The 144,179-nt window shown below is 46.6% G+C and overlaps 4 protein-coding genes across 10 annotated transcripts; 3 read left to right on the top strand and 1 right to left on the bottom strand.

Moving 5' to 3' along the window:
- Positions 1 to 39,966: 39,966 nt before the first annotated feature.
- On the bottom strand, positions 39,967 to 136,439 carry LOC120978287 (cysteine-rich tail protein 1-like). 5 transcript variants are annotated; one of them, XM_040406540.1, is made up of 2 exons: positions 136,416 to 136,439; positions 39,967 to 40,916 (listed from the first exon to the last, which is right to left on the bottom strand). In XM_040406540.1, the coding sequence occupies exon 2, from the start codon at positions 40,843 to 40,845 to the stop codon at positions 40,420 to 40,422; it is 426 nt and encodes a 141-aa protein (XP_040262474.1). In that variant the 5' UTR covers positions 40,846 to 40,916; positions 136,416 to 136,439; the 3' UTR covers positions 39,967 to 40,419. The 5 variants fall into 5 exon arrangements, with proteins under 5 accessions (XP_040262474.1, XP_040262473.1, XP_040262470.1 ...); XM_040406539.1 differs by lacking the exon at positions 136,416 to 136,439 and adding an exon at positions 60,266 to 60,362; XM_040406536.1 differs by lacking the exon at positions 136,416 to 136,439 and adding an exon at positions 47,310 to 47,467.
- Positions 81,587 to 91,344, top strand: RNF208 (ring finger protein 208). Of its 3 annotated transcripts, none has more exons than XM_040406533.1 (2): positions 81,587 to 81,737; positions 88,936 to 91,344. In XM_040406533.1, the coding sequence occupies exon 2, from the start codon at positions 89,630 to 89,632 to the stop codon at positions 90,425 to 90,427; it is 798 nt and encodes a 265-aa protein (XP_040262467.1). In that variant the 5' UTR covers positions 81,587 to 81,737; positions 88,936 to 89,629; the 3' UTR covers positions 90,428 to 91,344. The 3 variants fall into 3 exon arrangements, with proteins under 3 accessions (XP_040262467.1, XP_040262468.1, XP_040262469.1); XM_040406534.1 differs by lacking the exon at positions 81,587 to 81,737 and adding an exon at positions 81,971 to 82,086; XM_040406535.1 differs by lacking the exon at positions 81,587 to 81,737 and adding an exon at positions 82,018 to 82,143.
- Positions 111,087 to 113,428, top strand: LOC120978285 (P2Y purinoceptor 4-like). The gene is made up of 2 exons (XM_040406532.1): positions 111,087 to 111,204; positions 111,999 to 113,428. The coding sequence occupies exons 1-2, from the start codon at positions 111,167 to 111,169 to the stop codon at positions 112,999 to 113,001; spliced, it is 1,041 nt and encodes a 346-aa protein (XP_040262466.1). The 5' UTR covers positions 111,087 to 111,166; the 3' UTR covers positions 113,002 to 113,428.
- On the top strand, positions 124,711 to 128,262 carry LOC120978284 (lysophosphatidic acid receptor 6-like). The gene is made up of 2 exons (XM_040406531.1): positions 124,711 to 124,839; positions 126,780 to 128,262. The coding sequence occupies exon 2, from the start codon at positions 126,798 to 126,800 to the stop codon at positions 127,860 to 127,862; it is 1,065 nt and encodes a 354-aa protein (XP_040262465.1). The 5' UTR covers positions 124,711 to 124,839; positions 126,780 to 126,797; the 3' UTR covers positions 127,863 to 128,262.
- Positions 136,440 to 144,179: the final 7,740 nt, after the last annotated feature.

Genomic DNA, 144,179 nt, shown 5'->3' with positions numbered 1-144,179 from the left:
GGCATGGCGAGTTCATAGAATTTTTTTTTTTTTGGCACAAGTTAGCGGAAATTGATTTTATTTATTTTTTTCTCACAAAGTCTCCCTTTCCGCTAACTTGGGACAAACATTTCAATCTTTCATGGACTCAATATGCCCCTCACGGAATACCTGGGGGTGTCTTCTTTCCGAAATGGGGTCACATGTGGGGTATTTATACTGCCCTGGCATTCTAGGGGCCCTAAAGCGTGAGAAGAAGTCTGGAATATAAATGTCTAAAAAAATTTACGCATTTGGATTCCGTGAGGGGTATGGTGAGTTCATGTGAGATTTAATTTTTTGACACAAGTTAGTGGAATATGAGACTTTGTAAGAAAAAAAAAAAAATTTCCGCTAACTAAAATGTCTGAATGGAGCCTTACAGAGGGGTGATCAATGACAGGGGGGTGATCAATGACAGGGGGTGATCAGGGAGTCTATATGGGGTGATCACCCCCCTGTCATTGATCACCCCCCTATAAGGCTCCATTCAGATGTCCGTATGTGTTTTGCGGATCCGATCCATGTATCCGTGGATCCGTAAAAATCATACGGACATCTGAATGCAGCCTGACAGGGGGGGTGATCAATGACAGGGGGGTGATCAGGGAGTCTATATGGGGTGATCACCCCCCCTGGAAGGCTCCAGGGAGACGCCTGTATGTGTTTTGCGGATCCGATCCATCTATCAGTGGATCCGTAAAAATCATGCGGACGTCTGAATGGAGCTTTACAGGGGGGTGATCAGGGAGTCTATATGGGGTGATCACCACAGTCATTGATCACGCCCCTGTAAGGCTCCATTTAGACGTCCGTATGCGTTTTGCGGATCTGATCCATCTATCAGTGGATCCGTAAAAATCATGCGGACGTCTGAATGGAGCTTTACAGGGGGGTGATCAATGACAGGGGGGTAATCAATGACAGGGGGGTGATCAGGGAGTCTATATGGGGTGATCACCACAGTCATTGATCACGCCCCTGTAAGGCTCCATTCAGACGTCCGTATGCGTTTTGCGGATCCGATCCATCTATCAGTGGATCCGTAAAAATCATGCGGACGTCTGAATGGAGCTTTACAGGGGGGTGATCAATGACAGGGGGGTAATCAATGACAGGGGGGTGATCAGGGAGTCTATATGGGGTGATCACCACAGTCATTGATCACTCCCCTGTAAGGCTCCATTCAGACGTCCGTATGCGTTTTGCGGATCTGATCCATCTATCAGTGGATCCGTAAAAATCATGCGGACGTCTGAATGGAGCTTTACAGGGGGGTGATCAATGACAGGGGGGTAATCAATGACAGGGGGGTGATCAGGGAGTCTATATGGGGTGATCACCACAGTCATTGATCACGCCCCTGTAAGGCTCCATTCAGACGTCCGTATGCGTTTTGCGGATCCGATCCATCTATCAGTGGATCCGTAAAAATCATGCGGACGTCTGAATGGAGCTTTACAGGGGGGTGATCAATGACAGGGGGGTAATCAATGACAGGGGGGTGATCAGGGAGTCTATATGGGGTGATCACCACAGTCATTGATCACTCCCCTGTAAGGCTCCATTCAGACGTCCGTATGCGTTTTGCGGATCTGATCCATCTATCAGTGGATCCGTAAAAATCATGCGGACGTCTGAATGGAGCTTTACAGGGGGGTGATCAATGACAGGGGGGTAATCAATGACAGGGGGGTGATCAGGGAGTCTATATGGGGTGATCACCACAGTCATTGATCACCCCCCTGTAAGGCTCCATTCAGATGTCCGTATGCGTTTTGCGGATCCGATTCATCTATCAGTGGATCTGTAAAAATCATGCGGACGTCTGAATGGAGCTTTACAGGGGGGTAATCAATGACAGGGGGGTGATCAGGCAGTCTATATGGGGTGATCAGGGGCTAATAAGGGGTTAATAAGTGACGGGGGGGGGGGGTGTAGTGTAGTGTAGTGGTGTTTGGTGCTACTTTACTGAGCTACCTGTGTCCTCTGGTGGTCGATCCAAACAAAGGGGACCACCAGAGGACCAGGTAGCAGGTATATTAGACGCTGTTATCAAAACAGCGTCTAATATACCTGTTAGGGGTTAAAAAAAACACATCTCCAGCCTGCCAGCGAACGATCGCCGCTGGCAGGCTGGAGATCCACTCGCTTACCTTCCGATCCTGTGAACGCGCGCGCCTGTGTGCAAATTTTTATCGTGAATTTTTCAATTGCCGATTTACGCAATCAAGAAAATAATGACTGAGATAACGAATTCTCGAATTTGCGAATATACGGCGATTGAAAAATTTGAATATTGCCCCTGCCGCTCATCACTACTGATTGGGGGTCTTGCCCTTTCCTAGCTCTAGATTTTGACTCCTGAATGATCCTGATCCTGACCTCGGCCTCCTAGATGACTCTTGCCCCGGTACAGAGTGCTCTACTCCTTCGTGGCTCCATTTCTGAGTATGCTCCATCTTGTCCTCTGGCCTGTCACATCCGGACTGCTGTCCTGAGGAGCCTTGGCTCCTTTCTTGACTATGCTACTGCTTAATCAGCGCTTCTTCCACCAATCTGTGACTAATCTTGGGTCTGTGAAACTTATATTAGGCCCTAAGGCATATACTGATTCTATGAAAACTGGCTGGTAATATCTTCATTCCATGCTGAGATATGATCAATTGAAGTTACGGGCCTGAAGCCTGAGGCTGCACTACTGAGAGAATCTGACAACATGTTTCCTTCTGATTTCTGGTGCTGCGATGTCAAGGAAACGTTATGTGGATCCAAAACATAACCTGTGTCAATGGCAGTCAGGATGTAGATATTGATACATTTAGTGATTCTGGTCTCCGTGACAACCTAATACTTAAAGTGACAGCAGCAGAATTGTTATCAGGAAATTATGTGGGCTGGAGGCTCTGCTACTAGTATCATATATATATATATATATACATACATATATATATATATATATATATCAGCCTATTATCAGATGATAATTCAGGGCATTTGATAGCCTGGCACTTGTCCAGTTCTCTTCTGGATTAAGAGATGTGCACAGAATGTAATGATGACGGTCAGCAGCGATGCAGACAGGAGAGCAGCGCAGGAAGAAGCAGAAGAGAAAACAGGTGAATATATCCATTTGCTTGTTATTTTAGGCTGTTTGCAGGGGTTGATCAGGATTGTATATAATTGAGCCTACATGTGGACCTGCAGATTCAGTAAACGATCAGCATTGGCTCAACTGAGATTTCTAGCGATTAGAACTTCCTGGAAACTCCAATCTGTAGTCAGGGGCGTGCATAGAAATCATGGGCAAAATCTGTATTGCCCCCTTCCCCCCCACACAAATATAAAGCACCATTTTTGTAACTAATACATTGTTAATATTGAAATTGAAATTCTCAATCCAAACCCTCCCCCGACCCTACTGTTAAAAAGATATTTGGATGGATGTTACATACAGTGAAACAAGGTAATACAGCCCCACATACCCTCTTACATCCAGTGACGTCTCCTCTGATGTAGATGTTCTCTTTCCTCATCTTCGCCATTTGGACCAGACCACCATGATGAACAACAGGCACCTTATCTTAGATTCATCACTTTTCTGTCATCCTTCCCTATCTTGCCCGCTACCCCAATACTGTGACTGCTGTGCTCCCCAATGCCCTCAAATACTATACTGCAAAAACAACAGTGCCATACAGATAGTACCCCTATAGTAATAATGCTCCCAGACTGCCCACAATAGTAGTGCCCTATATATTGTGCCCAATAATAATAGCCTCAAAGTGCGCCCAATATTAATAATGCCCCCTAGTAGAAATAAGGTCCCCCTATAATGCCCTTGACAGTAACAAGGCACTCTATAAGGCACCCTTTTAGAGCACCCAGTAATAATAAGGCTGATCTATAAGGCACCCCTATAGAGCCCACATTAGTTACAATGCCTCCTATAGCGGCCCCAGTATTTATAAAGCCCCACTGCAGTTGCCCCCTGTAGTGCCCATATGTATAATGTCACCTGTATTATAATGCCCCATGTATGATGCTCCACCCCTGTAGTATAATGCCCTCTCTGTGTTGATAGTATATACAGTACAGTCGTGGCCAAAAGTTTTGAGAATTACATAAATATTGGAAAAGTTGCTGCTTAAGTTTTTATAATAGCAATTTGCATATACTCCAGAATGTTATGAAGAGTGATCAGATGAATTGCATAGTCCTTCTTTGCCATGAAAATTAACTTAATCCCCAAAAAACCTTTCCACTGCATTTCATTGCTGTCATTAAAGGACCTGCTGAGATCTTTTCAGTAATCGTCTTGTTAACTCAGGTGAGAATGTTGACGAGCACAAGGCTGGAGATCATTATGTCAGGCTGATTGGGTTAAAATGGCAGACTTGACATGTTAAAAGGAGGGTGATGCTTGAAATCATTGTTCTTCCATTGTTAACCATGGTGACCTGCAAAGAAACGCGTGCAGCCATCATTGTGTTCCATAAAAATGGCTTCACAGGCAAGGATATTGTGGCTATTAAGATTGCACCTCAATCAACAATTTATAGGATCATCAAGAACTTCAAGGAAAGAGGTTCAGTTCTTGTTAAGAAGGCTTCAGGGCGTCCAAGAAAGTCCAGCAAGCGCCAGGATCGCGTCCTAAAGAGGATTCAGCTGCGGGATCGGAGTGCCACCAGTGCAGAGCTTGCTCAGGAATGGCAGCAGGCAGGTGTGAGCGCATCTGCACGCACAGTGAGGCGAAGACTTTTGGAAGATGGCCTGGTGTCAAGAAGGGCAGCAAAGAAGCCACTTCTCTCCAAAAAAACCATCAGGGACAGATTGATCTTCTGCAGAAAGTATGGTGAATGGACTGCTGAGGACTGGGGCAAAGTCATATTCTTCGATGAAGCCTCTTTCCGATTGTTTGGGGCATCTGGAAAAAGGCTTGTCCGGAGAAGAAAAGGTGAGCGCTACCATCAGTCCTGTGTCATGCCAACAGTAAAGCATCCTGAGACCATTCATGTGTGGGGTTGCTTCTCATCCAAGGGAGTGGGCTCACTCTCACAATTTTGCCCAAAAACACAGCCATGAATAAAGAATGGCACCAAAACACCCTCCAACAGCAACTTCTTCCAACAATCCAACAACAGTTTGGTGAAGAACAATGCATTTTCCAGCACGATGGAGCACCGTGCCATAAGGCAAAAGTGATAACTAAGTGGCTCGGGGACCAAAACGTTGACATTTTGGGTCCATGGCCTGGAAACTCTGAACTTGTGGTCAATCCTCAAGAGGCGGGTGGACAAACAAAAACCCACTAATTCTGACAAACTCCAAGAAGTGATTATGAAAGAATGGGTTGCTATCAGTCAGGAATTGGCCCAGAAGTTGATTGAGAGCATGCCCAGTCGGATTGCAGAGGTCCTGAAAAAGAAGGGCCAACACTGCAAATACTGACTCTTTGCATAAATGTCATGTAATAGTCGATAAAAGCCTTTGAAACGTATGAAGTGCGTGTAATTATATTTCACTACATCACAGAAACAACTGAATCAAAGATCTAAAAGCAGTTTAGCAGCAAACTTTGTGAAAACGAATATTTGTGTCATTCTCAAAACTTTTGGCCACGACTGTATATAGAATGCCTTCCGACAGTAGTATTTAGTATGTCCCCCTTTTTACTATATAGAGTGACCTTCTCTGTATATTTGCCTCCTCAGTATTATATTGAATGCCCCCCTCTGTACTACTGTATTTTTCACCCTATAAGACGCACCTGCCCATAAGACGCACCTAGGTTTTAGATAAAGAATATCAGAAAAAATATATTTTTTTAGCAGACTCAGCTCAGACCCTCATGTTAATCAGACCTCAGAACAGACCATTAGAACAAAACATTAGGGGCGAAGGCCTGCTGCTGAGCTGACCATCTAAAACATTAGTGGCGAAGGCCTGCTGCCGAGCTGACCATCGAAAAAATTATGGTTAAGGGTCTGCTGCTGATCAGACCCTCTAAAACATTAGGAGCGAGGGCAGCCTAATAAGCATGTTGATATGATGGAGGAGGAAGACGAGAAAAGGAAGATTTAACCGTATACCCTTTTTTGTGGTGGAAGGGGTACATGAATACACCATAAAAGCCACATTTAGAGTGCCTTTATGTTCGGCCGCTTTCCTCTGGTGGAGTAGAGAAGTCAGGGGCAATCCAGGCCTTGTTCATTTTGATAAGAGTCAACCTGTCAGCATGTTCAGTTGACAGGCGGATGCGCGTATCTGTTATAATGTCCCCAGCAGCAATAAATACCCGCTCAGACAAAACACTGGCGGCAGGGCAGGCCAGCACCTTCAAGGTGTAGAGCGCCAATTCATGCCACGTGTCCAGCTTGGACACCCAGTAGTTGTAAGGCACAGAGGGATCAAGGAGGACACGGTCTGCTACGTACTCCTTCACCATCTTCCAAAACTTTCCCCTCCTTGTGACACTAGGCCGTGCATCAGGGTTAGGGTGCTGGCAGGGTGTCATGAAACTGTCCTAGGCCTTGGAGAGTGTTGCCCTGCCTCTGTTGGAACTGCTTTGTGTTCCCCTCGTCTCCTCTCCTCGGTTACCCAAGGAACTACGTACTCTGCTGCCAGCATTGTTAGCTGGAAATTTTTGGAGCAATTTTTCCACAAGGACCTTCCGGTATTACACCATTTTGCTCTTCCTCTCCACCAAAGGAATGAGAGATGAGAAGTTCTCTTTGTAGCGGGGGGTGGAGAAGGGTGAACAACCAGTAATCGGTGTTGGCCAAAATGCGTATAACGCAAGGGTCATGGGAAAGGCAGCCTAACCTAAAGTCAGCCATGTGTGCCAGAGTCCCAACAGACAAGACTTCGCTGTCCTCATCAGGAGGATCACTCTCAATCTCCTCATCCTCTTCGGCCCATCCACGCTGAACGGATGGAATAAACCTGCTGTGGATAATACCCTCTGTAGCGTAGACAACTGTCTCCTGGTCCTCGTCATCATCATCATCCAATTTGCGCTGAGAAGACGGACGGAGGGTGGTCTGGCTATCACCCTGTGTACTGTCTTCCCCCATTTCCACCTCTTCCAAATGCAAAGCGTCCGCCTTCATTGTGAGCAGCGAGCGTTTGAGTAGACACAGAAGTGGGATGGTTACGCTGATAACAGCGGCATCCATGCCCACTTCTCGCCTGTGAAGAGCGGAAGCTGACTGGATAGGCGACAACCATGTTGCAGCTGGTATTCCACTACTGCCTTCTGCTGCTCACAAAGCCTGGCCAACATGTGGAGCGAGGAGTTCCAGAGCGTGCTCACGTCACACAACAGTCGGTGAGCTGGCAGTTGCAAGCACTGCTGCAGCGTTGCCAAACTGGTGGCAGCTGTAGATGACTTTCAGAAATGGGCACACACGTGGCGCACCTTCACCAGTAGCTCGGCAAATTGAGTTTGTCACTTAAGCAAATTAGTTTCAGCACGGCCTGTTGCCGCTTCCCCACTGCAGTGCTACACTGCTTCCAGCTACTGACTGGTGCTGCAAAATGAGAATTTAGATGTGGAAGTGGAGGAGGAGAAGGGGGGAGTTGCAGCCACTAATGTAGGTGGTGGCGGAAATCCTGATGGAAGTAGGGGCCTGCGGGCCTGTTTGGTGTGGCCCGCCTTCTCCCTTTTGCCACCCCACTGCCTCTTAGAGCCTGTTGCAGTGCTGCGGATCCCTCACCCTCTGTACTGCTGTCCTCGCTTCCCAGGTTGTGTCAGTGATTTTCATTGTCCACCACCTCCTCTTCCACTTCCTCACTCTGGTCATCCTCCTGACTTGTTGACCAAACAACAACCTCACTTATTGACAACTGTGTCTCATCCTCTTCCTCAACCTCTTGAGACACTAGTTGCCGATGACTTATTGGCAACTGTGTCTCATCATCCACCTCGTTAAACGCTAATTGCCATTCCCCACCGTCATCTTCTTTTGACTGTGGATGCTCAAGAGTTTGGGCATCAGTGCACACGTTCTCCTCATGTTCCTCTTCAAGCGGGCTTGGCGAGAGGCCTAAATCAAGGAATGGAGATGAAAAGAGCTCCTCGGAATATCCGAGTGTGGGATCACTTGTTTGGCAAGACTCTCCATGGTGGGAGGAAGGAGGATCAGGGTGAGGATTCTGTTGACCAGACTCTTGGCTACTGAGACTGGACTTTCTGGAAGACAGGATGGTGCTTAACCGACTGGAAGCATTATCTGCTGCAATCCAACCGACCACCTGGTCGCACTGGTCTGACTTAGAGAGTGGTGTCCTGCGCCGCCCTGCAAACTGGGACATGAAGCTAGGTATCGTGGATGAGTGTGTTTCTTGTACTCTGGCAGCAGGCACAGTTTCACCGCGCCCAGGGGCACGGCCTCTGCGTGCACCATCAGCAGCATGGCCACTTCCCCGTCCCTTACTGCTCTGCTCGCCTTCTGCATATTAAATGGTATATATGCTTGAAAGTATGTCTTACGTACAGTAGTGCAGGTTTTGTAAGTGATATTTAGGATGTGCAAACTTTATACAGGAGATATAGCGCAGGTAATGTCAGCTAACGTTATACAGGAGATGTAGCGCAGGTAATGTCGCTGCTGTAACCAGCGGCTAAGAAAAAAATACAGTCAATGTCACTGATATTTGGGATGCGGAAACGTTATACAGGAGATGTAGCGCAGGTAATGTCACTGTCCGCAGCGTCTACCGAATAAGTACACTGGATATCACAGATATTTTTAGGATGCGCAAACGTTATACAGGAGATGTAGCACAGGTAATGTCACTGTCCGCAGCGGACACCGTCTACGGAAAAAGTACACTGGATGTCACAGCTATTTTTAGTATGCGCACACGTTAAACAGGAGATGTAGCGCAAATAATGTCGCTGTCCGCAGCGTCTACGGAAAGAGTACACTGGATGTCTCAGATATTTTAAGGATGCGCAAACGTTTTACAGGAGATGTAGTGCAGGTAATGTAACTGTCCGCAGCGGACACAGTCTAAGGAAAAAGTAAACTGGATGTCACAGATATTTTTAGGCTGTGCGAACGTTACACAGGAGATGTAGCAGAGGTTGTGTCACTGTCTGCAGCGGCCAAACAATTGCAAGCTATTTAGCGCAGGTTGCACTAATAATATATATTGCTTCCAGACACAATAGTCCTTAATAACACCAACCCTGCCTAACAAAAAAATTAAATTCAATTGAATTAATTCCCTACACTATCTGTCCCTTCTACAGCACAGCTCTCCCTGACTAACACTGAGCCGAACCACGTGTCATCGGGTGCTATATAGCACCCGATGGCGCGTTTCGGCCAGCCAATCACTGTAATGCCAGTAACCAACATGGCTACGGCATTACAGTGAGTGGCAGTACTTACCTGCACGTGCAGGGAGGAGACTCGAGCATCACGCAGTATTCGGCCGAACACCGCAATGTGCCGAGCATGCTCGATCCACACTAATAATCACTAACGAGCGTTCATAGGAACACTCGTTATCAGTTATCTGGCGGTGTATGTCCGTCGGGTAATAGAATCGTTTGTGTGCACGTAAAAATTATTGTTTACTGGCAGCAGATCATGCTGTCTAATCCATGAGTCAGTATAGAGACGAGCGATGGTATTAGCGATCTCTCCTCCCCATACTGTGGAAGAGATCGCTGCACGTAAATGTGTCTCCTCCACCAGCGAGCAGCAGATTGTCAGGACCGATAATCTGCTTTGTCGTCCCATGTAAAAGGACCTATAATGGACAAAGGTGAGTGGAGTGCTGAAATGGTAGCTCCACACAATGCCAAACATCCCGCAATACACTACCATAATAATATGGTAAAATTTCATAGTATGCCATAAGCACACAGACCAGATAGGGCACGTACGTGACTTGCAAGGCGAGTATGTGATAGTTGGAGGAGTGGGTAAGGGAGGGATCGAAAAATGGCTGACTCTCTGAATACAGATTTGAGTAGATTGTTTGGGGACCATTATGGAGATAGGTCAGTGGTGCGCTTACTGTAGTCACCAGTAGAGGGCGGTATTAGCTTGGGAGCTTGGTCATGCCTACCATAGTAAAGTTCCTACTAATAGGAACACCGCAAATTAGGGGGGAGGGTAAAAATAAAGTTAACAAAAGTAAAAAAAAAATATTAAAAATCTATTTTTAAAAAATATTGAAACATAAAAAACTACTATAAATGTGGCATCTCTGTAATCGCACAATACAGGTAATGTGTCAATTTTACTGCACAGCGAACAACATAAAAAACAAACCCGTTAAACAATGGCGCCATTGCATTTTTGTTTCCAATTCCACCCGGTTAATAGTTTTATTCCATCTTCCCAACACATAGTATGGAATAGTAAATGGCGCCGTTAGAAAGTACAACTTGTTCCGCAAAAACCAAGCCCTTCTACAGCTATGTGAACGGAAATGTCAGAAAGTTATGACTCGTGTGCGGTGGCGAGGAAATAAAACGGGAGAATGGGGCTATGCTGAACAACTCCTCACCACTAGAGGGCAGCGGCATGTCATAGATTCACACTGGTGGCAGGAAGGCCTCACTGATCTCCCTTCTTATATAGAAGTCATTGGAAGCTTGATGTTTTTGGGGTTGATTTTTTTTATTTATTAGGAATAAGTATAGACAAATGATAGATATAATTTATAGATCTTTTTTCTTTTCTGAAAAGCCTGTATTAATTGGTTTAGTTACCTGTATCACTGGGCATTGGTGACAACCAGTGTCGGACTGGGGTACCTAGGGCCCACCGTACGGATACATTCAAATATAATAAATATCTAACAAGTTTTTTATATTAAAATAAGCTGGTTCAGGTGCTGTACATTGAATATATGTATGTAGTGCACTAAATCTAATGTGTTATGTGCCACTTGTGCAGGGGGTGGGAGACTAGGGGCCCACCTTGCTCAGGGGCCCACCGGGGGATTCCCCTGTACCCCTGTGGGCCAGTCCGAGCCTGGTGACAACCCTATAATGGTGGCCATGTGGAATGCCACCCAGCTGTCCCAGAAACAAATGAAAATAACTGAACTGCATATAGTTACTGCTGATACCGGAGGGGGCACACTCTGTAAAGAATATTTTACATAGGGACTAATTACTGATACATTGACTGTCGCTGTTGTGAGGACACTGACTGTCGCTGTTGTGAGGACACGGACTGTCGCTGTTGTGAGGACACTGACTGTCGCTGTTGTGAGGACACGGACTGTCGCTGTTGTGAGGACACTGACTGTCGCTGTTGTGAGGACACGGACTGTCGCTGTTGTGAGGACACGGACTGTCGCTGTTGTGAGGACACGGACTGTCGCTGTTGTGAGGACACGGACTGTCGCTGTTGTGAGGACACGGACTGTCGCTGTTGTGAGGACACTGACTGTCGCTGTTGTGAGGACACTGACTGTCGCTGTTGTGAGGACACTGGCTGTCGCTGTTGTGGGGACACGGACTGTCGCTGTTGTGGGGACACGGACTGTCGCTGTTGTGAGGACACGGACTGTCGCTGTTGTGAGGACACGGACTGTCGCTGTTGTGAGGACACGGACTGTCGCTGTTGTGAGGACACGGACTGTCGCTGTTGTGAGGACACGGACTGTCGCTGTTGTGAGGACACGGACTGTCGCTGTTGTGGGGACACGGACTGTCGCTGTTGTGAGGACACGGACTGTCGCTGTTGTGAGGACACGGACTGTCGCTGTTGTGAGGACACGGACTGTCGCTGTTGTGAGGACACGGACTGTCGCTGTTGTGAGGACACGGACTGTCGCTGTTGTGAGGACACGGACTGTCGCTGTTGTGAGGACACGGACTGTCGCTGTTGTGAGGACACGGACTGTCGCTGTTGTGAGGACACGGACTGTCGCTGTTGTGAGGACACGGACTGTCGCTGTTGTGAGGACACTGACTGTCGCTGTTGTGGGGACACTGACTGTCGCTGTTGTGAGGACACGGACTGTCGCTGTTGTGAGGACACGGACTGTCGCTGTTGTGAGGACACGGACTGTCGCTGTTGTGAGGACACGGACTGTCGCTGTTGTGAGGACACGGACTGTCGCTGTTGTGAGGACACGGACTGTCGCTGTTGTGAGGACACGGACTGTCGCTGTTGTGAGGACACGGACTGTCGCTGTTGTGAGGACACGGACTGTCGCTGTTGTGAGGACATAGGAGCAGTATTATAGTAGTTATATTCTTGTACATAGGAGGCAGTATTATAGTAGTTATATCCCTGTACATAGGAGCAGTATTATAGTAGTTATATTCTTGTACATAAGAGCAGTATTATAGTAGTTATATTCTTGTACATAGGAGCAGTATTATAGTAGTTATATTCTTGTAGATAGGAGCAGTATTATAGTAGTTATATTCTTGTACATAGGAGGCAGTATTATAGTAGTTATATTCTTGTACATAGGAGCAGTATTATAGTAGTTATATTCTTGTACATAGGAGAAGTATTATAGTAGTTATATTCTTGTACATAGGAGGCAGTATTATAGTAGTTATATTCTTGTACATAGGAGGCAGTATTATAGTAGTTATATTCTTGTACATAGGAGGCAGTATTATAGTAGTTATATTCTTGTACATAGGAGGCAGTATTATAGTAGTTATATTCTTGTATATAGGAGCAGTATTATAGTAGTTACATTCTTGTACATAGGAGCAGTATTATAGTAGTTATATTCTTGTACATAGGAGGCAATTTTTATTGTGAAAACAAACAAAAAAAAATACAATTAAAATACATTCTTACAAAAACAAAAAAATAACAGGCATTGTACACACAATGACTACTCAACTAGAATGACTATAGAATCATATTAAACTTAGAAAGTCCACATTTGCTGGGGAGGAAAAAGAAGAGAAAAAACCACACAAAATAACATCATATTTTCTGTTTTAAACCAAAGACACATTTCTCCATAATTTCCTATTATTCGGGTTACTCCTTATCTCTAATGATTTAACCCATTGGAGCTCAGACATTATTTGGCTTACGGCTGTGGTGTGGTGGAATGGCTCATTGTGTATAGACACGCGGGTTCTCATGTGCCAATGGTAATATTTTATGACCGAAATGATCAGGTACATTGTCCCCCTGTCTACATTCCTATTTCTGGATGGAACAGCATAGATTATATCAGCATAAGTCAGGGACTGCAGTAATGGGATGTTTAGCTTTTGTGACACCTCTTCCCATATTCTCCTCCCACCCCTGCAGTCAGATATTAAGTGCTCCATCGTCTCCTCCTGCTGACAACCGAGAGGACAGTTCCTATCTGAAACACTTAAAAATTTCAGGTTACCCCTAACAAATAGCTTTCCATGTAATGACAACCAAGCTATGTCAAATAATTTGGCGGGGAGTCGATTCCCATTGAGGAGCTTCAGACTTTCTTGTAAAGTGCTAGTCACACAATCCCTCAAGACAAGTGGAGAACAAAAGAAAGCCCTACAGACCCTCACGTATAGATCTTTCCTTGGCTTACCCTCAATGTAGGACTTCTCTATCTTCCACCTTCTCACACACTTCAGCCCATAGTCCAGGTACTGGGGGAGGTAGTCACTCGTCCATCGACCCCTCTTGAGACTGCCGCCTCGCACCCAAGACTCTGCAAAAGGCATTATCCAGTCCCTGATACTATTCACCCACAGGAAGCTGTTCTCTGAGTCCAGGCAACCAAAATTAACTTTTAGAAACATGGAGTCAAAGAACACCCTTGGATTCAGCATATCCAACCCACCCTCTCTCCTCTGTAGGTAGGTGATCCCTCTTTTTATCAGGTTCAACCTGTTCCCCCACAACAGTTGGAAGAACAGGCTAAAGAGCCTAGCGGAGAAAGATTCCGGCAAAGGAAAAACGACAGAGACATACAAGAAGACAGGGACCAGGTAAGTCTTCAACATTTTAACCCTTTCTCTATAGGTCAGCCTCCAGTTCTTCCATCGCTGAACCTTTGCATTTCCGGCTTCCAACTTCTCTTCCCAATTTAGTTTGGCGTTATCATTCCTCCCAAATTTGACCCCTAGGATTTTAATATAGGTGGAGGCTCTCACAAATTGTGGCAGATCAAAGTCTGTATCACTGTCTGATATCCAGAGAGCTTGACTCTTCTCAAGGTTGACCAGAGACCCTGAGGCCTCTGAGTAACTTCTGATGGCCGCAGACAACATCTCCACCTCACGAGGCTCAGATATCACTACAGTCACATCATCCGCATAGGCAACAACACTCAGGGGCAGGCAATGGGGGACTGGCACCCCCTGAAAACCACACTCCTGCAGTGACCTCAAGAATGGGTCTAAGGCAAATACATACAGCAGCGGACTCAGTGGGCAACCCTGTCTCACCCCTGCCTCAACCCTGAAGGTATCACCCTGCCAACCATTGACCAGAGGAAAGCTCTCAGCCTCGCAATACAGAGTCTTCAGCCAATCGATGAATTGCCCCGGAATACCGTACTTTGACAAAGTGGCCCATAGATACTCATGATCTACTCTGTCAAAGGCTTTAGCCTGGTCAAGACTCACAACATATCTCCCACCCCTCAGGGCTTTACATCTCTCAAACACCTCCCTTATCGAGAGGACTGCTCCAGAGATGTTCCGCCCTTTTACTGTGCCAAACTGACAGCCTGACAACAGTGCTGAGGACAGACAAACTAATCTAGAAAACAGAATTTTTGCCAGAATCTTTCTGTCGACATTCAAGAGGGCAATCGGCCTCCAGTTCTTGATGTCACTCGGCTCTTTACCTTTGGACAGCAGAATCAGCGAGGACACTCTCATGGATGGAGGCATCAGGTGACTTTCTAGACAATTTGTATATACATCCACGAGGATTGGGGCCAAGAGGTCTCTGAATGTCCTATAGAATTCTGCTGTTATCCCATCTGGACCTGGTGCCTTCTTCAGATGTAACTTATCAATTGCCTCTTTAACCTCCGCCACCGTCAAATCTGCTGTCAAAGGAGAAAAGTCCAAATCATTAGTATCAGGGAGCGGAGTTGCCTCCAAGAATTGGGTCATCTTGTCTCTATCCAAAACCTTCCTCTGAAACAAGTCAGCATAGTAAGATCTCACCACCCCCAGGATACCCTCCCGAGATTCTTGCAAAACACCCTGGGGGTCAGTGAGACCGGTGACAGATTTATTTGCCACTCGCTCCCGGCAATTCTCAAAGGGATCAGGAGACCCTAAGGTCCCATAATCCCGTTCAAGAACCAGGGAGGTATACCTGCTGTACTGATACTGCCTTATCTCAGATTTCAGCCGGTCTATCCTTTGTTGGTCATCCCCTCCCGCCGAATATAGTGACTCCAATTCTTTCCGCAGCTTGAGATACTGGCCATACTTACTCTTCCCCTTTATAACTGACAGTCTCTTTAAGAGGGATCTGATCTCATCCTTGACATCCTCCCACCAGTCGGCCATATTGTCATAAAAGTCCACTCTCTCTAGCTGACTCTGTATAAGAGAGTGAACATGACTCTGAACCGAAGGGTCTTCTAATAGACTGGAATTAAGTCTCCATAACCCTCTACCTGTCCCAGAACACTTTGTGACACCCAAACAGAAATATAAGGCCAGATGGTCTGAATAAGGGACGATCTTCTCATCTTTCTCACCAATGGTCTCTGTAGGACTCACCAGAGCTAAATCTATCCGACTTCTTCTTTCACCACAAAAATAAGTAAATTTTGGTTTCCGACCACCCTGCACAAACACATCTGACAACCCGGCCTGTTGAATAATTCTGTTTAAGACCTTGGAGTCTCTGGTAAGAGGCCTATTAGAGGACCTGTCACAAGATGTCCTGGTGGCATTAAAATCTCCAGCCATGATGACAGGGATAGATGTGAAGAGATATGGCTTTACTTCATTATAAAGGTTAACCCTTTCAGTCACTGTCTGCGAACCATAGATATTTATAAGACGGAGCCTCCTACCCCGAATAGTAACTTCTAGAATTAGGCACCTTCCCATCAATACCTCTGTCAACCTATGTATAGTTACATCATTGGTGTTAAAGAGGATAGAGACCCCGGCACTTGGTTCTACAGCCAGTGACCAAAAGGATGGACCAGACCGCCATTCACGCTCGGCTTCCCGTAAGAGTCCTAAAGTATTCAAACGTGTCTCTTGTAAGAAAAAGACATCAGCATCAAGAGACCTTAGATGTTCATAAACCACATGCCTGGTCCTCCTCACTCTGACACTGTTCACATTACTGGAGAACACTTTAAGGGTAAAGTCAGCCATCAAAGGAAAGCAAAGCACAAGTAGCAGAGATATTCCCCCCATCATCATAGATCTGAGTCTGAGCCCACCTGCCGACCACCTGTCTCCATGTCTGATTCGGACAGACGTTTAGCTCGCGGGGGTTTCCTTTTTGTGGGGGGATCGCCCTCTTGGTCCTCATTAAATTCATCTACCACCCTCTTTAACTCTCTCTCCATCTCTTCCTCAGCGTCTGACTCTGATAGGACACCGTACCTATTTGTGATAGTCATGACACCTGACCCGGGGTCTACTTTCTTTTTGGAAGGTTTTTGGACAGTGGTCCATTCCCCCTCAGGCTTACGGCTGGTTTTGTCCTTCTTCCGTTTCTTCTGCGGATTTATTGATGCAGGGGCAGAAGATGACATGCCCACAACCTGCTCAGTGACCTCCCCGTTCCCCTCAGTGGCTCCTGGCTGGGACTGGTCAGACACTATGTCACCTATGTTGTCACCCATGTTGTGCTGAGGCTCGGGCGGTGTCACTGCTGACCCTGACAACAGCGTCTCCTCCTCTAGGTCATCTGCCACTTCCAGCAAGTCCTCATCAGGGAAGTCCTTACAAACATTATGCCAGGCGTCTGGACAGTCCCTGTGGGAGTGACCGATCCTACCACAGAGGTTGCACCGGATGTTCTGGCAGGTGGCGCTGACATGGCCGATCTCCCCGCATAAGTTACATTTTACCAGGGTGCACACACTCGCAATATGACCGGCCTTTCCGCATTTAAAACATTTTCTAGGCTGACCCGCATAGAAGCATACCCCTTTCTCCCGGCCAATAAAGAATGAGTTGGGCAGATGTTGGGTGATGTTGTTAACCTGCCGTAACTTTACCAGGACCTTCCACCCCCCAGTCCATATGCCATCCTCGTCCCTGGTCTTGGTCAGATCTGACATTAGGTCACAGTGTCTTTTTAGCCATACAACAATATCCTGGTGTGGTACCGACTCGTTCCAGAATATTATGGTGACATTTGCTGTGTCCGGTCTAGAGATGGGGATGAGGCTGAACTTATTCCAGCCATCAGCATCTCTCACCCGGGCGAAATGAGCCCAGAAGCGGTCCAGGTCAGACATGAGTTTAAAACTGACGTCATACCCCTGCCTGTCAGGAAGGTTTATCACTGCCAGGATGTTAGATGGCAGGAAACCCATTTGGTGGCACAGAAGTTCACGGACCACAAACCTCCTGTCAGGCAACTCCTCCTTGGCCCCTCTATGCCTAAACCTGACCACGTTCCTCCTCTTAAAAGCCTGACCTGTATAGTTTACATTAGACCTGAAGGATGGTGACCCACGGCTCCAGGCATTACCAGAGGAGACACCACCAGTTCCACCCTCCTGCTGTACTTGGGGGCGCTGTGGTGGCTGCTGACCGCCTGCACTATGGGGGTCTGACACTTCTGGTGTAACTAAAGGGGGGAAGTGCTGTGCATCAGACTGTACAGCCCCCTCCCCACCATCATCCATAATACTCTGCGGGTCACAAGCCTCTGAAGGCTGATCTAATGGTGGACCTGACTCTAGAGATGACCCCAAATCCCACACACACTGTGAAGCGCTCCCCTCTGCAGAAACATCATCAGTAACATCACATACAGTCATATCAATGCAGTCACTAGCAGTATGATCCTGCTCTACAGAGCCCCGACAGTCCTGCTGAGCCATGACCTGTGAGCGCTCTGCTGCACTGCTGCCTTCAGGCGAGAGTCCACAGTCCTGCTGCTCTCTACTGCCCCCCAGGGCTTGTGGTGACTGCACTGCTACTGCAGAGTTACCTTCAGGCGAGAGCCCACAGTCCTGCTGCTCTCTACTGCCCCCCAGGGCTAGTGGTGACTGCACTGCTACTGCAGAGTTACCTTCAGGCGAGAGCCCACAGTCCTGCTGCTCTCTACTGCCCCCCAGGGCTTGTGGTGACTGCTCTGCTACTGCAGAGTTACCTTCAGGCGAGAGTCCACAGTCCTGCTGCTCTCTACTGCCCCCCAGGGCTTGTGGTGACTGCACTGCTACTGCAGAGTTACCTTCAGGCGAGAGTCCATAGTCCTGCTTCACATCACAAACCGCTGGGACTTGTGGTACCTTTTGAGGAGTCTCTTCAGGTCTTTGCTGTTGCTGGACACTTTCTCCCACTTCTCTGTACAAATTCCCTTTCTCAAAAGGGAAGCTGGCTGGTCTGAGGACTGGTCTTGCACAGGCCTGCTGGGTGTCATCTGGACAGGTTGGAGACTTGGGTTTAGATGGAGATGGTTCTGGCGCAGGTCTTCCCCCATGTCCCTCAAGTCTTTGCTGGTTCCTGAAGGTTTCAGCGACTGGTCCCATCTGCTCCAGTACGGCCTCCATGTCCTGCACAGTCTCAGCGAGCTGCACGGCGAGGGAGCTCAGCTTCTTGTCATGGACAACCTGATTGTTGGGGTTTGCTGCCTTTAGCTTATAGACACAATCTATCTGTTTCTGCAGCTGTAGTTTTGTCCTTTTTAATGTCTCTAGTCTCTTGACCAGAGCTGGGATCCGCTCGGCCAGACATAGTTCAGGTGCACGCTGAGTATTGGGGGGTTGTGTACTCACAGAATGGCTCCTTACAGGCGTCCCTCTGCTTGGTCCTTGCACTGAACTTGGTGCAGCCGTGGTCACTGCTGCGGAGTCACTATCTACAGATTGGGGACTGGGCCCCTGGTTCTTCCCAGTGACTGCACTTGTGGCCCCATGAAGCCTTCCTTCAGTTTTCCCTCTGGTCTCATCTGTCGTGTTGGCAACTTTTGCGCTGTTCCCACTCCCGTAACGTGTGCGGTCAGACCGCATGAGGACAGGCTGCTGCAGATTCTCCTGCATGGTCTGCTTCTCCAGGGAAGTTCTCCTCTGTCTGCCTGCGGGTGGGGTGGATTGTCCACCTGCAGCCATGGTCTTACTCAGCGATGTCTCCTTCTTTACTTCAAACATTTTCTTTTCATCTTTGCTTCCTGCTGCACTGGGACTGGCAACACTCGGAACATTCCTTCCTTCCAAAGAAACTTCTGGATAATTATCCATGCTGTGAGAGGTCTGGGAATTATTTCCCAGAATAGGCCTTGGAGCCTGGGCCTTGCTTGGGGAGCATCCCCACCCAGAGTGGCCCCGCCCTGGGCTTTCTCCAGACATCCAAAGCCTCAGGAGAGCTACTGACACACGTCCTCACAGCTAGGAGGCAGTATTATAGTAGTTATATTCCTGTACATAGGAGAAGTATTATAGTAGTTATATTCTTGTACATAGGAGGCAGTATTATAGTAGTTATATTCTTGTATATAGGAGCAGTATTATAGTAGTTATATTCTTGTACATAGGAGCAGTATTATAGTAGTTATATTCTTGTACATAGGAGGCAGTATTATAGTAGTGATATTCTGTACATAGGAGCAGTGTTATAGTAGTTATATTCTTGTACATAGGAGGCAGTATTATAGTAGTTATATTCTTGTACATAGGAGCAGTATTATAGTAGTTATATTCTTGTACATAGGAGCAGTATTATAGTAGTTATATTCTTGTACATAGGAGCAGTATTATAGTAGTTATATTCTTGTACATAGAAGCAGTATTATAGTAGTTATATTCTTGTACATAGGAGGCAGTATTATAGTAGTTATATTCTTGTACATAGGAGCAGTATTATAGTAGTTATATTCTTGTACATAGGAGGCAGTATTATAGTAGTTATATTCTTGTACATAGGAGCAGTATTATAGTAGTTATATTCTTGTACATAGGAGCAGTATTATAGTAGTTATATTCTTGTACATAGGAGCAGTATTATAGTAGTTATATTCTTGTACATAGGAGGCAGTATTATAGTAGTTATATTCTTGTACATAGGGGCAGTATTATAGTAGTTATATTCTTGTACATAGGAGCGGTATTATAGTAGTTATATTCTGTACATAGGAAGCAGTATTATAGTAGTTATATTCTTGTACATAGGAACAGTATTATAGTAGTTATATTCTTGTACATAGGAGGCAGTATTATAGTAGTTATATTCTTGTACATAGGAGCAGTATTATAGTAGTTATATTCTTGTACATAGGAACAGTATTATAGTAGTTATATTCTTGTACATAGGAGCAGTATTATAGTAGTTATATTCTTGTACATAGGAGGCAGTATTATAGTAGTTATATTCTTGTACATAGGAGCAGTATTATAGTAGTTATATACTTGTACATAGAAGGCAGTATTATAGTAGTTATATCCTTGTACATAGGAGCAGTTTTATAGAGGATATATTCTTGTACATAGAGCAGTATAGTAATAGTAGTGTTGGTTGTGGGAAGTATTACCGTACATTATTGTTCCAGGCAGTAATTATTTCACTTGCTCGGTACCCCGTGAATCTCTGGTACAGCTCTGCCCTGGGGCTGAGTTATTACGGAGTTGCCATCTGTTTCCTCTGTACTAGAACAAAGGTGATGAGCGACTCGGTTTTTATAGTACACACAGGTTCATACATTTTTTGTGATCCAGGTTATTACATTTGTCTCTCTATATAATATTATGCTTTACACTAGGTTTAAAGTAGTAGACTTATTTATGCTCAGTGACGTTTCTTGAAACAAATTACATTCTAGGAGGGAACATTTATTATGGCTTTTTCGTGGTTACTGTTGAATATGACTATAGGAAAATGTTTCAGGTTAATTTGGAAATTATGCCTAATTAGGTATTTGCATTGACATTTCATACTGGTATTTATAAGCGGTTTTTCTCTGATGCGAGCAACTGGCTTCACCATGATGCAGTATTTTCCACAATTACTGGGCCGGTCCCTAAACCAGCGGAGCAGTTGTGTGTTAAATGTAAACCCCTGCTCTTATCATACGTACATATTTCATTTCATATCACATTATATACGCATATTTCCTGCTGGTATCGGCCACTAGAATGCTGTAGATATTATAATACAGTCTGTTGAATATTCTCAGTCTTATAAAGTGAAATGCTCCCTGCAACGAGCCGACATCAGAGTCCTTACAAGACGGGAACATCTTAAAATAGTTTAAAAAAATACCGTTCTAAAGTGAAAGAATGGTAAAGAATGGCCCTGTATTCTGCCTTGTTATAATACACCCTGCAGTGCTCTCTGGTTAGTAAATGGTTAAATAGAATGCTCTGTGGCTTGTATCCTGTATGGTCAGTCAGAGTGCTCACATGTTTACGGCATTCGCTAGAGTGAGCGCAGCTATATTGGAAGCAGGGGAATCGACTGCTACGGGGCCCATGCTCAGAGGGCCCGCCTGGGAGGAGGGCTGCAAGATTATCAGGGCCCCCTCAACAGTATATACAATGACAAGACATACAGTATATACGTGTAGGAGTCGGATGGATGGGCTGCCGGGCCTGGTCTGAGAGCTATCCTGACTAGCTGCAGGAGTGGGGGTTGCACTGGGGACCCATTCAAAAATTAGCTGTGGAGCCCAGTTACACCACTATCATTAAAATGCTATCCTGTGTATATCATTTGCTATAGCAGGGATCAGCAACCTTCGGCACTCCAGCTGCTGTGAAACTACAACTCCCAGCATGCAAACATGCTCAGCTGTTCTTCTAACGCTCACAGAAGTGAATGAAGCATTCTGGGAGTTGTAGTTTCTGAACAGCCGGAGGTTGCTGGTCCCTGTGTTGTAGTGTACACTTTAGTGTTATTTTGTGTTAGATCGCTGACATTTCTATATTATTCACTAGGGTGTATTTTGTATCGTACATTGAGGAGTTTACCTGCGCCGCCAGTGAAGATCTCCAAACAAAGTTGGTGATGCATAACGGATTTATTTGGGACCACGCGTTTCAGGAGAGCTTCATCATGTCCAACCTGGAACATATGTATACTCCTGTACGGCTTTCATTAGAGTTGCGCCCACCCAGCACAACCACCCAAGGTGAGACTCCAGCGTCCCTGCATTATGAACAGGCCAAACTCCCTGTGGTGCTCCGAGTCATTTTGCAGGTAGGCTAAGTGCGTTTAGATACCAGAGTTCTGTTCGAGCACAGAAACGGATCCACTGGATCCAGCGTAGGCCGGACACTGCAGGCGCCCAGTGGATCCCATTCAATATAATGAAGTCTGCCAGGTTTCCAGTATGAATACTAGCATCTTGCAGGACGTAATACCACCACATACAGAAGTGTTTCGTCTTTTCTTTTGCCGGAGTCTACGACGAAGGCTCCTGCAGGAAGCTTCACTGTGGGTGTGCACCTTATACCTGTGATGGCTGACCCCCGACACTCCAGCTGTGATAAAACTACGACTCCAAAGATGTACACTTGCTTGGCTGTTCTCAGAACTCCATAGAAATGAATGGAGCATGCTGGGAGTCGTAGTTTCACCACAGCTGGAATGCCAGTGATCAATGCCTTATGCTATGAAAGGTTATATAGATGCTCCAGTCAGTGTCGTAGCCATCGGGGAAGCAAGGGAAGCGGCTGCTTCGGGGCCTAAGCTGAGGAGGGGCCCGGCAGCAGCGGGGGGAAGCGCATCAGGGCCCTATTAAATTCTTGAATTTTTTTTTTTTATTTGGCTATTCCAGGGCCGTCTTTAATATTGATTGGACCCTGGGCAACCCCACAGATCATCCTCCCCACCCCCCTTGTACACTACTATAGAGCGGATCAGCGGAACAAGTACAAGGGCGGTGGGAAGATGATCTGTGCGGTTGCCTAGGGTCCGACTCCAAACAATATTAAAGACGGCCCTGGTGCTATTCCACTCTTTCCCTGACGGTGGTGGTGGGGGGGGGTTCCTACTGCTGAGGCACATTTGTATGGCTGCCTGCCTTCTTACGCAGCCACCCTGCACGGTGTAATAGCTGCCCGCCCTTCCAACCAGCCATTTTGTATGGCCGCCTGGCCAGCCGCATGTTTGTATGCCCGCCAAGCTGCAGCTTTGAATTGCCGCCCACCACCCACCTCTGAGAACCACTGCTGCCGGCCTGCAAGCCAAGCAACCCTCCTGCTTAAGACTTCCTGCCAGCTTTGGTGAGTCTGATACCCTGGACTGTGCCCCCTACCCTACACTGTGCCCCCTAAACATACACTGTTGGTGGCACAGTACAAGGGTATGAGGGGATACACCTGTACTGTGCCTCCTAACCTCTACTATGCCCCCTTATACTCTATAATGTGCCTCCTACCCTGTAATATGCCCTCTTATACCCTCCATTCTGCCCCCTTACCATACCCTGTACTGTGCCCTCTAATACTCTGTACTGTGCCCCCTTATACCCTATATCCAATCACTGTATGGAGTCGTTATCCAGTCACTGTATAGAGGTGTTATCCAGTGTATGGCGGCATTATCCTGTCACTGTATGGAGGTGTTATCTGTTCACTGTATGGAGGTGTTATCTGGTCACTGTATGGAGGTGTTATCTGGTCACTGTATGGAGGTGTTATCTGGTCACTGTATGGAGGTGTTACCCTGTCACTGTATGGAGGTGTTATCCAGTCACTGTATGGAGGTGTTATCCAGTCACTGTATGGAGGTGTTACCCTGTCACTGTATAGAGGTGTGTAACGGACCGTTTCAGCAGACAAGGGGTTAAAATCCGTTTAGGCGATATGCCCCTTCCTGAGAGACAGGCACAGCTACTGCAGAACACCAAACGACCGAACTCGATACAAAGTAGCACTCCAAACTGGAACCTCACGAATAGCTGCTAGCAGACGAACAGGAAAAGCATACAATCCTGGCAATCAGCCTCTAACAGCATACAGCGGATCCCCCCAATAACGAGACAAGGCTCCGTGTTGAGGGTCAAGCAGTGGTCTGACTGTACTTCACGTACAGCCTCTTTTATTCATAAACCACAAACATAGTACTGCCCACAGGGGTTTGAAATACAACCAATCAGTAATTTACAACACATACAATGTAAGTACAGCCCATCTGGTGTACACGCCCCTAGGGGACCAGAATGAAGACTGTGACATAGGACAGATAAACAGCACTTAGGACACACAGACACAACACATCCCCACAATGCATCATGGTTTCCTCCTCTCTGCCCTCGAGACAACCTGAAGAGCAATCCAATTATCTCCCAGGACAAAAGGGAGATCGCCAATACACATGTGAGGACAACAGAACAGACATCACCATTTTAAACACACAATGGGACAATGGCACAATAGAAACACACCCGCATATTCCTCCCAAGCTGACAAGTTACACTTATTATAAATTGTTACAACTTTGTGAGTTTACATTGGCCATACATATAACTTACATTAATTCAAACAGTATAACTTTGTGACAAACCTATCCAAAATTCACTTGAATAGGTTCAGGGGTTTAAAAGTTAGTATATGGCCCATAATCCAGGGGCAAGAGGCCAGCAGCCAGTCCTCTCCAAAACCCAGTGGCGAGGTCGGTTTCGCCACACAAGGTGTTATCCAGTCACTGTATGGAGGCGTTGTCCAGTCACTGTATGGAGGTGTTATCCGGTCACTGTATGGAGGTGTTATCCGGTCACTGTATGGAGGTGTTATCCTGTCACTGTATAGAGGTGTTATCCTGTCACTGTATGGAGGTGTTATCCGGTCACTGTATAGAGGTGTTATCCTGTGACTGTATGGTGGCGTTATCCAGTCACTGTATGGAGGTGTTATCCAGTCACTGTATGGAGGTGTTATCCAGTCACTGTATGGAGGTGTTATCCGGTCACTGTATGGTGGCGTTATCCAGTCACTGTATGGAGGTGTTATCCAGTCACTGTATGGAGGTGTTATACGGTCACTGTATGGTGGTGTTATCCAGTCACTGTATAGAGGTGTTATCCTGTCACTGTATGGAGGTGTTATCCAGTCTCTGTATGGAGGTGTTATCCAGTCTCTGTATGGAGGTGTTATCCGGTCACTGTATGGAGGTGTTATCCAGTCACTGTATGGAGGTGTTATCCAGTCACTGTATGGAGGTGTTATCCTGTCACTGTATAGAGGTGTTATCCAGTCACTGTATAGAGGTGTTATCCAGTGTATGGCGGCATTATCCTGTCACTGTATGGAGGTGTTATCCAGTGTATGGCAGCGTTATCCTGTCACTGTATGGAGGTGTTATCTGGTCACTGTATGGAGGTGTTATCCGGTCACTGTATGGTGGCGTTATCCAGTCACTGTATGGAGGTGTTATCCAGTCACTGTATGGAGGTGTTATCCGGTCACTGTATGGTGGTGTTATCTGGTCACTGTATAGAGGTGTTATCCTGTCACTGTATGGAGGTGTTATCCAGTCACTGTATGGAGGTGTTATCTGGTCACTGTATGGTGGTGTTATCCGGTCACTGTATGGTGGTGTTATCCAGTCACTGTATGGAGGTGTTATCCAGTCACTGTATGGAGGTGTTATCCAGTCACTGTATGGAGGTGTTATCCGGTCACTGTATGGAGGTGTTATCCGGTCACTGTATAGAGGTGTTATCCTGTCACTGTATGGAGGTGTTATCCAGTCACTGTATGGAAGTGTTATCTGGTCACTGTATGGAGGTGTTATCCGGTCACTGTATGGTGGTGTTATCTGGTCACTGTATGGAGGTGTTATCCAGTCACTGTATGGAGGTGTTATCCAGTCACTGTATGGAGGTGTTATCCGGTCACTGTATAGAGGTGTTATCCTGTCACTGTATGGAGGTGTTATCCAGTCACTGTATTGAGGTGTTATCCAGTGTATGGCGGCATTATCCTGTCACTGTATGGAGGTGTTATCCAGTGTATGGCAGCGTTATCCTGTCACTGTATGGAGGTGTTATCTGGTCACTGTATGGAGGTGTTATCTGGTCACTGTATGGAGGTGTTATCCAGTCACTGTATAGAGGTGTTATCCAGTCACTGTATAGAGGTGTTATCCAGTCACTGTATTGAGGTGTTATCCTGTCACTGTATGGAGGTGTTATCCGGTCACTGTATTGAGGTGTTATCCTGTCACTGTATGGAGGTGTTATCCGGTCACTGTATGGAGGTGTTATCCGGTCACTGTATGGAGGCGTTATCCGGTCACTGTATGGAGGCGTTATCCGGTCACTGTATGGAGGCGTTATCCAGTCTCTGTATGGAGGTGTTATCCAGTCTCTGTATGGAGGTGTTATCCGGTCACTGTATGGAGGTGTTATCCGGTCACTGTATGGAGGCGTTATCCGGTCACTGTATGGAGGCGTTATCCAGTCTCTGTATGGAGGTGTTATCCTGTCACTGTATGGAGGTGTTATCCGGTCACTGTATGGAGGCGTTATCCGGTCACTGTATGGAGGCGTTATCCGGTCACTGTATGGAGGCGTTATCCAGTCTCTGTATGGAGGCGTTATCCAGTCTCTGTATGGAGGTGTTATCCAGTCACTGTATGGAGGTGTTATCCTGTCACTGTATGGAGGTGTTATCCGGTCACTGTATGGAGGTGTTATCCGGTCACTGTATGGAGGTGTTATCCGGTCACTGTATGGAGGTGTTATCCGGTCTCTGTATGGAGGTGTTATCCAGTCACTGTATGGAGGTGTTATCCTGTCACTGTATAGAGGTGTTATCCTGTCACTGTATGGAGGTGTTATCCGGTCACTGTATGGAGGTGTTATCCGGTCACTGTATGGAGGTGTTATCCAGTCACTGTATGGCGGCGTTGTCCGGTCACTGTATGGAGGTGTTATCCGGTCACTGTATGGCAGCGTTGTCCAGTCACTGTATGGAGGTGTTATTCAGTCACTATATGGCGGCGTCCACTCACTGTATGGAGGTGTTATCTGGTCACTGTATGGTGGTGTTATTCAGTCACTGTATGGAGGTGTTATCCGGTCACTGTATGGAGGTGTTATTCAGTCACTGTATGGAGGTGTTATTCAGTCACTGTATGGAGGTGTTATCCGGTCACTGTATGGAGGTGTTATTCAGTCACTGTATGGAGGTGTTATCCGGTCACTGTATGGAGGTGTTATTCAGTCACTGTATGGTGAGTTATCCAGTCACTATATGGCGGCCTTGTCCACTCACTGTATGAAGGTGTTGTCCACTCACTGTATTTAGGTGTTATCCGGTCACTGTATGTAAGTGTTATTATTTGGAGGGCTAATATACTTACAGTGTACACTGTAGATTCCAGTATATTATGCTGTAGTGTGGCCTGTATTTCCCAGTAAATGAGCCTTGTAGAACACAGTCCACACCACTGACCACCAGGACCAGCCTTCTGTAATATAGCCTACAGTCCATGGCAGCCTCCCTTCTGTGTACTAATGCTTACTTTGGCAGACTTAAGCTGGGTTCACATCACCTTTTTGCCATGCGTTTAACATATACAAAAATGTATACCTTAACAGATGGCTGGGATTGATGTTATACAGCGGCATATATAGGATTCTATTGTAAAACAAAGTACACTTTTAATTGCCAGACTCTGCAGGACACAAAAGCGCGGTGTGCTGCGTTTTTGTATCCCTTTTTTCCAACGTATACATCAAACAGATGGTAAAAAGGTGACGTGAACCCACTTTTACATATGCACACATGCAATGCCAGGAAGGTCATGAAGAGGGGGCCCCGTGCAAAAATTTGCTGTGGGGCCCAGTCAGTTCCAGCTACACCCCTGGCTCCAGTGAATGACTGCAATTTGTATCGCACACATTACAATGCATCTGTTATTTACTGTGTCCATTATTTCAGCAGGTTCATTGTGATTTTCAGTCTTGACATTTGATATCCGCTCCTCTGCAGCATCGCAGGAGCCATACTTATAGAACAGACTATTCTTCCGTTTCATCCACTTTTCCTCTTTATTGAACATCAATGCCGCCATACATACCTAGGATAGACTTGCTTCTCAGGACAAAGGCGGCATTCATCTCACAATAGCCAAACAACAAGGTCTGCCATTGTCCTAGACGGGGCTCGCGAATAACACGCCGGTTCTGCTTTGTGACCGCCAGACAATCCGCAATCTGTCACGGTCTCCTTGGACCTGTCATTGCGCAGTAAATACCTGCAGTCTGAGCCGTCCCACTCATGACCATGTCTGCAGGTTCAGTAGTAAAACTTGCTGGCCATATGCTTGGTATATAATTTAGTCTCATGGGAGGCATGGCAGTCACATCCAGAGATGTGTTCAAAACTCGGCTGCGTTCCTGTTAGCCCTTAAAGGTGTTCTCTGAGATTTCTAGAAGATCCTGCTGTCTGCCGACCTGTGGAGGGAGGATAGTCTGCTAAGAACTTACCGTGACCCCCCAGGACTGGATGCACGCTCAGCTGCTCACAACCCCACCGGATGTGCTCCTGTTAAGCTGCATATTCTGTACATGTAGCTGAACAGGAATACATCCGGCCTGAACGTGAGTGGAGGAGCCGGCAGCCGGTCTGAGTGCTGCGGAGACAGCGGCATCGGAGGGGTAAGGCCCCTTTCACACGAGCCAGTTTTCCGTGTGGGTGTAATGCGTAACGTGAACGCATAGCGTCCGCACTGAATCCGGACCCATTCATTTAAATGGGTCTGTGTACATCAGCGTTTTTTTTCACGCATCAGTTGTGCGTTGTGTGAAAAACGCAGCAGGTTCTATATTCTGCGTTTTTCACGCAACGCAGGCCCCATAGAAGTGAATAGGGCTTCAGTGAAAAATGCATTGCATCCGCAAGCAAGTGCGGATGCGATGCGTTTTTCACGGATAGTTGTTAAGAGATATTCTTTGTCAACCTTCAGTTTTTTATAACGCGCTTGAAAAACGCATCAAAACGCATTGCACCCGCGCAGAAAAAAACTGAACGCAATCGCAGACAAAACTGACTGAACTTGCTTGAAAAATGGTGCGAGTTTCACTGAACGTACCCTGAGCGCATCTGGACCTAATCCGTCATGCTCGTGTGAAAGAGGCCTAAGTATGTGAGCAATCAAGTGGCCACAAGAAAAGAGAAGGCGCTCATAGGTGACAGTGAACAAGATAATACCACTTACTCCTAACCAGGATGAGTGAGTGTTACTCACCTGGTTTGGTTGCACTGAGTATAGTGCAACTCTGGTGGAGGGAGGCTAGAAGGGTTGAGGCTGTCTGGGTTGGTGCTGCCAGGTGGTGTCCGGATCGACCACGGGCGGGGGCCAAGCCGCTACTTTGGTGAGGGGTATGCAAAGAGGAACTCGTCTGCACTGGGTCCGTGCGGCAAGCGGATGGACACAAGGCGCAAAACACAACCCAAGTTAGGATACGAAGTTTTTTTATTATTAATGGAAAGACGACGCGTTTCGGGGTACACAGGACCCCTTTATCAAGTCTAGAAAAAAACAAAGTTAATACAATAATATGAGAAATATAAATGATAAGTAGTTCATGATGGTTGGAGGGGAATAGATAAAATATGTGTATATATATATATATATATATATATATATATATATATTTTGGATTACTTCATAAATAAATGAATAAATAAATAGATCCATAAATAAAATAATATATATTTTTTTAAAGATTAAAAAACCTTTTAGGGATGTGTTAGTGTCGAATAATTTCATAAATACGTACAAGTATAAATATATACGTGACAACGGCTAAAAGTACATCGTTTAAAATGCAATGCAATACAAAGGGTACCCACGATGGGATGGACCATACTTCTGCGGATCGATAAAAGTATTCGGACTGGATAAATCAGAGTATAAATAAATAACTACATGCATACACAATTATGAAAATTTCACCCTAGGTTAGGGATGGGTGCTGTCACCCAGATTGAAAAGCTGGACAAATGGTACCGCTATTTACAGATGTGAATGTACTGTATACAGGTTTAGTAATAAAAAGGTAAACTAACGGTACCTGTATCCTTGTCACCGTGGGCTTACTGAGGGAAACTCCTGTAAAGTCCCTTTTAAAGAGGACCTTTCACCGATCCTGACATTGTGAACTAAGTATCATGACATATACAGCGGCGCCCAGGGATCTCACTGCACTTACTATTATCCCTGGGCGCCGCTCCGTTCTCCCGTTATGTCCTCCGGTATGTTCGGGGACTTGGTTATAGTAGGCGGAGTCTTCCCTTGTCCTGTGGGCGTCTCCTTCTCCTAGGCTGTAGCGCTGGCCAATCGCATCGCAGAGCTCACAGCCTGGGAGAAAAAAACCTCCCAGGCTGTGAGCTCTGCGCTGCGATTGGCCAGCGCTGCAGCCTAGGAGAAGGAGACGCCCACAGGACAAGGGAAGACTCCGCCTACTATAACCAAGTCCCCGAACATACCGGAGGACATAACGGGAGAACGGAGCGGCGCCCAGGGATAATAGTAAGTGCAGTGAGATCCCTGGGCGCCGCTGTATATGTCAGGATAACTTAGTTCACAATGTTTGGACCGATGAAAGGTCCTCTTTAAAGGGAATAATGGTCGGCACAGCTGTGAAAAAAAACATGGGGTAGTGTTATATTGGAGGTTATGATTTAAATCATGTCAGGTTATGGGTAATCAGCATTTAATAGTATGCTAATTTGGTTCATATCAGGTTGTAGATAATAAGCATTTGATAGTATGCTAATCGGATTTGGTATTTATTAACTAGTGTGCTTGTGGAAGTATGCTATTAAATGTGGGTGTTATGGTAGGCGATGTTTTAGGATAATAATAGTAATGCCGATGTATCAGAACAGTGGAATGTTGTTTGTTGGTCGTCTTTCCATTGATAATAAAAAAAACTTTGTATCCTAACTTGGGTTGTGTTTTGCGCCTTGTGTCCATCCGCTTGCCGCACGGACCCAGTGCAGACGAGCTCCTCTTTGCATAAGTATGTGAGCAGACTGTCTTCCCTCCACAGGTCAGCACACAGCAAGAAGCTCAGAGAACCACTTTAAGTTGCAGGACTTCAAGGGGGTTTTCTGAGACTTCTGTGGATAGGTCATCAGTATCTGATTGGTGGGGGTCCTAACCCCTGGGACCCCCGCTGATCAGCTGTTTGAGAAGGCAGCAGCGCCTCGCCTTCTCACAGCTTTCCCTAGGCCAGAGATGTCACATTCATCTGTTAGAAGTGAAGTGAATGAAGCTGAGCTGCGATACCAAGCACGGCCACTATACAATGTGCGGCGCTGTGCTTGGTGACCACGGAGAAGGCCACGGTGCTACTACGCGTACCAGCTGACCGGCAGAGGTCCTAGGTGTCGGACCCCAACCGATCACTAAAAAGATATCTGAAATTGCTTTTAAATAGAAATGCCATGTCCGCTGATTCAGATCCTGAACACATTGACCCACGTTCAGCCGGCAGCTGCCTGAAACAGCTGATGGGTGCGGAGTCTGACCCCCACAGATCTGACATTGATTACCTATCCTGGGGATTGGTCATCAATATCTAAGTCCTAGAAAACCCATTTAAGGTTACCCCATCTATGGAATATCTGCCCCATCATGCGGTTTGTGAGTTCCCGGAAGCCGCGGCCTCTTCAGTTTTTCGTTTATGTTAATGAAGTGTTTTCTGGTAATGACCTCCGCTCCGTGTCACTGATGCGTGGCCTCTAGATGGGATCCTGTATTGCTGCCAGGAGATTTTTCCGCCTGGAGTGTAGGTACTCTGCGAGCACTTATGGGTAATAATTAACGCTGATTACATTACCGTTCACCCACCTGGAAGACTGCGCCAGTCACGGAGAGTCACCAGCAGCTCAATCAGCTGAATCTTCCCAGAGGCACAGGTCATACGGCAAGTCCATGCTACAAAGAAGATGGGTGACAAGCGCCAACAGGGGTCTTCACCCAGCTTTCCCACACTCCTGAATGGCAGTTCTTCCTGTCATTAACTGACTGGGTAGGTTTGTTGCTCAGGAATCCAGAGAAGCTGGGAACAAATACTGGCTGGTAATTTTATAAAACATACCTGTAATAGTCTAGGTCTAGTGGAATACCGCAAAGTGTGCACACAGACACCACTAGGGGGAGCTTGCTGCATACGTTTCTATGTGACTTCCATAAGTCTGTATGAGGAGAACCCCCCCTAGAGGCAGCTGCAGGCAGACTGGATTTTATCATTACATTCTTTAGCTATTTGGGGGACATTTTATACTGATTCATGCAACTTCATGTCGCCATGTAGTGAACGATCACTGCACCTCCAGTTACCTCTTCTCTGGACTTTGTCACCAATTATCTTCTTTGTGTCCAAGGTGATTTTTATTGTTATTTTTCTGTTTGCGCTTCCTCAAAGGAATAAGATTCTGCCCCGGGTTATACCTGCACACAGGAAGCGTCTAATAGATCCTGCAAATCACTGCATTCCTTCTCTGGGCGTAGAATAAAAAGGTCATGTATGTACACGGAGTGACAGCGATGGCGTGTTGGTCAGCTGCTTCTCCTAGTGTCTACTATGTGCTAGTGATATCTCGTCAGTAGGTACCGCAATAAACTGGTGACTGGTAGACTATACCCAGGAATCCACTATAGGGAAAACAGCTATTATTTTACTCAAGAGAAGCGACATCATAAGGGGTTGGTGGCTGCTTATCCTGCCTAATTCTATACCTACAGTGAGACATAGGCACTTGGGGTGCAGGATAATGACACTGACACTCGGGGTACAGGATAATGACACTGACACTCGGGGTACAGGATAATGACACGCTGACACTCGGGGTACAGGATGATGACGCTGACACTCGGGGTACAGGATAATGACACGCTGACACTCGGGGTACAGGATAATGACACTGACACTCGGGGTACAGGATAATGACACGCTGACACTAGGGGTACAGGATAATGACGCTGACACTCGGGGTACAGGATAATGACGCTGACACTCGGGGTACAGGATAATGACACTGACACTCGGGGTACAGGATAATGACACTGACACTCGGGGTCCAGGATAATGACACTGACACTCGGGGTACAGGATAATGACACTGACACTCGGGGTACAGGATAATGACACGCTGACACTCGGGGTACAGGATGATGACGCTGACACTCGGGGTACAGGATAATGACACGCTGACACTCGGGGTACAGGATAATGACACGCTGACACTAGGGGTACAGGATAATGACGCTGACACTCGGGTACAGGATAATGACGCTGACACTCGGGGTACAGGATAATGACGCTGACACTCGGGGTACAGGATAATGACACTTGGGGTACAGGATGATGACAGTGAGTGACACTCGGGGTACAGGATAATGACACGCTGACACTAGGGGTACAGGATAATGACGCTGACACTCGGGGTACAGGATAATGACGCTGACACTCGGGTACAGGATAATGACGCTGACACTCGGGGTACAGGATAATGACACTTGGGGTACAGGATGATGACAGTGAGTGACACTCGGGGTACAGGATAATGACGCTGACACTCGGGGTACAGGATAATGACACTTGGGGTACAGGATGATGACAGTGAGTGACACTCGGGGTACAGGATAATGACGCTGACACTCGGGGTACAGGATAATGACGCTGACACTCGGGGTACATGATAATGACACTGACACTCTGGGTACAGGATAATGACGCTGACACTCGGGGTACAGGATAATGACGCTGACACTTGGGGTACAGGATAATGACGCTGACACTCTGGGTACAGGATAATGACACTGACACTCGGGGTACAGGATAATGACACGCTGACACTCTGGGTACAGGATAATGACGCTGACACTCGGGGTGCAGGATAATGACACTGACACTCGGGGTACAGGATAATGACACGCTGACACTCGGGGTACAGGATAATGACGCTGACACTCGGGGTATAGGATAATGACACTGACACTTGGGGTACAGGATAATGACGCTGACACTTGGGGTACCGGATAATGACGCTGACACTCGGGGTACAGGATAATGACACGCTGACACTCGGGGTACAGGATAATGACGCTGACACTCGGGGTATAGGATAATGACACTGACACTTGGGGTACAGGATAATGACACGCTGACACTCGGGGTACAGGATAATGACACGCTGACACTTGGGGTACAGGATACTGATATTGAGGCAGTGTAGGACGCGTGGTTTTCCTCGCTCAGGCTCCGTACAGTCAGGGACTTTCTTCTCAGGATTACTGGAATTTGTTACCAGGACGACATTCTCAATCCTTAGTCATTATCTTTGGGGTTTATAATTCTCGGAGCGATGTGACCTTTGCCCCTGTAGCTTTTTATTGCTTGAGTCGCTGTGTTAGCCCTGTAAATACGACGTGGAGACCAGTCCTCCTCATACATCTGATCCTTTGCTGCACCCCGATCATAGCGCTACATTCGGGGTCTCACGTTGATTCTCCTCCCTCACTCCTATGTGACCTTTTATATCTGGATCACTTACTATTCATTATAATCATATGAGCACTTACAAGTGACGAGAAGAAGAACCACCTCAGTTATTCCCATTGTCGCTATATTTAGCTCCTAGAGATATATAGAACTGAGGATACTTCACAGCTGCAGGGACAATGGAGATCCCTTCCCTCTGCAGTCAGTTCCCCCCCAGATCCTGTAAATATATGTGGTCTAGCAAAGCACATGGTGGTCCACACACTATGGGATCCCGGCTGTGAACCCTTCCTAAAGCTGGTTGAGGAATATGAGGTTCAGCAGCAGTCTTGATATTGAGCCGGTCATGCACCCTTAATAATTGCTATGGTGTCACACCCAGAGGGGTGTATGAGACAAGTGACTGGACAATGGGGGTCAGCAGCTTCTATGACGGATATACAACATAAGGAACAAGTTTTCAAGACAGAATGACCTGTACAGAGGCTGGAATCCCAGAAAAAGGAACTATGTCCCCCTTAAAGAAGTAGTCTCCCGAGGACAACCCCTCTCCATATACCTATTAATGCCTGTGCCCCACACAGACCTTTTCTGTAGTCAGAACCATTCACAAAGTCCAGCTCAGGCTTTGATAGAATCACTCCATCCACCTCATGCTGCATTTCCCCTGATGGGGGCGCCGATCACAACTTCCACTTGGGTCCGGTTACAGATTTTGCATTGGGCCCAGGAGCCTTAAGTTACGTCTCTGCCCATCCAGAAGGAGTTTTGTATCCTACATGTTGAAGGGTGCTGCAGTCACATATAACTGGAGATAACGGTAACAATGGGTGGCATGGCAGTTCATGATGACCCACCTTGATCGGAGATAACTCTTATAGCTTAGTAACGCAGTGCCCTGCGAGATTACATGAAGGAGTGCCCAGCTCCAATAGCAGATATTTGCCGATGGCGGATATTGACGTCCTAGCTGAGTCATCCGGCCTCTATACGATATCTCATCTGTAGTTACATATAGTGTAAGGAGTATATGCATGGACTGCGTCTAGGAGGGTGCACCTATGAAGAGGGGGGCTAAAGCAAAAAAATAAAAAATAATGGCCTGCATGTTTCTCTCCATGCACCCCAAGCCTGGGTTAGAAATGTCTAATGCTTGCAGGGAAATAAGGCCAGAATGGGCCCCTATGTTTACTGGCCTATGGAGTATCCACAGGGGTTGTACATAAAGGAGAGGGAATCCTATAGTAAAAAATCTAAAAATTCGCCGCCTCCCCATACTGGGAATGAAGGGTCCAATGTGTTCTAGTCCTTTTTATAGTAGGAGAGGGGTTTTAGGTGTCTTGGATCTGTCCTCCTCCAATGCCAAAAATGGGGAATGAGCCAAAATGAGAAGAGGTAAATTTGTCAACAGGGGACTGGATCATATCTAGTAGTGGTCGTACATGGTCGAGTCCCATTATTCTGACCACCAGGTGCAGCATGGACAGCAGCTAGACGGGCCAGGAGTGACTCAGTAAGGTCCTGGTAGGTTGCCACCGGTATGTGGAGCCATGCTGATTGCAGTGCATCATCCCTCAGCTGTTGGAGCGGGTGTGAGGGAGGATCCATAGAGTGAACACGACCATCGAGGTGGTCCCACAGATACTCAATTGGGTTCAAGTCTAGGGAATTAGGAGTCTAGGGTAGTACTTGTAAGTCTTGGTCATGCATTTCCAACCAATGTCCGACATTTCTAGATGTATGACCTGTCGCACTGTCGTGCTGGAAGTAAGATCCCATCCTCCCAAGGGAAGACAACCAGCATGTACGTGTGTACGTGATCTGCAAGGATGGATTCATACCCAGACTCAAAGCATCTTCCACATGGATAAGTGGCCCAGAGAATGCCACAAAAACCTCCCCCAGACCAGAGCGCTGCCCCCACCAGCTTGTGTTCTTCCAGCAATGGCTGCAGGGTGTTTGTTCTCTGTTTCTCGCCTGACACACCAACGTCCATCCGTTCCATGACCCAGAAGACGTGACTCATCCCAGAAGACAACCCTTTACCAATTAGCAGAGGTCTAATTCAGATACTGCCATGAAAATTGTAGCCTTTTCTGCCGATGCAGCTTGGTTATCACATGTGCAGTGACCGTCCATCTGCTTCGGAGCCCCATACACAGTAGGGTTTCTATCCCCCCTTATATACCCACCGAGGGATATGTGTGCAGACAGCCTATCACACCCCTTATATACCCACCGAGGGATATGTGTGCAGACAGCCTATCACACCCCTTATATACCCACCGAGGGATATGTGTGCAGACTGCCTATGACAGATTATATATCCACTGAGCCAGCTCAGCACACGTGGCTTCCATCATGAGCCACGCGATGCCGACAGTGAAACTAGGAAGTGGTCAGAATAATAGGACTTGACCGTGTATAACCATCACACAGAGGAGCCACTACCAATGTTGCATGATCCTTCAAGGCCATAACAGAGCTTCTAAGGAAACCTTGAAGGCTCAGCCAACCAGAAGGTGTAGACTTGATGCTTTTCAACCTCAAAACCAGAAGAAGACCTTACAGACATGTAATAGATACTGTATGTACAGTAAATACAGTCCTATAACTCCTCTGTAGATCAGGTTTCCTCCATAAACACCAAGATGACACCTGTTCACATTCTTCCTTCATTGTTTAGTAACATCCTTCTATAGCAGTGACTAGATATTTGCATATTGTATAATCCTCTCCCACAAGCCCAGGGCCTCGTCAGTGTCGTTAGCCAGGCCGCAAACACCAGTGACCTCATCGCCAGCTGGGAGCGTTTATGAGTGGTAAAATACCTCCTACCTGGGTGTACATCTAGACCGGAAGGTTTAGATGGTTAGCTCTTTGGCTTTTGCCCACAAGTAGCTGCCTTAATGGAATGTATAAAAAAATATATATATATATTTTATTTTTTTCTGTAAAGAGTGGCGTACTACCTGAGAAACCATGAAACGGTGAGAAGTTTGTGTTTGACTGCGTGACTGTGCAAACAAAGGTAAAAGTCAACAGGGCGAGAGATGAGAAACCTTCCCGTCAGCCCCACCTCACAGTGGCGCGGCCATGCACATTAGCTGCAGATCATCTGATCCTGCAGATTTCCCTCAGCTAAACTGTATGGGGGTCTCCTGACGGCAGGTGTCAGCTGTGATAAGGATTGGGCTGGTGGAGTTCAACATGCCCAGTGTGTCTGTTCTCTGGGAAATAAGCTGCTACCAGAGGTATCTGGCAATGGATCTCTCATGTTCAGGAATAAATGGGCTATCTGGCCGGCTGTCAATTTTTTATTTCGTTATGGCCCCTAGAAATAGTTTCTTCTGAGCTAATGGGGGCCCAAGGAACTCCAATCAGACACCGGATCCACAAGGCCCGCCCCTCGTCAAGAAACAACGACCTGTTGTCTTTTCAGTGCAGACCCTTTGTAATAAAGAGAAGGCATCTACTAGGAAACCCCACATCGTTATTTTACCGTATCATTTTAATTACAATTATATATAAAAGGTAATGGCATTGCACACTTGAGAGCTGGCTTCTTTACATCGGCCATATATGAACGCCTCGTAGTCCTGTGAAGCTCTGACGAACCATTGACATTTCCGCAAAGAGTCCTTTCGATTGATCAAGAGCCAAAGTCTTTGAGATACTTCACCAGGTCAGGACACTTGACGTCCACTGTCTTGGTACGTTATGCAGTATTCTAGACCAGCCATGTTGTCCTCCCACCCATCAAACCCTAGTCTCGAGAGATTCTGGGAAGGAGATGTGGCTTCAGACTGGTTCTTTCATTATACCAAATTATATCAAAGTTCAAAAACCCCTCGCCGAGTACCTGACTCCCTTACAATATAACAGAAAAGTCTGGATATACATAAATCACTTTCTGCATCTAGATAAAACGAGGCATCAAAATCCAATATTTCTTTCAACTTAGAGAATAAACTTTCATCTTTTCGATGAAGGTTTTAATTGTGTTAAAAATATTGTTCCTTCAACTTGCAGATTTAAGCCAGATATTTCCATCTGATCTGCTACCGGAGTCCTGCATTCTTAATGTGAACAAAATACTGTGAGCATAAACTAACTTTAAGGGGATGTTCACTTTTGGCCTTGTTTACCAAACTCAAGCCGTATGGACTCCTCTATTAGATGTGTTCATAAAGACTTAGGCTACTTTCACACTACAGTTCAGAGCGGATCCGTCTGGGGTCTGCCCAGACGGATCCGCTCATATAATGCAGACTTGGGATCCGTTCAGAACGGATCCGTCTGCATTATATTGTAGAAAAAATTCTAAGTGTGAAAGTTGTTCAGACGGATCCGTCCAGACTTTACATTGAAAGTCAATGGGGGACGGATCCGTTTGAAAATTGAGCCATATAGTGTCAAATTCAAACGGATCCGTCCCCATTGACTTACATTGTAAGTCTGGACGGATCCGTTTGCCTCCGCACGGCCAGGCGGACACCCGAACGCTGCAAGCAGCGTTCAGGTGTCCGCCTGCTGAGCGAAGCGGAGGCTGAACGCTGCCAGACTGATGCATTCTGAGCGGATCCGCATCCACTCAGAATGCATTAGGGCAGTACGGATGCGTTCAGGGCCGCTTGTGAGCCCCTTCAAACGGAGCTCACAAGCGGAGCCCCGAACGCTAGTGTGAAAGTAGCCTTAAAGGGATCGGCCCATCTGGAACACTGATGGCATATTGCTAATGACAGGTCATCAATGTCAATGTCTGGGACCCGCTCATATCTAGAAAACCACCCCACTCTCTAATTTTCGCTATGGGTTCTGAAAAAGCCAAATGAGCGTGCTCAGCTGTTTTCAGAAGTCCATAGTGATGAACGGAGAGTCTCTGTTCACTGCCTCAGAAATGGTCGAGCCAGAGTTTTTGGAACTCCCATAGCGGTGAACAGAGGGAGGTTGCACTTGTGCGGCTGCAATCTGTGCACTTTGGAGAAAGGAGCGGGACCCACACATATCTGACATTGATGGCATATCCTAGTGTCCCAGATGGGACTACCCCTTTAAGGGCTGTTTCACACGAGCGGATGCCGTGCGTGACATCCGCTCCGTGAATGACAGCCAAGACCCGATGCAGACTGCAGAAGCACGGAGCAGTAACATGACTGATAATGCTCCGTGCCTCTCTGTGATCTCTTTACTACGAAATCACAGTGACAACTTTATCTCACTGTGATTTCGTAGTAAAGAGATCACAGAGAGGCACGGAGCATTATCAGTCATGTTAATGCTCCGTGCCTCTGCAGTCTGCATCGGGTCTTGGCTGTCATTCACGGAGCGGATGTCCCGCACGGCATCCGCTCGTGTGAAACAGCCCTAACTGTATCAGGGACTGCCTGCATATAATAAAACAGTAGAAAGGGATTCTGCGTCTAGATGGATCTAAAGGACATATTTTGGGCAGAATTGGCTAAATGTGAGCACCCCCTTTAATTAAACAACTAGGACAAAGAGTGTCCTCAATACAGGTAACGTCTTCATAGGAATGGATGACTGGAGTCCATATTTCTCAACAATTTTCGACATATGTTGGCATTATGAATACTATATCATTACAATGAACGATCCACTGGACGGCTTGTTTTCGGAAGTCACCACCAGCTTAATTTGGCCACTGAATCTACACCTTAGCATCAGACCAGTTCCTCGTCGTTGAATTTGGTAGACGAGTAAAAGGTCCAAAGTTCGTACCCAACGCGACCAGACGGAACAGTTTCCCCCTGGATTTGGTCAGTAGTTTTTGTTTTGTGGCTCGGGTAAGTGTCAGCGTGTATTAGGAGACGACGCAGCAGGACTTCCGACAGCACGGACAACATTTACAATACGGATAACAGCAGCAGGCGTTCTGATCGGCGCCCGTATCTTTGTAGCGTTTGTCCAGGTCGATGGTGTACATGGCATCACTGTGGCCTCCATTTTGAGGTCTATTGCTGGCGTACGGGTTGTAAGGTCTTCTCCACGACTCCTGCGTGCGGATTCTGTTGCCGTTGGGCGAGTTAGGGGTTGGGTTGTTGTTGCTGCTGCTGCTGATTTCATCCGGCTTGATGTACGTGGGGTAAGTTGGCACGGAGGAGGGGTTGGTAATCACTACCCCATCAAGATCGCTGCCGAGCGTGTCACGGGTGAAGCTGCTCTTCAGCTGTGCTCGAGGGATGGCAACGTTGGCGTAAGGATTCTGGAGGCTGACCCCTTTATCCATCTTGGATCTCGAAGCCTCGAGGTTGTGTTTTCAGTTAAACAGCCGATGGCTCTTTACGGACAGCAATACCTCTGCAAAAATAAAACAGCGCAATGAATGGAAGATCATCCCACAATCGGAGACTACTGACTATCCTACAAGGAATCCTTCAGCAGGCTTCCTATGGTGGATCATGATGATCACAAAGGGACAGTTTTATCTGTCATACCTCACCCCACCGCTCCATTCTGACTCTTTCATTGGTCTTCCAGACCCCATCCTGTAAATCTTCAGATAGATGGGGTCAAGTTCACTGCTGCAGCCAAAGACAGGCCTCAGTGGAGATGCCAAGACCGATGACTGGCTGCAGCGGCATATGTGACCCCAGCTGTCTGAAAGGTTACAGGACAGGGACCAGCGGAGTATGCCCACAGTTAAAAATGTCCCAGAGCTGGACAACCCGTTTAAGCTATTTTTATTCGATTTTTGCTTTTATTTTGCCTTCCTTTTAGCAAAATATAGACAAGTGGTAAGACAGGAGCCATTTTCTATATTTAAACCAGAATTACTTGACAGCCTCTCATGTCCCGTCCCACATTCCAGCCGAGTGACGACGGAGAAGAACGTGCTTCACTCGGTTCATTGCTCCATATACGTAGCGAGAAGCACTCAACCCCTGGCTGACTCAGACTTGGCCTGCTCAAGTGCGCGGTGTTTGAAGATGGAAGCTTGTTTTTAAAGGGGTTGGCCCATCTCACACACTGGTGGTATACCGCTAGCACCCGCAGCGCTCTCTAGAACGGGACCCCCAAAGCGAAGGAGAGCGCAGCATGCATATGTGGCGTCCTCTCCATTCACTTCTATGGGAGTTCCGAAAAGAGCAGAGGGAGCGAGCTCAGCTATTTCCAAAACCCCCATAGAAGTAAATGGAGAGCGGACTGCGCAAGCGCAACCATCTCTCCATTCACCTTTATGGGAGTAATGGAAATAGTCAAGCAGTTACTTGGCTATTTTCGGCACTCCCATAGAAGTGAATGGAGGGTGGCTGCCCTTGCGCAGGGGAAGGGCCCATTCTAGAAATAGGTTGGGGTTCCACCACAGGGATCCTCTTCTCTCTTTAATGACAGAAGGAGTGTGCAGCGAAAGAGGAAACCATCACTTATGATTCTGTAGATCAACCATAAAGGCTGGCAACAATATCCAGGCCAATTAACTACAACAATGCACATGTCGTCACTCACATGCCCCGAGATACATGACGAGGACGTCCGCCGCGCGGCGTAGAGGATTGTTACCGACACAAAAATAATACGAGTCACGTTGGTTTCATGAGTTCACCTGCTCGCCCCTGACGAAGCTTCAGACCCGATGCAAATATAGCATAAGAGCCTTCCCGTAATGCACCTGTCACAAGGCTAGCCTGCGTCTGGTTTACACTAAAAGCACGCCTGCACAATCTTCCTCTTGTCCCCCCCCCCCCCCCGAACTGTTGATTTAACCCTTAAGGAGTACCATGTAATCCGCCGCCCCGTTTAAAGTGCACCCGTCTCGTGTCTCCTCAGGCAGGGATGAGATTAGGATGCACATGTTGTGTATATTCCTCATCCTCAGCCACTCCTATGAAACTCGCCACCTACTCCCCTCAAGATAACATGAGAATATTCCGTGTCTCCTTGAGTCACAGAGGGGTGTGCCAGGCAGGGAATAAGGTCATCAAGCGAATTATTGGCACATGCATTCTTCCCTCCACTGCCCAGTGGTGCCAGCTTCACCAGATCACTACCAGCTTAAGGATCGCCCGTATCCTGCCTCTGACCGTGTGCCATGACACAGAGGGGGACGTCTCTTCGCCCGGCAGGTTCTTCCCTGTGCGCTCGGCTCGGTCTGTTTACTAGGTTTTACGTGAACCAATGAACCTGAAGCCGGAGCCTGCAAACTGTGCAAGCGCTCAGTGCAAAGCCAGCACGTGAGGCCGGGCTCCCAGAGCTCTAGAGTTTCCCTTTAACATTGTGCTTTTCAATCTATAGTGTCTGCTGAGCTGGTGTATCTAAGCCCATGATGTGTGATACTGTTTGCTGAGCTGGTGTATCTAAGCCCATGATGTGTGATACTGTTTGCTGAGCCGTTGTATCTAAGCCTATCGTGTCACACTGTCTGCTGAGGCGATGTAGCTAAGCCTATCAAGTGTGATACGGTTTGCTTAGCCGTTGTATCTAATCCTATTGTGTCACACTGTCTGCTGAGCCACTGTATCTAAGCCTATAATATATGATACAGACGAGCCTATGTATCTAACCTATAATGTGTGACACTGTTGAGCTGGTGTATCTAAGCCTATAATACGCGATACTGTCTGCTGAGCTGGTGTATCTAATCCCATCGTGTAATATCATGCTGCTGATCCAGTGTATCTAATCCCATCATGTGTAATAGGTTTCCACGGTCAGATATCGGTTCTCCATGGCAGACTCCTCTGTAAGACCTGCCATCAGAAGAAACCAGCATTTCACAGAATCTGTCCAGTCTGATCCTGTCTCCTCTAAGGATAAGCGGCGCCAGAGTGACCAAGACCAGCCGGCATCTACAGGTGGGAATCAGTGCCAGTATCATCCCACAAGCACCCAGTCCAGCCATACATACATACATACATACATACATACGATTTCAACATGGGGATGGGACAAGCAGCTTCAGACCCCTCTGGGCAAACGCCCTACCTGACAGACCCCCCCGGGTAACGGCGAGATGGTTGGTGGCAGTACCTCAGTTGATGTCGGTGTAGTTTCAGTCCCCAATAACGATCCATTATACAGACGCCCCCCGAGACGTGTATGTCAGGAGACACAGCATCTGTCCTCCGCGCCTGCCCCTGCAGGATGCCATTGTATGCAGATTACTACTGTAACCCAGGAGATGGGGCAGTGCCAAGACAATCAGGACAAACAGGCCGGGCAGGATTGCAGGGACCAACAATCACAACCGGATACCTGCTGACACTCAGCTGCCCAAACTGGTTGTAAATACCAGTCCTGAGGGCGACGTATACAGGACCTGTCCACCGACCACACTGCACCCCGGGCAACCAATCACATTTCTGCGTTTATTATGTTTCTGAGCGACTGGTCGCTCAGGAACATAATAATGAGCAGAAAAACATCTCCTCAGATCAGTCGGACACATGGATGGTACGACTGACAGCAACCATATGTCCTATTATAACCTCACATAATAGTGCCATACAGTGGCCCACATACAGCCTCCCATGCCTGCCCCATCCATGTTCCTGATGAGTGTCTTCCCTATGTATACCCCTCATCCGAACCATCCATCACCACCTGCTTCATCCATCACCACCACCTGCTTCATCCATGCCAAAGCACCCGCCCCATCCATCACCACCTGCTCCATCCATCACCACCACCTGCTTCATCCATGCCAAAGCACCCGCCCCATCCATCACCACCTGCTCCATCCATCACCACCTGCTCCATCCATCACCACCACCTGCTTCATCCATGCCAAAGCACCCGCCCCATCCATCACCACCTGCTCCATCCATGCCAAAGCACCCGCCCCATCCATCACCACCACCTGCTCCATCCATGCCAAAGCACCCGCCCCATCCATCACCACCACCTGCTCCATCCATGCCAAAGCACCCGCCCCATCCATCACCACCTGCTCCATCCATCACCACCACCTGCTTCATCCATGCCAAAGCACCCGCCCCATCCATCACCACCTGCTCCATCCATGCCAAAGCACCCGCCCCATCCATCACCACCACCTGCTCCATCCATGCCAAAGCACCCGCCCCATCCATCACCACCTGCTTCATCCATGCCAAAGCACCCGCCCCATCCATCACCACCTGCTCCATCCATGCCAATACACCTGTCCCTTCTGTGCCTGCATGATATCACCTGCTCCCACCTATTATAGCATTTGCTTCTTCCGTGCCCCCATTACTGCACCTGCCCCTTCTATAATGCCTGCCACTTATCAGTGATGAACTTCTGAGTTACACATCAGACACAGCGGCCATCTTGGCTATGACCCCCGAGTCACTGCCTACATTGACGGCTGAGCTGCCGGCAGTACGTTGTGTGACTAATGAAGAAATCCTGCAAAACATCTGTAATCTCATAAATCGGCGGAGTCATTAGCAGCTATTCCTGCGCAGCACAAGACGCTCCGAGTTATGTAATGGATCCGGGCAGCGAGGGACACTCATCCTGAAACACAACTCGAAGACATGACACCGTGGGAGAAGAGACGCGTTATACTGAGGTGTGTGCGGCCGACAGGGGGGCAAATTATCTACAGGCATGTGCCCATCACCCCACAACAGTGCCAGCCATGCTGCTGCCACCCAGTGCCACTTACCCCTTCGCACTGCAGTGGATGAAAGTGAGATCACTGTGCTATTGTCCCCTGTTATCAGCCATTTCAGGCAGGAACCTCCAGGGACCTTTACACCCGCAGACCTGGATTATATTCGCAGCTCCTGCGGCCCATCCGCCGCCCCCGACAATCCGATTACCTCATTACACGGTAACTAGATCGCCCTCCAGATAAATAATGCACCAGGACCGGTCTCGTCTTCCCTTTCCCCTCCAGTAAGACACTGGGCAGCGCGACTGCACTGGTCAGGCCTGGTTCTCCGAGGATCTGCCCTGCACCACTACCCTTCCTTGTGTGAACCCTTCGAGGGGTTTTCCATATGGATATGGATATGACATTTTGCTTAAAGTGTAACTGTTATTCTTTTTTTATTTTATTTGTGTAACGTGTAGGGGCAGGGATACTGACCATTTTTGTAATATACTTTAATTATTGAAATCCTACATTTCTATTAGAAAAATGGCTCTAAAGTGGCCAAACTTGAGCCTTAGCAACGCTCCTCTGTCTTCTGTTTACATAACACAGTCAATGTTGAGCAAGTCTCCATAGTTATGTAAACAGAAGACAGAGGAGCGTTGCTAAGGCTCAAGTTTGGCCACTTTAGAGCCATTTTTCTAATAGAAATGTAGGATTTCAATAATTAAAGTATATTACAAAAATGGTCAGTATCCCTGCCCCTACACGTTACACAAATAAAAAAAAAAAGGATGACCATTACACTTTAAAGGGTCCTCTAACCACATTAGTCACCCACCTCCAGTAACCTCCCTTCCACTTAAACTTTTTGTCCTCCAACCTTCATATTGCTTCCAGCTGGGGCTACATGTGATGGCAGAGATGTGCGACCAAAATATTTCCTTGTGGCCTGCGATGGCAAAATCACGGGGGATCCGCAACCAGATATCACTTCTGATAATGGAGACGTTCTGTTATGGAAGTGCTATTCATGCGATTCCCCATTGTGCAGCTGAACAAGTCGAAAGAGGAGCACATCCGGTCGCGACATTGGGCGGTCACATGATCCTAGCTGGTATCACAGAATCAAATTGGGGGCCATTTACAAAGACCAGTGTCTTCCACTGTCCTGGCTGCGAAAGCGTCATAAGTTAGGTGCACCTCCGGCGGTCTGTGCACCTGGAGTGAAAGCTACCCCCACTTCTGACTGCAGTAGTTTTTACTCTTCTTTTACGCCTGGAAGATGGAAAAATTTGTCAGGGCCGAAGTCCTGGCCGGCACAAAAAAAATGGGTGCAGGCTTTAAAGCTGCAAAAAAGGGGGTTGCAACTTTTTTTTTCCGCCAAAAAAATGGCAAGGTGCGTTAAGTAAATGACCCCCCATTTTCTCCACAGGTTACTTATTGTAGGCACAGGCCCGGTAGCCAGGAACAGGTTAAACAATCACAGGCATTGCGTCACTACTACAGACTGGTGGCTCGGACCCCACAGGGCACAGAAGAAGCAGCACCCCCCCCCCCCCCCCCCAGCTCACAGAGGGTCCTTCCCCTTTAAATATCCAGATTAAATGTCTAAATATTCAATCAAATCTGCCCTAATTTGCATTTAACTCTTTCCTACACAGAGCGGATGATCTTAGTGTAGTTGTCAAACCGTATACAAAAGAAAAAAAACAGCCAGTGCTCTCCAATCTGCGGCTTTCTCAGCATGGGAGTTGTAGTTGTGCAGTAGCTGGAGAGCGGCAGGCTCCAGACCACTGGTATTATATACAGTAAACCCCTAGCAATAGGAAGGGGAACCCAGCTGTATACGGGAGGGGAGGAACATCTCCTGTACCCGATCAAAACGTCGGCCATTGCAAGTCCAGTCTGGAAAGATTAATACCCTCCGATCATAGTGCACAGAGATAAAAGCAGCGTCAGGGCAAAGGTCATATAATCTACGTACATATATAATGGCATATCTTGTGGGGGGCAGACACCCCCCTCCCCTAGGTTGTCAATTGGGTCGCGTTACGTAAAGTCTGAACTTCAAATATAAAACTTTAGCAAACTTTACAGCAAAAGAAGTCAGTCTGTTAACCCTCTAACCGCCAGGGGAGGAGTAGAGGGGGTCAGTGAGGTCTCACCTGTGCTGCTGTCATTCCACGGCCAGCATGATATTCGGGGTAGGGGGCTTCTGTACCCCAGGAGGCAGCAGGACCATAGGGAGCGGAGTGTTCCCGGGGAAGAGCAGCTCAGCATTGAAACTGTTCCACCTGCTGCTGACTTTTCCCTGGGAGGGGGAGGGGAGGAGGTGAGTTTCTGCAGCAGGAGGGTGTGCCCAGGTTTCATGTCACTCTGTATAGGGAGCCATAGGAGCTGACTGACTGCAGGGCGGGGGCTCCGTATAGGTGGCCGTACACCGGTGGGGGATACACGATCGCTCTCCCCCCATTGTGGACGATAATATTACAAACAAACATGGCCGTTTGCTGACCAGTGCCAAAATGGACAATCGTAGGTGTTCCACTGTCTAATAAATGTGAATTAAATCCAACATGGCCGACCAGTCTTCCGATGTGACTTATTAAAGGGGATGTCTGTTATCGGGAAGCCCGTCCTCATGTCCTATTACCGTGTATAGATGCCTTTTAGTGGAGAATTCAGGGGGCGCCATGCTCTGGGTCACCCCCGGCTGATGGTTGGGATTGGCCGGCTTTTGGGGTACATGGCGAATCCTAGAGGCGAAAGAGCTATTCATGTGGCTTTGGTGTGACGCGGTTGTACCGGTCTCTTAGGGTACGTTCACATGTAATAGGTGAGGTTTGGCTAAACCGGCATCAAAACCTCATTGGAAATACTGCGACGTGTTTTTTTGACGCGCACCCCACGATCTGCAAGATACGGGGAAGGATAGGACATGTTCTATCTTTTGTGGCACGTAAGGACTGCCGCGTGCTTCTGAGTCCATGTGACCACAAAAGGTAGGACTTGTCCTATCTTTGCCCAGATCCTGCAGATCGTGGACCACTGTGGGTCTGCACAGCGATGCTGGGTGCGCGTGGCTGGTGTTCGTGTTTTGCGCTCTGTAAAGGAGACGCGGCCGTGTGAATACGCCCGCAATGGTTTCACAAGTAAAAAAACTCAAATTCATCTAAAACCAGTGTTTTTTTTTCTGATACACCTTTAAGTGAACCCCAACCGCTATGTGTGAACATGTCTGTATTTTTTCTGTCACTGCACAACTCTGACCAACGGCATCCTCTATCAGCAACCAATCACAGCGCAGCGTTCATTTATCTACAGCCTATTAAGTAATGAAAGATGAGTTCTGATTGGCTGATTCGCTCATATCTGTCGGTCTCTCACTTCTGTAGCATTATGTGAATAGGACACAGCTGGAGAGATTTTCTTAGTACATTCAGGTCTCTGTATTGTATATGGCAGGAATTTTAATCCTATTCACATTGCTCACACACCTAGACCCGGGCCGCGCGGTGGTAAGTCTGGTCTTTATTCTGTTACTGCTTTGTTATTTTGTTACTTTTGTTCCATGAACTTGTGTTTCCTTCTGTTCTCCTCAGTGCACCGCACCAAACAATCCTCCTAGAAAATAAAGGCGAGGCCGGCACATTGCAGGGGCGCAGTCGGCACATTGCAGGGGCGCAGACGGCACATTGCAGGGGCGCAGTCGGCACATTGCAGGGGCGCAGTCGGCACATTGCAGGGGCGCAGACGGCACATTGCAGGGGCGCAGACGGCACATTGCAGGGGCGCAGTCGGCACATTGCGGGGGCGCAGACGGCACATTGCGGGGGCGCAGACGGCACATTGCGGGGGCGCAGACGGCACATTGCGGGGGCGCAGACGGCACATTGCGGGGGCGCAGTCGGCACATTGCCGGGGCGCAGACGGCACATTGCAGGGGCGCAGACGGCACATTGCAGGGGCGCAGACGGCACATTGCAGGGGCGCAGACGGCACATTGCGGGGGCGCAGACGGCACATTGCGGGGGCGCAGACGGCACATTGCGGGGGCGCAGTCAGCGACCTCCGTCCGGGTTACAGTTTATGAATAATCGCAGGTGATGCCTTTGAAGGGTTAGAAAAGTTTCTTGAATCTGCGCTGTGCCCATACTGTGTAATGTGTGAAGGTGAACGCCAGTACCCCCTGAAGCCCATTCCCTGCCGCAGCAGGACCTCCAGGATATTAATGTGTAATACCCTCGGACGATGAGGTGATGGGTAATTTGTTACCTTCCTCCTGCTCATTGTTGGCTCACAAATCGTCATTATAAGTTAGAGGAACGGAGAGGTGAAGCCTCGTTATAGAGGCGATCAGGGGTCACGTTCATCAAAAATAGCCCAAAAATACCCCCAGGCCTGAAAATTGTTGCAAACCCCATTCAGTGTTTCTCTGCCTGTTCTGATATACAAACTAACTAAAAATAATGTCGTGAGGTTACACAGGCAGGAAGTACTCAACCCCATATGCAGTTGTGCATGTGTATACAGGGGAGCAAATCCTGCACTTGTGCCTGTTGCTAATGGCGATCCCCAGCAAAAATGCATACAGTGGAGGATGCCCGCAGCGGACCTCCCATCGCAAGCATGGCTACATGCTGGAGGTAACTGGTGAGTTGGCTAAAAGTTGGACCTTACGCTCCTGTAATTCGCCCACTGGCCCCTGGTATTGCCCATACGGCACAGGTAGGTGAGTGTTAGGTCCCGAGCTACTTGAGAAACCTTGGCGCGGTGCTCGGGCTCAGACATGTCCTACACAGTAGGACATGTTGGCTAATCTCTCAATTTTACATCAGTTTGAGGGTTTAGTGCAGAGTGCACCTGTCTTTGCTATTATTATATCTGCCTGTTCTGACCATCTCTGCAGAAGCTATATCACCCAGCTTTCCCAGAAACAACATTATTTAACAGTCTAAAGGACTTCGACTTACTGGAGATTTCTTCACTTGAATTCTGAATGTTCCTGGCTTGCCTCCCTCTACACCCTTCTAGGTAGGACCGTCACTCTGCATTCCTTGTGAAGACGTCACTCATGAAGACACCTGTACAGAAATCTGGCAGCATCGCCAACCACAACCCCGTCCTGACGCTGCAGGAATGTGGTCCAACGTCTTCGATCATTCCTTAAATTCCTATCACCGTAAGACCTGGGGATATGAAAAGGTGACCTGCTAATAAAATGGCAGAACGTGGGGACACAGGAGATGTCAGAACCTCGCTCCACCCGCAGTCCACGTGATCCGATGGGATATTTTTATATTCCAGGTTTGTTATTTTGTGGTGACCTGACGTTCCGACCGTGCATTCCTTAGGCGCTCCCATTGTCCCAGTGGCACTACTATAAGGGGTGCAGAGGCTGCAGTCATACTGGGGCCTGGTGCCCAGAGGGGCCCAATGACTCTCTTCTACCCCAGGGCAGCTATGTATGATGTAATGCCACATTTATCCTCTAGAGGCAGCTCACAGCTGCCTCAGGATCACCAGAGGCTCCACACTTAGAAAAGGGGGCTCCCCATTTATATATAAAGGCATACAGGGCAGGGGAGATGCCCTCACCCCTTAATCCTCATCACTGGGCCCACCCTGTGCCCAGGACAGTGGAGCCCCCTATATATATACATACACACAGAGGAGCTCATTTCAGCCAATCATATAGCTAATCTGCGATGGTTACACACACACACAATCCTCTGCCTCCATGTGCAGCACATGCAAAATAACCAGATGAGTGGCGGCATAAAAAGTAATCTGCTGATAGACGGGAATTCAGTTCATTTAAATGTCCCTAATGTTAAATAAATGGTGTATTACTAACCATCCATGAGACAAAGTCCTCACTGTTATGTAATATATAGCGCACCAAACGTATATCTTTTCTTTATTTATATTCACCTGGACAGTAGGAGCAGTATTATAGCAGTTATATTCTTGTACATAGGAGCAGTATTATAGTAGTTATATTCCTGTACATAGGGGCAGTATTATAGTAGTTATATTCTTGTACATAGGAGCAGTATTATAGTAGTTATGTTCTTGTACATAGGAGCAGTATTATAGTAGTTATATTCTTGTACATAGGAGCAGTATTATAGTAGTTATATTCCTGTACATAGGAGGCAGTATTATAGTAGTTATATTCTTGTACATAGCAGGCAGTATTATAGTAGTTATATTCTTGTACATAGGAGCAGTATTATAGTAGTTATATTCCTGTACATAGGAGGCAGTATTATAGTAGTTATATTCCTGTACATAGGAGGCAGTATTATAGTAGTTATATTCTTGTACATAGGAGGCAGTATTATAGTAGTTATATTCTTGTACATAGGAGGCAGTATTATAGTAGTTATATTCTTGTACATAGGAGCAGTATTATAGTAGTTATATTCCTGTACATAGGAGGCAGTATTATAGTAGTTATATTCCTGTACATAGGAGTTAGTATTATAGTAGTTATATTCTTGTACATAGGAGCAGTATTATAGTAGTTATATTATTGTACATAGGAGCAGTATTATAGTAGTTATATTCTTGTACATAGGAGGCAGTATTATAGTAGTTATATTCTTGTACATAGGAGGCAGTATTATAGTAGTTATATTCTTGTACATAGGAGGCAGTATTATAGTAGTTATATTCTTGTACATAGGAAGCAGTATTATAGTAGTTATATTCTTGTACATAGGAGCAGTATTATAGTAGTTATGTTCTTGTACATAGGAGCAGTATTATAGTAGTTATATTCTTGTACATAGGAGCAGTATTATAGTAGTTATATTCTTGTACATAGGAGGCAGTATTATAGTAGTTATATTCTTGTACATAGGAAGCAGTATTATAGTAGTTATATTCTAGTACATAGGAGGCAGTATTATAGTAGTTATATTCTTGTACATAGGAGCAGTATTATAGTAGTTAAATTCTTGTACATAGAAGGCAGTATTATAGTAGTTATATTCTTGTACATAGGAGCAGTATTATAGTAGTTATATTCTTGTACATAGGAGCAGTATTATAGTAGTTATATTCTTGTACATAGGAGCAGTATTATAGTAGTTATATTCTTGTACATAGGAGCAGTATTATAGTAGTTATATTCTTGTACATAGGAGCAGTATTATAGTAGTTATATTCTTGTACATAGGAGGCAGTATTACAGTAGTTATATTCTTGTACATAGGAGCAGTATTATAGTAGTTATATTCTTGTACATAGGAGCAGTATTATAGTAGTTATATTCTTGTACATAGGAGCAGTATTATAGTAGTTATATTCTTGTACATAGGAGCAGTATTATAGTAGTTATATTCTCGTACATAGGAGCAGTATTATAGTAGTTATATTCTTGTACATAGGAGCAGTATTATAGTAGTTATATTCTTGTACATAGGAGCAGTATTATAGTAGTTATATTCTTGTACATAGGAGCAGTATTATAGTAGTTATATTCTTGTACATAGGAGGCAGTATTATAGTAGTTATATTCTTGTACATAGGAGGCAGTATTATAGTAGTTATATTCTTGTACATAGGAGCAGTATTATAGTAGTTATATTCTTGTACATAGGAGCAGTATTATAGTAGTTATATTCCTGTACATAGGAGGCAGTATTATAGTAGTTATATTCTTGTACATAGGAGCAGTATTATAGTAGTTATATTCTTGTACATAGGAGGCAGTATTATAGTAGTTATATTCGTGTACATAGGAGGCAGTATTATAGTAGTTATATTCTTGTACATAGGAGCAGTATTATAGTAGTTATATTCTTGTACATAAGGGGCAGTATTATAGTAGTTATATTCTTGTACATAGGAGGCAGTATTATAGTAGTTATATTCTTGTACATAGGAGCAGTATTATAGTAGTTGTATTCTTGTACATAGGAGCAGTATTAGAGTAGTTATATTCTTGTACATAGGAGCAGTATTATAGTAGTTATATTCTTGTACATAGGAGCAGTATTATAGTAGTTATATTCTTATACATAAGGGGCAGGATTATGTATTCTTTTAGATGAGTCAGTCTGTTTTGGTAATGGTGCTATCGTGCCGCCTATGGTGGTCTATATCAATGTTGCTGAGTGCAACTAAAGCTTTGCTGTAGAGCATCAAGTATTTAATAGAGTGAAGTAGTGCATCATTCTCCAGCCTGTAAGATGTTTGGAGGTACTTGCTTGCATTGGATACACTGCCTGTTTAGCAGGATACAGATTTGCTGTAACTCTCGTTATTTTCTATTGTGGCTCTGGGGCTGATATATAACATTATGTTTCCCTCTGTGTACACATAAACATTCTCTATTATGAAAATAAGATTTGTTATATCTTATGTCAGATTCATAAATAATAATGAAGATAAAACAGTTTTTATACCTCAAGGTACTAACATTCCTGTCACATGACACAGAACTGGAAGATCTCTTTATAAGAGGCTGGAGAAAGAGGTCACTTCATAACTACCGGTAACATCAATCACACAGGAAACAATCCTGAGGTATAAAATATAGTATTAGTCCATATTCTCTATATAATGGGAGGAGAACAAGAATATAACTACTATAATACTGCCTCCTATGTACAAGAATATAACTACTATAATACTGCCTCCTATGTACAAGAATATAACTACTATAATACTGCCCCTATGTACAATAATATAACTACTATAATACTGCCCCTATATACAAGAATATTACTACTATAATACTGCCTCATATGTACAAGAAAATAACTACTATAATACTGCCTCCTATGTACAAGAATATAACTACTATAATACTGCCCCTTATAAACAAGAATATAACTACTATAATACTGCTCCTATGTACAAGAATATAACTACTATAATACCGCTCCTATGTACAAGAATATAACTACTATAATACTGCCCCTATGTACAAGAATATAACTACTATAATACTGCCTCCTATGTACAAGAATATAACTACTATAATACTGCTCCTATGTACAAGAATATAACTACTATAATACCGCTCCTATGTACAAGAATATAACTACTATAATACTGCCCCTATGTACAAGAATATAACTACTATAATACTGCCCCTATGTACAAGAATATAACTACTATAATACTGCTCCTATGTACAAGAATATAACTACTATAATACTGCTCCTATGTACAAGAATATAACTACTATAATACTGCTCCTATGTACAAGAATATAACTACTATAATACTGCTCCTATGTACAAGAATATAACTACTATAATACTGCTCCTATGTACAAGAATATAACTACTATAATACTGCCTCCTATGTACAAGAATATAACTACTATAATACTGCTCCTATGTACAAGAATATAACTACTATAATACTGCTCCTATGTACAAGAATATAACTACTATAATACTGCCTCCTATGTACAAGAATATAACTACTATAATACTGCTCCTATGTACAAGAATATAACTACTATAATACTGCTCCTATGTACAAGAATATAACTACTATAATACTGCTCCTATGTACAAGAATATAACTACTATAATACTGCCTCCTATGTGCAAGAATATAACTGCTATAATACTGCTCCTATGTGCAAGAATATAACTGCTATAACACTGCCCCTATGTACAAGAATATAACTACTATAATACTGGCTCCTATGTACAAGAATATAACTACTATAATACTGCTCCTATGTACAAGAATATAACTACTATAATACTGCTCCTATGTACAAGAATATAACTACTATAATACTGCTCCTATGTACAAGAATATAACTACTATAATACTGCTCCTATGTACGAGAATATAACTACTATAATACTGCTCCTATGTACAAGAATATAACTACTATAATACTGCCTCCTATGTACAAGAATATAACTACTATAATACTGCTCCTATGTACAAGAATATAACTACTATAATACTGCTCCTATGTACAAGAATATAACTACTATAATACTGCCTCCTATGTACAAGAATATAACTACTATAATACTGCTCCTATGTACAAGAATATAACTACTATAATACTGCTCCTATGTACAAGAATATAACTACTATAATACTGCCTCCTATGTACAAGAATATAACTACTATAATACTGCTCCTATGTACAAGAATATAACTGCTATAATACTGCTCCTATGTACAAGAATATAACTGCTATAATACTGCTCCTATGTACAAGAATATAACTACTATAATACTGCTCCTATGTACAAGAATATAACTACTATAATACTGCTCCTATGTACAAGAATATAACTACTATAATACTGCCTCCTATGTACAAGAATATAACTACTATAATACTGCTCCTATGTACAAGAATATAACTACTATAATACTGCTCCTATGTACAAGAATATAACTACTATAATACTGCCTCCTATGTACAAGAATATAACTACTATAATACTGCTCCTATGTACAAGAATATAACTACTATAATACTGCTCCTATGTACGAGAATATAACTACTATAATACTGCTCCTATGTACAAGAATATAACTACTATAATACTGCCTCTATATACATGAATATATAGTTACATTCTGCTACCCCTGTCCTTTATTAGTCAGTTTCAGGTAATTTGTACTTTATGGTAATGTCACCAGTGAGGTGAGGATGATGGGAGTCTTGCGGTGTATTGCAGGTGAGGTATGTGGTCGGTGCAGATTATCTGGTCGTTATGTGACACTGAGCCTCTTCCTGAGGCGCTCGCATTGTACAAGGCTCCATTGTTTTTACACTTCTATCTATAGTGTGACAATATCCTTTATCTACATGCAGGACATATATACAGGGCAGCGGCAGAGCGTGTCATCAGTGATGGACGGTGGGAAGAACAATGTAAAGCAGCCTCGGAAGGGGGAAAGCAAATACTATACATGCCCTGCGTCAGCAGCAACTACAGAGCCCGACATCAGCGCCAACTACGGTGCCCTACATCAGATTTGTAGAAATCACTGGTTTCAGCTTACTGTCTTGTAGTCACAATTACCAAACACTGTAATAAGGATATGGTTGTGATTTGCACCACCTTGTGGTCATACCTGGCAGTGCACCAATCAGAACGCTGCTAATAAGGAACAATGCTGCATCCTGTATATTGCGTCGTATATGAAGAAACCGCAGCACTCCCTTGTCTTCAATTCTGTGGAATTTATTTCACCAGCAAAAATGCGACGTTTCGACCGTAATGGACTTTCTCAAGGTTGCTTGGGAAAGACCATTACGGTCGAAATGTCGCATTTTTGCTGGTGAAATAAATTCCACAGAATTGAAGACAAGTGAGTGCTGCGGTTTCTTCATATACGACGCATCCAAGGGGGAACTCCAGACTGGCTCCCAACACAAGATGTGCGGACAGTACCAGGACTAAGCTCTGCTAACTCTCCTGCAGGGATTATTGTATATATATATATATAGTGGAGTCTCTGCACCTGGAATCTGTCTAAAAGGAGACAACTAGCGATAACTGTGATAAAGGTGGTGCAGGTCCAGACCGCCTGCTGCTTCCGCCATCTATAGGATTAGCACATTGGCCCCGTTGTCTGAGGCTGTGGAGCTGCGGGTATTAACCATGTCAGAGCCGTCAGCCTGGAGTCTAGGGCACCAGTAGGATTGCTGCTCCTGTTACTTCCTTCATTTTAGAATCTTTCCGACACATTGTAACAAACCTTCAGCTGTGAGTAGATACATAGCAGTCTCTTCTGTCCTTGCTTTTATGACAAGCACTTGCAGCTTTATGATATTGCCATTAGATAACGCTAATTGATAAAGAAAAGGCCTGGGCCCTCACTGAAGATTACTTGCGATTTACTTTTTTATTATGTTTGTTTTAATGTAAACCATATATTTACTTTTTATGCTTTGGTTGGGGCAATTTTATGTTTTTATGACATTTTAGGAAAGAATTCTGTGGATTTTTGTTTCGTCTTGGTTAGCCTATCACCTTGCACTTTCTAAATATCACCGCTAGATGGTGCTGCATGTCATGAGATACCGGTGTGGAAATTATCATTGAAATTATCATTTCCAACCTCTCATCCTAAAAGGGTGGGGGGAGGAGTGGGACAGCCCGTATATACCAGTTTGGGGGAAGGACAGCCTGTATATACCAGCTCGGGGGAAGGACAGCCTGTATATACCAGCACGGGGGAAGGACAGCCTGTATATACCAGCTCGGGGGAAGGACAGCCCGTATATACCAGCTCGGGGGGGGACAGCCTGTATATACCAGCTCGGGGGGGACAGCCTGAATATACCAGCTCGGGGGGGAGGAGTGGGACAGCCTGTATATACCAGCTCGGGGAGGGACAGCCTGTATATACCAGCTCGGGGGGGGGGGGACAGCCTGTATATACCAGCTCGGGGGGGGGGGGATGGACAGCCTGAATATACCAGCTCGGGGGAAGGACAGCCTGTATATACCAGCTCGGGGGAAGGACAGCCCGTATATACCAGCTCGGGGGAAGGACAGCCCGTATATACCAGCTCGGGGGAAGGACAGCCCGTATATACCAGCTCGGGGGGGACAGCCTGTATATACCAGCTCGGGGGGGACAGCCTGAATATACCAGCTCGGGGGGGAGGAGTGGGACAGCCTGTATATACCAGCTCGGGGAGGGACAGCCTGTATATACCAGCTCGGGGGGGACAGCCTGTATATACCAGCTCGGGGGGGAGGAGTGGGACAGCCTGTATATACCAGCTCGGGGGGGGGGGGGGACAGCCTGTATATACCAGCTCGGGGGGGGGGGGGGGGGGGGGGATGGACAGCCTGAATATACCAGCTCGGGGGAAGGACAACCCGTATATACCAGCTCGGGGGAAGGACAGCCCGTATATACTAGCTCGGGGGAAGGACAGCCCGTATATACCAGCTTGGGGGGGGACAGCCTGTATATACCAGCTCGGGGGGGACAGCCTGAATATACCAGCTCGGGGGGGAGGAGTGGGACAGCCTGTATATACCAGCTCGGGGGGGGGGGGGGGGAGACAGCCTGTAAATACCAGCTCGGGGGAAGGACAGCCTGTATATACCAGCTCGGGGGAAGGACAGCCTGTATATACCAGCTCGGGGGAAGGACAGCCTGTATATACCAGCTCGGGGCAAGGACAGCCTGTATATACCAGCTCGGGGGAAGGACAGCCCGTATATACCAGCTCGGGGGGGAGGAGTGGGACAGCCTGTATATACCAGCTCGGGGAGGGACAGCCTGTATATACCAGCTCGGGGGGGACAGCCTGTATATACCAGCTCGGGGGGGGGGGGGGGGACAGCCTGTATATACCAGCTCGGGGGGGGGGGGGGGGACAGCCTGTATATACCAGCTCGGGGGGGGATGGACAGCCTGAATATACCAGCTCGGGGGAAGGACAACCCGTATATACCAGCTCGGGGGAAGGACAGCCCGTATATACTAGCTCGGGGGAAGGACAGCCCGTATATACCAGCTCGGGGGGGGACAGCCTGTATATCAGCTCGGGGGGGACAGCCTGAATATACCAGCTCGGGGGGGAGGAGTGGGACAGCCTGTATATACCAGCTCGGGGGGGAGGAGTGGGACAGCCTGTATATACCAGCTCGGGGGATGACGACAGCCTGTATATACCAGCTCGGGGGGGGGGGGGATAGACAGCCTGAATATACCAGCTCGGGGGGGGGGGGGGGACAGCCTGTATATACCAGCTCGGGGGGGGAGGAGTGGGACAGCCTGTATATACCAGCTCGGGGGGGAGGAGTGGGACAGCCTGTATATACCAGCTCGGGGGGGGGGGGGGACAGCCTGTATATACCAGCTCGGGGGGGGGGGGGGGATAGACAGCCTGAATATACCAGCTCGGGGGGGGGGGGGGGGGACAGCCTGTATATACCAGCTCGGGGGGGGGGGGACGACAGCCCGTATATACCAGCTCGGGGGAACGGTCAGCCCGTATATATACCAGCTCCATAGAAGACCCTGAACCCTGCAGAAACTTTTATACAATATAATAATATTTATATCACAGTGGTCACAAATAATCCAGCAATTATTAAAGGGGGACTCCAGCAATGTTCTTGTACCTCTGGATGCTACAAGGTGACCAGTGCTCAGACCGGTTGTCACTCCCCTCATCCATTACAGCAGTGAAAGGAGAGGTGATGCCCCCTGGACTGCAAAGCATCATGGTCCTGAATGCCTCCTGTGTGAACAGAGAGTGGGCGGAATTGCTCTTTAAGCGTTACATCACCTAACCACACACTTACCCAACCCGTGATGTCATACTCTGCACTTCCTGTACTAGGTGAGAGCGCCATTATCATTTCTGGGTTTGGGTTGTCAGCAGATGGGCAAGAAGAGACGACCAGCAGGTAATGTCACATTAGTGGGGGCACTGCGGTAAAGAACACCGAAAACTGCCCCCACTGCTGCCGCTCTGTTTTCAGTATTTTCATTGGTGTTCCCCTTTAATATATACAGTATATTTACTTCTCACAGCTGAGAGTTTGTTACAATTATATCTAGTCTAGGCAATCAAACCTGGACTTCTGATTGATACATTGTAGCCAACTGTCAGAACTGTTTGGCAAATTGATGCCTAGTGCAGGTCCTGAGGGGGCGGAGCATGACAGGTTCTCTCTTTGTTGTCTTTTGGACTCCAGGGTCATGCTCCACCCCCTCAGGATGTGCACTACACAACACACTGTCAGCTTTGCTGGAGTGTTCCTTTAAGGCCTCTTTCACACGAGCGAGTTTACCGCGTGGGTGCAACGCGTGAGATGAACGCACAGCACCCGCACTGAATCCTGACCCATTCATTTCAATGGGTCTGTGTACATGAGCGTTGTTTTTACGCATCAGTTCTGTGTTCTGCATGTTCTATATTCTGCATTTTTCACGCAGCCCTGGCCCCATAGAAGTGCGGATGCGATGCGTTTTTCACGGATGGTTGCTAAGAGATGTTGTTTGTAAACCTTCCGTTGCACCCGCGCGTAAAAAACTGAACGCAATCACAGACAAAACTCGCAAAATGGTGCGAGTTTCCCTGAACGCATCCGGACCTAATCCGTCACGCTCGTGTGAAAGAGGCCCAAGCGTTACTGACCTCAGACTGGACGAGCCCTTTCTGATCAGTTTTGCTGGAGTGTTCCTTTAAGCCTTCAGACTGGCGGAGCCCTTCGAGGCGTCGGTGCATCGCTCCTGACCTTTCCGTTGTGATCCCGCCATGGATGTACCTACAATCTGTCGGCAGCTCTTAATTAAGTTCAGGCGTCTGCGGAGCGAATCGAGAGCCTTCTCTCCCACGTCTTCCTCCCAATTATTCTTCCTCCTGGCAGACTGTGAGCGCAGCGCCCCCTTCTCCTGTCAGGCTCCCAGTCCAGACTAATTGCTCTCCAAACGCCTAATTAGACCCGTTCCAAAGTGGACAATAAAATTAGACATGACGGCTCGAGAAATAATGCGAGGGGAGCGTTATAGCATTCAGTTTACACCGGAGCAGGTTTAATGGGGCCTTGGAAGAGTCCGGGAGGCGCCGTGGACAGCGGCCCAGACTTCTAAAACCTTCCATGTACTGTGCCGCTAGCTGTGGAGGACCTGGAGTAATGCTCATCCTGAGCGGCCTGGTTCATGAATAGAACACCAAAACTACAGTGGACACTGACACGCGTGCAGCTGAGTAGATACAAGGTATTGGGGGTTATCAATCTGATTACCGTAATATCGCAGATTTAGAAGTCTTTCAGGGTTTGGGGAAAGCTGGCTTGCACTTATGTTTGGAGTCTGTCACAACTCGGGGGTTCAAATAGGGAGACAGTGTAGGGACCACCTTAAATGAGGCCGCGGTGAGCAGACCTGTGGATGAGCATTGTTTCGGGGCTGGACTCCTGGGGGGCGGCTTCCTGATCACAATGTAGAATAAATAAGCAGTGAAAGGCTTCCTGCTGGATATGAAGAGAATTCTTATGGGATGGTGGGGGTAGTGGTCACGTAAGACAGTATGGTATAAATGAGATCAAAGGAGCTGTATGAGGTTACCGGGGAGGGTCTCGTCCAGAAACAGCACCACTCCTGTCTATAGGCCGTGCCTGGTATTGCAGCTCACCCCCTTATTTCTTATCTTACACATCCCCCTTTGAAGGAGTTGGACAGAATAAAAAAAAAAACATGGCTTCTTTCTTCCAGAAACAGCACCACACTTGTCTACAGGTTGTGTGCGGTACTGCAGTTCAGCCTGGTTCACGTCAGTGGAGTTGAGCTGTAATACCAGATGCATCCCATGGACGGGGGTGGCGCTGTTTGGGAAAGACAGCAGCCATGTTTCTTTAATTGCTAACCCACCCCAGACCCCTGGGGATCCTAGGAATTATTCCCATTAGCCCCTTTCCCTCCAGGACACCATAGATATCGCTGCTAACTCCCTCACCACCCTAGACCACCAGGGGTATTATAACAGGAATACTCCCAGTAGACGACCACCCTGTACAGAACCGTGTGAGAAGCTGGTGACGCCCATATAATGGGGGGTATGTTGCCATGTGTACCATTAATTTAGGAGCCCCTTTTTTTTAGTAATGCCGAGCTCTGCACTGGGAGCACAAGGACATTACTGCAGGTGCAGATTAATCATTTGTGCTTTACCCAGGGATGAAGAGGTTAATGCCAACCTGCGCTGCCAGCTATTTCTACCCCTGCTGCATCTTGTGGTAGGACACAGCTGCGGCGCTCGGTGTCTGCCCAGCAGACGGTCCCTCTCCACACAGGCCGTCTGTGTACGCTGCTCCAGGCCCCGACTCAAAAGAGCTCTTGTTCCCCTGCGCCACGTGCCAGTCGCAGATACAGTGCCCTGACAGCGGCGGGCATTGTGCAGCCCCTGCCACAGAGCAGCTGGAAGCCCTGGACCCGAGTGCATGAGCCTTACCTGGTGGCCACAGCTCGCTGCCATGTATGATGATGTCACCGTGTGATTACATCACTGGGCAGTTATCACAGCGCCTCTTACATGCTGCGTAGGGCCCCACGGTCACTCCAGCTTCTTATGCTATACCATTGAATTGTGGCATTGCCCCTACTCTGCTCCTTTTTCTCAAAGGGTTATTCAGGGTACAAGTCATCCATTATCCACTGGACAGGGGGTAACTGTTAGATCCGTGGGGGTCCAGCCGCTGGGGCCCCCACCAATCACAGGAACGGAGCAGTGGTCGCTCATTTCCATTGATGGCGGAGCGCTGCTTTCTGGTATCTGTGGCGGACGTGCCTGACCATACGCTATTCAAATGGGGTGCAGGGGACCCCTGTTCTTGTGTCCAGTGGGGGTCCCAGCAGTTAGACCCCCACCTGTCTAACAATGATCTTGAATATCCCTTTTAAGAGATTTCCAAGACTTAGGCCTCACGCACACAACCGTTTATCGAGTCCGCATCCGAGCCGCAGTTTTTGCGGCTCGGGTGCGGACCCCTTCACTTAAATGGGGCCGCAAAAGATGCGGACAGCACTCAGTGTGCTGTCCGCATCCGTTGCTCCGTTCCGAGGCCCCGCAAAAAAAATATAGCATGTCCTATTCTTGTCCGTTTTGCGGACAAGAATAGGCATGTCTACAATGGGCCGTCCGTTCCGTTCCGCAAATGCTTTCCGTTTTTTGAGGATCCGCGGTCTGCGGACCGCAAAAAACGGAACGGTCATGTGCATGAGGCCTTAAAGGGGATGTAATTTACGGTATATTGATAGGAAATGCCATAAAAGCCTCCTATCTGAAGAAGGGGGGGGGGGGGACATCGTGCATAGCGTCCTCCCCATTCACTGCTATAGGACTTCGAAAGTAGCTGAGCCAGCGCCCGGCCATTATCAGATGCCCCATAGTGGTGAATGGAGAGTTGCTGTGCATGGTGGGGCCCCTAGTAATCAGACAGGAGCGGGTCCCGCTCAATATACCGTAAATATCCCAGATGGGAATACTACACTTACTGAGGTCCAGGAAGCTGAGATATGGGGGGGGGGGGGGGGGAGACAAACTAAAGACCCCACAGTCCACTCTCCTATGTCACAGGAAGGTCCATGTGATGAGCTGGCAAACAGCGCCTCATATCTCAGCTTCCTGGAGAAATGGGAAGCGGGACGCTGGGGTTAATGCAGTCAGATGTTAAAGCTCTCTGGAGGGGGAGGGGTGTGGCCCTTCACGGTCTGTCTATGGAACTACTATTCCCAATGTGTCCTGAGACAGTCTGAATGACGCAGGTGGAGTCTAATCATCCACAATACCTTCCTGCCCCCTCCCCCGGCAGAAGAAACAAGGAGCTTCTGTCCCGTCAGATGTTCGGGGTCCCTCCCTCTCAGACTATGACATAAGGGCACTGAACGTTCTGCTATTTTGGGATCGCTCCTCTGTCTGTTCCCAGAGTAAATTGTCCCAAAAAAAATTGTTACAGAAATTCCCGCTGACTTCTGCTCCTCGCCGCCCGGCGGCCCCTTGTTCCGGGCCCCGCATCAGTGGCTGCAGCCGGAGGTTTGGAGGGGCCTCGTATGAGCAGAAGTCGGGGTTCACATGTGATTCAGACCAGAGGAAACCACGGCACTGTGATTGGCCGGCAGGGGGTTCATAGATACAAGGGAGGGATGCTGATTGGCTGCTGGGCCCATAATGAGCCGGAGGTGGTTGTCATAGCGATAGTAGTGAATAGTAAGCAGAGGCTCCATAGTAACACCTCCGCAGGCCTCCAAAAAACGAGGACGAGCCTCCACATAGCACCACTGTGACAGATGCAAAATATGCATTAACCCTTTATATACAGGGGAGACGCCGTGAATCATGTGCACTGCGGAAACAATAATCCTCATCATCCCCATTGTGGGTGTGATCAGTGAACGGACATCGATACATTCAGTGAATTCTGCTGTGTTCAGTGCCCTCTGATCATGTCCTCCATAGTGCTCCTCCTATAGACAGATGGGCCCCATAGCAGCCTGCCGAGGCCTCCATAACCAAAGCAGACGGGGCCCCCAGTCTAACCACAGCACCCCATGACAAGCCTGACCACAACAGTCCATCCTGCACACCGCCATATTACTGACGGGCTCCATACTGTACTTGGCTGTACTCAGAATCCATAAGACACAGGTGCCCGCTCCGGGGGACGCTGGTATTCTTCCCAATATGTATGGTTTGTAGAGGAGACTATGGGACCATACAAAGTGCCTCATACTGGCCCCTGGGGCCCCTGTGTGTACAGATGCATAGGATTCTGGAGACTGTAGGCGAATGCTGGATTGTCACTTGTCACATCCTGGACCATCAGACGGACATTTCAGGAGATCACATCTGACAATTCTCTATTTTTATCTCCTTTTACCCGAAGCCACAAACCAAGCAGAAATCCAGCAGCGCCCGTCAGTGTGCGCGCCCGTCCCCCGGAATCACCGCCACTTCTCCTCCGCAGCCATCTGTACGTGAGAGCCAGGCAGGGCCACGCTGTATCTAATCTAGTCATGTGTGATACTGCCTGCTGGTCACTGTATCTAAGCCTATCGTGTGTAATAAGAGTCTGCCGAGCCGATTATTTGTGTAAGGGCTCATGCACACGACCGTTGCCCGGCTGTGGCCGTATTGAGGCCCGCATACGGCGGATTCGCAAAACATGGGCACCAGCCGTGTAGTCCACAGAAGCACTACAGAGTGCTTCTGTGGGTTTACTGTACGTGCCTCCCCACCGCAAACAAGTAATGCATGCGGACCCATGCGGACCCATGCGGACCGTCAGACCCCATTCAAGTAAATGGGTCCGCGATCCGCTTGTGACTGCCCCACGGTCAGTGCCCGTGAACGGGCATGGAGCCATTATGTTTGTGGGCATGAGCCCTAAGACTGCTGAGCTGGAGTATCTAAGACATCTGTGATACTGTCTTATAAGGCGCCTACAATGTATAAAACAGGTCTTCTGAGGTGCCGTATCTAAGCCTATCATGTGTGCTGCTGCCTGCTGAGCTGGAGTATCTAAGCCCATCCTGTGAGATACTGTTTGCTGAGCTGTGTATCTAAGCCTATCCTGTGTGATACTGTCTGCTGAGCTGTGTATCTAATCCTATCCTGTGTGATACTGTCTGCTGAGCTGTGTATCTAATCCTATCCTGTGTGATACAGTCTGCTGAGCTGTGTATCTAATCCTATCATGTGTGATACTGCTTGCTGAGCTGTGTATCTAATCATATCCTGTGTGATACTGTCTGCTGAGCTGTGTATCTAATCCTATCCTGTGTGATACTGTCTGCTGAGCTGTGTATCTAATCCTATCCTGTGTGATACTGTCTGCTGAGCTGTGTATCTAATCCTGTCCTGTGTGATACTGTCTGCTGAGCTGTGTATCTAATCCTATCCTGTGTGATACTGTCTGCTGAGCTGTGTATCTAATCCTATCCTGTGTGATACTGTCTGCTGAGCTGTGTATCTAATCCTATCCTGTGTGATACAGTCTGCTGAGCTGTGTATCTAATCCTATCATGTGTGATACTGCTTGCTGAGCTGTGTATCTAATCATATCCTGTGTGATACTGTCTGCTGAGCTGTGTATCTAATCCTGTCCTGTGTGATACTGTCTGCTGAGCTGTGTATCTAATCCTATCCTGTGTGATACTGTCTGCTGAGCCGTGTATCTAATCCTATCCTGTGTGATACTGTCTGCTGAGCCGTGTATCTAATCCTATCCTGTGTGATACTGTGTGCTGAGCTGTGTATCTAATCCTATCCTGTGTGATACTGTCTGCTGAGCTGTGTATCTAATCCTATCCTGTGTGATACTGTCTGCTGAGCTGTGTATCTAATCCTATCCTGTGTGATACTGTCTGCTGAGCTGTGTATCTAATCCTATCCTGTGTGATACTGTCTGCTGAGCTGTGTATCTAATCCTATCCTGTGAGATACTGCCTGCGGAGCTGTGTATCTAATCCTATCCTGTGTGATACTGTCTGCTGAGCTGTGTATCTAATCCTATCCTGTGTGATACTGTCTGCTGAACTGTGTATCTAATCCTATCCTGTGTGATACAGTCTGCTGAGCTGTGTATCTAATCCTATCATGTGTGATACTGCTTGCTGAGCTGTGTATCTAATCATATCCTGTGTGATACTGTCTGCTGAGCTGTGTATCTAATCCTATCCTGTGTGATACAGTCTGCTGAGCTGTGTATCTAATCCTATCATGTGTGATACTGCTTGCTGAGCTGTGTATCTAATCATATCCTGTGTGATACTGTCTGCTGAGCTGTGTATCTAATCCTATCCTGTGTGATACTGTCTACTGAGCTGTGTATCTAATCCTATCCTGTGTGATACTGTCTGCTGAGCTGTGTATCTAATCCTGTCCTGTGTGATACTGTCTGCTGAGCTGTGTATCTAATCCTATCCTGTGTGATACTGTCTGCTGAGCTGTGTATCTAATCCTATCCTGTGTGATACTGTCTGCTGAGCTGTGTATCTAATCCTATCCTGTGTGATACAGTCTGCTGAGCTGTGTATCTAATCCTATCATGTGTGATACTGCTTGCTGAGCTGTGTATCTAATCATATCCTGTGTGATACTGTCTGCTGAGCTGTGTATCTAATCCTGTCCTGTGTGATACTGTCTGCTGAGCTGTGTATCTAATCCTATCCTGTGTGATACTGTCTGCTGAGCCGTGTATCTAATCCTATCCTGTGTGATACTGTCTGCTGAGCCGTGTATCTAATCCTATCCTGTGTGATACTGTCTGCTGAGCCGTGTATCTAATCCAATCCTGTGTGATACTGTCTGCTGAGCCGTGTATCTAATCCTATCCTGTGTGATACTGTCTGCTGAGCTGTGTATCTAATCCTATCCTGTGTGATACTGTCTGCTGAGCTGTGTATCTAATCCTATCCTGTGTGATACTGTCTGCTGAGCTGTGTATCTAATCCTATCCTGTGTGATACTGTCTGCTGAGCTGTGTATCTAATCCTATCCTGTGTGATACTGCCTGCTGAGCTGTGTATCTAATCCTATCCTGTGAGATACTGCCTGCGGAGCTGTGTATCTAATCCTATCCTGTGTGATACTGTCTGCTGAGCTGTGTATCTAATCCAATCCTGTGTGATACTGTCTGCTGAGCTGTGTATCTAATCCTATCCTGTGTGATACTGTCTGCTGAGCTGTGTATCTAATCCTATCCTGTGTGATACTGTCTGCTGAGCTGTGTATCTAATCCTATCCTGTGTGATACTGTCTGCTGAGCTGTGTATCTAATCCTATCCTGTGTGATACTGTCTGCTGAGCTGTGTATCTAATCCTATCCTGTGAGATACTGCCTGCGGAGCTGTGTATCTAATCCTATCCTGTGTGATACTGTCTGCTGAGCTGTGTATCTAATCCTATCCTGTGTGATACTGTCTGCTGAACTGTGTATCTAATCCTATCCTGTGTGATACAGTCTGCTGAGCTGTGTATCTAATCCTATCCTGTGTGATACTGTCTGCTGGGCTGTGTATCTAATCCTATCCTGTGTGATACTGTCTGCTGGGCTGTGTTTCCAAATATATTGTGTGATACTGTCTGCTGAGCTATGTATCTAATCCTACCATGTGTGATACTCTCTGCTGAGCTGTGTATCCAAATATATCGTGTGATACTGTCTCAGATAATTGCACAGCCCCCCTGATGGTGTCACATTCTGGCACTTGTAGTCCACCGCAGCATCTCCTCCTCTCTGGACGGAGCTTTTACATTTTAGAAATGTTACTAAAAATACCCGAACGTCTTACTTATGTCTTTCAAGGAAGTGGGTGGAGTCTGGAGTGTTATTTTTTCCTCTATATGTTCATCCATGGTGTGGGTGGAGCTAGTGTTGGGGGCGTGGCCTGTTGTGTCTCTTTGCTATTTTCATCATGTTCTCCTTCTGGGCGGCAGGCTGGCACCTATCAACTGAGCCGAGCAGCCTGGCATGAAGTGACATCACCAGCCCAGCTGCCAGCAGTCCGGCCGGTGGACGCCCAGCTTCAGAAGTTCCCTTATTTTTTACTTCCTCTGTATTCTCTGCTTGTTGTCAGTGAATGGGAACACTCATTTATAGCTAGAGGCTAAAACCCCATCCTGACCTATTCCTTCTCACAGCTGAGGGCTTGTTACAGTCGCATCCAGTCTGGACAATCCTGTGGGAGCTGAACAGTTTGGACTCCAGGCTCATACATGTTACCTGCACTGATACACTGTAAAAAACTGTCAGGACGGGAGAGATCCGGGCGGCTGCTGTACTCAGATTACAGAGGTTGTCTAGATTGGACACAGTGTAACAAACCCTCAGCTGTGAGAAGTTTTCAGAATCTGAACGGATGGTTCCATTTATTGGCAGCAAGCACATATAATACTGGTGAGGGGTGGGAACACAAGTGGGGTCTTCTCAGTTATGTGACGGGCTATACTGGTCGGGGGGCTGCCGTCGTCAGGCTGTCTGTGCACAGACCTCCTTTGTTGCTGTAGAGTAGCAGACAATACACTGATCCAGCTCTGCTGCTCCGCTGCTCCGACTCATTTACACACATGCTGACGCTTCATTTTGTTTCCCAAACAACTCCCCTCATCATCTGTCTGCAGTGTCCGGATAAACAGTCCGAGTACACTGCCCCAGAGCATTGTGGGTGGTCGCTACTACTGTGCATGTCTCTCTGAGGCTGTATCACACATGACAGGCTTAGATACATCATCTCAACACAGTATTACAAACAGCAGGATTAGATACACACCTCAGCAGACAGGATCGCACATGATAGACTTCGATACATATGTTCAGCAGGTCGTATCACCATAACAGACTTTGATACATACTTAGGGACATCTGTCAGCAGTTTTGCACCTATGACACTGACCTGTTACATGTGCGCTTGGCAGCTGAAGACATCTGCGTTGGTCCCATGTTCATATGTGCCTGCATTGCTGAGATAGATGATGTTTTATTATATGCAAATGAGCCTCTAGGAGCAACGGGGGCGTTACCATTACACCTAGAGGCTCTGCTCTCTCTGAAACTGCTGCACCCTCTGCACTTTGATTGACAGATCCAAGCAGTGTAAAAGTGATGACTTTTACACTGCTTGGCCCTGCCAATAAAGTGCAGAGGGTGCAGCAGTTTCAGAGAGAGCAGAGCCTCTAGGTGTAATGGTAACGCCCCCGTTGCTCCTAGAGGCTCATTTGCATATAATAAAACATCATCTATCTCAGCAATGCAGGCACATATGAACATGGGACCAACGCAGATGCCTTCAGCTGCCAAACGCACATGTAACAGGTCAGTGTGATAGGTGCAAAACTGCTGACAGATGCCCTTTAAGAGACCGTATCACAGATGATAGGCTTAGATACATTGGCTCAGCAGATAGCAGCACACAAGAGGATTAGATACATCGGCTCAGAGGACAGTATCACACAGGATAGGATTAGATACACAGCTCAGCAGACAGCATCACACATGATATGTTTCGATACAGTAGATTCATGGACATTATCTCAGATGATACACCTGGCTTTTTTCCGGGGGGCACACCTTGGGGTCACTCTCAGTATCAGGATTCGTCAATAGCTGATGCCCTCTGCCCCATGATACTGGTTATACTGGTTTCCTAGAGATACCAGTGTTCTTCACACTGACTCTCCTGTATAGAGGAGACTGGGCTGAGGAGCTTACTATCTAATACTATACATCTCTGTATACAGTCAGGTCCATAAATATTGGGACAGCAACACAATTCTAACATTTCTGGCTCTAGACACCACCACAATGGATTTGAAATGAAACAAACAAGATGTGCTTTACCTGCAGACTGTCAGCTTTAATTTGAGGTATTTACATCCAAATCAGGTGAACGGTGCAGGAATTACAGCAGTTTGCATATGTGCCTCCCACTTGTTAAGGGACCAAAAGTAATGGGAAAGAATAATAATCATACATCAAACTTTCACTTTTAATACTTGGTTACAAATCCTTTGCCGTCAATCACAGCCTGAAGTCTGGAAGGCATAGACATCACCAGACGCTGGTTTCATCCCTGGTGACGCTCTGCCAGGCCTCTACTGCCACTGTCTTCAGCTCCTGCTTGTTCTTGGGGCATTTTCCCTTCAGTTTTGTCTTCAGCAAGTGAAATGCTCAATCGGATTCAGGTCCGGGGATTGACTCGGCCATTGCATAACATTCCACTTCTTTCCCTTATAAAACTCTTTGGTTGCTTTTGCAGTATGCTTTGGGTCATTGTCCATCTGCACTGTGAAGCGCCGTCCAATGAGTTCTGAAGCATTTGGCTGAATATGAGCAGATAATATTGCCCGAAACACTTCAGAATTCATCCTGCTGCTTTTGTCAGCAGTCACATCATCAATAAATACAAGAGAAGCAGTTCCATTGGCAGCCATACATGCCCACGCCATGACACTACCACCACCATGCTTCACTGAAGAGGTGGTATGCTTAGGATCATGAGCAGCTCCTTTCCTTCTCCATACTCTTCTCTCCCCATCACTCTGGTACAAGTTGACCTTGGTCTCATCTGTCCATAGGACGTTGTTCCAGAACTGTGAAGGCTTTTTTAGATGTAGTTTGGCAAACTCTAATCTGGCCTTCCTGTTTTTGAGGCTCACCAATGGTTTACATCTTGTGGTGAACCCTCTGTGTTCACTCTGGTGAAGTCTTCTCCTGATTGGTGACTTTGACACACATACACCTACCTCCTGGAGAGTGTTCTTGATCTGGCCAACTGTTGTGAAGGGTGTTTTCTTCACCAGGGAAAGAATTCTTCGCTCATCCACCACAGTTGTTTTCCACGGTCTTCCGGGTCTTTTGGTGTTGCTGAGCTCACCGATGCGTTCCTTCTTTTTAAGAATGTTCCAAACAGTTGTTTTGGCCAGGCCTAATGTTTTTGCTATCTCTCTGATGGGTTTGTTGTGTTTTTTCAGCCTAATGATGGCTTCACTGATAGTGACCGCTCTTTGGATCTCATCTTGAGAGTTGACAGCAACAGATTCCAAATGCAGATAGCAGACGTGAAATGACCTCTGGACCTTTTATCTGCTCATTGTAATTGGGATAATGAGGGAATAACACACACCTGGCCATGGAACAGCCGAGAAGACAATTGTCCCATTACTTTTGGTCCCTTAACAAGTGGGAGGCACATATGCAAACTGTTGTAATTTCTGCACCGTTCACCTGATTTGGATGTAAATACCCTCAAATTACAGCTGACAGTCTGCAGGTAAAGCATATCTTGTTTGTCTATTGTGGTGGTGTATAGAGCCAAAAATGTTAGAATTGTGTCTATGTCCCAATATTTATGGACCTGACTGTATATCCCTCATCATCTCCACTATAGTTATAGATGTTTCTGGGAAAGCTTGGTGACGATCAGCATGGTCATCACTACAGCTGTCACCCAGCTTTCCCTGGACCCTGAACTGATTCACTAATCTGTACAGGTGAAGGTCCCTGTGGCGAGCATATTACTTGTCTCCCAGCTTGCCCGGGGACAGACAGAACAGTCTTATAAAGCAGCTAGTTATCAGAAGCGCCACCTAGTGGACAGGTAAGAGAAACGCAATGTGGAAAGTAAAGGAACAGCAGAGGCTTATACATCATACATAGTACAGAGCCGTAGGGGGCGGGGCCTGACACAGGAGGCCAAAGAGAGAAGCCTCAGCCGTGCTCCCCGCCCAATACCAGATGATGCACAGGGTATCAGTGTGGCCCATTTAGAAGGAAAGATGTTCTGCAGAGCTCCTGGTCAGTCTACACAGTGGTGAGATGTTCTGCAGAGCTCCTCGTCAGTCTACACAGTGGTGAGATGTTCTGCTGAGGTCCAGGCCAGTATATACAGGGGTGCGATGATCTGTGGAGCTTCTGAACAGTGTATAGAGTGGTGAGATGTTCTGCAGAGCTCCTGAACTGTCTGTACAGTAGTGAGATGCTCTGCAGAGCACTTTTGCTCAGTATATACAAATATGAGATGTACTGCAGAGCTCCTAGTCAGAATATACACAGTGTTGAGATGTTCTGCAGCACTCTTGCTCAGTATATACAGGGGTAAGATGTTCTGTGGAGGTCCATGCCAGTATACACAAGGGTGAGATGTTTTGCAGAGCTCCTGCTCTGTCTGTACAGTAGTAAGATGCTCAGCAGCACCCTTGCTCAGTACACCCAGTGACAGTGGATGTAGCAGTGCTGTGCGCGGTTATGACACAGGAGTTAGTATATGCTCTGCCTTGTACACCCAGTGACAGTGGATGTAGCACTGCTGTGCGCGGTTATGACACAGGAGTTAGTGTAGCGCTCGCACGGTGACTTCATGCTGCGCTATTCCAGGCGTTCCAGCTTCCACTCATTCTTAAATTACCTCCCTTGACCTCACAGCCAGAGGTGGTCCCCGCCCTTAAACAAAACAGCTGTGAAAGACGAGGGGCTCTGACGCCTTACACTTTCTATTTTTAGGCAAAAACAATAATTTCATACAAAAAAAAAATCTTTTTTTCTAAAAATTCTCCAGATTTATTTCCATCATGCCTCCAGAAATAAAGATGGAGGGCGTCAGGTCTCTGAGCAGTGTCCGAGGAGGGCGTCAGGTCTCTGAGCAGTGTCCGAGGAGGGCGTCAGGTCTCTGAGCAGTGCCCGAGGAGGGCGTCAGGTCTCTGAGCAGTGCCCGAGGAGGGCGTCAGGTCTCTGAGCAGTGTCCGAGGAGGGCGTCAGGTCTCTGAGCAGTGTCCGAGGAGGGCGTCAGGTCTCTGAGCAGTGTCCGAGGAGGGCGTCAGGTCTCCGAGCAGTGTCCGAGGAGGGCGTCAGGTCTCCGAGCAGTGTCCGAGGAGGGCGTCAGGTCTCCGAGCAGTGTCCGAGGAGGGCGTCAGGTCTCTGAGCAGTGTCCGAGGAGGGCGTCAGGTCTCTGAGCAGTGTCCGAGGAGGGCGTCAGGTCTCTGAGCAGTGTCCGAGGAGGGCGTCAGGTCTCTGAGCAGTGTCCGAGGAGGGCGTCAGGTCTCTGAGCAGTGTCCGAGGAGGGCGTCAGGTCTCTGAGCAGTGTCCGAGGAGGGCGTCAGGTCTCTGAGCAGTGCCCGAGGAGGGCGTCAGGTCTCTGAGCAGTGCCCGAGGAGGGCGTCAGGTCTCTGAGCAGTGTCCGAGGAGGGCGTCAGGTCTCTGAGCAGTGTCCGAGGAGGGCGTCAGGTCTCTGAGCAGTGTCCGAGGAGGGCGTCAGGTCTCTGAGCAGTGTCCGAGGAGGGCGTCAGGTCTCTGAGCAGTGTCCGAGGAGGGCGTCAGGTCTCTGAGCAGTGTCCGAGGGGTCTGAGCTCAATATAAATTCCTGCTGATCTCGGACCACCGCTACTGCCGGAATGGTGAGAGTAGAGTGCAGACCCCTATGACATGGCTTGGAGGTTTCTGTTCCTAGAAATCTGACAGTCGTCCGTTATACCGCGAGCGTCTCTTTACACCAGGCATTAAACAGATGGCGGCTCCTGTGCGGAGCTATATAAATCCTCGGGCTCCGGCGGATCTTCTGCGCAGTAATCAATAAGAGCCCGAGAGGTAACGAGTTCTGTGCAATTAATGTAATTGCCTGATGAATTAGTAATCATGGAGCGAAGCCTTCAGCTACCAGCATCACCAAAGCATGGATTGTAAGCTCCACGGACAAGTCCCTATATTGTATGGACAAACCCCATGTTGTATACTGATCCCTATTACCACCTTAAAGGGGTTGTTCACTCCCCCAAGTGGCTGGACCTGTGGAGGGAAGGTTACCTGGGTCCAGCTTCTCGGCCCCCCGCCACCGCAGCTATCTGATCTCCCCACATCAGCATTCCATGGGGGGGGGGGGGCAATGTCACCGCTCCACTCACTGCTGGAGCCCCGCGGCTGGGAGCAGGTAAGTAGGATTCCCTCCACATGGACGGGTCTGTCCGAAAGAACACCGGGGGTGAACAAATCCTTTAGGACATCGTATTTCCTGATCCAATGCTGCTTAGATACACAGCTCAGCAGAGTGTATCACGCAATATAGGATTAGATACAGTATATCAGCAGGCGGTATCGCACAGCATAGGATTAGATACAGTATATCAGCAGGCGGTATCGCACAGCATAGGATTAGACACAGTATATCAGCAGGCGGTATCGCACAGCATAGGATTAGATACAGTGCATCAGCAGGCGGTATCGCGCAGCATAGGATTAGATACAGTGTATCAGCAGGCGGTATCGCACAGCATAGGATAAGATACAGTGCATCAGCAGGCGGTATCGCACAGCATAGGATTAGATACAGTATATCAGCAGGCGGTATCGCACAGCATAGGATTAGATACAGTGCATCAGCAGGCGGTATCGCACAGCATAGGATTAGATACAGTGCATCAGCAGGCGGTATCGCACAGCATAGGATTAGATACAGTGCATCAGCAGGCGGTATCGCGCAGCATAGGATTAGATACAGTGCATCAGCAGGCGGTATCGCACAGCATAGGATTAGATACAGTATATCAGCAGGCGGTATCGCACAGCATAGGATTAGATACAGTATATCAGCAGGCGGTATCGCACAGCATAGGATTAGACACAGTATATCAGCAGGCGGTATCGCACAGCATAGGATTAGATACAGTGCATCAGCAGGCGGTATCGCACAGCATAGGATTAGATACAGTATATTAGCAGGCGGTATCGCACAGCATAGGATTAGATACAGTATATCAGCAGGCGGTATCGCACAGCATAGGATTAGATACAGTATATCAGCAGGCGGTATCGCACAGCATAGGATTAGATACAGTGCATCAGCAGGCGGTATCGCACAGCATAGGATTAGATACAGTGTATCAGCAGGCGGTATCGCACAGCATAGGATTAGATACAGTGCATCAGCAGGCGGTATCGCACAGCATAGGATTAGATACAGTGTATCAGCAGGCGGTATCGCACAGCATAGGATTAGATACAGTGCATCAGCAGGCGGTATCGCACAGCATAGGATTAGATACAGTGTATCAGCAGGCTGTCTGTTTCATAACCCTTTTCAGGAGTCAGGCAGATTCCGGCGGCGCACTCCTCCTCACGGAGCAGCAGTAAGGTGTCTGTCTTGCATGTTTTCTTATTTACAGGCTCAGATATTAATAAGAAGAGGAATGTTTTAAGATGTGGGAGGACGATGAGCGCGGGCCAGGAATGTGCTGATAACAGAGAACATAGCGGGCAGGTAGAGGATATAGCCCCCGCCATTACACCATTGCCTCGTATCCATGATGGGGGGTTTAGTACTGTGCGAGCCTCTAAGACTGTATCACACTACAGGTTTAGATACACCAACTCAGAACAAAGCATTGCACAGTATGCTTAGATACAGTGCTTAGACAATATCACACATAACAGGCATACATGTCAGACAGCATCACAGATAACAGGCTTAGATACAGTGGTTCAGCAGAATATATCACATACAATGGATAAGCAGACAGTGTCACGCATGAAAGGCTCAGATACAAAACCATAGCAGACCGTATCATACATGACAGGCTTAGATACAGTGGCTCAGCAGACGGTATCACACAGTAGGCTTGGATACACCTTTTCATTGTGCTCAGTTAAGTTATAAAAGCATCTGTTGTGAGTATCACATGACTGCAGGACGAGACTACACAAGGTGGCTTTGTATTCTGTAACCATGGAAACACATAGGTCTGCATAGGAGCTGTATACACAAAACTCTAGGAGAGTTAATTCTTTGCAAATTTACTTTTTTATTATTATTATTATTATAGATGCATAGGAGCAATGTATATAATGGTTGCTATAGTGGACACCCCCTTTAAGTAGTGGGCGCGGATACAGGTCGGCCTCGGTCTGTTGCTAAGAGGCAGCGCGTTCCATATTACGTACATGCGGAGGTTCCCTTTGCGTGCAGAATGTTTTCTCAGACAATAGTCATCTGCCATAAGGACTGATGACATAGATTACACAGAGGATGAAATATTTATAAGCCAGAACAAAGCCCCGGATTCCTCGAAAAACACAGTCACGTGCGCTACCATCCGCTACCCCTCTCCAGTGCCGACGCTATAGCACTACAACCACAGTACCAGCTCCTGCCCCATCTGTATGAACGCCGGGACATGATGGAGGGGCGAACCGATAATGGTCACTCATTAAACATTATACTGAATGACTGCTGCTGGGGGCCCCTACATTATACGGGGCAGTTGTCAATATATAAATGTCCTCCGATTTAAAAAATTTAAGTTGTCAGAGAAGAGATCAGACTGGACAGAGATTTCTATCAAATATCTCACATCTAAATGAGCACCCACTGACACCTGTTTACCCCAAATATAAGCATCATTATCCTGTACCCCGAGTGTCAGCGTCATCATCCTGTACCCCAAGTGTCAGTGTCATTATCCTGTACCCCGAGTGTCAGTGTCATCATCCTGTACCCCAAGTGTCAGCGTCATTGTCCTGTACCCCGAGTGTCAGTGTCATTATCCTGTACCCCGAGTGTCAGCCTCATCATCCTGTACCCCAAGTGTCAGTGTCATCATCCTGTACCCCGAGTGTCAGTGTCATTATCCTGTACCCCAAGTGTCAGCGTCATTGTCCTGTACCCCGAGTGTCAGTGTCATTATCCTGTACCCCGAGTGTCAGTGTCATTGTCCTGTACCCCGAGTGTCAGTGTCATTATCCTGTACCCCAGGTGTCAGTGTCATTATCCTGTACCCCGAGTGTCAGTGTCATCATCCTGTACCCCAGGTGTCAGTGTCATTATCCTGTACCCTGAGTGTCAGTGTCATTATCCTGTACCCCGAGTGTCAGTGTCATTATCCTGTACCCCGAGTGTCAGTGTCATCATCCTGTACCCCGAGTGTCAGTGTCATTATCCTGTACCCCGAGTGTCAGTGTCATTATCCTGTACCCTGAGTGTCAGTGTCATTATCCTGTACCCCGAGTGTCAGTGTCATTATCCTGTACCCCAGGTGTCAGTGTCATTATCCTGTACCCTGAGTGTCAGTGTCATTATCCTGTACCCCGAGTGTCAGTGTCATTATCCTGTACCCCGAGTGTCAGTGTCATTATCCTGTACCCCAGGTGTCAGTGTCATTATCCTGTACCCCAGGTGTCAGAGTTATTATCCTGTACCCCAAGTGTCAGTGTCATTATCCTGTACCCCGAGTGTCAGTGTCATTGGCCTGTACCCCGAGTGTCAGTGTCATTATCCTGTACCCCGAGTGTCAGTGTCATTATCCTGTACCCTGAGTGTCAGTGTCATTATCCTGTACCCCGAGTGTCAGTGTCATTATCCTGTACCCCGAGTGTCAGTGTCATTATCCTGTACCCCAAGTGTCAGCGTCATTATCCTAACATGATATTGTACTTTCAGTTCCATGTATGGGTAAGACACATTGTAGAATATATTGCAACTTTAATTTCAACTGTTTCCCCTTCCTGTACACATCATCAGCAGTCATTACCTACACACTTTAAAAATTAACAGGAAATTGTGATGCTCTGAGTCTTGAATCCTCGTCTGTCTTACTCATTGTCAGATCTGTGGGAATTAGTAGCTTTTCGTCCCCATCCCCTCTCTGTGGTAGTTACCAGTCTATCTCATATCTGTCTGCATCTCTCCCTCAATCCATATCAATGTGTCTCTCCCTCTATCAATACATCCATCGGTCTCATATCTATACACAATGCATTCGGAAAGTCTTCAGACCCATTCACTTTTTGCACATTTTGTGGTTTCTCAGTTCCCATAATAAGAAAGTGAGAACAGAACATTCAAAGTCTTTGCCAACTCATTGAAAAGGAAAAACTAAAATTTTGCAACCCCTTCAGGACATAAGACTTCAGCCCCTTTCCTCGGACATAAGTATTCACATCCTTTCCTCAGGACGTCGGTGAAGCCCCTTTGGCAGTGATTCCAGCCTCCGGTCTTCTTGGAGATGATGCCACAAGGTTTTCACACCTGGATTTGGGGATTTTCTGGCGTTCTCCTCTGCAGATCCTCTCACGCTCAGTCAGGTTGGATGGCGCCGTCGGTGGACAGCCATCTTCAGGTTCTATTAGGTTCATTGCTTTGGTTGGGCCACTCAGGGACATTCACAGAGTTGTCCCTAAGTCTCTCCTGTGTTGTCCTGGCCGTGGTCTTAGGGTCATTGTCTTGTTGGACGGTGAACCTTTTGCCCAGTCTGAGGTCCAGAGCTCTGGATCAGGTTCTCATTAAGTAGATCTCTGTACTTTGCTCCATTCAGCTTTCCCTCCACCCTGACCAGTCTCCCTGTCCCCCCACCATGCTTCACTGTAGGGGTGGTATTGGGCAGGTGATGAGCAGCACCCTGTTCCCCTAAACATTTTGAAAATCTTTTTTACAAACACCAGGCGGCTTTCCTGTCTCTTTTACTGCGGAGAGGCTTCTTTCCGGCCGCTCTGCCATAAAGCCCAGATTGGTGGGGGCTGCAGTGATGGTCGACCTTCTGGAAGTTTCTCCCATCTACACACAGGATCTTTGGAGCTCATCCAGAATGACCATTGGGTTCGTGGTCACCTCTCTTACCAAGGCCCTTCTCCCCAATTACTCCCCAAACAGTTTGGAGGGGTGACCAGCTGTAGGAAGAGTCCTGGTTGTTCCCAATTTTCCATGTAAGAATTATGGAGGTCCCTGTGCTCCTGGGAACCTTCAGTGCCGCAGACATTTTTTGCCCCCTTCTCCAGGTCTGAGCCTCCACACAATCCTGTCTCTGAGCTCTACAGGCAGTTCTCTCCTCCTCATGGCTCGGTCTCTGCTCTGATCTGCATTGTCAGATGTGAGATCTTATATAGGACAGGGCTGTGTCTTTCCAAATCATGTCCTATCCGCTGAATTTACCACAGGTGACTTCAAACAAGGTGGAGAAACATCTCAGAGGTGATCCAGAGAAATGGGAGCGAAATGTCAAGTGTTATAACACTTATGTCCAGTAGAAATTGTAATTTTTTCCTTTTTAATAAATTTGCAAACATTTATAAAATTCTGTTTTTCACTTTCTCATTATGGTGTACTGGGTGCAGATTGATGCAGGAAATATACAGTCAGGTCCATAAATATTGGGACATCGACACAATTCTAACATTTTTGGCTCTATACATCATCACAGTGGATTTGAAATGAAACGAACAAGATGTGCTTTACCTGCAGACTGTCAGCTGTAATTTGAGGGCATGTACATCCAAATCAGGTGAACGGTGTAGAAATTACAACAGTTTGCATATGTGCCTCCCACTTGTTAAGGGACTAAAAGTAATGGGACAGAATAATAATCATAAATCAAACTTTCACTTTTTAATACTTGGTTGTAAATCCTTTTCAGTCAATCACAGCCTGAAGTCTGGAACGCATAGACATCACCAGACGCTGGGTTTCATCCCCGGTGATGCTCTGCCAGGCCTCTACTGCAACTGTCTTCAGTTCCTGCTTGTTCTTGGGGCATTTTCCCTTCAGTTTTGTCTTCAGCAAGTGAAATGCTCAATCGGATTCAGGTCCGGTGATTGACTCGGTCATTGTATAACATTCCACTTCTTTCCCTTAAAAAACTCTTTGGTTGCTTTTGCAGTATGCTTTGGGTCATTGTCCATCTGCTCTGTGAAGCGCCGTCCAACGAGTTCTGAAGCATTTGGCTGAATATGAGCAGATAATATTGCCCGAAACACTTCAGAATTCATCCTGCTGCTTTTGTCAGCAGTCACATCATCGATAAATACAAGAGAAGCAGTTCCATTGGCAGCCATACATGCCCACACCATGACACTACCACCACCATGCTTCACTGATGAGGTGGTATGCTTAGGATTATGAGCAGTTCCTTTCCTTCTCCATACTCTTCTCTTCCCATCACTCTGGTACAAGTTGATCTTGGTCTCATCTGTCCATAGGATGTTGTTCCAGAACTGTGAAGGCTTTTTTAGATGTAGTTTGGCAAACTCTAATCTGGCCTTCCTGTTTTTGAGGCTCACCAATGGTTTCCATCTTGTGGTGAACCCTCTGTATTCACTCTGGTGAAGTCTTCTCCTGATTGTTGACTTTGACACACATACACCTACCTCCTGGAGAGTGTTCTTGATCTGGCCAACTGTTGTGAAGGGGGTTTTCTTCACCAGGGAAAGAATTCTTCGCTCATCCACCACAGTTGTATTCCACGGTCTTCCAGGTCTTTTGGTGTTGCTGAGCTCACCGGTGCGTTCCTTCTTTTTAAGAATGTTCCAAACAGTTGTTTTGGCCGCGCCTAATGTTTTTGCTATCTCTCTTATGGGGTTGTTTTGTTTTTTCAGCCTAATGATGGCTTGCTTCACTGATAATGACAGCTCTTTGGATCTCATCTTGAGAGTTGACAGCAACAGATTCCAAATGAACTCTGGACCTTTTATCTGCTCATTGTAATTGGGATAATGAGGGAATAACACACACCTGGCCATGGAACAGCTGAGAAGCCGATTGTCCCATTACTTTTGGTTCCTTAACAAGTTGGAGGCACATATGCAAACTGCTGTAATTCCTGCACCGTTCACCTGATCTGGATGTAAATACCCTCAAATTAAAGCTGACAGTCTGCAGTTAAAGCACGTCTTGTTTGTTTCATTTCAAATCCATTGTGGTGGTGTATAGAGCCAAAAATGTTAGAATTGTGTCGATGTCCCAATATTTATGGACCTGACTGTATATATATTTTTTTTAATTTTAACACAAGGAGCAACATAACAAAAATGTGAAAAAACGTGAAAGGGTCGGAAGACTGAACGTCCTGTATGCATCTGGCTGTCATGCAGTCTCACATATATCCATCTCTCTCCCCCTCTCACACATCTATCTATGTATCACATATATCAGCTTTGATTGTTTCTACGATGTCTTTGTACAGACTGATATCGGTCAGTGGGGGGGGGGGGGGATGTTATATAGATGTATTAATAGGCGAGTGCTGTCCCCTGTGCCCGGAGTCTCTTACAGTCATTGACTATTATTTGGAACATTATCCAAGGAATATCCAGGCCTCCCTTATAACAATATATCATAGAATACACTGCACCGCTCTGTGTGCTGTTATGCAAATCTAGCAGAGCTGAACTTGTCCGTTCATCATTCTATATGCTTTCACACAGGACTGCACTGTACAGTGGACAAAATAAGCTCTGCTACATCTGTAAATGTATTATACGGGCTATGAATCCTGTGCACTGTAATACAGCACTGTGCTTGTTCCTGAAGGGGGTGCATATATAAAGACCCAGTGTCTACGTCCCCCGTCCCCCCCCATTAGTCATTAACCAGCAGCTGTAAGCAGTCTAGGCAGAGCGGTAGATACGGTAGCATGTTCATATAGGTAGAAGATGAATGAGAAGGGGGTATGGCCTGGGGAGGAGGCTGAGTACTGACAGCTTTGCCTTGCACAGAGGGTGGACCCTGAGCTACTGCAACCCACTGGGCTTGTGCTAAGCGATTGAGAGGAACAGGAGCAGCCTGCATCACTGCAGAGCCCACTGCAGACAGGGAGGGCACCAGGCACACTGCAAGGAGGAGGACGGAGCTGACAGCTGGTAAGTTTATCTTGGCATTTGCTGGGCATACAGGGTGAAGGTACACGGGGGATGTGACGGGCACCGACTCCTCATTGCATCCGTCTTGCATCAGGGATGAGGTCTTCTTTGTGCAATGACATTCCCAGTTTTCTATATGACCACCCATCTTGGATTTATCGTCTCCCCCCTCCCCCTGAGAGGCTTTCCTTATATGACATCCCTTATAAATACAATGTTCCACTTTGGAAATCTCCCATTTTTGCAATCGGATTACTACGGGATAAGAGAAGGATCCTGGCTGACATCCTGGACAAGCCGCTAATTCCTTCTCCTCCTCCCCGGCAGCTCCATCCTCATCCAAATGGAGGTGAATGACATCCGCTATTTTATAGCATTTATTTTTGGCAATCTCATTTAAATGCAGGTAGGGTGACCCCTATGGGGGGGTATATGGGATTGTGCGCGGATAGCGAGCAGGAGGTGGGGGGCTGGGGAGCAGTGACAGAGCAATGTGCATCTAATCTGCCTTTCAGATAACCTTTGCAGAATGTGGCCTCCCAAAATGCACTGACAAAGCCTGCACCTAGGGGGGCGAGGAGCCGACTACCATCTACCCTCATGGTGCACATCCCGGAGGGTGGGGGTCCGGGGTAAACATTGCAGGGAATGGGAAGGAGGTGTGTGCCCCCCGTATTGTAAGGTGCATGCACGTAGCCGCAGATCCTTCCAATATGGACGTTCCCTTCATGTTTGCTGGTTTGTTGATGGCTCATATTCAATAGATGAGGAGAATTTCAGTGACTCTCATTATTTATGTGGACTGGAGTAAAAGACCCTCCCCCAGTACGGAAAATACACTGGGATTCTAGGCGAACCAGGATATGGGATGTCAGAACCAAAGACCAGGGTGTTGAATGCGGCCGGTGGTGAAATATCGGTAACGGTGCGGCAGGATTTCATGATGTTTTTGTGAATTGTGGCTACTGACGTATCGGTGGATCTGTACTGGTCTGCAGAGCTTACAGTCTAAATTCCCCACAGACACAGACTGAGGCTGGTCAGATCTTGCTGGGGTCTGCCAAAGATTAAGGCGGTCTCATAATCTGTATTCAGCTGTTTGGATTTTACCTTTCTGGAGATAAGCGGCGCCACAACGTCAGGAGGCCGCTTATCCCCCATGGAGATAACAGTGCAAGTGTGGCCAAGCTGAGCAGGCATTCCTTGGAGGAGAGGAGGCTGAGAGTTGATGGTTGAGTCGGCCCAGGCTATCCCATCCCTGTGGACAGAGGATAGCCGCTGGACCATAGCAGGTGAGGAAACGTTTTGCCCCGTCCTCTCCTCCATCAGTCTTCTTCAGGGTCTCCTATGAGGACATATTCCTGGAGCCTTGATCCCTTGCAGGCCCATTGTGCTGGTCTTATCCTGTTACTTATATTGCACTGACATATCCCGCAGCGCTGTACTGTAATCACATCAGTCCCCGATCCCGGCGGTCCTCACAATCTAAACTCCAATTTTATAGGAACCCCACCGACCTACCATAGTATAGGAAAAACCCAGGATCCCAGTGCAAGAGGGGTGTCCATGCCACAAGGAGACTGGGTCTTCACAGGAGGTGGGCACGCTAACGCTAAGGGGTCCGGGGCCGGTAAGACTAATAGGGGTGGAGGGGCCCACATACAGTCCTATGTCGTGTACCACGGTTATGCCCGCCCCGAGGGATCGTTTTGGCTTGTCTGCTATAGCTGCTGGCGATGGCGGTCGAGCTACAGATCCCGGAAAATATTATTTACAGAAAATTCTCCACCAAATAGTGACAAACAAGGCTATTCACAGATTGTCGCGAAATTCTGGAGCGAGGGAAGGTGCAAAATAATACAATCTGGAGAAGGTGGGAATAGCGGTGCGACACGCAAACTGCCAAGACGTGGGACGATGAAGGCAATCTGACGTTTACAGCTATTTTACCCGTTTCAAAGGAATCTTCGCATTGTATTTTATAGATAAAGTTGATTGAAATGGGCACAAAAAAAAACATGTGGCCAATCAGAATTCAGCGTTCATTCTACCAGTGCAAGTTAGAAAATGAAAGCTGGACAGTGATTGGCTGCTGGGGCCAACAAGGCCCAGGGCTGGATGCATGAGGACCAATCCAGCGCCCATTTCAATAAACTTTATTTATAATAAAAGAAACAAAAACAAAAAAGAATTCTTATATTTTGGTAATGAAAGCTGGAATGTAAGCGGCTCCTATGATGGAGTGCACTAGGCGATACATCTCTGCACTAGATCTTGATATACAAGAGAAAAAGGGAGAAGTTGAGGTGAGAAGACGGCGTGAAGCGAACAGGAAACGTAGTTTCTAAATACAAGGTGGCGACGGCGTCTCTGATGAAATCATCACCCTACAAGATCTAGGAAGTAATGGTGGTTAATGGCGCTGTCTGTGCTGTAACCCATAGCAACCAACCAGATATTTGTGTACAGTCAGTAAGGGTTGGCACCATTCCTTCGCCCGCTGTCAGTGATGTCACACCTGGCAGTTAGCGGTTTCACGTGTCGCCATTAACCCCGCATGCGATGAATGTGCATCGCTTGTATGTTCGCCATCTGATTAGGTTAGCGCTGACCGCCTTCTATAGGTGTTCCTTTCCGCCATGATGTTTGCAGACGCCAATCTTTACTCCCGAAACCCGTGTGAGCCTATTTCTGTTTGAAATCCGGGAAGAATTCATCATTGGCGCCTAATAGATTGATCTATGGGAAAATGACAAGCTGCGATCTGATTGGCTGATGAGTTTTACCAAATAAGCCCTTAAGCGCGGAGAAAGGAGGTCGATTAGTCACTTTCTTTCCTGTCGTACGCCTCATTGTCCGAGACGTAATGTGGAGAGGGCGACACAAGACGTATTTCCAGTAAAAGAAGAACATGTTTGTTGCCGTCGCTGCCCCCCCCCTCCCCCATGTTACAGCTGTGTAATCCATTGTTTCCTCGTCGCTCTATTGTCTGGGTATATAAGGGGGGGGAGGGGGGGCTGATGTATATACACTGGCAGAGGTTGTCATGGGAGACCGTGAAACGCACCGCGCAATACTTGGATCTGGCGGATTGGAATACCGTAAATCTGTATTCGCGGCCACGTGCTGGGGCACAAAGAGCGTACAATCCCAATTCCCTGGGTAACTGCGGCGGATCAGGCATGTACAGTCGTCGATCACGTCCCCTCTGGCTAACGCCGCGCCATTCTACATCTCTATACGTTACCCCTTTCTGTGTGGAATTCATATAATTTCCACACATTTCCTCCGCTCCGGTGAAAGCTACGATCACAATCCCGGGGGAATGGATGGTCATAAGCTGTCCTAGCACTACAACTCTCAGCATTACACAAGGTCGCCCAGGATTATTCACCATCTTGAGCTGCCGGCTCTGATATTTATTACTTGTATTCTGATGGAAAGGTAGAATAACATCCCCATAAATTGTAATGGTAGTTCCCAGATTTAAAGGGCCGGTAGCCCTATCATGGTCAGATTAGAACAGTACGGCAGCGTTACAAGAGGCCGGGTCACATTGATGGATGTGGAGGGTCTCAGCGCTGGACATAAAGCAGTGGTCACAGAGGCAGGGACTTATCTGATAACACAGAGCAGTATGGGTAATGCTGCTGACCTTGTCACTATAGATGGCGGCACACGTAAAGGATTTCCTCTGGTCGTATACCGTTCACTGGCCATTCGTTTCCCTTCTGCTGCCCCCAGCGTCGCCCCCTCCGCAGTGTATTCCAGTAACTCGCCACATATCATGGGTGGAAGGCACCGGGCGACTGAGCCATTACTGATTTTTCTTGCAACTTTTTGGATTCTCTGGGTTTTGTTGCTGGAGTAGAAATCCGTAGTGAAGCTGTGAGCCCCCGCCAGGAGGGTCCTGTGCCCCCTGCACTGCCCCTTAGTAAGCTTTAGTGGCAGTGATGTGGATGGGGGATGATGACTGAACTGCAGGACAGGGAGAGTTGTCATGGGGGTGAGAGCTGAAGGGCTGCAGGCGGGAGATCACTTATGGGGGCACCGCGGCCGTCTACTGTGGGGGCACCACGGCCGTCTACTGTGGGGGCACCACGGCCGTCTACTGTGGGGGCACCACGGCCGTCTACTGTGGGGGCACCACGGCCGTCTACTGTGGGGGCACCACGGCCGTCTACTGTGGGGGCACCACGGCCGTCTACTGTGGGGGCACCACGGCCGTCTACTGTGGGGGCACCACGGCCGTCTACTGTGGGGGCACCACGGCCGTCTACTGTGGGGGCACCACGGCCGTCTACTGTGGGGGCACCACGGCCGTCTATTGTGGGGGCACCACGGCCGTCTATTGTGGGGGCACCACGGCCGTCTATTACGGGGACACCACGGCTGTCTATTATGGGGACACTATGGCGCTGGGGGCGCTGTGGAAGTGCTGAGAGGTAATGAGACATCAGCAGACATGTTCAATGTCATGGGGGGACAGCTGCCTATTCTACATTTCAGAATAGTGTGGGGTACGATATAGCAGAGCTACATGCGTCGTTTCTTTTGTGCACTGCGCTGATATAATGAAGTCTGTTTACCACTGTCCAATGATAACACAAAGTGATACCAACAGGGGCTGACCAGTGAGAAACTCGGCTCTGCTGCATCTGTCTGTGAAGGTGTAAGAAAAGGCAAAAACGACACAGTCCTAAAGGGTAAAAGACTTGAGTCATTGTCCTCAGGACTGGTTCTCCTTACAGACGGTTCTTCCAGCTTCTTATTACTGAGCATGTCCTGCAGCAGGTGGGGTACCGTACGGGGGGGGCGAGGTTACCATAGCAATGCTTGGAACATGTTTATGGGCGACAACAACCCAACAAATGTGTTTCCTCTATAGTCATGTGACTATTATTCCTGAACTGGGAGCAGGCGGCTATATTTCCGGCAACATTCCAGAAAGATCGGAACGTTCCCATTGTGACACGGTGAATGTACGTTCCGTTCTGTCTGATCTGCCCCCCCTGTCCAGGTTCCCTCAGCCGCCATCTTTACTGCGAAACAACCGCAAAAGCACAAAAGAAACGGGAACTGAAAGTGTTTATTCATGTAAATGACCCAACCGATCAAACCTTATAATCCAGAGTACCCGAGTCATAAGAATACCGCCACATACTGTATGCTAAGAACAGAATTTATAACCGTATTATAGTAGTTATATTCTTGTACATAGGAGCAGTGTTATAGCAGTTATATTCTTGTACATAGGAGCAGTATTATAGTAGTTATATTCTTGTACATAGGAGGCAGTATTATAGTAGTTATATTCCTGTACATAGGAGCAGTATTAGAGTAGTTATATACTTGTACATAGGAAGCAGTATTATAGTAGTTATATTCTTGTACATAGGAGGCAGTATTATAGTAGTTATATTCTTGTACATAGGATACAGTATTATAGTAGTTATATTCTTGTACATAGGATACAGTATTATAGTAGTTATATTCTTGTACATAGGAGGCAGTATTATAGTAGTTATATTCTTGTACATAGGAGCAGTATTATAGTAGTTATATTCTTGTACATAGGAGGCAGTATTATAGTAGTTATATTCTTGTATATAGGAGGCAGTATTATAGTAGTTATATTCTTGTACATAGGAGGCAGTATTATAGTAGTTATATTCTTGTACATAGGAGGCAGTATTATAGTAGTTATATTCTTGTACATAGGAGCAGTATTAAAGGAAGTTATATTCTTGTACATAGGAGCAGTATTATAGTAGTTATATTCTTGTACATAGGAGCAGTATTATAGTAGTTATATTCTTGTACATAGGAGGCAGTATTATAGTAGTTATATTCTTGTACATAGGAGCAGTATTATAGTAGTTATATTCTTGTACATAGGAGCAGTATTATAGTAGTTATAGTCTTGTACATAGGAGCAGTATTATAGTAGTTATATTCTTGTACATAGGAGCAGTATTATAGTAGTTATATTCTTGTACATAGGAGCAGTATTATAGTAGTTATATTCTTGTACATAGGAGCAGTATTATAGTAGTTATATTCTTGTACATAGGGGCAGTATTATAGTAGTTATATTCTTGTACATAGGAGCAGTATTATAGTAGTTATATTCTTGTACACAGGAGCAGTATTATAGTAGTTATATTCTTGTACATAGGAGCAGTATTATAGTAGTTATAGTCTTGTACATAGGAGCAGTATTATAGTAGTTATATTCTTGTACATAGGAGCAGTATTATAGTAGTTATATTCTTGTACATAGGAGCAGTATTATAGTAGTTATATTCTTGTACATAGGAGCAGTATTATAGTAGTTATATTCTTGGACGTAGGAGGCAGTATTATAGTAGTTATATTCTTGTACATAGGAGCAGTATTATAGTAGTTATATTCTTGTACATAGGAGGCAGTATTATAGTAGTTATATTCTTGTACATAGGAGCAGTATTATAGTAGTTATATTCTTGTACATAGGAGGCAGTATTATAGTAGTTATATTCTTGTACATAGGAGCAGTATTATAGTAGTTATATTCTTGTACATAGGAGCAGTATTATAGTAGTTATATTCTTGTACATAGGAGCAGTATTATAGTAGTTATATTCTTGTACATAGGAGCAGTATTATAGTACAGTAGTTATATTCTTGGACATAGGAGGCAGTATTATAGTACAGTAGTTATATTCTTGGACATAGGAGGCAGTATTAAAGTACAGCAGTTATATTCTTGTACATAGGAGCAGTATTATAGTAGTTATATTCTTGTATATAGGAGCAGTATTATAGTAGTTATATTCTTGTACATAGGAGGCAGTATTATAGTAGTTATATTCCTGTACATAGGAGGCAGTATTATAGTAGTTATATTCTTGTACATAGGAGCAGTATTATAGTAGTTATATTCTTGTACATAGGAGCAGTATTATAGTACAGTAGTTATATTCTTGGACATAGGAGGCAGTATTATAGTACAGTAGGTATATTCTTGGACATAGGAGGCAGTGTTATAACAGTGATAGTCTTGTTCTTAGGCAGCATTATTATAGCAGTTATCTGTGTGAATCCGGTTTGTGGGTCTTTTCCATCCGCAGAACCATGAACAATGTTGATTTGAACCATTTTGCTTTTCTCCTTGAAGTTTCTAACCTTCTCCCCTCCTTCTTTATTTTGTACACAGGTACGCAGGAAACTAGACAGTGTATTACGTGAGGACTCTGCAGTATCAGAGGTAATGATTGATCTACATAAACTCAGCTCCCTCATCTCCTAAAGTCAACCACGTTCCAGCTCCAGGACTTCTCCTGCACCTTCATTAGGAGGCCTCATTAAAGCCGTCTGGATGTAGGTCTGACCTAGGCCAGCCCTGTACAGTGATCATCAGTCTCCTGGAATGCAACTGACCTGTTGGTGGGAGCGAGAGAGAAGTCAGGAGAAAGGAATTTGTGCGCCGTCCTACAACCTCGCTCCAGCCTCCTGCAACAATAACAAGGAACAAGGTGGAACACCTGTTCTCAAGGTACACAATGCCCTTGATGTGGAGTTACTGTAACCCTCAGCCGTTCTGCACGGATTATACTGTGTTTCTGTGAAATTGCGGGATACTCTGCGGCTGCTTCGCTCTACCTCTGAGGGAATCTCGCTGAGGTCTACATTAGACTGTACAAATATCAAGGCTTCCGGATCTGGAGATTGCATTTGGACCCCACTTCTTGGATATTATACACTGGTTTATGTAAAATCTCCTTCGGGATTGTGTCATCCTGCAGGAGATGATGGACATTGGCACTGGAGTCCAGCTTCACTCCTCCCGAATTAAGTCTCTGCCAAATCAATCTTTTTAATCGTAAGCGTTTGCATCTTCCTCAAGCCACATGCAGGGGGCTCTAGGAGAAAACAAAGTTGCGGACAGTAATGTGAAAAAAATTCTTATGTCGTGTCTGAAAGGGCAGCAGGTCATTATCAAAATGGAGGCCATGAAGATCATCCAGGCTGAGAAGTTCTCGGAATGCCAGAACTCTCAGCCGAGGTACGGTCCTCCGTCAAGGAGGGAGCCTCCCCTAGTTGCCAAACGTGCCTGGCCCTCGGACTCGGAAATTATAGTCAACCAGGCCTGCGGGGAGATGCCCACTCTGGAGAACTCTCCGAGCACCTTGGGTCTTCCAAGAACGCCTCCACCGCCGAGACGGGAGAAAATCTACCCTGGTCAACGGAAAGCGAGCAGCGAAATCTGTTACCATCGTAAGACTCCTTCCGATGAAGTTATCGTAAACCAATACGTGCTGCACCCCTCAACCCCCTGTGAACCCTTAGAATGTCCGACCTGTGGCCACATGTACAATTTTACAAACAAGAGGCCTCGGATCTTATCTTGCCTCCATTCGGTTTGCGAGGAGTGCCTGCAGATTCTCTACGAGTCGTGTCCCAAGTACAAATTCATTTCATGCCCGACCTGCAAGAGGGAAACTGTGCTGTTTACGGACTATGGCTTGGCAGCCCTCGCCGTGAACACCAGCATTCTTAACCGGCTGCCAACCGAGGCCCTGTCGGCCAACCCCGTGCAATGGAGCACCGAAGCAGACCGCAGTTGCTACCAGACCTTTCGCCAGTACTGCGGTGCAGCTTGCAACTGTCAAGTCCGCAATCCACTGTCTTCCTGTACCATCATGTAGCCTTGGGGCCGGGATTGCCCCGGAGGACGCTTATTACTTGTGCAGTATTATCTCGAATGTTGGCAGAAGCGGGATTGGGGGGGGGCAGCTTATCTCCGATTCGGCCACTTCTATATCCTGACTGTGTTCAATATCAGTGAAACAGACTTTTGTGAATCGAGCGACCATCGTTTACATCTTCCTTCCATCCGTCTTGGTGACTTCTTGCATCCCTCTGTCGCTTTGTCTGCCCCTAGACTTGACCGTCCTCCTCCTCTTCCTTTGTGTCTCTCTTTTCTTACCGACCTTTTTCTAAGTGGTGATGTAAATATGCATGAAAGGACGGGTACAGGAACGGACTGGGGGGCACGGCGGTGGGCCCTTTGCTCCGTTACACAACCAGCTGTGCCACGTAAGGAAGGCACCAAGCACAACTCAACCTCTGACCATAAATGGTGGGTGGCAAAGCCACGGGTTGTTGGCGGAAGCTGCTGGTCACTCTGGATCTAACCTACCCCAATAGTCGGGGGGAGCGGGCATCATCTGACGCCCATTGTCTAAATTGTTTTGCCAAAGCTATTATTAATATTTCAGTTGCTGAACAGAAATGATATATTTTAAATTATTGTATGTATTTGAAAAATGTTTAAAAAAATGTGACTGCGTTAACCACTTTGCAGGTCCCTCTTGCATCAGTTTAACCCCTCCTCTGCCGACGAGGTCTGCAGTACGTTGCGGTGCGATGTACGGAGGATGTTGTGGGCAGAGGGGCAGGTTATTTAACTACGCGTTGTCCTGATAAGAGAATCATGGTGGGAGACGTCTGTGTATTGATCCGCTATTCAATAGCTTGCTGACCAGGGACGTTGTTGCTGTAGCTAAGCTTCCTCTTCAGCTGAAATAACCATCAACTACATAAATGGCTACAACACACTCGGCTCTGCTGTCCTGTTTAAGTTACGGTACTTACAGTTTCATTATTTTATATGATTTCTGTCTAATAGGAGAAGGTTCACCCTTAAAGCTCTGGCATCAGACATGTCCATAGACGTCTCCAGTCACTGGCAGGTTTACGTATCCCCAACTGCCTTAGGTTTAATGGTGACCTGTACAGTACTTTCTATATTCAGATAGAGGGGGGGGGGCTGGAGTTATGAAGAGGCGCTGGCGAATGTCTGATAGTAAATGACCCCCTATATGTTTGGAACCACATAGGATGTGAGATGGAAGCTCCGACACTGCCCACTCCATTAGGGGTTGGTGCCCTCTTGTTTAATGAGGCTATCCCTGGTTCTAGGGACGAGTGTGTGGGAGGGGGGGGCGTCAGAGAACCTGACCAATAACATCTTCTGACAGGTTTAAAGGGCATCTGTCAGCAGTTTTGTCTCTATGACACCGGCTGACTGACCTGTTACATGTGCACTTGGCAGTTGAAGGCGTCTGTGTTGGTCCCGTGTTCATATGTGCCTGCATTACTGAGAAAAATCATGTTTTAATATATGCAAATGAGCCTCTAGGAGCAACGGGGGCGTTACCATTGCACCTAGAGGCTCTGCCGGATTTATTATAACTTATGCCTGAAACTAGCATAAATATAGCTGAAATCTGTACATGAAATCTGTACCAAATTTCTTGAGACCTTTGCCTCTAAATACATTTGGCGCATCTCACTCCACCACACTTTCTACGGACGCTCCTCATATGGCAGAATAACGCTCCTTTCCGCTGTCAGTCTCAGGAGCACAAGTGAGTATTTTGCAGGTCTTCTTGGCAGTTTATCATTTAAAGGGGTTTTCTACACGGCCAATTAAAAATGTCAGACGTATGACTTCGGGGAGGAGGGGAATCACTGCTGAGACCCCGTCCTGTCCCCATTCTCCGCAATGTACCGCACCCATACCAATCACATTTTTATGGCGTTTGGAAAGCCTCAAATAGTCATATAAAATCGCTATATGGTGCACAAGTGAAGACACACGTGGACTGGACTTCCCCTTTAAGTCCTTGTAAACATGTTTTTCTGCGATGAGGCGTTTCCTATACTCAGACGCTCAGTTTCTGGCCGGTTTGAGGGTAATTATTGCCCTCACTTGTTTTGGGGGGGACGACGACCCAGAATTGTCCTATTTGGTCAATACATGATCATTGGAAGAGACTATAGGCGGCCCGAAATGGCTGATAACAGGGAGCAATAGGCGTAGCCCTGATGTCCTACGACCCCCATCATCACACAGATATTTATCACTACATCTAAGCTGAGCTCACCCTTGGTCACGACTAATAATTGCGGACTTTCTGTAACCAGTGAGAAATATTAACAGACTGGGAATACAAGGTCTCGGAGGTGCTGGTTCTACAACCATTGTGGTCGGCGCGCAGACGTGGGCGAGCATTTCCTGTCTTCATGCGCAGACCTTGTGCGAAACAATATGGTGCAGGAAACCGTATGTGAACAGGCGGCAGGTGCTAAGGTTTACACTATTAGTCAGCTATGTAACTGCGACCCCGGGGGCGGTCTGGAGAAAATGGGTCACAGGGCCAAAAACAAACGTGATACCCACAACCCCATCTGGGCGTGATCGATAAAAAATATTTTATTGTAATTTTTTTTTATTCATGTAGCAACACACATACATCTGCATATTACCAGTGCCAAATAATTCCGCCATATAGTATCCAAATATTGCCATATAGTGCTCACTATACCATGTTTTATGCTATTACAGGGTTTTTTGCACTGATGATCTATCCTTTGAATGGGTCATCAGTATCTGATTGGTGGGGGTCCGACCCCCGGACAGTTTGAGAAGGCACCGGCGCCCACAGGAGCGCTGCGGCCTTCTCTCAGCTTCGCCTTATCCATGTGACATCACGATCATCAGTCACGTGGCCTAGGAGCAGCTCAGCCCCATTGAAGTGAATACTAAGCGTGGCCATTATACAACGTACGGCGCTGTGCTCGGTGAGCGGAGAGAAGGCTGCGGTGCTCACAGCTGATCGGCGGGGGTCCCGGGTGTCGGACCCCATCAGTCAGATACTGAAGACGTATCCAAAGCATGCGTGATCAGTATAAAAAAATAAAAATTTTAATTTCAGAAAACCCCTTTAAACCCCAGAATGCTCATAGCACAGGCCTCCGATTGTGATGAGGACGGACAATCCTGCTGAACGTCTCCTTTAAATATACAAGACGCCCTGATCGTTCAAGTATGAAAAACTGGCAGGAAGTTTACTTACAGCAGAGAAATAAACCTGTAGGTGTATGAAATACAAGCCTGAAACCGGAGTTATTTCCTGCGTTTCATCACTGCGGGTAATCATACGTTACCGCTCTATAGTTATCCCACATCTACAGCGGAGTCCTGTCACATAGTGCTAAAGACAATGTATCTCTGTCTGGAGCATCACTCCCATCATGTCCCAGGACAAAACACAGAAACCATCCCTCTGCGGAGGAAGAAAAGAGACAAGTGGTCTGAGTGCAATATGGTGGCAAAACAGGAGGGGGGGGGGTCATTTATTATGCAGAAGTACATCTATATTAGGCATATTTCTGGCACAGATTGCGGTGCAAAGCCACGGCCACTTTTTCTTTTAAGACCTGGAGTCAGCGGGGAAGGGGATGAGCCGGCAGGACTGTCTCACTCATCATTTTATGTAATAGTCTGAATGTAAGACAGCAAGGAAGCCATGTTACATTTAGAATGGCGCTGGATGCGCTGAAGTTATTTTGGAGCCGGTGCCACCTAACTACAGCGGGTCCATCCCCAGATATAGGGGGTATTAAGACCGGTGTCTAAAATGCTGGTCTTAATAAATAACCCCCTGGATGTCACTTTCCTGTTTATACTAATCCCACCTACAAGACTATAACTACTATAATACTGCCCCCTATGTACAAGAATATAACTACTATAATACTGCTCCTATGTACAAGAATATAACTACTATAATACTGCTCCTATGTACAAGAATATAACTACTATAATACTGCTCCTATGTACAAGAATATAACTACTATAGTACTGCTTCTATGTACAAGAATATAACTACTATAATACTGCTCCTATGTACAAGACTATAACTACTATAATACTGCTCCTATGTACAAGAATATAACTACTATAATACTGCTCCTCTGTACAAGAATATAACTACTATAATACTGCTCCTATGTACAAGAATATAACTACTATAATACTGCCTCCTATGTACAAGAATATAACTACTATAATACTGCCTCCTATGTACAAGAATATAACTACTATAATACTGCCTCCTATGTACAAGACTATAACTACTATAATACTGCTCCTATGTACTAGAATATAACTACTATAATACTGCTCCTATGTACTAGAATATAACTACTATAATACTGCCCTTATGTACAAGAATATAACTACTATAATACTGCCTCCTATGTACAAGAATATAACTACTATAATACTGCTCCTATGTACAAGAATATAACTACTATAATACTGCTCCTATGTACAAGAATATAACTACTATAATACTGCTCCTATGTACAAGAATATAACTACTATAATACTGCTTCTATGTACAAGAATATAACTACTATAATACTGCCTCCTATGTACAAGAATATAACTACTATAATACTGCTCCTATGTACAAGAATATAACTACTATAATACTGCCTCCTATGTACAAGAATATAACTACTATAATACTGCTCCTATGTACAAGAATATAACTACTATAATACTGCTCCTATGTACAAGAATATAACTACTATAATACTGCTCCTATGTACAAGAATATAACTACTATAATACTGCTCCTATGTACAAGAATATAACTACTATAATACTGCCCCCTATGTACAGGAATATAACTACTATAATACTGCTCCTATGTACAAGAATATAACTACTATAATACTGCTCCTATGTACAAGAATACAACTACTATAATACTGCTCCTATGTACAGGAATATAACTACTATAATACTGCTCCTATGTGCAAGAATATAACTACTATAATACTGCTCATATGTACAAGAATATAACTACTATAATACTGCTCCTATATACAAGAATATAACTACTATAATACTGCCTCCTATGTACAAGAATATAACTACTATAATGCTGCCCCTATGTACAAGAATATAACTACTATAATACTGCTCCTATGTACAAGAATATAACTACTATAATACTGCATCCTATGTACAAGAATATAACTACTATAATACTGCTCCTATGTACAAGAATATAACTACTATAATACTGCTCCTATGTACAAGAATATAACTACTATAATACTGCTCCTATGTACAAGAATATAACTACTATAATACTGCTCCTATGTACAAGAGTATAACTACTATAATACTGCTCCTATGTACAAGAATATAACTACTATAATACTGCCTCCTATGTACAAGAATATAACTACTATAATACTGCTCCTATGTACAAGAATATAAGTACTATAATACTGCTCCTATGTACAAGAATATAACTACTATAATACTGCTCCTATGTACAAGAATATAACTACTATAATACTGCCTCCTATGTACAAGAATATAACTACTATAATACTGCTCCTATGTACAAGAATATAACTACTATAATACTGCTCCTATGTACAAGAATATAACTACTATAATACTGCTCCTATGTACAGGAATATAACTACTATAATACTGCTCCTATGTGCAAGAATATAACTACTATAATACTGCCTCCTATGTACAAGAATATAACTACTATAATACTGCTCCTATGTACAAGAATATAGCTACTATAATACTGCTCCTATGTACAAGAATATAACTACTATAATACTGCTCCTATGTACAAGAATATAACTACTATAATACTGCCTCCTATGTACAAGAGTATAACTACTATAATACTGCTCCTATATACAAGAATATAACTACTATAATACTGCTCCTATGTACAAGAATATAACTACTATAATACTGCTCCTATGTACAGGAATATAACTACTATAATACTGCTCCTATATACAAGAATATAACTACTATAATACTGCCTCCTATGTACAAGAATATAACTACTATAATACTGCTCCTATATACAAGAATATAACTACTATAATACTGCTCCTATGTACAGGAATATAACTACTATAATACTGCCTCCTATGTACAAGAATATAACTACTATAATACTGCCCCTTTGTACAAGAACATATATACTATAATACGGCCCCTATGTACACGTATATAAATACAATGTTACTGCCCCTGAGGGTATATATGATGGCTTATACTCTCATTCTCTGGCGTGCTTTGCATTGCTTTCCCATGTTGTCCGTGTAGACGTGGTAGCGGTCAGTCAGGTATGTGGAGCACTCGCAGTAATCGCCTCCTGTGTTGACCCTCGGTACAGAATGTGTTTGGTGTCGTGTGTACAAGACATTCCCGTCACTGACCCCTTTGTCCCTCTGTAAATCTGGCTGGGTGACCGCTGAGCTGTGACCATGTCTGGGACCACACAGGCGTTTGTCATGATGTTCTGAAATGTCTCATGTATGTAGCAGGACTCACATGGATGATGAATCTGTTCCTGGAAGTCCTCCCACCCCAGCAGTGGAATATTATCCGACCTATAGGACCTGCCTGCTGTATACTGCACTATATACCATCTACGGGTGCACAGGGCAGCGCTCATACGGTTACTGAGGACTGCACTGGATTGCCCAACAGTCACAGCCATATCATAAAATTCTGTCCCTCTGTAGCAACCACTAGGTGGAGCTTGAGTTCTATGTATAAACTGTATGCAGTGAGCTCCCTCTAGTGGTGGCTGCAGGCAGACAGAATTGTATCATGTACATCTATGGCTATGCAGAGGAGATAAAGCTCTGAAGGTACAGTATATCAGGAAGTTCTACAACACAATTTTTTTTATCTATTTGGATTGCAAAAAATAAAATAAAAAATATTATACACTTAACCCTTTACTACTTGTACCATGAGAAAGTTTCATAACCAGCCTATGGTTATGAAACTACAACTCCCAACATGCTGGAGATCCCCAGTGTAGATCATGCTGTACATAACTGACATGGACCCGTCAGGTTTACTTCTCGGAAAGTTGGGTGACAACCAATATGGCCACCATAACAAGCTCCCAAGGGTTGTCTCCTGAGAGGTAATTCTTATCCACCCTTCTACCATTCAGGGGTGTAGGAAACCTGGGTGACAAACCCTCTGTGGGCGGCCATACTGGTTGTCACCCAGGAAAACAGTCTTGGGTTTGGGCATTTTCAGGGGACATTGTCTAGAACTAAGAGGCTGGTACTGTTATTAGGAGCCTGGCGCAGGACGTGGGCAGCCAACGCCTCGGGTCTGGGTACAGCTCCAGTAATTCCTGCCTTATCTGCTTTACAAGCTGCAAGGGAACGGCATTAAAAATATTTCCTATCAGCACGTGAAATTCATATGAGGAGGACAGACGCGGTCCTTATCTCTCACCTACTGACCTGATCAGGGGGGCACATGAGGCAGAGGGTGTTATGGATTTAACCCCCCTCACCCTGGAGCTGCAATGCATTATGGTCACAAACCCCATAAAAAACACAGAATATGTAAGCTTGGTCTTTTCAATGCAACTCTTTAAGTGCACATACCGAATTATACCAGAATGTAATATTATGGATATGGAATCCACTTTGTCATCACTGCCTACTGACCATCACCCAATTCTCTCCTCTCCAGGTATGTCTACATTGAAGCTAACTGCTGCACCCAGCTTTTCCACAGTCTGATATTGTCCACACCACTCATCTTTCCTTCTCATTCCCTGGTATGTCTACATTGAACTTTTAATATCTGTTTCCCTGCTGGGTTTATGGAGTATTTGTTTACATTGACTATTTCACCCCTGTATCTGGTCCTCCCTTGATTTGGCCAAATGTAGCCCCCTCCCCTCTTGGTCACACCTGATTGAACTCTGAGTGGTAGAAATCTAAGGTCCTTGGGTCTTTTCAGTGCAACTCTTTAAGTGCACATACCAAATTATACCAGAATTGAACCAGAAGGGGATCACAGGCGATTACAGAAATAGTTATTGCAAACAATGTTTCACTTTTTCATCTTACTCTTCCCACTTTTCCACAACCTCCTGAAATACCCCAACATCCATTCACCCAGCAAGAAACTATTCATCTCTCCCTCAATCTTACCTTCTCATCTGACGCTTGCACAAACCTGTTTGGCAACGTAAAACACTTCCTTCCCAAACACACACAGATACCTCCTGCCCTTTCTTATTCTCATTTATTAACACTTTCTCTGCTTCTCCTTATTGCTGGTGATATCTCTCCAAATCCAGCCCCCCTCAGCAAATCCCCACTATCACCTCCATGTCCCAGTACAAATCTCCTTCTACAAATTTCTGCAACCCCTTAAACCTAATAACCATTCCTCTGAGCCCTGTTCCTTTGGTTCCTCTTGCAGAAGCATTATAGAATGCACGCTCTGTCTGTAACAAACTGTCCTACATTCATGATCTTTTCATCTCTCAAAAACTTTCCTTTCTGGGTCTTACAAGAAACATGGTTGACACCCTCCGACACCTCCTCCCCTACTGCACTCTCCTATAGCGGATTTCATTAAACTCACCCCCCCCCCCCCCCCCCCCCCCCCCCCCCCGCCCCAGCTGCAAACATGGTGGAGGAGTCGGTCTTCTCCTATCAGACACCTGCTCCTACAGCCCAACTCCACTGCCACCCTCCATTACGCTCACTTCATTTGAAGTACACGCTGTTTGCATCTACTCTCCCTCCAACCTTCAAGTAGCTGTTATTTACCGCCCCCCAGGCCCAGCCACCATCTTTCTTGACCACTAAAACCTGGCTACTACACTTTCTGCCGACATCCCCACTATCATCATAGGTGACTTCAACATCCCTATTGACACCTGCCACTAAGCCGCCTCTAAACTCCTATCACTCTCTTCCTCCTTCGGCCTCTCACAGTGGTCTTCAGCTCCCACCCACAGAGATGGTCACACGCTGGATCTTATCTTTACCCGCCTCTGCTCCCTATCTAACCTTTCTCATGAGCCTCTCCCCCTATCCGACCACAACCTACTCACCTTCTCCTCACTGGTCTCTTCTGCTGCTCCCCCGCTTAACACACCAGCACACCCCCGCAGGTACCTTAAACATCTCGACTTTCGCTTGCTTTCTGATTCTCTTCTGCCACTCTCTACCATGTGTTCCCTCCAAGACCCAGATGCTGCCACCACCCTGTATAACACCACAATAAGTACAGCTCTGGACACTGTTGCCCCCCTCACACCCAACAAAACCCCAAAAATCAACAGCCAATCCTGGCACACCAACCTGACCAAAAAACTCAGGCAAGCTTCCAGGGCTGCTGAGCGGAGATGGAAGAAATCCCATTCACATGTCTGTGGTGTATTGCAGATCCGTAATACACCCGGCCGGCACCCCCATAGAACTGCCTATTCTTGTCCGCAATTGCGGACAAGAATAGGACATGTTCTATTTTTTTCCGGAGCTGCAGACCGGAAGATCGGGGTCGCGCTCTGGAAATGCACCTGTTTCGGATATTGCGGAACGGATGCGGACCCATTCCACGGACGTGTAAATGGAGCCTTAGGATCACTTCCCGCATACAAGCAATCCCTCCTCATTTTCAAATCCTCACTCGCTGATGCAAAACAGGCGACTTCTCATCTCTCATATCTTCCCTGGCCCACAGCCCTAAACAACTTCTCCGTCCCCCAGTGCCCCCACCCTCTCCTCTCATCTCAGCTGAGGACTTTGCCACATACTTCAAACAAAAGATGATCAACATCAGAGAAAGCTTCACTACAGAGTCGCCACAGACCCTCCACACAACTGCTTGGTCCTCTTCTCCACCATTACAGAAGAAAAACACTCTACCCTACTCTCCAGATCACATCTGACCACCTGTGCACTTGACCCAATCCCATCCCACCTCATCCCTAACCTCACCACAGTGTTTATCCCAGCCCTAACTCATCTCTTCAACCTATCACTAACCTCTGGTGTCTTCCCCTCTGGTTTTGAACATGCCTCCATTACACCCATCCTCAAAAAGCCTTCACTTGACCCATCTTCTTTATCCAGTTATCGCCCCATATCACTTCTTCCATTTGCCTCAAAGCTACTTGAACAACATGTCCATTCTGAACTGTCCTCTCACCTCTCCTCCTGCTCCCTCTTTGACCACCTACAATCTGGCTTCCGATCCCACCACTGGACTGAGACTGCCCTTACCAAAGTCACCAATGACCTACTAACAGCCAAAACCAAGAAACAATACTGTCCTCCTTGACCTGTCCTCTGCCTTCTCCATTACTCTGTCCTCCTTCTCCTTGACCTGTCCTCTGCCTTCGACACTGTCGACCACTCCCTTCTGTTATAAACTCTCTCATCCCTTGGCATCACTGACCTGGCCCTCTCCTGGATCACATCATACCTCACAGACCGGACGTTTAGCGTCTCCCACTCTCACACCACCTCCTCGTCTCATTTCCTCTCTGTTGGTGTCCCTCAAGGCTCTGTCCTAGGACCCCTGCTCTTCTCTATCTACACTTTCGGCCAGGGACATCTCAGAGTCCCATGGCTTTCAGTATCACTCTTATGCTGACGACACACAAATCTACCTCTCTGGTCCAGATATCACCACCTTACTATCTCAGAATCCCACAATGTCTATCTTCTATATCATCCTCCTTCTCCTCTCGCTTTCTAAAACTTAACATGGATAAAACAGAATTCATCATCTTTCCCCATCTTGCTCAACCCCCCCCAACAGACCTATCTATCACGATCAATGGCTGCACACTCTCCCTGGTCAACCAAGTCTGCTGCCTTGGAGCGACCTTGGATTCTGCCCTCTCCTTCCGACCGCACATCCAAACCCTTTCCGCCACCTGCCGCCTCCAACTCAAAAACATCTCCCGCATCCGCGTTTTCCTCAACTTTGAATCTGCGAAAATGCTTGTACATGCCCTCATCATCTCCCGCCTAGACTACTGCAACACTCTCCTCTGTGGCCTTCCATCTAGCACTCTGGCACCACTCCAATCTATCCTCAACTCTGCTGCCAGACTAATCCACCTCTCACCCTATTACTCCTCTGCCTCTCCCCTCTGCCAATCCCTTCACTGGCTCCCCATTGCCCAGCAAATTCACTTCAAAGTACTAACAAACACATACAAGGCCGTCCACAACCTGTCCCCTCCCTACATCTCTGAGCTACTTTCCCGATACATCCCCACACGCACTCTCCGATCCTCACAAGACGTTCTTCTCTCCTCTCCTCTTATCGCCTCTTCCCACAATCGCCTCAAAGATTTCTCCCGTGCATCCCCCATACTCTGGAACTCGCTGCCCCAACATATCAGACTCTCCCCTACAGTGGAATCCTTCAAAAGAAACCTGAAAACCCACCTCTTCAGACAAGCCTCCAACCAGTGACCCTGCTGCCTCTATACCGCCACGACCAGCTTCACCCGCACCTACTGTGTCCTTCTCCCATACCATGTAGATTGTAAGCCTCGCGGGCAGGGCCCTCTCTCCTTCTGTACCAGTCTGTAACTAGTCTTGTTCATGCTTAGTGCAATTGTCTGTATTATGTATGTGCACCGCTCATTATATGTACAGCGCTATGGAATGAATGGCACTTTAATAATAAATAATAATAATAATAATAATAATAATAATATGTAAATTCCACCTTCACAGGCTCAGTTATGGTCTGTGTATTGAGGGCCTTAGGGCCACACTGACCCAACATTGGGTTGTCCGGGGGCTCGGTATCATTACGAAGCCCATGAGATCCATCAGTGGAGGACTATTTGCTGCGGACAATGCAGTGGGGTCCTTACTGAAATGGGTTAAATCCCATACAACCTATTAATCATTCTGATTGCCTGCCATCTACTGGCCACAAGGGGTACTGCAGAAGTACCATTTTACAGGGTTCCTGAATAATTAGCAAGTGGAATGCCTGCCCCTCGCTTATAATCTTCACTCTCAGGTTGTCCCATACGCTCTCTCAGGCACTGTAGACTGTATTCTCCCCCGCATGGTACTGTATGCCCTCACAACGCAGCTTGTTCTCCCTCATATGGAACCGTATACTATCCTGGTGCAGTGTATTTGGAGCTGTGTATCAGAAAAGTTGAGCTCCGACCCCTATAAAGATATAACGAGATATTAATATGCAGGACTTAAAGGGGGTATCCTGGAAAAAATAATGATGACTTATCCTGAGGATAGGTCATCATTATCACATCCGTGGGGGTCCAAGTCCCGGCACCCCTGCCGATCAGCTGTTTCAGGGCACCCCTGTGCCCACCGAAGCTCTGGTGAGCGATGCAGGCTCCTGTCAACTTTCACAACACTGAGCTAAAGAGCTGCCTCTTCCTCCTCTCTGCTCGTCAGGGATTATGATCCTGATTCTACAGCTGAATCTCTGTAGGAATGGAGTTCATGAGGAGACATGAAGTACAGAGGATGGATAGGACAGACTGTGGTAATGCAGACTGCAGACATGTGCTGCTGCTCATTATCCACATCCCCACCTCCTCTCTATACTCCATGTCCAAGATCATATCACCCGTATTCAGGATCATAACCCCTGACAAGCAGAGCAGAGAGGAGGATGAGGCTGCTCTTTAGCTCAGTGCTCTGAAGTAACTTGTCCTGCTGTGGGATTAGGACAGGTTTTGTGTGTGTGCGAATAGGGCGGCAGCCATTTCTCCTAATGATTGCTCCCCCCGACAAAACAAGCCATTATAACTAATTAAAGGTATTTGGGAATATATTTATAATAAAGTAACATTTAATTATTTTCATTTTCTTAATTCCCGGAGAACCCTTTTAAATAGGGCTGAGCTGCAAATAGGCCCTGTGACCGATGTACGGTGAGGTCACTGGACAAGGAAGAGGCTGCAGCCTCTTCTAAAGGCCGGGCTCCCGTGTGTCACTCCCCCGCAGATCTGATACTGAGGACCTATCCTGAGGATAAGTCAAGAATCTCTTTTCCTGGATAACTCCTTTAAAACAACATTAACACTTGGGAGGGGGGTCGGTTTGCAAAAGAGGCAGCTGCCATCTTCTCCCTGCCTGCTCCCTATGGCAGTGACTTCAGGATGACGGCTCCTGCAGCTTCATGCCCTCCTCCCCCCCTCGCACTGGTCTTCAGGCTGACCCCCTAGGCTTGTAACCTTCAGCTGTCCCTGACGTCTTGTGACCTCTAGGCATTAATATCTCGTCTCGCGGCTCGGGATGCCTCTTGGCCCTCTTCCCGCAGAGGATACGGCAGCGAGATGACAGGACTCGGCCTTTTCTATCTGTCGGTTTGTTAAAGCGGCTCATTTTGAGGACAAAGATCAAACGCTTACAAGAGACTTTTTCCTCTCTCACCGTTTGCCAAACCACTTAGCGAGCGAGGGCCGTAAGTGACATCATGTATAATTTATCCTGACTGATGAGTGCTGCTGGGAAGGAGAGCTGAACACTTTCCACACATCAGTGAGGGAGGACTGAAACACTCTGTGCTGCTGCCGGCCCTACACCGTCCACTGGCCTGCCTCCCTCAAAATGAACGCCACTGAAATACTCTGTGCTGCTGTGGTCAATTCCCATACACTTCAAATGAGATTAACAAGCAAAGCTCAAAAGGTTGCAAACTAAATATTGGTAAAAAGTCAAATGTAAAAAAAAAAAAAAAATCCTGAAATGCTCTGTGCTGCTCTGGGATCCTGCTCCTTCCACTACCAGTTTTTCAACCCCTCACTTATCTACATTTCCTCCTCACCTCCTGTCATGTGCAGCCCCGTCCTCATTATCCCCGACAAGCTACGTATTACTCCTCTCCTGAAATACTCTGCGCTGCTCTGGGACCCTGCTCCTTCCACTACCAGTGTTGCAATCCCTCATTTGTCTCTATTTCCTCCTCACCTCCTGTCCCCCCATCCTCACATCAGTAGGCAGATCAGTACCCCCTACAAGCTGGGCACACGCCTTTCCTGAAATACTCTGCGCTGCTGTTGGGCTCTGCTCCTTCCGCCGTCACTCTATGATCTCCCACTTGTCTACATCCCCCTCCTCCATCACTGCTTCCTGTCAAACTCCTTGTTTGATAGTTGTATCTGTTCCTGGGAAAGCTGGGTGACAATCAGCTTCCACCCACTTCCCTATAATAATGAAGAGCGCATACAGGGCGATACTATGACCTGGGAGTTGTAGTAGTAGTCACCCAGCTTTCCCAGAAACGAGCTCACTTTCGGATTCTCTTCTGCGGCTCGCCCGGACCGACCACCCCATGTCCCGGCACTGCGGCACTTTCCATTTCCTCGGTGAGCCATACTTTCCCTGACGTCTCTGCTCCCCGGTGGATAAAATGGCGCCGCAGTGATAAATGTGCAGTTTCCAGCGCGGTGAACGGGGCGGCGGTTGCCTAGCGACCGTCCAATCTCCCTCCTGACATGAACCCGAGATCTGTCTTTCTCTGCTGAAATATTTATGCGCTGATGAAATCCGCCGTGGAACGTGCCTGTGATGTCCTCGTCAAATGCCAGCCAATTAACAGCACAAAGACGTCACAGCCGGACTAATTAGCGACCTTTGCACGCCCCCACGTCTTCTGCCGAGCAAAGGATTACGGGGGACACCCCAAAACATTAGTGTAGAGTGGTCATCGAAGCTAAATTGTCCCAGAAACGCGTCATTCATAATCACAACGCGCTGCGTCGGGGATCATTTTCCCACGGTCGTATTCATTTACCGGTTCATTGGTTACTTCATTATTCATTAAATACTAAATTTATTATTTTGTTTTTTGCAAAATGATAAAAAAATAAAGAACATGAATTTTAGCGAAAACTGCTGATACGGTGTACGATTCATGAGATGCTGCCCCCTGCTGTCGGGGGAAAGGGAAACAGTGGGGGCTTTCTTCCTTACAGAAAGATTAGCTCCCTTTTTCTGACACACAGCTCCAAATCCCCTGCTGCCCTTCACACAGCCATAGAGTTAAATGACAAAATAATGGTTCCTTGCAGCCACCACTAGGGGGAGCTCACTGTATACAGATGTATACATCTCTAATTATAAAGTAGGTGATAACAGTATAATCGCTAGGGGAAGGGGGGGGGGGGTCTGACCGTTGGGACCCCCACCCGTCACAAGAGCAGCAGTCCCTGAGTTGCCTGTGTAAATGGAGCGGGGTAGCACGCATGCTCAGCACTGCATTCACTTCTATGGAACTGACGGAGGTACACGACCGCTGCACTCATCGTACGCACCGCCGCTCCATTCTCACAGAGCAATCGGGGACCTCTGTTCTAGTGGGGGTCCCGGCGATTGTACATCTGTCACCTATCCTGTAGGGGGCACAGGCGAGTATAAGGTTTTTTTTTTGTTTTTTTTTCACATTCTCTGCTTTTAGTCATTTTAAAGTCCCTTTAACGGGAGCCTTATAAAAGTATGTGCAGTGATCGCCCCCTAGTGGTTCAGTCACAGCACTGGAGCATTGGTCACCTCTCACTGCAGGATCTATAGACGCGGCGCGGTCTGTGTCTATTGACTTTGGCGCATCTAAATAAATTGTTACTTAGGCCTCCTGCACACGACCGTATTCATTTTGCAGTCCGCAAGACACTGATGTGGTCCATGTCCCACCCGCATCTTTTTTGCAGACCCGTGGTCAGCATTTTACGGACATAGTGAGACACTTATTATGAATTATACGCCACTTTTTGCAGTATTAATGTGGCAGATTTTGCCGCAATGGTCATTTGCGATGTTATGCCACTTTTTCCGACTCCCGAGAAAAGTCGCGGGCGGGGAAGAGGGCGGGCCAGTCTCATTTATAATTTTCCATGCCAATTTGTGTCGTGGAAAATGACGTAAATCTAAGTAACCGGCGTCTAAATCAACGGTCTTAATAAATGTCTTAAGAAGACTCCCTGCCGCCCATGACCACTATTTAAAGGGGTGGTCTCATCTCGACAACCAGTTTTTGAAATCAAGCTAGCAGGTCCTGGGTCTTACGCCCCCGGCTATATCGGCTTGGAGGGGAAATGCAGTATTAAATGGCGTCCAGTGAAACATTGGGCCTCATGATTTTTTACGGAGTAGGGTATGTAGACAGGAGACTATCCCTGTGATATCATATCTCCACTAACGTAGCACTGCTCACCTTGATCTTTAGGGTCAAGGAACCGAATTCCATATCTACAGTAAAGACTGACACCCAGGCAGAGCAGTTGGAGCATAATGCTGCACTGCTCTATTGTCTTCCACATACAAGAGGCCACTATCTGCCCCCCAGCCATGATATGGTTAATCATGAGATGGAAGATTTGGGGATTTTATTCTTGTGGTCACTGCTGTGGAGTCGGGATTTCCTACAGATGATGTCATCATATTATCGTCCCCATATGTCACCGGCCGCAGCCCAAAGGCGAGTAGATCACAGATTAATCTACCGTTTCCTTAATCGGATTTCCTTATTTCCTAGAAAAACAAAAACGGAGGCGCAAATCTAATTGTGCATCGTCAATGAATATTCCCCCAAAACATGGCATATCCTACCAATATCCCATCAACCCCTTTAATAGAGGTTCTGTGGAGGGAGGCTACAGAAGCGACGCTCCTGGAGGACCCGGCACGTCCACAGCCGTGTAATGCTCCAGTTTTCCAGAGGTGGCGCTGCAGGGCAACGGACTTGCCGTCAGGTTTTCCCCGCAGTTCTCAGCTGATCCAAGCAAAAAAACTCCCTGAAATCAGCTATAATAGGGGACCCTTTAATTAAAGATTATTCACATCCCCTTTATCCCTGAAAGGGAATGTATCTTCACAAAGACGTCACCCAGAACAGGAAAGGAAATCACTTCCCCAATATTCTCCTCATACACAGGTCCAACATGTGCAAGTAAAAGAAAGAAAAGGTCTTCTTCATGCCCTGAAATTAGGGTCTTAATCAATTCCAGGACATCAATTTGCATTAAAAGGGTATTCCGGAGGGACTGATCGCACATGCGCGCGGCCGCTCTATTCATTTCTATGGGAGTTCCGGAGATAGACAAGTACAGCGTACCCACTTTCTCATGATCCTACCGCTGAGACCCCCCACTGATCTGATTGTTATTCCCTATCCTGTGGAATACCCCTTTAAAGGACCGCACAATGCTACGGGCTCGTGCACACGACCGTATGTATTTTGATCCGAAAAGAATACGGATGACGTCCGTGTGCATTCCGTAATTTTGCGGAACGGAACAGCCGGCCCCTAATAGAACCGTCCTATACTAATAATAGGACATGTTCTATTTTTTTTGCAGAACGGAAATACAGACATATGGAAACGGAATGCACACGGCGTAACTTCCGTTTGGTTCCGCATACGATCCGTAAAAAAAAAGAAAACAGAACGGACACGGTAAGAAAATACGCTCGTGTGCATGAGCCCTAAAACTGATGGGCTGTGTCACGTGTAGTGCCGGCCGAAGGCGGCGGAGCACCACGCGAGGATCCAAGTGCTATGCTCGGCCGCACTACACATAACGCCGTATATCGGTTTTACCTTGCGTCCACCCCTTAATGACCCATGACAAAGATGTGCGTCCTAGGTCAGTGTTCCTCATCTCCGGTCCTCGGGGGCCCCACCTGCCGGTCAGGATTTGAGACTACCCCACAGAACGAATACCTGACGCACTGACACCAATTATATCACCTGAGGACCGGAGCCCTGTACTGCGCGGCTGTCCGTTCCTGCTCCATGACGTACATTTTCACCATGGTGACCTGTGGCTTTTAGGATGTGAGGATTATAAGATTCAAAAAACTTGCAGGGTATTTAAAGGGGTATTCCAGTTTCATGAAACTGATGACCTGTCCTCTGAATAGTTAATCAATATCAGATCGGTGGGGGGGGGGGGGGGGGGGAGGGGGGGTCCTTGCTGATCAACTGTGTGAAGAGGCTGCGGCGCCCGCCGTCTACACTGTAGTGCTGGTGCAGCGTCCCCTTCAGGTGTAATTATCCTGCAGCACCGCTACAGGAACATTGAAGAGAACTCCGCTCTAGCGCCACAGCCCCTTCAAAAATGCCGAGATTCGGACCCCCCACCAACCGGATATTGATGACCTAACCGGACAGGTCATAAAGATCCCAAAACAAGAATGCCCCTTTAAGAGATTGCATCTAAGGCCTTTGCCGGTCGTCCACCCTGTCGGTTTCCAGTCACTGACATGTGGAGAGAGGAAGTGACAACCACTGGCAGCACATTTCGAGTACAGTTTGTCACTATTGCAGCTTCCTGGCTGTAACTTGCAGATCCCAGTTTTACGTCTGCAGAGGTTCAAACCCCCATTCCAAGGACTGATCCTGATGTGGGGGGGAGCGCAGATGAAATTGGGGCTGAGGCGAGCAGTGAACCGCGCTGGGGCCACTTTCCTCCCATAGAACACTTACTGTAGATTCACTTTCAGGAAGTAACAAGACTTTCTCGTTTCCCTTTGCAAACTGCGGAGTTTTCCGAGAAGTCGTGGTCCTTCTGAAGCGCATCTCGTGCCCTAATCTAATGTAAGCCCAAACCGAGCCATGGTCCAACGGAAAGTTCTATCATATCCTGGGCTTCAATTCCAAATCATTTTCAAGATCTCTGCTTGCTGTACGGGAAGGTTCTTAGCCACATACGGTGTAGACTTCAGACTGATACATAGTAACCAATCAGAACAAGAATGAGATTTAGAATTTTGTAGACTGGAGCAAACCCTCAGCTACGAGCACTGCTAGGTCTGTACAGTTTTTCAAACTGCTGGACATAAGCAAGACTGTAAACATTCATTTACAGCAAGCAGAGATCAAGATAAAAAGTGCAGATTTGAAACAGAAAAAGGGGAAGATCTCCCCAAAAGAAGGAATTCTAGGTAAACCCTCCATTTTTTATTCGTCCCCGCTATATACAAGGATTGGAAACCCCCTTTAACAGTCAAGCCCCTCCCTAATGTCCCCAAGCCACGCCCCTTGCTGTCCCCTGGGCTCACAGATCCACTGTTGGCCTTCAGGAAACCTTGCCTATGACACGGAGAACCTCAGAGTCCCCCGCTGAGGTCAGCAAAAGTTTTCAAAATGTGGAAATATCTAAACTTCCCGAGCTCTGAGACTCGGTAATTAACCCTACACTGCCGTGTAGTAATTTCTCGTGACCCGGATAACTTCACGTTGCACAGATATCTGGAGGTTTTGTAGTAAAATTTGGGTCAATGGGATGATTTTGGGTCATTTTCTTCCCATACCTAGACTCAGTCCAGGTCTCGGACAGAATACATGTAGGGGGCAGCACATTATTCTTTTGAAGTAGGGAAATAGAATAATAACGCCCCAATAGCAGCACTCACATACTGCCATATAGTGCCCACAAAACAGTGGCACGCAGAGACCACACAATGCTGCGGGTGCTTGGTGGGCAACCATTAGAAACCGCCTGCCCTTTTCCTACCTGGAAGTTTCGTCCCAGCTCTTGTCCACAGCGGCGTCACAGTTGCCAGGGCAACGGCGCCAAAAGAGGACGCCGCCAGACCGGTAAACCGCTAGACGTAACCTGTGACACAAGCATTTTTCATTTGTGGCACTGCATGATACTTGCTGCGCATATGCCGGGATGTTCACACCGTTAGAATGCCAAGTGCATTTCAGCACGTATTCCACAATGAGGAAACCGCGGGAAATCTGCCAGTCAGAATCCTTGATGCGCTGGATTTTAAATCTGCTTCAATAAGAGGCATGCCACTCTTTTTACATGGGGAAACCATAGTGGGTGTCCGCACGCGGATTAACCCCACGGAATGGGGCTAATCTGTGGTCAGATCTGAAATCAACGGCAAGTACTCAAGTTGAGCATACCCTTACAGTGCCATGCTGCGCTCACAAACTACTGCCCTATAGGGGCACATTTATAAAGACCAGGCTGGTCGCGCTGGCCAAAGTTATGAAGAGGCGCCGGCCTTGGCGGATCCACCGACACTTCTAAATGTAAGACTGCTGGAATAGAAAATGGTAGATGAGACCCCTTTCCTGCCCATGCCGCCATTTTTAGACCTAGCGTGAGCGGGGAAATAATATAGGCGTATATGTAGACCCCCATAGTGTCTACATAATAGTGCCATACACTAGGCATGTAGGAGTGCCATAACCTGCCCACACAATACTGCCTTAGAAAACCTACATAAGACTGCAATGTAGTTAGCATGTAACTGTCCCATACAATACTAACCTAACACTCAACATAGAGTACCTACATAATACTGCCATATAATAACACACCACCAATACTGCCATACATGGTCTACTAAAGAGTGCCAGTTACCATATGCATTGGCATATAATACTACCACACAGTGTCTACACTCCATCCCTGTATGCTGAGCAGTGCCATACAGCTGTCACTTACTACCGCCATATACTGCCCTGCAATCACCAGATCCACAGTTTCATACAAGCAGTGACTCGTCATTGTACAGCGAGACAAATTGGGGGTTTCAGCGAGGAATCCCCAGTTTGTGGCTAGCATTTTATGTTTTTTCACACCTGACCTTTCTCAGTGGAAAACCCCTTTAATCACAACTAAGTTTTCCCCAGTAATCTGTTATATTCAGGGAGGACTGCACGCAGCCGCGACATAGGACATGTAGAGGATTTTCTGTGAAGACAGCAGAGCACTGAGCGGTCTCCATCCATGATCTTTTCCTCGCCTTTGGATGCAAATGTGAACAGGTAGGTGACTGATCTCTCACAGTCGTTCTGCCTTCTGCATCGCACAGACTTTCATTTTCATCAGTCTCCTTCCTCACAATATACATGCTGATGGTTAAGGGTGGATTTAGGCAGCAGCAACAGTCGGCTGCTCGTTCAGTGGAGGCGATTGCTGTATTTACATGCGGTGATCTCCTTCACAGTAGGAGGACGAGCGGTCGCTATTGATACCCCTCGTCCTCATACAGCTGCATTGTTTCTGGGCAGCGAATCGCTGTTTGGACCGCACGATGATTGATGTGTCTGCACGAACGACAGGATCATCGGATGAACGAGTGTTCGCTTGTTCATCAGGTGATCTGCGACACATGTCGATAGGCAGATTGATGGGAATGAGCATTCGCAGAAACGTTCGTTCCCGATAATCTGCCCAATTATCTAGGCGTCTAAATCAACCTTAAAGCTGGTGGTCAAGCAATTTTGTAAATCTTAAAAGGTAAGTACACCTCCAATCACTAGTTTATAAACTTAATCTACATAAGAAGCTGAATCACTGTGTACATACATTACATTACTTATCCTGTACTGATCCTGAGTTACATCCTGTATTATACCCCAGAGCTGCACTCACTGTTCTATCAATGTCAGAGCTGGTATCTTCCAGTATTCCCTGCTTGTTCTGTGTCTGCTCAGAGCTTTACCCAGTTCAAACCTTCTGTTGAGGAGGACGTAGTGGAGCTGTTTTTAAAACCATTCTTGAAATGTAATTCATGTAATTTGTACCAAGATGTTCTCTTCTTTTTATCCTCATTTAGAATGGTGAACACATCCGGGAACTTCACCGGGTGTCAGCCTCAACCCATCAGCATCTTCATCCCAATCTCCTTGACCATCATCTTCTTCATTGGGTTTGTGTTGAACTGTATAAGTCTGTGGATATTCTGGTTCCGGGTAAAACAATGGAATTCAACGGTCATTCTCCAGTTCAACTTGGCCATCTCCGATGCCATCATCACCCCAGCTGCTCCTCTCATCATCATCTACTCCTTGACCGACCACTGGACCTTCGGTACCTTCTTCTGCCAATTTAAGGTCTTCCTCCTCAGCACCCACATGTATGGAAGTATATATTTTCTCACTCTAATCAGTATTCACAGATATTTCACTGTTGCCCACAATGTTAAAAGAATGGCCTTGACCAGAAAGACCTTCACCACGAGACTCTGCCTTATTGTCTGGGGTTTTCTAGGTTTACAAGGCTTTCCTTTCTTTTTTGTGCTGAAGACATCTGAAGTCCACGGAGTCACAAAATGTCTTAGTATCCATCAAAACAATCAAGCCGTTTTATTTTTTATTTGGAACTGGGTTGTCCTCTTCTCGGGTCTTCTCATTCCTTTCACCACAACCTTGGTCTGCTACAGTCTCCTGAGTCGATATATTCTCAAGGTGAACCCAATGAACACCCTTACAAACGTCATGGTCTCCAAATCTGTACAGACCATATTTGTCTCCCTAATCATCTTCATCATCTGCTATATCCCAGTACATATCACCAGAACCATGGGGGTCACCATCATCTTGTTTTTCCCAACCATGTGTTCATTACTGGAAAAAGTTGAGGTGGCCTACTACATCACATGGATGCTATCAGGAACCAACTGCTGTATGGATCCTATAATATACTGTTTTGCCTCAGACAGGTATAGCTTACGGCAAAGTCATAGAGAAAATGGCAGAGATAAAACAGACGTTAGCTTCAGAAGATCGTCACCATGGTCATCCCTAGAGAATGACAAAAACAGGTTGTCCCTGGCATAAAAAAAAAATTCCTACTAGAAAAGGTCATCACAAACTTGAACTTGACTAAACCTTTGTATTGGATGAAATCCTGCGATTTTGACATATTATCCCTCCAGCCGTGGTACAAATGTGGCCTTCAACTGTATGACTTACACATAGTTGAGCCTTTTGGTTGTTCTTGAAAGGATTTGTGTTAAACTTGGAGGAACTGTAGTGGACTACTGAAAGTTTGCAGATCTTTCTGCATATAGTGGGGGCATTATATCAAAGAGTTGTCCCAGAAGAGGGCAGACTAGAACAATTAAAGGGGGAGGTCTACTTGGTGAAGAAACAAAGGAACAATATCATTTTAAGCAGACTGAGACGGGTTATGGCATGATGTGATGTCCACCCGCTCTAGTCTAGCCTACTCTAGTCTGCTAAGAACGGACTTTAATAAACACAGTTTTGCACTCGGAACTAAATTCTTTGTGGTTTTTAATTGTAAGTTATATATCTGTACAAGCATTCAAGGTCAACCAACACTACTGGTGACAATCACTATATGTATAGACAGTAGGGTCACCAATACAGAAAAATCAGTGACAACTGAAGAAAAAAAGGCATAAATCATAGAGAAGAGGGATCGTCTGAATGAAGATTGTCAGGTATTTTACTAAAAGTGGTTTTGCAATCAGAATAAGATTTACCGATATAATCCAATAAACATATGTCCTTTTTAAGGTGCAGTGTAACAGCGGCTGCTGTGCACCGCTGCTCCCCTGCTTATCGCCACGGTCCCGGGCGCCGTGTTCAACGGTGATCTGCGGCCGGTGCTTCCCATTCACCGCTGCAGTCCTGGGCTCTGTCTGTGTGGGTGCGGTTGTTCTGGGATCCGCTCCACAGTTTCTTCTCAGCCCTGACCACAGCATGCTTGCTGCTTGTTCCTGCAGCACTTTAAGGGGCGGCGCATGTCACTTCCTGGGCTTTATGGGCTTGGTCATGTGACCTATCCTAGCCCTCCTGTATAAGTGGCTCAGCCCGCCTTCCCAGATGCCTCAGTGTCAAGGTCCTTGTGTCCTGCTAAGGTTCCTGTTTTCAGCTTGTGTCCCTGACTCGTATCTGTATTCCTTGACTCTGCTACCTATTATATCCCTACCTGCTTGCATTGACTCTCCTGCTACAGACCCGGATTGCTTGACCTGTACCTTTGCCGCCTGCCCTGACCTTTTACCTGTCTGACTACGCCTCTGCCTCATCCTTCGGTCCTGCACCTCTGGTACCTTTCTCAGGTACCTCCTGGGTCCGCCTGGACCAGCTGCCTTGTGCTTGGGCAAATCCAATTTGGGAACATGGAGGTACAGAGACCACCAATCTGCAGTCTTTCCTGGCTACCTTCTGGCTGGTCTTTGAAGAGCCCGGCCGCACGTCCTCTACTGCATCAGCTCTGCTGAGTCTACGACAGAGTTCCTCTTCTGTGGGTCAGTACACCATCCAGTTTTGTAACCTGGAACAATGGGGCTCAACTGGCGGTGTTCTGGGAGGGCCTTTCTGACCAGATTAAGGATGAATTAGCTGGTCGTGACCGTCCGTCTACTCTGAATGACCTGATCACCTTGGCCACAAGGATAGATATGCATTTCAGGGAACGTTCTAAAGAGGTCGCATGCACCAGAAGACCAGCTTGTTTGGCTCCATCCTTCCAGAAGCCAGTTCTTCCTCTAGTGTCCACCCCATCTGAAGAGCCCATGCAAATAGAGCGCCTTCGATTGTCTGATCAGGAAAGTTTGCACCACAAAGCAGAGAATCTGTCTCTGTATTGTGAAGGCAAGGCCCACTTTGTGCGTAATTGTCCTTAAAAGCCAGTAAACGTCAATGTCTAGGGTCAGTTGGAGAGGTGGTCCTAGACAAGGAGAAGTCCTCTCCGAAACTTTCAGTCCCGGTGACTCTCTCTCCCAAGGTAGTCACACTGTCTGTGCCTGCATTCTTGGACTCTGGGTCAGCCGGTAACTTTATTCAGCAAGCTCTGGTCCATCAGTACTGGCTTCCTAACACCTGTCTAGAAAGGCCTGTCAGTGGCTTCCGTAAATGGACTGCCACTCCCCGAACCTGTACTTTCTGTTACTATGCCCCTTAAGTTAAAAAGACTTACATTACTCTTACCGGTAATCGTTTTTTCCCTTTAGCCTCCACAACGGCAGTAAACATGGAGATTATCCCGCCTTCTCAGGGACAGGAAACAGCTTTGTGGATCAGCCCATATAAGGCCCCCTCCCTCTTACCTCTCCAGTTAGTAACCTAGTACTCAGAGATAAATGCAAGGAAGGTTTAATAAAGAACAAAGTAACAAATATCAGAGCCAGTCTGCTCTAACTTAGAAGAACATATATTTCATCAATAGAATATACACATAAGTATTTATACGTATTAAATAATGTATATCTATATATAGTAGATTTTTTTTTTTTTTTTTGGGGGGGAATTCCTCCTGCCGTTGTGGAGGCTAAAGGGAAAAAACGATTACCGGTAAGAGTAATGTAAGTCTTTTCCCTACGCCTCCACAACGGCAGTAAACATGGAGGAAGTAACATAGGATAACAGCCTAGGGTGGGACAACTGCAGATAGGACCCTCCGCCCAAAGGCTAAATCCCTATTTGCAGAAACATCTAATCTGTAATGTCTAAAAAATGTACATGGATTGGACCATGTGGCTGCACGGCAAATGTCCTCTAAGGAAGCTGAAGCACCCTCGGCCCAGGATGTGGCTAGGGCCCTGGTAGAGTGAGCTTTGAGAAACGGTGGAGGAGGAACACCCTCTGTCTGGTAGGCTAGATAGATACAGGACTTGATCCATCTTGATATTGAAGTCTTGCTGGCCGCTTTTCCCTTCAACATGCCCAGGTATTGAATTAGAAGTTGATTAGTCTTCCTAATCTCCTTAGTGGCTTCCAGGTATTGGAGGACACATCTCCTGACGTCCAGGTTATGAAGAAGTCTCTCTTTTTCGTTCTTTGCCTGAGAACAAAAGGAGGGAAGGATAATTTCCTGTTGGCAGTGAAATTTTGAGACTACCTTCGGAAGGAATTCTGGAGCATGTTTTAGCGTGATCCTGTCGTCTGAAATGGAAAGGTATGGAGGCAGGATAGAAAAGGCTTGTATTTCGCCTACTCTTCTGGCCGTAGTGATGGCTAGCAGGAATGATGTCTTAAGAGTAAGAATTCTTAAGGGTATATCTGTGATTGGCTCAAATGGAGGGTACATAAGCTTGGACAGTACCAAGCTTAAGTCCCAAGGAGGCACTAGGGATCTTAACCTAGGGCGAATCCTGACGGCCGCCTTAAAAAACCTTTTTATTATTTCCATGTTAGCCAGTTTACAGTCCATAAATACACTCAAGGCTGCTATCTGAACTTTTAGTGTACTTACTGCGAGGCCTTTATCCAACCCTGCTTGGAGAAAGTCCAGTATGAGGGACATCTGAGGTTCTCCTGACGGGTCGTATTTATCCTTTCCGAAGAGCAGAAAGGATTTCCAGGCCCTTAGATATATTTTCGAGGTGACCGGTTTCCTACTAAGAAGTAAGGTGGAGATCACTTTCCCGGAGAAACCTTTTTTCCTCAGGATGTTTCTTTCAGCCTCCAGGCCGTCAGACGGAGTTGGGTGACTTGAGGATGAGAAACCGGACCCTGAAGTAGAAGGTCTGGGCGAGGAGGGAGGATCCAGAATTCTTCTCCTGCTAGAATCTTCAGGATCGGAAACCATGATCTGCGGGGCCAAAATGGAGTGATCAGGATGATTCGTACTCTTTCTTCCAAAATCTTTGCTATGACCCGCTGTATGAGGGAGAATGGTGGGAATGCATATAACAGGACTGGTGGCCAGGGTACCGAGAGCGCATCCACCTTTAAGGGTTGATCTTCCACTGCCAGAGAGTAGAAATTCGGAACATGTTTGTTTTTTCTTCTGGCGAACAGGTCGATCTTCGGCGTTCCCCACCTGGAACAGATCTGCTTGAATACCTGAGGGTTTAGTATCCACTCTCCTGCGTTTAGCTGGTCCCGGCTGAGGAAATCCGCCACCTGATTCTCTTTCCCTCTCACATGGGCTGCTGAAAGGGACTGAATATTCTTTTCTGCCCAACTGAAGATTTTTCTCACCACCAGGGCTAGCGATAGCTTTCTTGTGCCGCCCTGTTTGTTCAGGTACTCCACTGTTGTAGAGTTGCCCGACAAGATCTTTACATTCCTCTGCAGGAGGGAGGGTGTAGTTTGTTGGCTTATCTCCCCCGGACGAGGGTTCTCCATATATCTGTCTGGTGGGCAGGTTTTTAACTCTAGACTGTACCCCTTTTTTATGACTGACAGAACCCATGGAGAGGCCTGGATATTTACCCAGGCAGGATAGAATTGGGACAGTCTTCCTCCCACTACGCTTTGGGCGTCATTGAGTAGAGGTGTGGGCCGATTTGTCAGGGTTAAACAGGAACCCTCTGCCTTTACCCCTATTGGACTGCCAGGCTGGTCTAGTGTCCCTTCTGTTTTGGTCCGGCCTACCCCGGTTCTGGGACCGAAAGGACCGCCTTTGTTGAAAAAATTTTGATTCTGTAGGAAAGCCCTTTTTTCTATCTGAAGCTTTCTCTAGAATTTCGTCCAAGGCCGTACCGAACACCCTATCTCCCTCACATGGCAGAGTGCACAGCTTGTTCTTGGAGGCTGTGTCACCGGACCAGGTGCGTAACCATACTGCTCTTCTAGCAGAGTTAGAGAGGGCAGCAGATCTGGCTGAAAGCTTCACTATGTCTGCTGACGCGTCTGCCATAAAATTAGCGGCCTGTTTTAGCATAGGTATAGAAGCTAGGATTTCTTCTCGTGGAGTGCCTGACTCTAGATGTTCCTCCAACTGTCCCAACCAAAGGCCCAGGGTTCTCGCCGTATAAGTTGCAGATATCCCTGGTCTTAGAGTGGCCGTAGAGGATTCCCACATCTTTTTAAGGAGGTTTTCACATCTTTTGTCCATCGGATCTTTCAGAAGGCCGAGGTCTTCAAATGGAAGGGCAGTTTTTTTGGAGATTCCTGCTACTGGGGCATCTACTTTAGGGGTCTTATCCCAGGCCACAGAATCTTCTTCCGCGAAAGGGTATTTTCTCTTTAACCACTTAGAGGCGGATTGTTTTTTCTCAGGGTCTCTCCATTCTGAGTGTATTAAAGCCCGGATGTTAGGGTGGACGGGAAAGACTCGTTTTTTCTTGTCCCCTAATCCAGCAAACAATTGGTCCTGTACTGAAAGGGGTTCTCTGGGCTCTTCCAGGCTTATTGTAGCCCTAATGGTCTTCAGTAGGGAATTCGTCTCCTCAACTGAACAGAGAGGTTTACCGCCTGCTTGATCTGAAATATCCTAGTCAGACCCAGAGGAAATTTCACCTTCATCCAGGTCAGAGTCCTGCACATTAGAGACTTTGGCTCCTGAGGTAGATGGTCTGGGAGACAATGTAGATAACTTAGCTTCTACAGCTGCACCCACTTCTTCTCTGATTATGGTTTTCAGACTTTCAATTAAAGATGGGGTCTCCTCTGACACAACCTTGTCACAACACTTTTGGCACATAGATTTCTTGTATGTACCAGATAGCGATTTCTTGCACATTACGCATTTTTTCTTCAAGGGTGGATCCTTTTTTGAGGATTCTTTACCCTGAGAGACACAAAATTGGAGAGGAAAGTTTTATCCTTAGTCTCTAAAGAGAAGGGTAAAGAACCACCACCAAGGAGACCCCCATACAGGATAAGGCACCCTGTTATTTAGTAATGGGAGGAGGCTTACCGGGCTAGAGGGCCTGGAGGAATCTGTGGGCCGCCTGGGCGAATCGTCAGCTTGCTGGGACATTCTCGGGAGAAGAGCGCAGGAGCTGCCTGGAACGCCGGCAGCCGCGCTCCTTTACTTCCTGGTTCCCACTGATGACGACATTATGCTCCGCCCCCCCTCGCGTCACGCGCCGGCCTCCGACGTCACATAGAATTCAACTGCCGGCGCGCGCGCATAGGGGAAATGTGTGGGGAGCGCTCCCAGGCCCAGGAACGCTCCCCCGGCTCGCAGAAACAGGGCCGGTCCGCACTGGACGCGGGTCCAAAGCCCGGGGTGGCCAGCAACGCTGGGCTTAAACCACAGGGAAGGAGGAACTTCTTGCAGAGTTCCGCGACCCTATCCCCTGCCTCAGCCCTCCGGCCAGAGCCGGGATAACAAACCGAAAAGGCTGGGCGCGTGACTGATCCGGCAAGTCCTGACCTTCTGAGGGACAGGAAAACAACTGGAGAGGTAAGAGGGAGGGGGCCTTATATGGGCTGATCCACAAAGCTGTTTCCTGTCCCTGAGAAGGCGGGATAATCTCCATGTTTACTGCCGTTGTGGAGGCGTAGGGAAAATAGGGGTTCTGCATTCAGAGATGATTTCCTTCTATGTGCTATCAGCGTCCGTGAATCCGGTTATCCTTGTCTTCCCCGGCTGCGTCAGCACACTCCAGTTCTAGACTGGCACTCCAGTCAGATTCTGCATTGGGGATCATCCTGCCGGTCCACCTGCTTATCAGAGGCCTGTAGACCTGCCTGGACTTCCGCAGCAGTATGCCAGTTTTGCAGAGGTAAGAATGAGGCAGAGACCCTGCCTCCGCATCGTCCTTATGATTGTCCGATTGACCTTCTGCCTGGCGCCACTCCTCCATGCGGTCGAGTCTATTCACTCTGACTTTCTGAGACCCAAGCGATGTCTGATTACATCAAGAAAAATCTTGAGAAGGGGTTTATCCGGAAATCTACTTCACCAGCCGGTGCCAAGTTCTTCTTTGTGCAGAAAAAAGATGGATCCTTACGGCCCTGTATCGACTATTGAGGTCTGAATAAGGTCACAGTCAAGAATCGATACCCTCTTCCGCTAATCTCCGAACTCTTTGACAGGATCCGGGAAGCTAAATTCTTCACAAAAATCGACCTGCGCGGCGCATACAACTTTATCCGCATTCGAAAGTGCGTGATGGACACTACGAGTATCTCGTCATGCCCTTCGGTCTGTGCAATGCTCCCGTGGTATTCCAGAAGTTGGAAAACAATATCTTCCGGGACCTGCTCTATGTCTGCGTGATGGTGTACCTGGACGATATACTAATCTATTCTCCACTCACCGGAGGCATGTACTATTTGGTTTTACAGCGGTCGAGAAAGAATCACCTTTATGCCAAACTCGAGAAATGCATCTTTGAAAAATCTACAGTACCATTCCTCTGATACATAATCTCGGATGCCGGGTTGCACATTCGTGCCCTCTGCCAAGAGAAAACGTATTCTAGCTTGGGGGCACAACTCCAAACTGGCTGGTCACCCAGGGATCCGCAAGACCACAGAACTATTGTCTCGCCACTACTGGTGGCCCACACTGTCTAAGGACGTGCGTGATTATGTGTCTGCCTGCACTGTCTGGGCTCAGAATAAAGTCTCCAGGACCAAACCACCCGGGCTGTTGTTACCCCTTCCTGTTCCTCATGCCCCATGGCAACACATTGCCATGCACTTTGTTACAGATCTGCCCTCTTCTGCCGGATGTACAGCTATCTGGGTGGTCGTGGACTGCTTCTCCAAGATGGCGCTGTCACGAATATAAGGGAGGGGAGGGACACAGAACTAGGCCTCAAGGCTAGGGAGAGGGAAAAGGTCACCTCCTAGGAAGCCCCTAAACCTGGCCCTGACTCCTGTCAGTATGTATAGACCCTGAAGGTGGGAAAATACATATGCCGGAATCTAGACCCTAGTAGCCCTGAAATACCCTAGGTCAGTGGTGGCGAACCTATGGCACGGGTGCCAGTGGCGGCATTTAGAGTCCTCTCTGTGGGCACCCACACCGTGGAAAAAGTCTTTGGTGTATACCAATATGCCTTAGACTTTTCCTACCATTCATTATCGCAGGGCGCATTATGAACAGCACAGGCAGCACATTGAATGCAGACAGGCTATTATAGCTAAAAGAAAAAGTACATGGACGATATACTATATTGGGCTGTAGTGTTCAGGTTACATTGCCGTGTTTGCACTTTGTGATAAATAAGTGGGTTTTGGGTTGCAGTTTGAGCACTCGGTCTCTAAAAGGTTCACCATCACTGCCCTAGGTAGTGGCAAGAAATGAGACTACTGGTCCTTCCCAGGTGAACGAACCAGCGTCTCCCTGAGGCCTAGTAACAACAAGCACAGGGGAACAACCAAATACAAAGAGCAGTAAAACTTATCTTATAGAAAATGGATGAGCAGGAACACAGGTCCACGCACCACTCTTCCAAATCCAAGCAGAGAATATCAACCACATGGTATGAAGTGTGAGACCAAACTAAGAAGGGAATGCAGTAATGACCATGGGTTGCACCTGACAAGAGGTGTGGTCATTACCAAACCACAACACTGAGAATCAAGAGACTGTCAGTTAACCTCACGTGCAGTCAGTCTCTCCGATCTTCTAACCTCTGTCATAGAAGGTACCGTGACAGGCGCACTTCGTTCCTTTGGCTGGACTGCCCTCGGCTGCTGAACTTGCTAAACTGTTCGCGAGACACATATTCCGCTTGCATGGTCTACCTTGGCATATTGTTTCCGATCGAGGAGTCCAGTTTACCTCTAAGCTCTGGAAAGCCCTTTGTCGGCTGCTCGAAATTGAGCTGGACTTCTCTTCCGTTATCCCCAGACCAACGGGCAAGTAGAGCGAGTCAATCAAATATTAGAGAACTATATCCAGTTTTGTTTCAGCCCAACACGACAACTGGGTACAATTGCTACCTTGGGCTAAATTCTCCTATAACAACCACACTAGAGAGTCTACTGGTTCCTCTCCGTTCTTTGTCGTTTATGGACAACACCCTCGTACTCCTCTCCCTATTCCTACATCTTATGGGGTACCAGCTGTGGATTCCTCTTGTAGGGATTTTTTGAAGATTTGCCGTGACACCAAGGACCGCATCAACAAAGCGGTGACCCGCATGAAAGCGAATGCAGACAAGAGAAGAAAACCGCCTCAGTTCTCGTCTGGAGATAAGGTATGGCCCTCTTCTAAAAACATCCGCTTAAGGGTTTCCAGTTTCAAGTCTGCTCCTAGGTTCCTTGGACCCTTTGAAGTATTGAGGAAGATCAACGAAGTGACATATAAGTTACGTCTGCCTCTCTCTCTGCGTATTCCTAATGCCTTCCAAGCCAATCTACCACAAGGTCAGGAGTATTAAAAAGGGGAAGAAAAAAAAATTTAAAAAAAGTCCCACTATTAAAGATTATCCGCAATTTGGCCAGATAAACAAATAAATATTTGATGTTTTTCTCACAAAGTAGAGACCTCGGAGTAACTACGCCTCTTTTCTTGAATGTCTTTGGAGGAATCAGGAAAAAAAAGACAGTCTATTTCCATTATACAGAATAGGGGAGGACTCTCTTGCCCTTCTCAAAATCATGACCCAAAAGTATCTGCGGGTACCTTCCAGGAGTTGGTTTACCCCCTGGAACTCAATGGTCCCTTTCCACAAGAAATAATGAAGACAAGTGCTCCCCCCTTCCAAACCTCTCCAGAATTACATTCTGTATCAGGTCAGCAGGATTGTCTCCTTCTATGCCTCCCGGTAGGCCCACAATTTTAACGTTACATCGCCGAGACCTGTCTTCCAAATCGACCATCTTTTTTTTTTTTTTTAAGATGTTGCCCTCAGATCTCAAGATGGGGATTTCCATTTTAAACACTGACTTCTTTCTCCAGGACCTCTACAGTTTTCTCTATGGCAGTTACTCTGTCCCATATTTTAGAGACCTCATCTCTTATCAGAACCACATCGGTCTGGATTTCCCCAAGTTAAGTTGAGATATCTTTTTATTAACTCTCCATTTTTTCTAACCGCACCCAAAATTTCACTCAGTGGTTCGGATTAATCCTTAGACATTTGCATCATCTCTCTCTGCCCCACCTCCTGGATGTAATGATCCAATACTTCTTCCATTCTAGATCCGCCTTTTCTTTCTGCATCCAAATCATGCGACCATTTTTGTCCCGCTCTTGTAGTTACAACCTTTGGGGACTTCAAGAATTGTTAAATTTTAGCCGATTCCGCCAATTTCTGGCCTGTTCTAGCAGACGTATATCCAGCAGAATGCTTATTTTGCTCATCCTTTTCTTTCTTTTTTTTTTCTTTCTCCCTTCTTTCCTTTTTCTTCCCCTTTTTTTCCCTTCTCTTTCCCTCCTTTCTTATTCTTCTCCTCTTCCTCCTTTTTTTTCTTTTTCCTCTCTTCTCCTGTCTCTTTTCTTTTTTCCTCTTCCTTTCTTTCCCTTGTCTTTTTTTCCCTTCCTTCCCTTTCCCTTCTCTCTCTCCTTCTTCCTCCCCCTCCCCTTACCAAGGGGCGAACTGCCATAAAAAAAATCTAATGAAAAAAATGCAAAAATAGAAAATAAAAAAAAGAGAGCAAAAAAATTAAAATGGGAGGGGTGGGAACAAAATAAGTTTGTCCAGGTAATTCATGGAGCAATTCTAGTCCGATAGCACAGTCAAAGAAATACCGAATAAGACACCTCTTAGTTGTGATGAAACAAACATAGGAGGGACGGAGAACACACAGAAGGAAGCAGGAGGGAGGATGGATCGAACGAACAAGCCAGGGAGGACACAGAACAGCATCTCTTCAAACCTCAATGCTGGGAGCGCCGGAAGGCGGAGGAAAAAGGGAGCGAAGAGGCGGCGGCAAACAGGCAAAGACCGGGGACAGGAGCCCTCCATGGTGCACCGGATGGAAGCGGGCAGTCACTGCACAGAGGCAGGGAAGCGCCGAAAGGTCGCAAAGTAGCGCAACTACGTCATCGCGTCATCTGCATTGAGGAGGGTTCAAAGACATCCTGGACATCAAGAAGCGTGGCAAGAAGACCTACTATCTTGTGGACTGGAAGGGCTTTGGTCCTGAGGAGAGGTCTTGGGAACCATAGGAGAACATTCTCGTCGTGGACTCAAGAAGAGGGGGTGTAAGGGGAGGGGGAGGTACTGTAACAGCTGCTGCTGCTGTACATTGCTGTTCCCCTGCTTGTGACCGCGGTCCCGGGAGCCGTGTTCAGCGGTGATCTGCGGCCGGTGCTTCCCATTCACCGCTGCAGTCCTGGGCTCTGTCTGTGTGGGTGCTGTTGTTCTGGGATCCGCTCTACAGTTTCCTCTCAGCCTTGGCCATAGCCCTCCTGTATAAGTGGCTCAGCCCCTTTCCCAGATGCCTCAGTGTTAAGGTCCAGGTGTCCTGCTAAGGTTCCTGTTCTCAGCTTGTGTTCTTGTGTTCCTGACTCGTATCTGTATTCCTGGACTCTGCTACCTGTTATATTCCTACCTGCTTGCCTTGACTCTCCTGTTGCCGACCCAGATTGCCTGACCTGTACCTGTGCCCTGACCTTTTGCCTGTATGACTACACCTCTGCCTCATCCTTCGTTCCTGCACCTCTGGTACCTTTCTCAGGTGCCTCCTGGTCCGCCTGGACCAGCTGCCTCGTGTGCCTATCCTCCTCAAGAGGTAGCGATCTGGTGTTCCCCTCGGGTAAGTCTATCCCCACCATCAGGGATACTGTGAAAATCCAGGGGTTCACTTAGGCAACGCCCTCAGAGGAGGTAGGACACGTGGCACAGTGGGTACACACCCGCTGGTTCATGACAAGCAGGACTTCTCACTTCCCCTAAGAGGATAAGGGATGTGCACTTTTACTATAAATTCTTGGCCAATATCTTCAATTACCAAAAACAGGAAGATCCAACGAATGCCACTTACTGTACATTAGATATAACTCTATACAGATCACTTTCTACAGTGGTGGTTGTCGGACACTTGTGGCAGAGCTGTGGACAGGTCAGTGTCTTACTTCTTCTATGTATCACTCCAAATTATTTTTTGACCATATTTAATAGACAAATAACATTTGACATATTGGATGAAATTATCCTGTATGTGATCAAGATTCCAACTCCTCAGTCACTTTCTTTAAGGTCATGTCACAATTGCCCTGGCATCCAGGAGGGAACCCAATGTACCTCCTTATAAATCAATAGAGTTTGTTGGGCACCAGTGGTATCCATTGTGCAGTAGATTCGGCATTGTGCTGTGGTTTCAGTTATAAGTGGGAACTGCCACCATGCCAAGGCTACAAGGGGACTGTTGTGGGGGTTGTCACCATGACATGTAAAAAGGCTACAAGGGAACTGCAATGGGGGTTGCCACCATGCCATGTAAAAGGCTACAAGGGGAACTGCTGTGGGGGCTGCCACCATGCCTTGTAAAAGGCTACCAAGGGAACTACTGTGGGGCTTGCCAATATGCTATGCCATGTAAAATGCTACCAAGGGAACTGCTATGGGAGCTGCCACCATGCCCTGTAGAAGGCTACAGGGGACTGTAGTGGGAGCTGCCACGATGCCATGTAAAAGGATACAAGGGAACTGCTGTGGGGGCTGCCACCATGCCCTGTAGAAGGCTACAGGGGACTGTAGTGGGAGCTGCCACCATGCCCGGTAGAAGGCTACAACAGGGGACTGTAGTGGGAGCTGCCACCATGCCCTGTAGAAGGCTAAAGAGGACTCTAGTGGGGGCTGCCACCATGCCATGTAAAAGGATACAAGAGAATTGCTGTGGGGGCTGCCACCATATAATGTAAAAGGCTAAAGGGGGCTGTTATGGGGGAAGATGCCATGTCATTGTTAAAGCTATAAAGGGAAGTGCAATGGGGGTTTCCCCGTCAGATACCCTATTTCTCTCACTTGCCAAAAACATTACATACGCAGTGACTGAAACCTGCAATATTGTGAGCTTTCTTGCACAACATCCACATCCTACAAACTAATTACAGTTGCGTCTACAATTTTAACCATTTGCTTTTGTTACAATGCACTTTTGCAACCAGAAGATTGTCATTCAAAAGGGTTTTATTGGAGAGCCACAAAGACCCTAAACTTTAGCTTGGAGAGGTCAATAACCTCATTAATAGGGACAATGCCCACAAAAATAAATGAAAAACAAAATGGGAGTTTTTTAAAAACATTCTAAACTTTGTGACAGGTACATACAATGGGAATATAAGGGCTAGGAACAGGGGGAAAAAAACAATATGGATGAATAAAAACACAAAAAGGGGCAATATTTAACCAAATTAAATCATTTAAATGACTAAAGCAGGAATGTAGTGAAGAAGCACAAAAAAACATAAAGGAAAAAAAATAAGTTATGTAAAAGCAGATAAAGACAGCCAAGCTGGAAACAGAGAGGCTTAAAGAGAGTAAATCTACCCCATAAAAGGTTTTTCCATTTATAGGAACGATAAAAAGGTTTAAAACCCAAAGCGTTGGCCCTTTAAAGAGTGATGAGGAAGAGGTTGTAGAGGTCAATGAGGAAGAAGTGAATTTATTAAATATTTTCTTCTCTCCTGTATTCATATAGGAAGGTGAAATGTCGAAGTAAACTCCCTATTAAATGTGGCCTTTCTGACCCAGGAAGAAGTGCAATACAGTCTTAAAAATATTAATATAGATAAATTACCGCATTTGGATGGATTACACCCCTGTATCCTGAGGGAAATCAGTGCCGTTATAGACAGACCCCTATTTTTTCAGCTTTACGATCTATGTTACTTCCTGGCAATTTCATCTTTCTAGAATAGGAAATTGTAAAAGTAAATAAAACTGAACTAAATATTAATGCTTGCGTTACTACACGATTTAAAGGGACAGCAACTCCAGGGCTACTTGTGATTCCTCACGTGCAGTTGTTTGAATCGTCTAATGCTTTTTATTTTTCAGCTCAGAGAAACATTTGGGATGGTGAACACTTCTACAAACTTCACCGGGTGTCAGCCTCAAAGAATCAATCCCTTCATCCCGATCTTCCTGAGCGTCATCTTCTTCGTAGGGTTTGTGTTGAACTGTATAAGTCTGTGGATATTCTGGTTCCGGGTAAAACAATGGAATTCGACGGTCATTCTCCAGTTCAACTTGGCCGTCTCCGATGCCATCATCACCCCAGCTGCTCCTCTCATCATCATCTACTCCTTGACCGACCACTGGACCTTCGGTACCTTCTTCTGCCAGTTTAAGGTCTTCCTCCTCAGCACCCACATGTATGGAAGTATATATTTTCTCACTCTAATCAGTATTCACAGATATTTCACCGTTGCCCGCAATGCTAAAAGAATGGCCTTGACCACGAAGCCGTTCATCACGAAGCTCTGCATCGCTGTCTGGGTTTGTCTCCTCGTACAAGGTATTCCGTTTTTCTTTGTTCTTCAAATCTCCGACGTTCACGGAGTCACAAAATGCCTCAGTTTTCATCAAACTGAACAGGCGGTTTTATTTTTCGTTTGGAACTGGATCATCATGTTCTCGGGTCTCCTCATCCCGTTCACCACAACCTTGGTCTGCTACAGTCTCCTGAGTCGATATATTCTCAAGGTGAACCCAATGAACACCCTTACGAACGTCATGGTCTCCAAATCTGTCCAGACCATATTTGTCTCCCTAATCATCTTCATCATCTGCTATATCCCAGTACATATCACCAGAACCATGGGGGTCACCATCACCTTGTTTTTCCCATCCATGTGCTCCTTACTGGAAAATGTTGAGGTGGCCTACTACATCACATGGATGCTATCGGGGACCAACTGCTGTATGGACCCCATCCTGTACTGTTATGCCTCGGACAGGTTTAAGCAGACATTCACAAGCTGGTGCACCTGTCTTACCAGGCAAGGAAAAGATGATAAAATCACATTGGAAAATTCCCAAAGTAACCAGATAGAGTGCGCTTCAGAAAAGCATGGACCTCTCCCGACTGCGAGCACCACCGACACGGGTTTCTCATTGTCGACTGGGGGTGAGAAATGATTTTCAAAAAACTTGATTCTTTCCCTGTGAGATTTGAATGTTAGACTTTCGGAAATGTTGGACTACTGGATGCCAGATTACTAAAATTCTATGTTTTAACTCATTAGACAGCCTAAATATGTGCAAGATTTATCAAAGTGCTTTATGGGGGACGATAAATTTGCTGCATCTTCAGATACTTTTGTTTAACTTTACACCATATATCGGTTGGCTTACTTTATGGCAAAAATGTACACCAAAATTTCAGTGCATTTTTTTCCTGTTATGCCACATTATATACTGTAGGTCAAGTTTCCATTTTCGTTTCCTTTTTCTGGGACATTTGAGAAAAGCTTTGCTTCTGAGGGTGCAGCCACTCACGACGGCAGTGCAGCATTTTGGTAGCGGGGAAAAAAAAAAACACGTCAACAAACGCATACGGTTTTTGCAACAACATATGAGACACCACAAAACTAAATGACATTTCTGCAAAAACAGAATTTTTTGTGTGTTTTTTGCCATATCCAAAACATAGCACCGTCACGGTATGTGGCAGCACCCTAACCATGACTGTAGCTCTGTGGTCTCAGTGATAATATACCATATGATGTATGTGCGGTGTATAATAAAAAACCTTTATGACATATATTCTGTGTCCAGATCCATGGTCGGTGAGGTGGGCAGAAAAATAAAGAAAAGAACAAACAGCAGGTGGCGCTATACTTACTATGTTGAGGAGACTAAACTACGTGCCTTTAATTGAGAAATGCTGTAGAGCAGTTCACATACATAATAGACGCCACAAGGGAGCACCATGTAGTGGGCACTGACCTAATACTCAATATATAGGGAGTCATTCACCACCAAAACAGCCTTTCATGCAATAGTCTTAGGCCCCTTTCACACGGGCGAGAATTCCGTGCGGGTGCAATGCGTGAGGCTAACGCATTGCACCCGCACTGAATCCGGACCCATTCACTTCAATGGGGCTGTGCACATGAGCGGTGATTTTCACGTATCACTGGTGCGTTGCGTGAAAATCGCAATAAGCACTATATTGTGCATTTGTCGCGCAACGCAGGCCCCATAGAAGTGAAGCAAGTGCGGATGCGGTGCGATTTTCACGCATGGTTGCTAAGAGATGATCAGGATGGGGACCCGATCTTTATTATTTTCCCTAAAAACATTGTTATAAGGGAAAATAATAGCATTCTTAATACAGAATGCCAAGTAAAATAGTGATGGAGGGGTTAAAAAATAAAAAACTATTAATAAACTCACCTTAATCCACTTGAACGCTCAGCCTGGCATGTCTTCTTTCTTTTTTGATGAAAAGGACCTGTGGTGACATCACTGCGCTCATCACATGGTCCATCATGAGCGCAGTGACGTCATCAAAGGTCCTTTAGCCAGGTCCTGAAGAAAGTAAAAAAAGAGGAGCTCCGCTACGTGATCAAGTGGATGGGGTGAGTTAAATTTGTTTATTATTTTTAACCCCTCAATGGACATTTTACTAAGCATTCTGTATTAAGAATGCTATTATTTTCCCTTATAACCATGTTATGAGGGAAAATAATAAAATCTACACAACACCTAACCCAAACCCGAACTTCTGTGAAGAAGTCCGGGTTCGGGTCCGGGTCCCAAACATGCCGATTTTTCTCACGCGCGTGCAAAACGCTTTGCACTCGCGCTGGAAAAAATCGTGCATTTTCCTGCAACGCACCCGCATCTTGTCCGGCCCTCACACGCGACACCCGTGTGAAAGAGGCCTTAGTATTAAAAATACTGGTGGAAGATACGATCGATTTATTACGAGGCGCACACCTCCTAATAAACCTGTCACAGCTGCCGTCCAGGCTCCAGAATACAAATGGTTCTGGTGTAACGTGCACCAGTTTTCTAGCGCACATCTTGTGTCTACCGCCCCTACATAAGGGTGCCAGTCCGCACATAACATCGCCATACAATGCCACACAGTGTCCTCATGTCATACAATGAGCAAATAACAGTGCCCACATAATACTACCACATACTGCCCATCTAATCATGCCCAGCAGTGAGCAGTTTCACAGACATGTGAAGGAAGAAGCGACTCGCTGTACCGTGAGGATAAAGGGGCTTTCGGTAAGTAATGTTTGTGGCTACCAGTTTATGCTTTCTATCCCAGACCTTTCCCAGTGGAAACCCCCTTTAATCACATGAGAAAATCTGCAGCACTGCAGCTGGAGTACACCATTTGGTACTTTTTTAAATAATTTTTTTTTTTTTCTTTCTCACTGCAGCTGAAAAAAATATATATATTAAAAAAGTACCAAATGGTGTACTTTTCCCTGCCGAGAGTTGATGAATATTTACCTTTTTGCATTGCAAAGTGAGAAACCTTAAATAAAAATCTGCAACAAAAAAAAATAAAAATAAAAATCGACAAGCTGCGCATTTAACATCTACACCAAAGGCCAATTTTTGCAGCATGTGGATGAGAAATGACACTTTGCATTGATAAGGGGGACAGCAGCAATCAAAATCCACAGCATGAATTCACATACCATATGTGTCACCCTATAAGATGCATCTAGGTCTTAGAGAAGGAAAATAAGAAAATAAATATATGTTTTTCATTAGACCTCGGCTCAGTGCCCCAATCAGACCCTCATTGTTAATCAGACCTCAGATCAGACCCCCAATGTTTATAAGATCCACTATCTGACCTCAGATCAGATAGTGGATCTTATAAACATTGGGGGTCTGATCTGAGGTCAGATAGTGGATCTTATAAACATTGGGGGTCTGATCTGAGGTCAGATAGTGGATCTTATAAACATTGGGGGTCTGACCTCAGATCAGACCCCCAATGTTTATAAGATCCACTATCTGACCTCAGATAAGGGGGGGCGACTTTTTTTTTTTTTTTTTTTTTGCATCTACAGGTGAAACTTGAAAAATTAGAATATCGTGCAAAAGTCCATTTATTTCAGTAATGCAAATGGAAAAGGAATTGTATTAATGCAGCTTAAAATTAGAATTTTGTGAAAAGGTTGAATATTCTCGGCTCAGAGTGTCACCCTCTAGTCAGCTAATTAATCCATACCCCCTGAGCAAAGGGGACCTCAAAACTGAGACTTTGGGGTTTCATAAGCTGTAATCATCCAAATTATAACAAATAAAGGCTTGGAATATCTCGCTGCCTGTAATGATTTTCTCTCATATGTTAGTTTCACCTTTTAAGTTGCATTACTGAAATAAATGAACTTTGCACAATATTCTAATTTTTCAAGTTTCACCTGTAGATAGTTTTGTAAGGAGGAGATACGAATGGAATACGAGTACCTCAGTCAGGTACTTCTTTATATAGTTGAACGCCATTATAAGTCAATATCTGTAGTTGTGCATGGATTAGGCGGTACAAATAGAAACTAACACCATGCAATAAATGCTTCAGTGTAAATGCAGTAGAAACTCCCATTATGTCATGTAAAAGACTACAGGGGGACTGCTGTGGGGCTGATTCCAGGGCATATAAAAGCCTACGGGGGGACTGCTGTGGGGCTGATTCCAGGCCATATAAAAGACTACAGGGGGACTGCTGTGGGGCTGATTCCAGGCCATATAAAAGACTACAGGGGGACTGCTGTGGGGCTGATTCCAGGGCATATAAAAGACTACAGGGGGACTGCTGTGGGGCTGATTCCAGGGCATACAGTCAGGTCCATAAATATTGGGACATTGACACAATTCTAACATTTTTGGCTCTATTCACCACCTCAATGGATTTGAAATGAAACGAACAAGATGTGCTTTACCTGCAGACTGTCAGCTGTAATTTGCAGATTCCAAATGCAATTAGCAGACTGGAAATGACCTCTGGACCTTTTATCTGCTCATTGTAATTGGGATAATGAGGGAATAACACACACCTGGCCATGGAACAGCTGAGAAGACAATTGTCCCATTACTTTTGGTCCCTTAACAAGTGGGAGGCACATATGCAAACTGCTGTAATTCCTGCACCGTTCACCTGATTTGGATTTAAATACCCTCCAATTAAAGCCGACAGTCTGCAGGTAAAGCACATCTTGTTTGTATCATCTCAAATCCATTGTGGTGGTGTATAGAGCCAAAAATGTTAGAATTGTGTCCATGGCCCAATATTTATGGACCTGACTGTATAAAAGACTACAGGGGGACTGCCGTGGGGCTGATTCCAGGCCATATAAAAGACTACAGGGTGACTGCTGTGGGAGCTGATTCCATGCCATGTAAAAGGGTATAGCCAAACAGCTGTGTGAACTGCTTCTATGCCATCTAAAGGGTTACAAAGGAACTGCAGCGGGAGTTCTCCATGTCGGGTCTTCTCTAAATTGTTACACATAGAATGGCTGAAACCTTGAACATTTTGTTAGTTACACAACATCCGCATCTTACACACTAATTGCAGTTGCATCTTGCAATTTGAACGGTCTGATTTTCGTTACACTGCACTTCTGCAACCAGAAGAATCATCTGAAGCAAAGTGGGAGAATGCAAGCTATCTGAGCAGCTATCTGAGTGTGGGAGCTTGAGAGTGTGATTTATTCTAAAGTGTGTTTTGTCTTAAGCGTGTGACTCGAGAGATTCAGGGAAATCAGCTGCATTTGTTTATCCCTTGGACTGCATCTATATAATTTACCTTGCTTCTTGTGTAATCCCCATTAGTAAATATGTGCTCCATAATTAACAATGCCCTCCAGTGCATATATTGCAGTGTACGCAGTCTTTGAACAGCATCTGAGGGTGCATATTGCTGTGGAGGATGTGTGCACATTGCACATTTGGAAACCCAGATCCTGGATTTAAATTAATCACCGAGATCCATTGATAATAAGTAATGGAGCCTGCTGGTCACTCTGCAGGTACGTGCTAGGGCAGATGCGGGAGAGGATGGCAGCATGGAGGTGTAGGAAAATCAGGCAGCTAGCTGGGTGACAGACGGAGGAGTGAGAGGCAGAAAGGCTAGTCATGACCTAGCACACCCCAAGAAGTTTGCCAAGTATTGGCCTTAGCCGTACCGGTCTTCAGTCGGCGCAGGCGCACTGAGAGGAGGACGCTCGCTCGGCCGCTCCATCCTCAATGCGCCTGCGCCGATGACGTCACATCTACACCCGGCGCAGGCGCACTGAGGAAGGAGCGGCCGAGCGAGCGTCCTCCTATCAGTGCGCCTGCGCCGACTGAAGACCGGTACGGCTAAGGCGCGAGATTTAAAACGCAGACAGGGCCAGTAGGAGGACGAGCGCGTTCGCTGGCCCTGTCAATCAACATGAGGAGGGGGCGTCATTATGAAAGGAGGATGCGGCTGCTAGCAGCAGGTAGCCGCCCTACTTGCTGGTAGAGAGGTAATTTACATATTATAAAAGTCCGTTTTTAGAAGAAACTACTGAACGAAAATGAGTAAGAGCATTATATATTGATATATCGCAGTATAAGGAATTTAAGTAGCCAAAAAAAATAATGACTTTAGTGGGGTGACAGAAGCCCTTTAACAGTGATCATTGTGATGGGAATACCCCTTTAAATAAAGCAGGTCGAGATGGGTTATGGCATGACGTGACTGGGGTCCAGCTGTGCTGGCCTAATGAAAATCCCCCTGAATAAAGACGGTTTCAGTCTCTAAACAAAATTTGTTGGTTCCTGAATTGAAAATTGTATACCTGTACACACAGACAAGGTCCAACCCCACTTCCAGTGACCAGAGACATTGTGAATGTATAGACAGTGGGGTCACCAATACAGGAAATCAGTGACCACTGGAGAGAAAGAGGCACAAGCATGGAGGAGGGGGGTGATCTGAATGAAGCTTAGGTATTTTACTGATATTATAAAAGTTAGTTTTTGCAATCAGAATAAGGTTTACCCATATACCCCCATAAATGTACGTCCTCTACAAGCAGCAGGACTTCTCACTTTCCTTACCTACAGAGGATAAGGGACCTATTAGATTACATGATTTTCGGGCTAATTATCGGGAGAATGCATTCATATGAACACTCAATCCCTATAATTGACCCGTATAATCGAGCAGCCGATTGAAGAGAAAAACATTAGTTTGTCGTCTGATGGGCTTTAGGATGTAAGATACAGATTACCGGCAGCGCATCCCCCTGTGTAATCAGGAATGTGCTGCCGATAATCAATAGAACTGAATAATGGAGGAGCGACTGCGGATACCAATTGTTCCTGCCACATTCACGGTGTAAACGGGCGCTTATGGATGTGTCGTCAATAATCGGCGCTCGCACTGTCCAAACATCAAGCTGTGTAAGGCGACTTTTACACTTCCGTTACTGATAATACAGCCACCTGCCTCCGTTATGAACGGATCCGGTTGAATTATCTTTAAGGCTAGGTCTACACTAGAGTTGTTGCGATACCAAATTTTTGATTCGGTTTCGATACCATGAAAAAGTATTGCGATACTCGATACCATTCGATACCACGCGAAAAAAATAAACAAAAAAAGCCACGTGCATTCCTCATTTTTAAAAATGGCGAATCGCGCAGTTTTTATTTTATTTTTTCTGTTCCGGCATTCACCACCTAGATTTTTTTTTTATATTTTAATAGTTTGGACTTTTCTGACGTGGCGATGTAATATGTTTATTTATATATTTTATATGTGAAATTGGGAAAAGGGGGGTGATTTATACTTCATATTTTAGTGGGTTTTTTTTTTTCACTTTTTATTTAATAACTATTTCCCCCCTTAGGGGCTAGAACCTGGGATCTTTCATCCCTTTTCCTATTCACCCTGATAGATCTCTATCAGGGTGAATAGGACTCCACACTGTCCCTGCTGCTCTGTGCTTTGTGCACACAGCATCAGGGATGTTACCATGGCAACCAGGGCTTCTGTAGCGTCCTGGCTGCCATGGTAACCGATCGGAGCCCCAGGCTTACACAGCTGGGGCTCCGATCAGAAGCTGCCACTGCACCACCAATGAGGGGGAGTGGAGAGGTCCCTGTGGCCACTGCCACCAATGATTTTAATACTGGAGGGTTGAGAGGGGCCGGCGCACTGTGCCACCAATGATTTTAATGGGATGGGGGGATTGAGGGGGGGGGCACACTGCACCACCAATGATTTTACCCCTTTATACAGGAGGCGGGTACTAGCAGATCAGCGGCAGTTAACTGCCGCTGATCGCAGCTCCCTGTCAGGGGCAGGGTGCCGGCAATGCGATTCTGCTGCCGGCACCCGCCTCCTGTATGTGTTAAAGACTGACTACTGTATATGAGTCCAGACTTTCACTATTAGGCCACACAGAGCGGCGCCCAGCGATGTCTCAGCACTCACCATTTAGTCCTGGGCGCCGCTCCGTTCGCCCGCAGTGCCCCATTACTGTCTCCTCTCCTGCTCCACATGCTGCTGATTACTATCGGAGCGATGGGAGGAGACATCAGCTTCACTAGTGGGCGTTCCTTCTCCCTGGCTGTAGCGCTGTCCAATCGCAGCGCAGGGAAAAGGAACGCCCACTAGTGAAGCTGATGTCTCCTCCCATCGCTCCGATAGTAATCCTATCATTGGTGGCGCAGTGCGCCCGCCCCTCCTCCGCCCCTCTCTTCTCATTGCCGCCCCTCCTCCACCCCCTCTCTTCTCATTGCCGCCCCTCCTCCGCCCCTCTCTTCTCATTGCCGCCCCTCCTCCGCCCCTCTCTTCTCATTGGTGGCAGCGGCAGCAGCACAGGGGGAGGGAGGACAGCTTCCTTCTCCCCGTGCTGCTGAGAGAGAACATGAGCGCGCCGATAGCAGCGCGCTCATGTTCAGAGATACTAGACTGCGCAGAAGCGCAGCCCAGTATCGAAAAAACGGAAATCCCGGTATCGTATCGATACCGGGACAAAAGTATCGATTGGGTATCGAAATTTCGATACCCGCAACAACCCTAGTCTACACGACGACATTTGTCGCGCGGCATTTTGTTGCACCAATGTCGCGCGACAATTTTTATAATGGCAGTCTATGGTGTCGCACTGCAACATGCAACATGCTGCGACTGCGACGCAACAGTCGCAGAAAATCCATCGAGATGGATTTTTCTGCGACTGTTGCGTCGCAGTCGCAGCATGTCGCATGTTGCAGTGCGACACCATAGACTGCCATTATAAAAATTGTCGCGCGACATTGGTGCAACAAAATGTCGCGCGACAAATGTTGCGCCCTATTTGTCGCGCATGTCGTCGTGTAGACCTAGCCTAACATTGCCAAGACGGATCCGTCATGAACTCCATTGAAAGTCAATGGGGGACGGATCCGCATCCCAGGACGGAAAGCAAACCGCGGCATGCTGCGGTTTGCTCTCCGATATGAGGACAAATGCATTTTGGAGCGCTCTGTTCTGTTCAGTTACATTTTGTCCCCATTGACAATGAATGTGGACAAAACGGAAATGTTTTTTTTACGGTATTGAGACCCTATGATGGATCTCAATACCGGTAAATATTAACGCTAGTGTGAAAGCAGCCTAATACAGCCGTAAGGTGCGTCACTAAACGTTCCCAACCAGAAACAGGAAGATCCTTCGGATGTCACTTACCGTACCTCAGGTGACACCCTGCAGCGGCGGTTGTCGGACACTTGTGGTGGAGCTGTGGGCAGGTCAGTGTATTATTCCTTCTGCCATTTTCTGTATCCCTCCAAATTATTTTCTCTCTTACACAACGAACTAAATAAAAAAAAGAAACCAATGATGAATAAGGATAGATTTTAACGTTTACTCCATTCATATTTGTACCAAATCCAGGTATTTCCCTCGTTATTACAATGATCTGCAAGTAATGTCATTATAATTATTACTTCTGACCACATTTATTTGACAAAAGACATCTGACATTCTGGATGACTTTATCCTTTATGTACAAGATCACAACGTCTCAGTCACCTTCTTTAAGGTCCCATTCACATCTGGACAAGGGTGCACCTAGATTTTCTAACCCAATAACCCCCCCCCCAACTGAGGATTGAACAGCAGCACGTTTGCCCACAGATATTACCGCTGGGCCTGTAGATCCTGCACATCCTGTCCCATAAATGCTGGATCGGTGATAAATCTAGTGACCGGGCAGCGCTGTAATCTGCGGAGACCCTCTGTGTGCGGGCGATGAGCGAACTTCACCAGACAGATCCGTTATGCTTGTCATAGACTTCTATTATGACGGAAAACATAATGGAATACCTCTATAAAGGCGTTCCGTTATGGTCCGTGGTAATGGAATCCATAACGCACTTCAGCACATACCCGAACTTTGAAACCTGAAGTTTGCTCATCCCTACCTGCCATGATAGGAGCACACGAGGCGGCAGGATGTCCTGCACATATCTCCGAGCTGTTAGTGTCCCTCTTATCACTGCTCGGGGTGACCAACTGTCGTATGCGATGGCTCCCCCGATCATCACACCAGCAGCAGTGGGGGCAGTGTGTCACTCCACGGCAAATGAAGGACTGAAGAGCTCACCACAAGGCCTCCGTACCAGTGATGGCCAGTTCGCCGACGAACATATGCGATCTGCCATCTTTATTCCCAAGCCCGGCGATGCAGAGGTAAGGCACAGGTAAGGACTTACCTCTGTATCGCCGGGCTTGGGAATAAAGATGGCAGATCGCATGTGTTCGTCGGCGAATACTGCGAACTGGCCATCACTGCTCCGTACTCCAACCCGGCCGTCATCGGATCCCAAAGAGAACCGGGATTCATCACTAAAGACAGTTCGGTTCCAGTCCATAGCAGTCCAGCTTTTTCAATCACGACACCACTGCAAACAAGACTGTGTCGGTGACTGTGTCTGGCTGTCAACGGCAGGACATGTACTGGGCGCCGGCCCACTAAATGTTCTTCTGGTCCGGGCAGAGACAGAGAGGTAATGAAGGGGCCGCCTGTGTCTGGATGGTGGGAGCTGCTCGAGCTTACTGATGGATCAAACGATCCTCTGTACTGGGGTCAGTCTGTGTCCGTCCGCAGCCGGTTCACCGTGTTTGCCCTCACGTAACCACTGCTCCCAACATCTCCTAACAACCACGATAAAACGGCGGAGGTTGCGGTCAAAATAACCATCCCGCTTTTCAGTCCAGTGATGCTCCTCCTCTCAAAGTCTGTCAACTGGCTGAAATGTTTTCCAGTGTATCATAGAGCAGTGTTTCCCAACCATTGTGCCTCCAGCTGTTGCCAAAGGCTGTGCGGGCATGCTGGGAGTTGTCGTTTTGCAACAGCTGGAGGCACACTGGTTGGAAAACACTGTCATAGAGGCACGTCCAGACGTCAGCAATTTCTTGCCAAGAGGTATACTACCCAAAAGTGGCCTCTGAGAGCTTTTTTTTTTTTTAATGGGGCAGCAGGGCAGGCACTTTTACTCCCTCTTGTGGCAAGAGCCACACCTGTAATATCAGCAATCTGTGCGGTATTTTCTTTGTGTATTATCATCTGATGTATGTACTGTATATAATAATAATAAACCTTTCTGACTTGTATTCTGTGTCCAGACCCATTTAAAGTGAACCTCCCCAACACAAGCAAAGACAGTCATGAGAATTTAACCGTTTACTTTGCTGTGTCTGATGTTTAAAGGGGTCCTCCGAGATTTACATATTGATGACCCGACTGTCAGGACCCCCGTTGATCAGCCGAGAGGCCGTGGAGCTCCATTGAGTGCCGCTGCTTCCTCAATAACTTGATCATGGGGGGCGGTCACTGCACCCCTACCAATGCAGATTTCATATTGATGACCTATCCTGAGGACAGACCATCAATACTAAACTCCCAGAAAACCCCTTTAAACTACATGCTACTAACCAAATACCCCATCCCTTTAATTACATAAGGATGCTATAGAGCAGTTCACCTATGTTGATTTTCTGTAAGTGGGGAGACAGCACCATCTAGTGGGCACTTCTGTATCTACACAAGACTGGTGCAGCCAGAATAAGGTACTGAAGGGGTTTCCGGGGATTTATACGTTGATGACCGATCCGCAACAATCACTATGGTCTCTTCATATTATGCCAAGCATAGCGCCCTCTAGTGTATAGTGGCTGTGCTTGGTATCGCAGCTCACACCCACTGATTTGAATGGGACAGGGACCCAGGAAGGTCATGTGACCAATGGACGTGACATCACAGCCTGAGGAGGGGGATGCTCAATGGAGAAGCCAGCAGTCGGACCCCCACCGATTAGATAGTGATGACCTCTCCTGAAAACAGACCATCAATATTACAGTCCCGGACAACCCCTTTAAGTCACTACCTGCTATATATAGTTTTATAACCACTGTCTGGAGTCATCTCTCATCCACCTCCTGTCATCACTGGCTCATGCTGCTCTGAACTCCTCCCTGCTTTATACTGCATCTCTATCTCCACAGATTGGCTGCTGTGTATAACCACTCACTAAACAGCGCAAAAATGCTGCGGTTTTGCTGCAGTGAAGATTTCTTTCCTTTTATCGGCTCTTCCTTTATTTTTAACTAACAGTGCCATGCTCGTCTGTTGGTTGTACCTGGTATTGCAGCTCAGCCCCAGTCACTTAGGTAGTACCTGACCCAGCCCATATATATGTATGTAATGAACTCCCCCTAGTGGTGGCTGTGTATATATGTGTGTAATGAACTCCCCCTAGTGGTGGCTGTGTATATATGTGTGTAATGAACTCCCCCTAGTGGTGGCTGTGTATATATGTGTGTGTAATGAACTCCCCCTAGTGGTGGCTGTGTATATATGTGCGTGTAATGAACTCCCCCTAGTGGTGGCTGTGTATATATGTATATAATGAACTCCTCCTAGTGGTGGCTCTGTATATATGTATGGAATGAACTCCCCCTAGTGGTGGCTGTGTGTATATATGTGTGTGTCATGAACTCCCCCTAGTGGTGGCTGTGTGTATATATGTATATATAGAACTCCCCCTAGTGGTGGCTGTGTATATATGTATGTAATGAACTCCCCCTAGTGGTGGCTGTGTGTATATATAGAACTCCCCCTAGTGGTGGCTGTGTATATATGTATATACACCCTGTACAGAATTATTAGGCAAATGAGTATTTTGACCACATCATCCTCTTTATGCATGTTGTCTTACTCCAAGCTGTATAGGCTCGAAAGCCTACTACCAATTAAGCATATTAGGTGATGTGCATCTCTGTAATGAGAAGGGGTGTGGTCTAATGACATCAACACCCTATATCAGGTGTGCATAATTATTAGGCAACTTCCTTTCCTTTGGCAAAATGGGTCAAAAGAAGGACTTGACAGGCTCAGAAAAGTCAAAAATAGTGAGATATCTTGCAGAGGGATGCAGCACTCTTAAAATTGCAAAGCTTCTGAAGCGTGATCATCGAACAATCAAGCGTTTCATTCAAAATAGTCAACAGGGTCGCAAGAAGCGTGTGGAAAAACCAAGGCGCAAAATAACTGCCCATGAACTGAGAAAAGTCAAGCGTGCAGCTGCCAAGATGCCACTTGCCACCAGTTTGGCCATATTTCAGAGCTGCAACATCACTGGAGTGCCCAAAAGCACAAGGTGTGCAATACTCAGAGACATGGCCAAGGTAAGAAAGGCTGAAAGACGACCACCACTGAACAAGACACACAAGCTGAAACGTCAAGACTGGGCCAAGAAATATCTCAAGACTGATTTTTCTAAGGTTTTATGGACTGATGAAATGAGAGTGAGTCTTGATGGGCCAGATGGATGGGCCCGTGGCTGGATTGGTAAAGGGCAGAGAGCTCCAGTCCGACTCAGACGCCAGCAAGGTGGAGGTGGAGTACTGGTTTGGGCTGGTATCATCAAAGATGAGCTTGTGGGGCCTTTTCGGGTTGAGGATGGAGTCAAGCTCAACTCCCAGTCCTACTGCCAGTTTCTGGAAGACACCTTCTTCAAGCAGTGGTACAGGAAGAAGTCTGCATCCTTCAAGAAAAACATGATTTTCATGCAGGACAATGCTCCATCACACGCGTCCAAGTACTCCACAGCGTGGCTGGCAAGAAAGGGTATAAAAGAAGAAAATCTAATGACATGGCCTCCTTGTTCACCTGATCTGAACCCCATTGAGAACCTGTGGTCCATCATCAAATGTGAGATTTACAAGGAGGGAAAACAGTACACCTCTCTGAACAGTGTCTGGGAGGCTGTGGTTGCTGCTGCACGCAATGTTGATGGTGAACAGATGAAAACACTGACAGAATCCATGGATGGCAGGCTTTTGAGTGTCCTTGCAAAGAAAGGTGGCTATATTGGTCACTGATTTGTTTTTGTTTTGTTTTTGAATGTCAAAAATGTATATTTGTGAATGTTGAGATGTTATATTGGTTTCACTGGTAAAAATAAATAATTGAAATGGGTATATATTTGTTTTTTGTTAAGTTGCCTAATAATTATGCACAGTAATAGTCACCTGCACACACAGATATCCCCCTAAAATAGCTAAAACTAAAAACAAACTAAAAACTACTTCCAAAAATATTCAGCTTTGATATTAATGAGTTTTTTGGGTTCATTGAGAACATGGTTGTTGTTCAATAATAAAATTAATCCTCAAAAATACAACTTGCCTAATAATTCTGCACTCCCTGTATAGAACTCCCCCTAGTGGTGGCTGTGTATATATGTGTGTAATGAACTCCCCCTAGTGGTGGCTGTGTGTATATATGTATATATAGAACTCCCCCTAGTGGTGGCTGTGTGTATATATGTATATATAGAACTCCCCCTAGTGGTGGCTGTGTGTATATATGTATATATAGAACTCCCCCTAGTGGTGGCTGTGTATATATATGTACGTAATGAACTCCCCCTAGTGGTGGCTGTGTGTATACATGTGTGTAATGAACTCCCCCTAGTGGTGGCTGTGTGTATATGTATGTAATGAACTCCCCCTAGTGGTGGCTGTGTGTATATATGTACGTAATGAACCCCCCCCCCCCCAGTGGTGGTTGTGTGTATATGTGTGTAATGAACTCCCCCTAGTGGTGGCTGTGTGTATATATGTACGTAATGAACCCCCCCCCCCCCAGTGGTGGCTGTGTGTATATGTATGTAATGAACTCCCCCTAGTGGTGGCTGTGTGTATATGTATGTAATGAACTCCTCCTAGTGGTGGCTGTGTGTATACATGTGTGTAATGAACTCCCCCTAGTGGTGGCTGTGTGTATATGTATGTAATGAACTCCCCCTAGTGGTGGCTGTGTGTATATGTATGTAATGAACTATGCCTAGTGGTGGCTGTGTGTACAGTGGCGATCAAAATTAGAGACCACACAATTTACAAAATGTCAAGGTCATAGTGTAGTCCTATGTGAATATATCCTAACATGAGTAAAATAGCAGTATTTTAAGATTATTTCATAAATTTTATTTATTCTAAAGCACAGAATAAAAATGTAAATTAGATAATTGAAAAAGAACACTGATCAAAATTAGAGAACACTTTCAGATACCTGCAAGTTATTGGTGTAAATCTGGCAACTGGTGCTAATTTCCGATCTGATAAACCCTATTTAGGCTACTTTCACACTAGCGTTTTTCTTTTCCGGCATTGAGTTCCGTCTTAAGGGCTCAATACTGGAAAAGAACTGATCAGTTTTATCCCCTTGCATTCTGAATGGAGAGTAATCCGTTCAGGATGCATCAGGACGTCTTCAGTTCAGTCTTTCTGACTGATCAGGCAAAAGATAAAACCGCAGCATGCTACGGTTTTATCTCCGGCCAAAAAAACAGAACACTTGCCTGAATGCCGGATCTGGCATTTTTTTCCATAGGAATGTATTAGAGCCGGATCCGGCATTTAAAATACTGGAATGCCAGATACAAACTTCCGGTCAGCGCATGCGCAGACCGAAAAAAAGGTGAAAAAAATAAATGCCGGATCCATTTTGCCGAATGACACCGGAAAGACTGACTGATCAGGCATTTTTAAGACTGATCAGGATTAGGGTTGTTGCGGGTATCGAAATTTCGATACCCAATCGATACTTTTGTCCCGGTATCGATACGATACCGGGATTTCCATTTTTTCGATACTGGGCTGCGCTGCTGTCGGCGCGCTCATGTTCTCTCAGCAGCACGGGGAGAAGGAAGCTGTCCTCCCTCCCCCTGTGCTGCTGCTGCCGCCACTACCACCGATGAGAAGAGAGGGGCGGAGGAGGGGCGGGCGCACTGCGCCACCAATGATACGACTTTTCCTACACAGAGCGGCGCCCAGAGATGTCCCAGCACTCACCATTATTCCTGGGCGCCGCTCCGTTCGCCCGCTGTGCCCCATTACTGTCTCCTCTCCTGCTCCACATGCTGATTACCATCAGAGCGATGGGGAGGAGACATCAGCTTCACTAGTGGGCGTTCCTTCTTCCTGCGCTGCGATTGGACAGCGCTACAGCCAGGGAGAAGGAACTCCCACTAGTGAAGCTGATGTCTCCTCCCCATCGCTCCGATAGTAATCAGCATGTGGAGCAGGAGAGGAGACAGTAATGGGGCACAGCAGGCGAACGGAGCGGCGCCCAGGAATAATGGTGAGTGCTGGGACATCGCTGGGCGCCGCTCTGTGTAGCCTAATACTTAAAGTCTGGACCCAGGAAAAGTAGACTTTAACACATAGTTCAGGAGGCGGGTGCCGGCAGCAGAATCGCATTGCCGGCACCCTGCCCCTGACAGGGAGCTGCGATCAGCGGCAGTTAACCCCTCAGGTGTGGCACCTGAGGGGTTAACTGCCGCTGATCTGCCAGTACCCGCCTCCTGTATTAAGGGGTAATTATCATTGGTGGCGCAGTGTTCCCCCCCCTCAACCCCCCATCCCATTAAAATCATTGGTGGCACAGTGTGCCGGCTCCTCTCAACCCCCCAGTATTAAAATCATTGGTGGCAGTGGCCACAGGGTCCTCTCCCTTCCCCCTCATTGGTGGTGCATTGGCAGCTTCTGATCGGAGCCCCAGCTGTGTAAGCCTGGGGCTCCGATCGGTTACCATGGCAGCCAGGACGCTACTGAAGCCCTGGCTGCCATGGTAATATCCCTGATGCTGTCTGCACAGAGCACAGGGCAGCAGGGACAGTGTGAGGTCTTATTCACCCTGATAGAGATCTATCAGGGTGAATAGGACAAGGGATTAAAAGATCCCAGGTTCTGGCCCCTAAGGCAGGAAATAGTTATTAAATAAAAAGTGTAAAAAAAAAAAAACCCCACCAAAATATTAAGTATGAATCACCCCCTTTTTCCAATTTCACATATAAAATGTATAAATAATAAACATATTACATATCGCCACGTCAGAAAAGTCCAAACTATTAAAATATTAAAAAAATCTATGCGGTTAACGCCGGAAC

The sequence above is a fragment of the Bufo bufo genome, chromosome 8 (genome assembly GCF_905171765.1).
Source record: "Bufo bufo chromosome 8, aBufBuf1.1, whole genome shotgun sequence".
NCBI classification, from domain to species: Eukaryota; Metazoa; Chordata; class Amphibia; order Anura; family Bufonidae; genus Bufo; species Bufo bufo.
This window is presented reverse-complemented; position numbering and strand designations above follow the sequence as displayed.

Coding starts and splice junctions, on each gene's coding strand:
- LOC120978287 (XM_040406540.1), bottom strand. CDS start 40,845: ATGGATAAAGGGGTCAGCCTCCAGAATCCTTACGCCAACGTTGCCATC.
- RNF208 (XM_040406533.1), top strand. CDS start 89,630: ATGCAGGGGGCTCTAGGAGAAAACAAAGTTGCGGACAGTAATGTGAAA.
- LOC120978285 (XM_040406532.1), top strand. CDS start 111,167: ATGATCTTTTCCTCGCCTTTGGATGCAAATGTGAACAG. Junction 111,205..111,998: donor TTGGATGCAAATGTGAACAG/GTAGGTGACTGA, acceptor ATCCTCATTTAG/AATGGTGAACACATCCGGGA.
- LOC120978284 (XM_040406531.1), top strand. CDS start 126,798: ATGGTGAACACTTCTACAAACTTCACCGGGTGTCAGCCTCAAAGAATC.